The sequence below is a fragment of the Nomascus leucogenys genome, chromosome 2 (assembly GCF_006542625.1).
Source record: "Nomascus leucogenys isolate Asia chromosome 2, Asia_NLE_v1, whole genome shotgun sequence".
NCBI lineage: Eukaryota > Metazoa > Chordata > Mammalia > Primates > Hylobatidae > Nomascus > Nomascus leucogenys.
Window position 1 is genome coordinate 8351155 of NC_044382.1, and position 144179 is coordinate 8495333.

Consider the following 144179-nt stretch of genomic DNA (forward strand, 5'->3'; position numbering starts at 1 on the left):
TATACTTATTTCAATGAACCAAACATTTGAACCAATTGTTCGACCACATTTTTGACCAACTACCCTTCTTCAATGATTTGCCTTTACACATTCGTTAAATATCAATGGACCATATTTATGCGGATCTATTTCTAGACCCTTTACTTTGTTACCCTAATCTATGTGTCTGATTTGTCACCAACATCACATTCTCTTGATTACTATAGCTTTGTAATAAATATTAAAATCAGGCAGTATGATTTTTTTTCAAGTTTATCCTTTGTTTCCCCCAAAATTGTTTTGGCTACTCTAAGTCCTCTGCAAAAGCAAACCTTTAGAATCAGCGTGTCTATACCGTATGTCTCTCAATTTACTTAGGTTTTCTGTGGGATCTTTCATCAGTGTTTTGTAGTTTTCAGCACATAGATCCTACACACGTTTTGTTAGATTTTTCCCTAAGCATTTCATTTCTTGGAAGTTTTTTTAGATGGTATTTTTATTTTTAGTACCAGTTTACAGTTGTTCATGCCTAAGTTGAAACACAATTTATTTTTGTATGTTGACCTTGTATGCATTGATGTTGCTATATTCATTTATTATTTCTAAGACTTTCCAAAAATGAATTCCTTGGGATTCCCTATGTAGACCATTACATTGTCAATGAACAGGAACTCTTTCATTTCTTCCTTTTAAATCTCTTCTTTTTCTTACCTTGTTGTCTCTTCTTTTTCTTACCTTATTGCACTGGCGAGGACTTCCCAGTATGATGCTGAATAGGAATGGTAAAACCAGGCATCTTTCCCTTAGTCCCAATCTCTGGCGGAAAGCATTTACTCTTTCACCATTAAGTGTGAAGGGTCAGCTATGCATTTTTTGTCTGGTTACTCTTAATCAGGGTAAGAGAGTTACCCTGTATTCTTAAGTTGGCTAAGTCTAAGGCAAGGAATTCCCTTTAACCAAGTGACATTGAAACTTCACATCCTGCTCAGATTCCATTGGTGAACACTTGGGCTGACTACTTTCCTTCACTTCACTATGCTTTAAATCCTTGAGGTCAAAAACTGTGTTTTTGGATCCTTGATCCAAAAACTTTGGATCATCATCACAAAGCTCTTCCTACCCTCATATAAGACCGGACATGCCATCACTTGCTGTGTAGTCACATACTCAGGAAGAAGTGGAGGATGAATCAATTTCTATAATTAAAGCGAGTTCCGCTGCTCAGTTTTAGGTATAGTAATGTGCTCCAATCTGTCCCCAGGACACAAATGCACTAGTCATACCCTACTCCTCAACATCTTCTAATCCCACAAAACAGAGTAGAGTTTAAGTCTGTTCTCTGCAACAGTTTTCAGAGTTCCCCTATCCATGATATGCTCAGGGGCCCCCTAAAATTTATAAGTGTCTTGAAGGGAAGACCAGTAGAGTTGGTCTTTTTCCAATAAAGCTAGGGGATGTGAGCAGCTGCATGAAAGCTGTTCTTGGCTAGCTGTGTCCAATAGCCAGAAGTCCCTATAGTGGGTTAAATGGTGTCCTTCAAAAATTCATGCCCCCCCCAGCACCTGTGAATGTATCCTTGTTGGGAAATGGGGTCTTTGTAGATATAATCAAGTTAAGATGAAGTTATATTGGATTAGGCTGGGCTCTTGCTCCAATGGCTGGTGTGCCTATAAGGAGAAGGTGATTTAAAGATACAGAGTCACAGAGACATTTAGGGAAGGAGGTCATTTGAAGACAGAGGAAGAGACTGGAGTCATGCACCTGCCAGCCAAGGAACGCCTGGGATTGAAGGTAATCCCTAGAAGCTAGGAACAGGCAAGGGAGGGTTCCTCCCTAGAGCCTGCAGAGAAAGTGTGATCCGCCATGATCAACACCTTGATTTCAGGCTTCTAGTCTCCAAAAATGTGAGAGTAGAGCAGTTGTTCTAAGCTACAACTTAAATTGGTGACAATTTGTTATGGCAGCTTACAATGTGAATACAATCCCCAACATATGTAACAGTCACAGGTGTCAGGATCTGGAGTTATCTTCAGGAGAAGAGACACCCACTCCCAGTGTTATTCAGGGGGAAATTGTTAACAGATCTACTAACTCAGGCCTTTTCCCAGAAAGCTCTTTCAAAATCTTCTCTCGGTGGAGGAAATTTCCAATCAAAATGGCCACAGACCTTAGGGACAAGGCATTTTCCTGTCCCCTCTTGAGGGTAAGGCTGCAGAGAACTGGAAGTCTAGTGGACCACAGCCACAGGGCCCCAAGCCCCCATTTGAGTTGTGATTGTGGAGCACAGTGGGAGCAGGAAACAGAAGGTTGTGGCAGGACCGCGGAGGAACTCAGAGAAGGGCAGGTTTAAGTGGGTGGAGTGCTGACAGTGCTTCAAAGCTGGCCCTGAGGCTCCAACCTGAGATGCAGTGCTGGGCGCCACCCTCTGCTTCAACTGACAGGATTGTGACCCTTCTCGGTTGTGTTTTGGGAAACTGTTACAGCCCTGAATGACCGTTGTTTGCGTTCTCAGACCCAGCCGCTTCATAGCTGACCCAGAGGCTTTGGGATGGCACTGGTTCTGGAATCTACCACCTCACATGCAGAACCACAGACCTTCTTGCTTCCCCAGTAATCCCTATACAAAGCAAGACAGCTTTTTTCTTCAAGCCTTCAAATTACACACACAAAAATCTTGTTATGTGTCCTCGCTCATTTAATCAAAGCAATTTCTTTCTACTTCCTTATCCAAGGAGGGCCAGTCTTGGCCATTCCTAGGTGATGTGCAGGAAGACAGAGAGAGAGAGGGGGACACAGACTCACTGGCATCTGGCAGAGCCTTTCTTGTAGGGAGCCTCCCAGGTGATAGGGCTGTGTGGACTTGGAGGCACATTTGACTCCCCTGATGGTAGCATGGGCTTTGGAGCTGAGACTTCATTTTATTCCATGCTAGACCAACGGTGTGGGGCTTCAGGCTTAAAGCTGGCCTTAGCAGGGTGTGCCTCAGCTTATGGGAGCTCTTTGTAATCTGGCCCTGGCTTTCTTCCACAACCTCAGTTTGTGATCCCACATACTGCCTCCAGCCTCACGGATGCCTGAGCTTTCCTAGAAGCCTGCACTTTCTCTCTAGCTCTGGGCTTCTGCACAGGCTCTGTGTTTTAGTTTGTATTATTCAGTTACCACATTTTGAACCCTTCTCTATGCCAAGCTGCTTTGCTGAGCACTGTCTTATTCTTGATTGTTATTTTTAAATATTTCCAACATAATAAAAGTGGTAAATCCCAATGTATACCTTATTCTGATTCAACAAAGGCAACATTTTGCCATTTGCTTCAGATCCCTTTTAAGAAATAAAATTTATAGATGCATCAGAGTCTTTCCCTTCCCAATTCCATTACTCTCCTTCCCCTTCTGGAAGAAAAATGCTTGCCAAAAATGGGAAGGCAGCCCTCTTCCTATGTTTTTATACATTTACTACAAGTGTAACTATTCATGTCTGCTCAAGCTCCTTCTCTTCTTTATTGTGAAAAGGTCATAGCATACAATCTACCTCTTAACAAATTTTTGACTGTATGGGACAGTATTGTTGGCTGTAGGTACTTTGCTGTCTAGCAGATATCTGGAACTTTTTCATCTTGTGTAACTGAAACTTTGTACCCATTGAACAGCAACTCCCCTTTCTCCCCCCCTAGCCCCTGGCAACCACTAGTCTGCTTTCTGCTTGTATGAGCTTGACTACTCTAAGTACCTCCTATATATGGAATCATGCAGTATTTGTCCTGTGACTGGCTTATTTCCTTAGCACAATATCCTCAAGACTCATCCATGTTGTCGCCCACGACTGGATTTCTTTCTTTTTTAAGGCTGAATAATCTGCACTCCCGTGTCATTATTCACAATAGCCAAGAGGTGGAAACAACCTAAATGTCCACTGATGGATGAATAAAGAAAGCATGGTATACACATTCAGTGGGATATTATTAAGCCCTTTCCTTTGTAATAGGTTATCTTATTTAATCTATGAAGATCTTATTATTCCCATTTACAGATAAGGAGACAAAAGCATGGTTAAATTACGTGATTTCTCCAAAGAACAAATAGCTAGTAAGTGGGGAACGCTTGCAAATCCCTGCTTGGCTTAAATAAGGCCTCCCTAACCCCCGCACGCCCCACCGTTACTTCTGCAAACCCATTTTCCCTGCGCACACAGTAAGGTCAGGATCATCCCCTGCTTTTTTGGCTCATGTGCTAACCAGTACCATTGCATCCACACCAGTGAACTAAATGGGACAGATGACCCATCTCTCTTGCTTTGGAGGACAGACACTAGGTACTTGTCCACCCTGGAGTGCCAGTTCAGAGTTGTGTCTTGCACCTGGTAGGTGGGCAATAAGGAGTTTTTAATGAACGCTGGAAGCAAACAGTGAACAGACAGACGTTGACTCTGATCTGAACCTCTCCAACTCCTGGAGGGAATGCTTCACCTGGAAACACACTCTTGCCCATGCCTTTGGGTTAACATTTGCCATAACTCTTGATTTTATATTTTATGGGTTTCCCAGGACTTCCCTCTCAATAATCAGAGAAAACTCAGCCTGCCCCCATCACTTGCCCGTTAGACACTGGGCAAAGAGCCTATCTCCCTCGCCCAGGCTTGGTTTCATTCATATTTGCAAATAAAGGATGGACAACCAATAGCAAGTGAAAGCCTAAAGATGAGTCATCTCAACCAAAGAAATGGTACCAAGAAGATGCGTCCTTTGCATTGACACATCTGGAACCATAATCTGCTGAGACTATCCTCAGAGTTCTTCCTACTCTGCGGGGGACTCTCCCATTTCAGACCTCCATTCATCACCATCCTGGTTTTGGCCCAACTAAGATGAGCCACAGTTACTTTTGTTTATTTAGTATACTATTTTAATTCCATTTCTTTTTTCAACTTCAATAAAATCTTTTCCTCTTTCTGAGCAATAAGACACATGAAATCATAAGTTAGATGAGCTTATTGTATTTTTCTAACACATAGCAATGTGTGTGTGTGTTTGTGGGTGTTACGCAAACTTACATTTGTAAAACATCTATATTCATCTGTGTTCTAACTCATATCACTTTGTGTGCCATACCTGGTGGAACTGTACTCAGGAACAAGCTGCCATTATTTGTTGACCTGGATTTGGCCATGTTGAATGCACAAGTCAGGAAATAAACTGGTGTGCAGGCCTCGGTGAGACAACCAAACCAAAGAGGAGAAATCATCCCTTTTCTGGATATCAGGGTTACAGACCTGGTCCAGCCCAGCCTTGACCGAGTATTCCTGGATACTTGAGTTCTCTAGGAGAGGAGTTTTTGCTCAAAAGCTCTAGCCCCAAGCTTAACTTCTTTATCTGCAAACTGGGGTCAATAATTCCTAGAGGTCAGACCAGGTCCTTAGTTACAAACAGCAGAAACGGACTCTCCCCTAAACAACAAATGGGGCCTAGCACAGTGGCTCATGCCTGTAAACCCAGCACTTTGGGAGGCCGAGGCGAGTGAATCACTTGAGACCAGGAGTTCAAGGCCAGCCTGGCCAACATGGTAAAACTGCATCTCTACTAAAAATAAAAAAAAATAATAATAAAAAGCCAGAAGTGGCAGTGTGTGCCTGTAATCCCAGCTACTTGCGAGACAGAGGCAGGAGAATTGCTTGAACCCGGGAGGTGGAGGTTGCAGTGAGCTGAGATGGCACCACTGCACTCCAGGCTGGGTGACAGAGCGAGACTCTGTCTCAAAAAAAAAAAAAAAAAAAAAAAAAGGAATGTACTGAACACCTTTGAAGGCCAGGGCCTCACAGAATTGCTGGGAATGTGAACAGTCTTGGAAAGCAGAAAATGGTCAGCAGCCATGGGATCTCAGAGGGCCAGGCTGCAGAAATCACACCGCAGGTTCTCACTGCAGGAGCCAGGTGATACACAGACAGGTGCTGGCTGCCAATCCCCCAGCAGAGCCCACACCTTCACATGCTCAAGGCTCAGTGTCCTGGGACAAAGTGTCTGACAGACCAGATTAACAGAGGAATGGCTGGCTCTAAGGAAATGAACTCCTTTGGGGTCCACAGGTAATGCTCACTTGCCACTGTCATAACGTACTAAGAGGAAGGAGGGGGTGATGCTTGATCACCAAAAGTAGCAGCTGACCCCTAGACTGGCCTTTCCAAGTTGCCTGAAGAATGAGAAATAATTTATACGAAGCATCTGATAAAGTGCCTTTGTACAATTATTGTACCCAAATAATTAATTTCATGAACTGGGAAGATATACAGAAACCTTGAAGGAGAGGGAAAAATAGGTGCTCTAACTTAAGCATACAATGCAATAGCAGTTATCTTCCTGGGAAGACTCCAAGGAGTCAGCATAGAACTGCATTTTAAAAGCTCCCTCTTCCAGACCAAGCTGCCAGTCATGAACACGTGGCGTCTGCCAACAAAGCCAGCCCTGTGGTCTGCTGTTGGAGCCAGCTCTTTTATTGCCAAAGGACATTTAAATGGAAAACAGCACATCTACCAGAATAAATGTGTCCTCAGGAAAGGAAGTGGAATTCTGGGCCATGCTGCCCCAACAACACCATGAACCAAAAATCTGACTTCATGGCCCCCTTAGGGGCTGGTCTAGGGTGCAAAGAGAAATATAACGTCACAGCAGAAGGTTTGCAACTGAAAGTTCATCTTATTAAAAGACCTAAGACCATGTTCTCTTCTGGATATATAGTAGAAATGATGCTTTGGTTAATATTTTTAATATTAATGGAATGAAATGAAATGGCATGGAATGAAACAAAATGTCATTCTTCTTCCTAGAGATCTTCAAATATCCCATTTATGGTTACCTTCTGGCATGCCCAATACCAGTTTGCAGTTTTAGGCCTAGCCAGCTTAAGAATTACCTGAGGAGTTTGTTAATGGTGCAGACACCTGGGATCCCCAGGGTGGCCTGGAGATCTGGGCCAGGGGGACTCAGTGAAGCCCCAGGATTTGTGTTTTCCCTAAGCTCACCAGCCAGGGAACCTCTGCCCTGGTGACTAAGCCTGGGTTTGCCTTTCCCTTGCCATGGAGAAGGCTTGATAGGACAAGCTCTGTGAAAATAGGCCCTGTTACACCAAATAAAATTTCACAGGGAATGTTAAGAAACACTGAATTATGAAACATAGAATATAGTAAACATTTAAGGAAATTAACTCATGGGAATCTCTTCCCCTGGGCACAATTGTTACACTGGCTAGAAATCATTCTTAGTAGTTTAACAGGTCTCTTAAGGACCCCAACTAAACAAAAGGTTTGTTATATTGGCTCAAATTATTGTGCCTATTTAGTAATAATTCTGGCTAATGTGTTCCGAGGGACCACTGGGTACCTGCTCTATGCTATAAGTTTTTGACACCCGATTCAATTTAAACCTCATCAGGATGGGACAGTAGGATTCCATTTCACAGCTGAGAAAACTGAGGTTCAGCAAGATCTTGCCCAAGTCAAGGTCAGTATTCAAACCAAGGTCTGCGTGATCCCAGAGTCTATTAATCTCTGTGCTGTGTGTAATAGATTTCGTCATTTATTGTTCTGTCCTACTGATATTCACACTGGCCTCCCCTGGTATGAGCCAGATTTATTGAGGTTTCTCTGGGGCTTCTCTCAGGTGGGTAATGGAACCAATCGCACGGCCTGCCATCCATCATTTCATGGAAAACAGGTTAAGAGGACACTAAGGCAGCTGTGACACGAGGAAATGTCACAAAATGACAACACATATCCTCATGGCCAACTGGCAGGAGCCAAAATGAAAACTGTATGGAGAACAGTGGAGTGAGATGTAGCAAAATTATAGAAGTTCATATCCGTGAGCTAGCAAACTGACATCTGGTGATTTATCCTAAAGAAGTAATCATGGCTGTGTGCAGTGGGTCAGCTAAAAGAATGCTCATTTCTGGGTTATAATAATGAAATTTGGAACCAATCTAAACCATAGGGAATTACTGAAATAAATTCTAGTACCTGCATACAATAGAGCACTCTGCAGCCATTTCAAAGCTGCTTTGAGATGACATTCAGCCACATGGAAAGCTGTTCATAATATGTTGCATATACGAAAACGAATTTAAAAAACCACAAAGAGGTATTAAATTTAACAAGCAGGAAGCCTCCGCACTTTGAGTTCCTCCATAACAAACTACACCCTAACTCAGTACATAAACAAACTGAAACTTAGGAGAATACGTTTTGTAACAAATAGCTGGTTTCAGCCAATCACAAACAGCTGAGCTTCAGCCAATTACGGACAACCAATTCATCGCACCAGGCCCAAATAAGGCAGATGTCTAGCTGTAGCCAATCAGGTGATTTATCTGCTTTGTTTCCATGTTCAGCCTATAAAAGCTCAGTGCTCATGCTCCTGGGCTCCCGGAACCTCGTCTGGTTCTGAGTGCTGTGGATTCGTGAATCATTCTTTGCTCAAATAAACTCTGTTAAATTTAATTTGGAAATCTAAAGTTTTCCTCTAACAGAGGTTATAAATAATTATATGAAGATGGTGCACTCATTTTGACAGTGAGAAAGCCTTTTTTACTTGAAGGAAGGAAATACCAACATTTTAAGTGTCTAATTTTCATTATTCTTTTTCTTGCCTGTATTTTATTTATGTTTCCATGACTCTGTTTTACTTTTATAGGTAGAAAAAAATCCATAACTTTGTTCAAAGTAAGAAATGATGGTCACAGACAACTTGAAGGGATTTGGATGGTGCATCTATACGAAACCATCTTCCCCCCACCCACCTCTTCTGGCTGTCTCACAGACCTCAGCCTTTTGCTGCAGTTCAGAGCTCCAGACAGTGCCAGTGATTCACTACATCCTAAACAGGGCTGTCTTAGAGTCTTCCTGGAAATGCAGAAATCCCCAGGCCATGCATGCCCCAAAGCGATGATGTCATAGGGAGTCTGGTTTCCCTGCTTGTCACTGAGCAATCGTAGGGTGCTCTCAACACAGGTGCTTCTGATTCTCCAACCCTTGCTGCACCTACAGATCCCCAAGAGGAAGTTGAAGAGTCACCCAATCTGGAAGGATTCTCACACACTAGAGAGTCAGAAAAGGAAATGAACATGTGTTCTGCTTTCCCAGGGTCCGTGGCAGGAGGGCTGCAGTGGCCTCATTTATTCATTTGTGCCAGGCACCCTGTTAATTATGGAGATACCATGTTGACCTGCCTTCAAGGAGACCATATTCTAGTGGGAGAGCTGAGCAGCGAGATGGCCACGTGTAGATGGTGCTATATGAAAGGTAAGTGCAGCACAACCTGGAAGCACTTAGGAGGGACACTTCACCCATATTTGGAGGTTCTGAGAAGTTTTCCAAAGGACATAATGCTCAGAATTGATAGAAAAGAGAATTAGGGAGGGGTCGTTTGCACAATCTCATAGAAGGAACAGGATAATGCTGGAAGATGCCTTTTCACAATCTACCATTCGTGGCTCACGAATAAGGGTGATTCTGCAGTCACTTACCAGATCAATAGGGTCTGAGCACCCTGAGTCTGATTGCGGGGCCCCAGAATCCTGGTCAGGTGACCAGATAGAATCTGAGAAGAGCCAGGAAGAATCCAGGAGCCCAGGAGAGGGAGGGTAAGCAAACTCAAAGCCAGGCATCAGGTCTGACCAAGCCTCCAATCTGAAGGTGGCTGGGCAGAGAGGGAGAATCTGGGTGTGAGACTGGGGGTAGGGGTGGAGAGGGTGTAGCGGGAGGAAGAACCAGCTGCAGAGGGACAGCGGAAGGCACGACAGAGGTGTGGCTTGGCAAAGTCCCCAGGAGAAGCCAGAGGTAGTTGCTGCTACTGCTGTCTCTCTCTGCTGCAATTGTTCTTTCATCCTCCTCAGTCTTTGGTGTCAGCAGGAGTAAACCACAAGCAGGCATAGAGGGAAAGAAGGGACAAGGATTGAAGAGTGGCTTGACATTAAGCATGAGAGGAGATGGTATACATGACTTAATAAAGGAGGGCTGGAGATGAATGAAGATGCCCCTAAGTGGCATGGGGATTTCTGCATTTCCAGGAAGCCTCTGAGCCACTCAGAGATTCAAGAGATCTGCACCACTCAGGGATTTTCTCCAAGGTCAGCCGCATACCTCCCCACCTCCTGACACTCTGCCTCAATCCAAGGCTCTTTCCTAACCTGGATCCCGCCTCCCTCCCAGGGGAGTGTTTCCTTAGGGCCGTATTTGGCACCCATCGGCATGCAGCAACCGATTGTCACTCAATTCCCAACCAGTCAATGGAGAAGCCCCTACACTGGGCTCACTCTGGGCTTGTTTCAATGGGACCACAGCAGTTGTCCCATCCAACATTACTTGATTTGTGCATTTATTTCCCATTCATTGCTTTTTCTCCCCCTGCTTGAACAGAGTTAGTTATTTGTGGGAAGGACCCTGTCTGCCTCATTCATCACTATAATCCAATGCTTAGAACAGTTGCTGGTACATAGTATGTCTCAATTTAAAAATTACTGAATGAATGAATGAATGATTGTGTATGGGGGGAAAATAAAAGAAGCTTCAGAATCAGATGCAGACAATCCTAGGATTGAGCTCAGCTCCACCCTTGGGGTAACCTGTAAGCCCAGCATCCCGATTTGTTAAATGGAATATGCAGGACTGTGGGTTTGCAAAGTGCCTCATATTGAATAAGTATTCTAAAAGGTAGTTATTTTATTTTATAATGATTATAAAGAATGAGGGGAATTGTGCTGTCATACCAGAGGCAGGATGGAGTGAGAACCCGCCCTGCTGACTGGGCAGCAGGAGGCTGGGGAAGCACACCATCTTTATTGGTCAGGAAGGGGAGGAGAGAAGGAGCAGGATGAAATGGCTGGCTCTAAGGACTGCCAACCCATCACACAGAGGAAAGGGAAGCCTGAGCTCCCAGGTTGCTCTACTCTAGAGGGCAGATTTAGTGAGGTTTCTCACAGCATTCCCTAGGCAAGTACCAGAGCAGACAGCATGTCCCCTATCATTGCTCAGTAGCACCTATGTTTGGTGGGGAGGAGGCTTATCTTGGCTTAGCTCCCTCCGCTCCTACTGCCCTCATTACTCCCAGGCGTATGTCAGTGTCCTTGCATGTTACTATGCAGACCACCCTGATGTAGAAGCCAGGTGGGGCATCTTGGCTTCCTGCTCCTTTTCTTTCATATGACACGGAAAATTCTCCAGATATTGCAGTTGGGCCAGGCCTGCAGAAAAAGAGAACATTCAGTTGAAGAGAAGAACATATTTTGGAGAAAATGGGGAAGAGAGTGAAGACACAGCTGGTTCAAGGGAAAAATGCCAACTGAGCACAGAGAGAAAAATGCTTGTTGAGAGCTCCACAAATAAAGAAAAAACTTACATAAAGTGGTGAGAAGCACAGGAGAGGATGGGGCCGGGTTCCAGGACCGGTTCTGCATTTGCTGCTGTGTGACATTGGGCCAGTGACTTCCCATCTCTGGGCTTCAGTTTTCTCAATTATCATCTGTTCTCCTGCTTTCTCTGTAACATTCATTTATTGATTCCTTGATTCACGAATATTTCTTAAGCACCCAGTTTGTGCCAGGTACAGCTGTCAGTGCTGGTGATTCAGTCATGAACAAAGTGGGCAAAAATCACATCCTTATGTGAGCCCTCATGCGCGCAGCAAACACAATCAGTGAAATATGGTGCAGATTCATTTGCGATAAGGAGAAAACAGAAAGCACAGGAGGGGTCGGGCAGCCTAATCTGAAAGGGTGACCTCTGAGTCAAGACACAAGGAGGTGAGGGAGTGAGCCAGGAGGACATCTAGGCAAAGCCTGCTCCAGGCAGAGGGGACAGCCAGTGTGAGAGCTGCCCTGAATGCAAAGCCTGCCCACTGCCCCTTCTTTTGGTGTCTCCATTGGCCTGCTGGCTGCAGCTGCCTTCTATCAGACCTCCCAGCCTCCATCTCCTCCCCTGGGGTCTTCTAGCCCCACATGGCCAGCCAGGGTGACTCTCAAATATAAGTCAGACCCCATCACGTCCCTGCTTAAAACCCACCAGGTGCTCCCACCACATTCAATGCAGTGCAAGTCCTCACCGTGGTCCTCTAGCATCTCTCCAAGCCCATCTTCCTCCTCTCTCCCTCACTTGCTCCTTTCCAGCTACACTGGCCTCTGCTGTACCTGGGACGTGCCAAGCAAGCCCCAGCCTTGGGGTCTTTGCTCACGGCCTCTGCCTGGGTGTTCTTCCCCCCCACAGGTCTGGCTTCCTGACTTCATTCAGAGGCCACCCTCTCAAGAGGACACCCTTGACTGTCTTGTCTAAGCAAGACCCTGTCACAACCAACCACTCACCTCGCTTTATTTTTCCTTACAGCATTTATCACGACCTCCCATCATTTTATATACTTACAATAGTAGATATAATCAATGGATCAGACGTTTATTATGTGATGGACACTGTTCTAAACATCCTAGAATTAATTCATCTTCTCCCAAACTCCTTGAGAATGGTATTGTTATTGACCATATTTTATAGATCAATAACCCAAGATAGAGAGAGGTTAAGAAATTTGCTCAAGGTCTCCCATCTGGTGAGTGTCAGATCAGGATTCAAACCCTGGAGTTTCCATTATGAGCCACAACACTCTAGACCAGGGCTGCCCCGTAGAACTTTGCAATGATGAAAATGTTCTGTGTCTGCACTGCCCGAAGTGACTGCCACTGGATACATGTAACTGTTGAGCACTTGAAATGTGTGTGACCAAGGAACTGAATTTTGATTTTTTTTTTTTTTTGCATTTCCATGACTTTAGATTTAAATAGCCAGGCTAGTGGCTACCAAATTGTACATAGAGCCCTAGCACCTCTTATTTGCTCCTGTGTTAATTTCTGTCTGCCACGTAAGGATGAAACTGGCCTGTGCATTAGTTTCCTCATTTGACAGTAAGGGAAACACCCCTGGCACAAAGTAAATACTCAATGCTTATTAATCATCATCATCATCACCATTATTACAACATTATCATTATCAGTCTCCATGAGACCGACAGCTTTATGTTTGTTCACTCCTGAATCCCATTACATTCTTTAGCACATAGTAAGTGTTCAATAAATATATTATGAATGAATGAATAAGTGAATTGAGTTAAATACGGCACTTGGATAAGGATAAACTCTCACAAACTCAAACTCTCTCTCAAGGGCTAGGCGGGAACTGTAGCTGAGTGAAGTGGGGTGATACAAGATCATGGGGAGGATTGAGGGTATGGTGAACAGAAGAGAAGACGTCCCAGCTAAATGCTTTCAAAGTGATTTTTGGAGAGTGGGAACAGCAAAGAGCACTGTGGTCCAAACGGAATGCCCCTAGCTAGAAGACACCCAGGGGCTGCCACTTTGGAGCTAAGTCCCTTTAAAGGCCTTTGTCCCTCCACAATGACAAGTACCTGTTTCCATTCCCCAGAGATTCAACTCTAGACATGTCACAGTCTTGATAAGCATCCTGTGTGTGTAAAGCAACCCAGGCGCCAAGGCCCAGAGCACCGTTGACACAGGTAGTGCTCAATGAAGGCATACTTGTTCCTGTCCTCACTCTGTGCAGAGCTTCCTGGGGAAACTGAGCGATGCTTCCGAAATTACACGTGCCAAAAACAAAAAAAATAATAATAAAGAAAAAGGAAGAGAAAAGAAAAAGAAATGCAGCTGGCTTGTGAAACAGGAGCATCCGTCTGAGAAGCAGGCCATGGAGTTGACAGCAATGGCAGGTCAAGGGCCCGGCAGCATGCACGCCCATGTCTGGAAGGGAGTTATGCTTGGACAGGGTTTAGCTTAACAGGCAGCACCTACAGCTGGCCTTCTTGAGCTTACCCTGGGGCATTCCTTTATTTCTTGAATAGAACAGCAGTTAAAACAGCCCACACTACTTAAGCTCCTATTTCGTTCTCCCTCCAGCCACGTGCAGTTGTGTTTATGTTTCACGTGCTTATGACGTGAACTCCGCATTGGCAGGAACTTACCAATATTACTTCACCTCCATTTGCCTTCCCTCGATGGCTGGAGAGCCGTGTGAGTGCTGTTCGAGGACTCAGCCTGTCCAGTATGAGTCACAGCTGTGTGATCTTGGCTCTCCCTGCCACTGACTAGGTCGTAGAGTCTGGGGTGCTGATTTTCAAGTCCTTCCACCTTAAAATTAGTACCTGTCATTCAGCGATTCTCAGTCCCAAGAGGCTCTCAGCGGCTCTACAGCCAACAAATGTGGTTGGTTTGTCCTTTTTTTTTTTTAAGTTAGGTGATGTATTCATTTTCTATTGTTGCTGTAACAAATTACTACACAATTAATGACTTTAAAACAACACTAATTTATTACCTTATAGTTCCAGAGGTCGAAAACCTGCAACAGTTCTCACTGGGCTAAAATCAAAAGCCATGTTGCTTTCTGAAGTTTCCCGGAAAGAATCCCCTTTCCTCGCTTTCCCCGGTTCTAGAGGCCGCTCAGGTACCTTGGCTTGTGGCTCCATGCCTTCACCTTCAACATCAGCAGTGTTGCATCTCTGTGCCTGGCTTCCATAGTCACATCTCCTTCTGATGCTTCCTTCTCCCACCTCCCCTCTTCCACTTTTAAGGGCCCTTGAGATTACACTGCACCCACCCAGATATTCTAGGCTTGTCTCCCTATTTGGAGGCCAGCTGATTAGCAACCTCAAATCCATCCACAACCTTAATTCCCCTTTTCCATGTAACTTAACATATTCAGATTCCAAAATGAAGACGTGGACATCTTTGGGGGATCATTATTCTGCCTACCGCAGTTGCCACATTTTCCTTTTTGATTTTTTTTAAACATAATATCTAGCTTTCTACCTTTTCTTAAACAAAGATCTGGCAACACAGGACCCAAATTCTTGCCTAATGTGCCCCATTACAGTATGGCAGCAATGTGCTTGGATTGAGCTGCTCCCTGTTTGCCCCAGGGAAAAAAAATATCTGCGGTTTGAAGCTTTTGAGGGGTTGGACTTGGGAAGAAAAGCTAGACCAGGGAGGATCATTCTGCCAAATCTCCAGAATGGACTTGAGTCCCTCTGAGAATCCAGGTTCACACAGGAAGCCCCCAGAACAGGAACAAAGGCCCTCCATAAGGGGACACTGAAGTTTTGTGAAATTCTGGCCTTGAGTTGTTTAGGACAGTCTTCCTAAATCACAATCCTGGCCGTCAGGGAGCACAAGACCCTGGTGAGATGGCCTGAAACTCTACAGTAGATAGCAAAGAACAACGGCAGGGCTAAGGGGGATGAAGCAGGGCGAGTCTGTTTGTAAGAATGTGGCACTTCTGTTGGCTAGTCACACATTAAATTTAGAGCTATGAGCCTGTGCCGTCTCCTTGGTTTAAAGAAAAAGTGGACCCTCCAGTTCCAGTAAGGGCAGGATAAGGCAATGCTCTGAAGAGGCCTCATGAAACAGCTGGGAATGAAAAGCCGCTGGGCTCAGGGAACATAAGCTATTGGCGTGTGCTCGAACTATCCCCACCTGAGTTACATTTGGAGTTTCTGCCTGTGGCAAAAAGTATTCCAACTTTTTGCTAAATGCAAATAGAGTCACCATTTGTCACAAGCAAGGAGTAGGAAATTCTGCTTTGGTGGAGCAGATGAAACTCTGCAGGAGGAAAACAGACCAAGGCATCAGTATAACGGGTGAGAACTCTGTGACTAGGGATCCCATATGTTTCCATTGCCAGGGGCAACCCCAAAGTCTGCCGGCCATCCCAACATATCACAAGCAGCATCCCTTCCACTTCCAAAAACATCCTAGTTTGGCAGATCACATGTACCGTCACCCTCTGATGATATTCCATGAAAACTTTTCAGAATAAATTCTTGATATCAGATTATTTTTATTATTTTATTTTATTTTTTTGAGACAGAGTCTTGCTCTGTCGCCCAGTCTGGAGTGCAGTGACGCAATCCCAGCTCACCACAACCTCTGCCTCCCAGGTTCAAGTGATTCTCCTGCCTCAGCCTCCCGAGTAGCTGGGACTATAGGCACATGCCACCACGCCCGGCTAATTTTTGTATGCCCTGTCTCTACTAAAAATACAAAAAAAGATTATTTGTTTCTTTTGCTCGAGTCTTCAAAGAGAGGTGAACTGAAAATTAATCCGCCATTGAGAGGAGCATAGACTAAAAGGAAGCTCTAGAAATTGTCTGGGGGATGGAAATGAACTTGTAGCATCTCCATGTCAGATATGTCAGACACAGGGCAGACGTGTAACACAGGCAACTTTGTGTGTCAGCAAAAGCACATGAAGTGGGATGTTAAGTTTTATCAGTCCCTTTTAAAGATGAGGAAACTTTAAAAGGGGCTCAAGGTCAGACACCCAGCTGATGGCATTGCTTGAGTAGAATCCAAGCCTGGGTCCTCCCCATCTCCCAGTCCATGTCTCTTCCTTACTCCAGCCTACCTCCTTTTCTCCCTTGAGACTGTTTGGACAAATTAAAGGAGAACGGTCTATGTATGTGGAAGAGCTGGGGTTTTGGTTGCAAGCAACAGAATCTAACTCTGTGCAATCTGAGCAACAAAGTTACTTACTGGAAGGATATAGAGGCCTTCGCATACTCAAAAGGACAGTTTTGTTGTTTGTTTGTTTTTTTGAGACGGAGTCTCGCTTTGTCACCCAGGCCTGAGTGCAGTGGCGTGATCTCGCCTCACTGCAAGCTCTGCCTCCCAGGGTCATGCCATTCTCCTGCCTCAGCCTCCCAAAGGACAGTTTTAAGAGCAGGCTTGGAACATGCAGGAGCCAGGCAACTCCAGGGTGTCCATAGCAGGAGCAATTCAGACTTCCTTGAGGCCTCAGGCTGGAATGAATGAAAGCTTGTGGTCATTTTCCTCCCTTATTTTACTCTTTTCCTCCACCACCCCCACCTCCCATCTGCAACTCAGCCTGACCCAGCCAACCTCTGCAGCCCTCAGCAGGTGTCTCTCCACTTGCAGGGTACAATTGAGGGACTCAGTGAGCCTGCAAAACTCATATAGCATTAGATTGCTAGGCTTAATTATTTTTAATTAGAGAAAAATGTATGCAAACCAAGGATCATCATTTTAGAAGAACTCAAAAACAAAATATCCTGTCTTTCCTAATAAATATGGTTGAAAAGACCTGTTCTAGGTGAGTATTGATAATTCATTTCGTAACATTTCTGTTCTTGGAAAGTGCCATCTTTTGGTGGAAAGTCTTAGTGTCAGACAGATCTGGTTTCAAATCCCACATTTTACCTCCGATGAACTGTGAGGCCTTGGAAAAGCATTTGGTCTCCCCAAGCCTTTGTTTTCAATCTATAAAGTGAGTATGTATGACTCTATCCCCCTTTCACAAAGAGCAGTTAAGAGGGCTACGTGATGTCATACACACAGGGACCTAGCCTTTCTTTTCGCCAAGCCCTTGAAGCCTCGTGGAAGGGTGGGTAGACAAATTACATGCAATCAGGATGCGCCCACTTCTCAAACGTACTCCGAAACTCTCATCTATGCTGTTCTCATTAACTGCAAGCCACTTCATCTTAGGGACGTGCTTGCACTTTCTGGGTCCACAGCTCTTCCTTGTGGAGAAGCAGCTGAAGTTGGTCACAGGTGCCTTTGCTGACTGGGGATAAATTTCATTTGCTTTATTTTCTGGCACCCCTTCCCACCCCCCAGAAACCTTGCCTTCTCCAGCTTGCCAAGGAAGAAGACAAGGATTTTTCTATTAAGTTGAGAAGCCTGTTACCCCCTCTCCGGCCCCCAGCCCCCACTCCACCCCCCTTGCTGGCGTTTGGGGAGTTTCCCTTCACAGCAGAGCTATCTGGGTTCAGGCTGCCAAAGTCAAAAATAGGGCAGCCAGGGAGGGGAGGTTTGAGAGGAAGTCCAAATAAGTACTTCCTCCTACCCACCTTTGAACTTCTGAGGCAACTTAGCTAAAACAGCAGAGCCAGGGACACAGAGAAAGGGGATGAAAGAGTTTTTTTAAAAGAATGAAATTGTCAACTGGGAGGAAGTGGAAAATATTGCTTCTCGTTGCCTTGCACAGGCTGGCCGGCTCATGTTTTCCCCATGCCGTCTCCCAGGACGGGGGAGGTCAGAGCTGTGTCCAGGCTTGGGGGCAGGGAGTTCAGTGACTGTTGAGGTAGAGTGGAGTGTGGCCTGCAGGAGAGCTCCTATGGGGTTGCTGCGCGGGCCCCCTCCCCACCGCCTCCCACCCACGGTCTGCAGGAGTGCTGTGAGCACTGGCTCTCTGCATGGAGGATGCGTTGCACAGGAGGCAGGTCTCTCCCTGCCTGCACACTCTTTCTGAGGCCGGCTCGCCGAGTTCTGTGCCTTCTTGTGTGGCTGCTGGAGTGTGTGGGCCCCTCTGTCCAGCAGAGCACTCAGGACCCCTTCCTGGTTCTGCTCGCTCCGCCGGACTCTCCCATGTGGTGGAGCCCTTTGCCATCCACAAGGATCCCAGGCATGGAGGGTGCTCCCACTGCCTGCCTTAAGGATGGAGGGGAAAACTGCTCCCTCTCTCTGCGAGGGTGACAGCTGCAGCCTTTGCTCCCATGCAGGTCCTCTAGAAAGTTCCAACAGCAAGGCACTTCAGCCTCTGGTGATAAATCTGAGACGTTAAAAAGTTGGTGGGAGTGAGGCTGGGTGGACACGGGCAAGGTCATCCTCCGATTGCCTGTGGTGTCTGTCCCACGTCAGCATCCTCTCTGGGCCACGTGCCACCACCTTATTCTCTCTCCCATGGTCAGGACCCTCTGTCCAAGTCAAATTCAAATAAGCACTTCCTCCCACCCACCTTCTAACTTCTTGTGTTCCTCTCCTAAGAAGGTCAACACATTCTTGTCTGTAAAGTCCCTGCTTTCCATTCTCCCCGTCCCTAAGCATCAACTCCCCAGACGCTTTCCCCAACCCCACACACAGAAGTTGCAACTCCCAAGTCTCTTCTAAGGAATTGTGCACTTCTCTCGCCTCTAGAATTAGCTGTGAAGGAAGGCAGTTATCTGCCCACCTGATTCTGCTGTGGGTCAGATGGAAAGGGAGGGAGCTGGAAGTCTGGACGTGATGGGTGGGATGGGGAGGAGATTTGGGCGATGCCCTGGGCTGCAGTTTGCTGCTACCACATCCACTCTCACAATCTGACACAGCCTCTCTGCAGGTACTGCTTTCTTGTCCACAGCCTCCACTGGTTGTGCAGTAAAGGTTCCTATCCCTTGGCCGGACGCGGTGGCTCACAACTGTAATTCTAGCACTTTGGGAGGTCGAGGGGGTGCAGATTGCCTGAGCTCAGGAGTTCGAGACCAGCCTGGGCAACAAGGTGAAACTCCATCTCTACCAAAAATACGAAAAATTAGCTGGGCATGGCAGCATGTGCCTGTAGTCCCGGCTACTCTGGAGGCTGAGGCAGGAGAATTACTTGGACCCAGGAGGGGGAGGTTGCAGTGAGCGAAGAGGGCACCACTGCACTCCAACCTGGGTGACAGAGTGAGACTCCATCTCCAAAAACAAAAACAAAGAAAAATCATTCCTATTCCAGAAGCCCTGTTTCTGTGTAGGAACAGAATGTTGTCTTTTTTTTTTTTTTGAGAGGGAGTCTTGCTGTGTCACCCAGGCTGGAGTGCAGTGGCACCATCTCAGCTCGCTGCAACCTCCACCTCCCGGGTTCAAGCAATTCTGTCTCAGCCTTCTCAGTAGCTGGGACTATAGGCGCTCATGCCACCATGCCTGGCTAATTTTTGTATTTCTAGTAGAGACAGGGTTTCACCATATTGGTCAGGCCAGTCTCGAACTCCTGACCTCAGATTATCCACTCACGTTGGCCTCCCAAAGTGTTGGGATTGACCCACCACATGACTCACAGGCATGACCCACTGTGCCCAGCCCCCAGAATGCTGCTTTTATTCTGCTCAGAGATTGTTTACCTTTTCCCAAATCTTGAGCTATGCATCACAAAGCCTAAGAAGGCCTCTGTAACCTCGTTCCTTCGTAAGTGCCGAGTTCTCCACCTGGTTGGGGGAGGGAGAGAGACATGGGCCAGGGTATCCCCACCACTGCTTCAAATCACTATGCCCTACTGGATCCCCACCCTCTGCTCTGCTTCATGCTTGAAGCCAACAGACAGATGCTGTGCACCCAACTGCTGCCCCTGGCCTCCATGGTCATGGCAGCCCCGCTGTCGGGGGCTGTACCCAGAGGCTGCTGTCATGGCTGCCCCATTTTGGAGGTGAGGAGCCTGTGGCTGAGCCTGCACAGGGTCACACTGGTCCTTCTGGTCTCCTGAGTCTCTCTTGGGGGCTAACTAGCCCAGTCTCCAGAGCTTCAGGAACCCTTCAGCCAGAGACAGGAGATGTGAAACTCGTGAGTGTTGGGAAATCGATGAGGTCTGGGGAAGAGGAAAGGCTCCAGGCCTGAGGCAACACGCTTCCCCTTGCACCAACTGCCCTTTCTGAGGAATGGGCCTGTGGTTCTGCGGGGAGGGGCCACCAAGTGCCCGCCTCGTGCAGAGTGCTGCATCCTTTACTGAGCTTGTTCAGATTGACAACCTCTCTTCCTCCTCACCAGACGCCACAGAGAAGAAACTGCGCAGGCTCTGGAGACAGACTGGGTTTGAGTCCCAAGTCTACCTTAGGCAGTTTCTGTAACATCTGAGAGCCTCGAGGTGGCAAATGGCCAAGGACAGGGGCTCTGGACTCAGATCAACTTTGGAAGAGTCCTGGATGCACTCCCAACTTGCTGGGTTCAGGGGGCAAGTAGTTCACCTCTCGGAGCCTCAATTTTCTCTTCTGTAGAGTAGGAGCAATAATAGTGCCAACAATTAAGACAGTAAGTAAGAAGTTCTCAGCTTGTGCTCTCTGGCGCATAGGAAGAGCTCAAGGCATCGTGTCTCTTATGTTTCTCAAAGTCACCATTATTGTCATCCAGGTTTCTTAGCTGCTTTGTCTTCTAAATGAGCTCCATGGATCCTCCATCTTGGCCACATTAATTGGATAATTCTTTCTAAAGGAGCCTAATATTTAGCGATACCTTCATTACAACTGCTTTTCTGTAGATTTTTCTTATCCTGAGTGAGGTGAACATCATTAAAAAAATTAGGCCAGTCTTGGTGGCTTACACCTGTAATCCCAGCGCTTTGTAATGCCAAAATGGGAGGGTCGCTTGTGACCAAGAGTTCAAGACCAGCCTGGAAAACAAAGCAAGACTCCATCTCCACAAAAGAGTAAACATAAAAAAATTAGCCGAGCATGGTGGTGCATGCCTGTACTCCCAGCTACTTGGGAGGCTGAGGTGAGAGGATCACTTGATCCCAGGAGTCTGAGGCTACAGTAAGCTATAACTGCGCCACTGCATTCCAGGCTGGGCAATAGAGGGAGACCCCATCTCTAAACAAAAAACAAAAGCAAATAAAAAGAAGAAATTAAAATAAAATAAAGTAAAATTGCTTCTACTTTTAAGGATGATCTGGAATGTTCCTTTTCATAGGTGGCATGTGTTTTGAGAGATAGAGAGAGAGACACTGATTGATCCAGGTCAGGAATGCCCTCCCTTTTACTCCATCCTCCGTGGCGCTGCTTAAATCCCAGTTAATTCCATAACATCTTCTGTGCTTACTCTACTTCAAAGTGATTTCTCTCTCTCTTTCTCTTCAAATGGCTTTTTATTGTTCACTGCTATGCTAGTGATTTGAAAGACCAGGTGACCTCTCACCCGTGATGGAGCTTTTGTACAGCAGGGCTGTGCTTTATACAGGATGATCAGCTACCAAGAGCTCTTAGGTGTGGCCCAGGAGCAATGGCTCAGGCCTGTAATCCCAGCACTTTGGAAGGCCGAGGCGGGCGGGTCACCTGAGGTTGGAAGTTCGAGGCCAGCCTGACCAACAAGGATAAACCCCGTCTTTACTAAAAATACAAAATTAGCTGGGCATGGTGGTGCATGCCTGTAATCCCAGCTACTCATGAGGCTGAGGAAAGAGAATTGCTTGAACCTGGGAGGCGGAGGTTGCAGTGAGCTGAGATGGCACCATTGCACTCCAGCCCGGGCAACAAGAGCGAAACTCCATCTCAATTAAAAAAAAAAAAGAAAGAAAGAAAGAAAGAAAGAAAAGAAAGAAAGAGAGAAAAGAAAAGAGTTCTTAGGTGTGAGGCCCTGCAAGGAGCAAATGGCCTGGGCTACCTTCACTGATGCCCTCAGCACCTTCTAAGGTGAGGCTAACACCAGCTCACATTGATGAGCTGGTGCTGGGCCTGGAGCAAAATGTGTATTTCATTTAAGCTGCCTACCAGCTTGTGAGGCAGGTGCCTTACAGTGACAGTGGGGCTCCTCAGAGTGTGTATAAGAAGAAAACTGTGCATGGCCAAATCTATGCTTGAAAATCCTCAGGAAGGCACCACCTCAAGGACCAACATAGCATCACTTAGTAAGGGCAACAGCCTTAGAACAGATGACTCTGTGTGTGTGTGTGTGTGTAGCATTAGATGAAGTAGTAACTTGTGTTTAGAGGTTGCCTTATTGCATAAATATAGTTGCTTTTATACACTGGACTCACCCTCTGCCAATAAGTTGTTCAGTTATGAGAAATGAACAACGTCTGAAACTAAGAAAACAGCAGATTCTCACCTCCTATCTCCAGGGAATGTGCTCTTTGGCTAGACTATATGGCAGAATCAATAGTGAATAAAATATATTGTGGAAACAATAGTGAATGGAATATATGACACTATCAATAGCAATTGTTACGTTTTTTTTCTTTTAAATTTTTCTTTTTAGGTTTGTCTAGTTAAATGCATCTAAGTTTTATGTGTATATGGGAATCCCTGTTTTCCTATTATACAGATTTGGAAACTGAGATTCCCAGCTTTTAAGTCCTTGCCTAAGGTTGCATAGCACAGAAATAGTCACATCAGAAACTGAGCCCTGTCTGCACAAGGTAGCACCTTGTTCGGCCCTGGGTGCCTGACTCACTGACTCCTTGAGGATCCTCTCATGACAACTGTAAATAGGCAGCTGAAAGAATCCCAGTCTTTGATGGTGGGAGGGGAAAGTGGTTGGAAAGCATTAAAAAACCATGCTCCAGCAGTTCACTGATGTGAGAAATTTTCTGCATTTCAGGTCAACCGTCACGATAGATTTTGGTCTGCAAAGCCCCAGCTGAGCAAGAATGCAGTGTAGACATATGAGTGTCCAGAGTTCAAAGGAAAAATACTCGGACTCACATTGGAGTTTAAGACCCCTTCATTGCCTCTCCTGCTGGGTTGGGGTGACTGGAGCTAGTGGGGAATTACCAACCCTGTGGCTCTCTCTGCATCTCAAGCCCCCAGAGCTGGGCTTCCTTGTTTACTTATTTAGAGCCCAACAGAGGAAGTGGTAAAGGAAACTAGCTGAGTCGTTTTCTGAGAAGAGACCATATTTGTTCGCAGAGGAAGCCGTTGCTTTCTGGGATCTGGCTACGGCAGAAAAGACTTCAGCTCCAACAAGGGTGTTCCACAGGGTAGCTGGGAGTTGGAAGAGCCAAGAACGCCTCCGAACTCTGGATTTGAGCTTCTCTGCCCATGGGTGCAGCACCCATGCTCAGCTTGTGAGCTTCTTCCCGGGAGAGCAGCCATGGCACTGAGGAATGTGCCCTTTCGCTCAGAGGTCCTGGGCTGGGACCCCGACAGCCTTGCTGACTATTTCAAGAAGGTGAGCCTTGCTCTTGTGTGAGTGGTCATGATGATAGTGCCCTTGGTGGGCTGAACTGAGGCTTGAAGATGGAATTGCGGCAGAATGTGGGAGGTGTATAAGATAGCAATGGAACCCTATGGCAACTTTACTGGTTGAGTGGGCGCCATATAGACCGCTGAGTTTTCCTGGCAATGAGTTCTGGAGAGAAGGATGGGAGCAGGAGCCCTCAAATGAGTATGTGCCTATTATGTGCTAGGGTTTGAATTCGGTGTTTCACAGGCACTGTCCCATTTAACGCTCCCTACTATGTTGTGAGGTCAGCATTGTTATCCCCTTGACTCAGCTGCCAAATCAGCTCAGGGAAGTGAAATGGTCCAAAGCCCTAGGGACTACATGCGATAGAGGCAAGACTCAAGCCACACCTATCTGGTTTTAAAGTCCATGCTCTGAGATGCAGAGAACTGTTGTAACTGCTAATGAGATCAACGCTACTTACTAGAAAGGGGAGACGTGGTGTCCTGGAGGCAGGAGAAAGCATAGGCAGGGTGGGAGGGCTGGATAGAGGACTATGATGAGCAGTGCCAGACACAGCATTTGGGCTTTCACTGCTCACGACCCTGATGGGGGTCCTCAAGCTCCCCCCTGGGGCGGTCTCCTTGGAGCTTTATGAGAGTCTTGTGAGGCAGGACAGAAAACTGATGTGAGCCCCAATTTATAGCTATGAAAACTGAGGCCTCTAGAGGGGAAGAGTCTTGTGGCAGTGCTGGGACCAGAGTGTTGCTGTCTTATCTTCTGGACTTAGAGGAAAGGTTGAAGGATCCCTGTGCTTGGTCATTGGCAGAAGGGGACAACGCATCTGCTTGGGCAGATCTCAAGCCGTATGACTTAGTTATAGTCCCTCTACCCTGACCATGTGGTAAGATGACTTGTGAGAGACAGTTAAGCTTCTAACACCCTCATCCCTGCGGGCTGGCATCACATTCTGTTGATATTCCAGACTGTCATAAAGATGAGATTGTAAAGCTAAGATGATAGAAGTCATCTAATTCAGCTTCCTGTTTTTCCTGGGGAAATTGAGATTCAAGAGGGTAGACAAGGTTCCCTAGGACGTATAGCCAAACCTGGGGTCTATGCATTTCCAAGGCATTCATAGTCACAACTGTTCTCCCCCAACCTGAAGAAGAAAATGAGAACATGTTGAACTGGGTATGGTATGGTAGGGGTACAGCTCACAGATCCTGTTTTTTGCCATATTTTGTGCTTTCATTTCTGTTATTTTCCTTCTGCAAGGTCATAATAAGCTTAGACTTCAGCAAATATTGTTGCACAACTGGTTTTTTGAAGGATGTTTCTAAATATCTTGCTCAAATATAGACCAAATAAGATAGGGCAACAAGGTAAAATTTGCCAAGAGGAAACAAAGTGGCATGTTACCTGGATAAAGGAAAAAGAAAGGAATTGAGAATTATGAAGAGAGAGACTTGGAATGGGCTGAGAGGCACAGATAGGCCTAACCTTCAGGTGTGACCAGGAGAATTATACAATCCAATTGAGCAACAGAGAATTGATCCCTAAAACTCCCGTCAGTATGGGGAGATGGACCATGGGTCAGGGATGGTACAGGAAGACCTCACTGCCTGAGCTGGGGGAAGGGAGAGTTTTCTTCCTGGAGATCTCAGACTCCAGGACAAATCTACAGCACCCAGGCAGATTCCTTCTTCTGGCATAAATGGACTGAGGGAAGAAACTAGGAGACTGAGGCGAGTCTGTGATCCTGGAAGTTCTAGTCCCTCCACAGACTTGGATAGAAACCCTTCAGATTCTGAGTACCTCAGCCCCCTGAAAGAAACTACGAAATGAACGGACCGCAGAGTCATTTGGGAATGGATCTTAGCTGTCAAACATGACATGTAAAGAATTGATCTGCAGATGCAAACTCTACCCAAGTAGTGGGGTCAGGCCTCCCTTGGAGACACCTCCCGACTCAGCTCTGGAGTCAGACACACCTTGCCCTGGCTCTTCCACCTGCTAGCTTGGTGACTTTCCCATAGTTGCTTTGCCTCTCTGTGCCTTAACTTCCTCATCAGTGAAATAGAGATATGAACAGTAACTAACCCAATGGGTTCATTGTGAGGATTAAAGCAAATGATGTGTGCAAGGCACTCAGCAGACAGATGGGTCGTAATGCATATTCCATCTGCCCTTTTTCCTTCTCTATTAACTGGCTCCTAGCTGGGGACACCCATGCAGACTGGTGGGACTTTGTGTCTCTGACATGTGTACCTCGTCCTGTGTCTGGAATATAAGCTCCTGAGGACTGAGACCATGTTACATATTTGTTCAATCTCTCCAATTCCTTTTGACTTGCAGGAGAACATCCTTGGGTCGTGCAGTGGGGAGGCACTGGCTCAGAGCTGTGTGTCCTAATCCCAGGTGGGGTCCCAGCTGGTAGCCCAGCTCACTGTGTGACCTTAGACCAGCCTCTTTCCCTCTAGAGCCCTCAGTCTTCCTTACTACAGATCCAGGTAACTTTTCTGGACCAGTGCCTACCAAAGCTGGATGCCATAGGAATCATCTAGGGTGCTCCTTAAAAATACAGATTTGAGGTTCACAAGCCCAGATCTTGCTGGAGCAGAATCAAATGCCTGGGTCCCAGTCTGCAGGACTCTCTGCTGATCTAGACATAAAGTTAGCACTCTTCAAAATCGTCTGGTTTATCTCATAATGATAACAGTGAGAATGATGAATTAAAGGCAGTTGACTCTTCCAAGAACCACTTACCCTCCACTGCCTATAGATAAAGGGGATACCAGGGCTCCATAGATGGGGTGTGCTTTCAATATCAACTTCTAAGTCAGCTTTCTGAGTGTGATAATTATCCCGCCCTTCCAAGCTAAGATGTCACAACAATTGTATTTATTCTTTGGATTTGCTAGCTGTAAGATAAAAATATGGTTTAAAATGTGCTCCAAAAGAAGGCTGCCACAAACCATGAGGCCCACCCTTGTGAGGAGAACCTAGGATCCTCAAGGAGAAACATTTAACCTTAAATGCTCCACCCCAAAGCAGCAAGCTGAGAGATACTTCAAATGTGAACATTTATGCTGTTGAGGACAAGTTGAAACCAGCACTTCATATGATTGCTGATTGGTCTAGGAAAATAACCAAGATCTTAAAAATGCTCGTTCCTATGGCTCCTATATAACTTGGTTCTGAGATTCTGACTTAAACAATTTATCTCAAAGAGGGAGAAAAAAGTTTGCAACATAGTGTCCATGATGGTCTGTATTTTGATTGGGATGATGTACTGCAAACAAATGAAGCTGCATTTTCATTTGCTCATTTTACTTACTGTATATAAGTTATACTGTTATTAAAAGGGGAATATTTCTGAAAGAGACATTAAAGCCTGTTCTGAAACCTGTCACCTAAAACCCATGGAACCTCATGCAAGTTACTTGCTGTCTGTGCCTCTCATTCCGCATCTGCAAAATGTGAGGGTTAAATGATTGAAGACTAGTTTAACTACTTGGAACACTGCCTGCCATACAGAAAGCTTTCAATAATTGTTCGCCGTTTTTATTATCATTATTGAAACAGAAACTTGGTAAATAATCTAAATGTTCAGCAATAAGGGAATGATTACATGATGTTGTGGTCATTAAAATAATGTTTAAATTGAGTTTGCATAACACTAGGCAGTGTTTATATTATCCCTTTAGGTAATTTAAGAGAAAAAAGTCAGGATAATGAGACTGAATATAAATCATAACCTCAATTATGTTTAGAAACATGCTAGGAAGAAAGCATTGAAAGAAACACCGAGGTTGTCTCTGGGCATCAAGGCAATGGATGGTATTTCTTTTCTTCTTTTAGCTCCTCCTTCCTGAGGAGCATAGGGCAGAGCTCTGCATGCCTTGGAGGCAGTCTTTCTGTAAGGGTTGGCCCCGAAGCCTTAGAGCAAGGCAATTTCTCCATTTCAGGCAGTCCCAAGGGGGTAGTGAAAGCGAGGCTGAGGTGGGGACTGGGCCCTCTGTTAGCCAAGGGAGGGCAGTGGGGAGCCTGGCTAGCCACAAGTACCGCAAAGTGCTAAGTTTCTGGGGCAGACAAGGGAGAGGAACCAATGGTAAGAGACTGCTCGTCACTGACAACACCTTCCCCTTCTCTTTGCAGCTCAACTATAAGGACTGTGAGAAGGCAGTGAAGAAGTACCACATCGATGGGGCTCGCTTCTTGGTAAGCTCTGGCTAGTCCAACACACTGAAACCAAGACTGTTTGGCATTTTTCCCCATGGCTGCAGGGCCAATGGGCCTACCCTTTCCCCAGGGACACCCGAGGATCCCTTTGCTTTTTCCAGAAATTTGGTAGGGCCCCCTCTCTCACCACCTTTCAGGATCCTACCATCCAGAACCCCTCTCTGATCTTCCACTTACACCTTAAGGAGGAATCCAAGTATGGTAAAAAAAAAAAAACTGGAAAATCTATTTAAATGCCATTCATCCTTTGAGAAGCCCAAGGGGAAGAAGGACCATATGAGTGAACAGAAGCTTCTCACCTCCGATTTCTCACTCTGGAGCACATACTCATGAATGGAATAAAGGATGGCATCACCCTCATTGTTTCAATTACTTCCTTCTTTCTCACTACCAAATTCATAAAGCTGATTTTGTATCAAACACACATGTGATATGGCTGTCTCCACTGTATTATACTTCAAAAAGCTTGAAGTCTAAGACCAAGGTGCAGGTGTGTATTAAAGACTAAGCCATTAAAGGGAAAAAGATGCAGCTCTAATGGTGGAGACAGAGGTGCTAGGTTGTGGTCGGGGAGGTGGTTTGAGCATTTTCCCTGAAATGACACCTTTGCCCATGGGTTAAGAAAGACCCTGACTGCACCAATCCATCCTTTCTGGGAACTTTGCTTTACTCTTTGAAAATAAGACTTCAAGGGTCTCAGAGTGAAGACAGTAAGCTAAGTTGTGTCTCCCTGTAAGACATTGTCAGTAAGGGAACTTGACCTTGAGACTTCAGGCCAGTTGAATGAGACCAGAGAGCTCACAAGCTCCAGCTTGCCCCCAGAGAACACCAATCCATTTCTTATATTACATCTCTGCTACCAACATCTTCTTGAATTCCTTCAGTTATGGTGAGCTCACCACCACCCACAGTCATCTGCCCCTTTCTAGGCAGCTCTCAAATCTTATGCTGAAACTAACCTGTGCTCGTATTGTTCTGAGTTTTGCTTCCAGGTGCCATGTAAGACATGTTTATTCACTGTCCGCCTAAATCATTCATTCATTCACCTATTCGTTCACTTGACAAGCAGTTTCCCGAGCTGCTTTTACATACTGGAGAGCATTACAGGTGGTGGGGATAGAGAAATGGTTAAGATGTGATTTCTGCCTTCTAGAAACTTGTTTTATAGCAGAAAGGTATGTTCATAAAGGCTTCCAACTACCTCATTTGCAGATGAGGAAACACATGCAGAGCTGTGATGTGATTTGTTCTATGTCACATACCTACTAATTGAACTAAGGCATACACTTAATTTAGTCTAATACCATTTGAGTTTTTAACAATATTATTTATTCGTATTGAGATTTGAGTCAGTAGAATTCCTGCAGTTCTAGTGCCATTCTTGCAAATTACTGCTAAACCCAAATATTTCATTCTGGTGCTATTAGCACTGAGAACAGAGACTTATCACAGTTGAATGGAAAGGGAGGAAGACATCTTTGAGGATGGTGCCTGTGAGGCCCTGTTGCCTCGGTCACCCTGAGCAAGCACTTGCCCACTCTGAACCTGCCTTGCTTCCTACCCTGTTGACTGAGCACATTGGACTGGGTCATAGTGGGTGATGGCCCCTCCCGGCTCTGTGATTCCCCACAACAGTCCCGGTGCGAGTGTCAGGCCTGGTAGAACAGGGTTGTTTGAGAGATGGTATCTAGGCAACTGTGTTTCCTCTGCTCCAATCAGTCCTCTATCAGTTCTTCAGACAACGTGGCACATTCTGTTCATTGTATGAAGAGGAGGAAGTGGAAAGTAGGGTGATAGGAACCAGAAGAAAGGAAGCAGAATCCAGTGCCTGTCCCAGCAACTGGGGGATGTAAAGGCAGCTTCTGCTGAAACCCACCCTCCAGCCCCGGTGTACTGGGTACAATTTGGGACGCTTGATCTAAGCTCTAATTACTTATCTATCACCCTTTCCAGCTCTGTAATATCCAGGGCCACTTTGCTATTGAAGGCAAAATGGAAAGGCCCTAGTTATTTTTCCTTCCTTCTTTCCTTCCTTCCTTCCTTCCTTCCTTCCTTCCTTCCTTCCTTCCTTCTTTCCTTCCTTCCCTCTTCCCTTCCCTTGTCCTCCCCCCTCCCCTTCCCTCTTTTCCTTTCCCTTTCCTTCCTTGTCTTCTTTCTTCTCCCTCTGTCTTTCTTTTCTTCCTTCCCTCTCTCCAGCTCTCTCTCTATCTCTTTTTCTTTCTTTCTTTCTTTCTTTCTTTCTTTCTTTCTTTCTTTCTTTCTTTCTTTCTTTCTTTCTTTCTTTCTTCCTTTCTTTCTTCTTTCTCTCTTTCTTTCTTCTTTCTCTCTCTCTCTCTCTTCTGTCTTTCTTTCTTTGCCATTTTTGTTTTCCACTAAAAAGGATAGATCCTTATCTGGTAGAAGCTATCTTTCTATGAAAAGAAGAGAAAAGGAGCTTGAGACTTGTGTCAGTTGGGAAGGCATGTGACCCCATGTTGCAGAAACCTGACCACAGTGGCCTAACCAAACAAGGGTCGGTCTGTTTCAAGTAATAAGAAATGTGTAGGCGGGTGCTTGGGGATGGTGAAGGAAGACATCAAGAACCCAGGCTTCATCTAACCTATGGAAAAAGCCTGTGGCTTCTGTCCTAACGGTTGTGAGTTGGCTACTTCACCTTTAGGCATCATATCTCCATGGCAGGCAGGGAGAAGGGGAGAAAGGCAAAGAGGAGAAGGTGTGTGGTGAATGGTAAATGCATGCTCCCTTTTTTCAAGGAAAGTAGTAACTTTTCCAGAAGCTCCATCCAGCAGACTTTGGTTATATCTTACTGTCCACAGCAGAGTCATGTGACCTCCACCATCTGCAAGGGAGTCTGGGGAGTTAAATATTTTGAACAAGCACAATTACTGCCTTGAATGAAATCCAGGACCCGTCAGTAGGAAAACAAAGGGAGAGTGGGTACTGGGTAGGCAAGCAGCCGTGTCTGCCACATTGCCTCTCCTGCCGGGGCCCAGTTTGTGGCTTTCCTCTTTCTGTACCCCTCTTCTCAACACCCACAGCATACTCCCACATAGCCACAAATCTTAACTCCAAAATCATCATGCAAATAACCCAGAGTTTGCTGGAGGCTTTTGGAAGAGGTGGAGAAGGGGGTTACATCACATAGCAAAACTCTCCAAAAATTCTGTTTCAACATCTCTCATCTTTCCTCACAGTTCTTGTCCCTGTTCTGAATGTCTTCCTCTTTCCTAACACCCTGCTCCTCTGTGCCTCCGGCCAGGCTCATGTCCACCTCCTCCTCCACCATCTTCCTGAAATTCCCTCAGCTTGTGCCCTCCTCTCAGCAAAGCAGAAGCTGGTGGCCAGCTGCTGAGTACTCAGCTGCCGCCCCTCTGGCAGCCCTTAGAAAGGCTTCAACTCCTCACACCACACTCAGAACATAAGTCTTGGTACCTCCCTGAGTGGGGGTAGTTCAGAAGCAGGGAGATGCTACTGCTCAGTGATGAAAAAAAAAAAAGAAAAGAAAAGAAAGAAAGAGAGAAAGACAGACAAGAAAGGAAGAAAGAAAGAAAGGAAGAAAGAAAGGAAGAAAGAAAGAAAGAAAGAAAGAAAGAAAGAAAGAAAGAAAGAAAGAAAGAAAGAAAGAAAGAAAGAAAGAAAGAAAGAAAGAAAGAAAGAAAGAAAGAAAGAAAGAAAAGGAGGAGTTAAGAAGCTTAACCAAAAGCCTGATGCCCTCAGGACTTCTGGCTGACTCCCTTCACCAGCCCCAACCCTGCCTCAGGTGGTCTGATCAGCGTCCAGATCAGAAACCATGCCTATGAGCTGGATAAGATGGATCCAGTGAACACGTTGCTAAGATGCTCTAGCCCCAGCCTCTGTGCCAGCTGATCTCAAAGAAGAGTGCCCAGATCTTTCCGGTGGTCAGAAAACTTGACAGGCAGCTCCCAGGACAGACAAGGAAAAGAAGCAAAAACATTAAACTCTTAAGACTCACCTAGACCCCTGCTGCTTCCCCACCAGGGGTAGTAATTCCTCATCTTACTCGTCCATTTCTCAATCACACACTGTGCCAGGCACTGTGCCAAAACACATTACATACATCATCCTACTCAGTCCTCACAACTCTGATAGGTGGATATCATTATTATTATTATGGTCCCCATTTTACAGATAAGGAAACTGAGGCTCAGAGAGGCAAAGTGCATGCCCTAAATGAGACAGCTGCTAAGTGAATGAGCCAAAATCCAAACCCAGCCCGTCTGATTCCAGAGCTCCCACCCTAACTACCCAGCCCTCTGGCCTTAATTAGAATGGTGGTGGAGCCCTTTGTTGGCTCATCATCGGTTCTGTGGAAAGCATGCCCAGTCTCTTTTCTGTTCCCAATTCTGACATGCTCTCCTATCCTCCTCCCTTCCAGATGCCTCCTTTCACCTTTCCCCTCATAATCCTCTCCAACATAGGCCACAGGGACCCTCAAAAGGATCAGACGTGGTAGGATGGAGGTTTGCAGGAAGAAAATAGACTGTGGATGTCACAGAGTGGAATTCCAACCCCAGCTCATCCCCCACAAGTGGGAATCCCCTTGATATCCCTGAGCCTGGGCTTTCTCACTGGCAAAATGGGAATGGTGATAACTCCTGCATCACAGAGTTGACGTGAGGATTCACTAAGGTGTTAAGAGGTGGAGGCCCAGAGTTAGTTCTTGACAAATATGAGTTTCTTTCTCCCCTCCCTTCTCAGTTCCCTTAGGAAAGCCTTTTCATGGCATCCCCATATCTTGAGAATTCTACCAATAACCCGGTTCTCTGGGCTGTGATGTTGGTAAAAGAGGCACAGACTTCTCCAGGCTGGCTTCTCTGCAGCTGACCTTGTGGAGACTGAGAGGGCCTGAGGTCTGGGGGTATAGGGAAGAGGCCACAACATGGCCAAATGCAGCCCACACAACGAGTCGTTTGGTTTCACAGATTTAGCTCTCACAGCGTTTAAGTCAAAATTATTTGCCAACATTTAGAACTCAGAGCATTTCACATAAAACCTAGACTTAAGGATTCCCTTTGTAAAAGCAGATCCAGCAACACCAGGCCCACAGGCTTTTAGGCAAAACATCTAGAGACTGCCTACTTTGGGAGGGTGGGTGGGCAGGGCGGTTTCTCCTCCGTTTGCCACAGTCCCCACCACTCCCTCTATTGTTTCACATACCACTCTTCCCCTCCTGCTCACAGCCCTTTCTGTGGGTTGTAACCTGCCTGCCATATGTGTCTTCATTTCAGAACCTGACAGAAAATGACATCCAGAAGTTCCCCAAGCTCCGGGTGCCGTAAGTACTCCTCCAACTCTATGGGTGATCTGGGAGCAGAGGTTGGAATGGGGAATAGTGTGAGTGGGGGCTGGGTCAGTTCTATGTCATTGTTGGCTTGAAATAAGAAAGCAAGTAGGAAGGATGAGGGCAAGGGCAGGATGTGGGGAACAGAAGTTACATGAAGAGCTGGAAAACAGAAGTCACAGATCCAGCCCAGCTGGCGACCTGGATGCTCTTGCCAAAAGCAAGCCCAACTCTGGCCCATGTTCTCATTTCCTCTCTTCTTATGGGGTGCTTGGGCCTGTGAAAATAGCATCAGTGTCAAGGTTTCATCATGGCATCACCATTGACTCAGTGATGACTTAAGTTTTCTTGACCTCCATTTCTCACACAGTAAAATGAGAGCTGAATCAGATGACAGCAATGGACATGATTATGTGTCGATACTGAGTGCTTGGAAATGTCTGCCAGGGGTGTTATGTTGAGAAGAATCCCAAGGAAAGGGAGCTGTGATTGATTATTCATGTCTGCCATAGGTGCTGAAATGGGAAGTTGCAGTATGCATGTCATGCCATGTATTTTTCATCCCTCTAGTAAAGGTCTCACACACTCAAATACCTACAGAAGCCAGGCAGGTGCTATAAATGTGTAAAATTGGCCAAGTTGAAAACAAAAAGCCCTGTTGTTTTATTTTGTTTTATCATCATTGGACAAAACAGTGGTAAATATTCTGTATGAAGAACTAGTTCTCCATTATAAGAAAAATAATAGCACGGTTATCATATGATGAAAAAAGTAACCATCGCAAAGCCTCATTGTTGGTGAAACAATAGAGAATGGTGGGGATTATGGCAAATCAGATATCATATGTTCCATTCAAAGAGTGCAGCAGCTCCTCAGTTATAGCCAATGTGGACCCAACAGTGTCCAATCTTCAAATTTATCAAGAATAACTAGAAATATGGGTTTCATGTGATATATCTCCATTTTTAAACATTGGCTCAAATGTTTTAAATATTGTGGATGCCACAGTAAACACGCCTAAGGGCTACATATAGTCTGTGTGTTACCAGTCTGAGTTCTTTTCTCTGGACATTCTATAAGAACCCTTCTCTTACTCTAAGGGTCTGAGAGCTCATCGTAATAGAAGGGAGGCAGGCCAAAGGAGTAGGAGGTGGGGAGAGCTCATGAATAGGTAGGAATCCTGGCAGCTCAATTAAGGAGAATATTTTTAGCATGACTTATAGTCCCACTGTTGGGTCCACATTGGCTGTAACTGAGGAGCTGCTGCACTCTTTGAATGGAACATATGATATCTGATTTGCCATAATCCCCACCATTCTCTATGGTTTCCCTTGTCCGGAAGGGGGAAGGAAAAGAGAGGAATAAGGATTTGCCTTTGGTGCTGTCTATCTCCAGGGACACGTGTTGTTGAAGATGGCTTGATCTTTCTAAGGATATCCTCTAACCACATGTGGCTACTTCAATTTGAATTAAATTTAAACTTGATTCCCCTGAGGCACTAGCCACATTTTAACAGCTACGTATAACTGGTGACTACTATGCTGGAGAGTGCAGATATAGAACATTTCTATGATTGCAGAAATGTGATGTTGTAGAGCTAAACCATAGTTCTTTGCGAAAGAGGGAATTTTACACACAGGTGTCAGAATTGGTGGCTGGTGGGCCAGTCCCAGGCTGCAGGTGTGTTAAGTTTGGTGACCACTGTGCTTTGAAATCAGGAAAACTTTCACAAAATCCAGCCTCTTTAGAAACAAGTGAAAGATGTGGCAATTGAGGGCTTATATTCTACTGTGGCAATAGTCAGCCGGATCTGATGTCTGCTGCCCTGTTTAGCTGGGACTTGTGCTCCCCAGTTCACCAGGGTCACACCATTCCCCGAGGGATCATCCTAAGGTACGTCAACCATTTATATCATATCATGGGAACTTTGGCTTTCGAACAAGATGAAGTAATAGGGATCAGGGATCAGATTTACTTTCCCACCTGAAATAACCAAGTAACCAGGCAAAATATATGAAAGAGCAATTTTCAAGACATTGGGCATCAGACACCGAGGGATGGAAAACAAAGGTGGTGAAGCCTATGGTTGCTTGCTGCTTTGAGAATCTCCAGGCCTAGGCACAGGGAGCAGGGAACACAGTGCTGGGTCTGGTGGACGACTTGAGTTGAGGAGGCAGCGGAGAGTCCAGAAGCCTAGAGTTCCTTCAACAGGTGTCAGAGAGGAGAGAGCTGCATAGAGACAGCATTCTGGAGAGCTTCAGAGGGGCCCCTCTTTAGCAGAGCACAGATCAGTCCATGCATGAAAGGAGAGGTGGCAAAAGAACTACCCAACAGTATTGGAGGAAAGAGTAGCCACTCACAGGGCTGGAAATGGTGCCTGTTTCTACCAGCCTGGCTGGAAAACATAGTCATTGGGTAGAGTGCCTAGAAGGATATTGCCTTAGTGGTGGGGAATAATTAGCCCTAATCTAAAAATTGTTCATGTCCTGGCTAGAAAACCTTAAAAGCAAGACCCAAAAGAAACAAACCGCTTCTAAGTAACTTAACTGCATCTCAGAACAAAACTGAAAACTATTTATAGTAATGCAAGAATATTCACTACCCAACAAAATAAAATTTATGATATTAGGCATCTAATCAGAGACTAACAGGCACGCAAGTGATCAGGAAAATATAACCCACAAGGAGGAGAAAAACTAAAACATCAAAACTGACCCATAACTGACACAGAGATTAGAAATAGCAGACAAGGAGAATGTTGAGTGTATTTCATGTGTTCTAAAAGTTAAATTTGGGCATAGGAAATTCAAAGACCCAAACAGAACTTCTAGAAATGTAAACTATAAAATCTGAGATTATAAATACACTGCTTGGGATTAACAGCAGATTAGATATTGCAAAAGAAAACAGTAGTAAACATGAAGATACAGTAATAGAAATTGTCCAAATTGAAACACACAGAGAAAAAAAACTAAAACAAAACACTGAAAAGAGCATCAAGGGGCCGGGCGCGGTGGCTCACGCCTGTAATCCCAGCACTTTGGGAGGCTGAGGTGGGCAGATCACCTGAGGTCAGGATTTTGAGACCAGCCTGGCCAATAAGGCAAAACCCCATTGCTACTAAAAATACAAAAATTTGCCAGGCTTGGTGGTGGGTGACTGTAGTTCCAGCTACTGAAGAGGCTGAGGCAGGAGAATCACTTGAACCAGGGAGGTGGAGGCTGCAGTGAGCTGAGATGGCATCACTGTACACCAGCCTGGGTGACAGAGCAAGACCCCATCTCAAAACAAAAAAAAAAGCATCCAGGAACTTTGGGACAATTTCAAAGAGCCAAATATATGTCTAAAGTCCCCAAAGGAGAGGAAAGAATGCATATGTGAGCGGGGAAGGAGAGACAGAAATAAAACACTTGAAGACATGATGGCTAAAAATTTTTCAAACTGGATGAAAATTATAAACCCACAGATCCAAGAGTCTCAACAAACCCCAAATCTAAGAAACAGGAAGAAAACTAGCTCTGAGGTATATCATAATCAAATTGCTCAAAACCAATGATAAAAAGAAAATCTTAAGAGCAGTCAGAAAAAAAAAGACATATTACGTACAGAGGAACAAATGCAAGGATCACAGCAGCTTTCTCGAAAGTAAAATAGCAAAAGAAAAATACTGTCAACCTAGAGTTCAATACTAGGCAAAAAATATGTTTCAAAAATGAAGACGAAATAAAGACTTTTTCAGACACACACAATCTGAACTGTACTGCCACAGGTGCTTTTTAAAAGTCCTTCAAGCGGACAGGGATACGTACACAGGGATGAAGAGTGCCAGAAACGGTAACTATGTAGGTCTATGTATGCACGTGGCCCTTGAGGGCATTTGAGTTTGCATCCTGTGGTCCCTATACAAGATTAATAGTTCAATAATACTTTATTCATTTAATGAACTGCTGTTAGATAACTACAATGTGTCAGGCCTTTGTTAAAATTATTCAGGCTACAAAGACATGGGACAGAATCCTCATCCTCAGGACACTCACATTCTAAAGGGAGGTCAGATAGACAAGCAAAGCAATTATACAATTACAACAGTGCAATGGTACATGCATGCACAAGTTCAAGCGCTGGTAGGAAGGCAGGAGTAATTTTCCCCACAGTATTCAGGGCAGACAAGGGAGGAAGGGACCCTAAGTTAAATCTTGAAATAGGAAGGATGGATTGTAGGACATTCTAGAAATGGAAACATATTACAGAGGCACCACCCAGTGTGCCTGGTGGAACAGCCAGTGGGGCAGAGCAGCTGGGGTGTATACCTGGGGGAGTGGAAAGCAAAGGGGCTGAAGTGACTGGTTGGGGGGTGTGTGTCATAATTTATAAAGGTCCCGTGAGCCATTCTCAGGAGCCAGAGAGTGTTAGTGAAGTGAGCATCAAGGTAAATTTGTGTCTTATCTCTGTCCAGGGCATGTAAGTGATGATTTGGAGGACAGCCCAGCTGGGGACGTGGGACCGAGTTAATTGGTGGTGACCAAGATCCTGCCAGTGAGCTAGGAGCCTCCCCTAGGGCTGTAGCTATGAAGATGGGGGGATGGAAGAGATTTAATCAGAACAGTGGAAGGACAGAGATAGAGAAGGCCCTTTCAACTTGGAAGATCCTTTTTCATCTTAAGGCTAAGCTCGACTGATGGCTTCTGGCTTTTTTGAGAGCCTGGAGAAAGTGGTAGGGGTGGGAAATGGTTTCTGGTTAGTGTGAATGGGAGAATTATAAACACATTGTGAATGAGCTGGGGTGGGATCTTTCTTTAGCTCTCTGGAAACTAAAACAAAAACTTGGCCTGTGATGTAATCCCCTCCTCCAATGTGTTTGAATGTGCACCCTAGAAAGACTGTGAAGCCTGCCCATAGAGCATGAAGGGTTAATATGGAGAATGATGGAGAAGATATCAAGGGAAGGTCCAGGCTGCCCTGATGAGGTGACTTAGAGACTCACTGTCCCTCTTGGCAGAAATGTGTAACAAGGACCAATTCCAGCTCTACTTCCAATGAGTTGTGTGACCTGGGACACATCCCTAGACCACCCTCAGCTTCCTAAACTATAAAAGGAAGGAATGGGTTACAGAGACTATACGAGCTCACCAATTTTAAGTGCTATTATTTGGGGTATAAATAGGCAGATAGGAGAGCTTAGTGAGAAAAAGTGCAGGCTTTGAGGTCAGATGCTTGAGACCCATTCACAGGCCTCACAGGCCATGAGACTTGAGGGCAAGCTAGCTCAGCCCTCCGAGCCTCAGCTTCCTTATCTGTATAATGCTAATAATGATAGAACCTAGCTCAGAGGGTTAATGGGAAAATTAGGGGAAATAATGGGAAAATAACAATATGCACTGAATAAGTGTTGGCTATTCTTGCTTTATGTAAAATCCCAATTAGAACAATTTTAGCTTTTTAACTATTCTATCTTTCTGGAGAGGAGGGATTAAGAATAGAGAGGATGTAGGATTTTGGAGTGAGGGAGATCCAGGCTCTAAAGCTGACTTTGCCTCCCACCAGCTGTGGGACCTTGGGGAAGCCATTTAGGTAATCAGAGCCTCAGCTTCCTTGTCTGTAGAAGGGAAAAGAGCTAACTTTTAAGGAGTGGAGAACATTAAAGGAGGCAGCACACATAAATTGCCTGGTGCCGTCCTTGATACTTACAGGTGTTCTATACTTTATTCATTCCATCCCTTGTACATAGGTTTGTCTTGATCATTACCACAGAGGCCTTTGGAAAAGAAATTGTGTTCATGTACAGAAAACCAAAACAATATTACACTCTTCTGAATGTCTCTATTTCCTTCCCTGATGTATACAATATAAGTATTAAATAGATTTTTAAGAAGGTAAGTTGTGGTAAGGAAGGCTCTCTCAGCCTGAAAATACAGTCACTCTCTCAGGACATGGTTGATCCCAAGACACCTGCAACATTGTAAAGGTGGAGGATTTTTAAAGAAAAAAAATGAAGGCTCCCTTTATAGGGCCTAGGTTGGCCCTCATGGTACAGCTGACAACAGTCTGGTTAAGTCGATAGAATACACGAATACACGTTCAAATCTGCTGGTGCCTATTTGGAGTTCATTAACGGATGGGATGTTATAAGTTTTATATTTAAATCCACAGTGTAACTTTATGGAGAAAAGAGTGACGGGGTGGGCGGTGTAGGAAACAGATAGGTATTGGATGATGCTCTTTCTGCTGGTTCTCCCTGTAGCCATTACCAATGATGCAATTAGGCTGGGAAAACCTAAGATTCAAGCTGAGAAGTAATGCAGAAATATTTGTCTGTCTTCCTGTAAGGCTGTGAGTCTAATGGCAGAAATAACCTACTGAGGCATCTCCTTTGTACCTATTTCCTACCTGAGACAGAGAAGACAGGAAAGGTATGGAGGAAGGGACGCAGAGGTGAAATGAACATTCTCATGCCTGTTAAAGAACGTGGCCACTCAAACGCCTGTAATCCCAGCACTTTGGGAGGCCGAGGCGGGTGGATCACGAGGTCAGGAGATCGAGACCATCCTGGCTAACACAGTGAAACCCTGTTTCTACTAAAAATACAAAAAAATTAGCCGAGCGTGGTGGTGGGCGCCTATAGTCCCAGCTACTCGGGAGGCTGAGGCAGGAGAATGGCGTGAACCCAGGAGGCGGAGCTTGCAGTGAGCCGAGATCGCGCCACTGCACTCCAGCCTGACTCCGTCTCAAAAAAAAAAAAAATTATGGCCAGACCTCAACAAAACCAAAACAATGACAGGGCCTCTCTCCAACATGGTCTTCCCCTGTCCCATTCAGTGGCTAATTGCTGTCCAGGGACCCAGCTCTCATCAGTCCTCAAGGGCCCTGCAACAGGAAAGATGCCTCCCTCAGCTGTTGCTTCTTCTCTTCCAGTGCAAGCCCACAGCACTCGACGTGAAGCATCCTCTCCCCATAAATGCTGGTCACATGCCTTTTGACAGATGCCTCCTTCAGAGCCTTGCCTTTTTCTGTTTTCTTTTTTTCTTTTTGAGATGGAGTTTCACTCTTGTTGCCCAGACTGGAGTGTAGTGGTGCAATCTTGGCTCACTGCAACCTCCTCTGCCTCCTGGGTTCAAGTGATTCTCCCGCCTCAGCCTCCCGAGTAGCTGGGATTACAGGCATCACCATGCCCGGCTAATTTTTGTATTGTTAATAGAGGTGGGGTTTTGCCATGTTGGCCAGGCTGGTCTCAAACTCCTGACCTCAAGTGATCCACCCACCTCGGCCTCCCAAAGTGCTGGGATTACAGGCATGAGCCACCGCACCTAGCCAGCCCTGCCTTTTTTATTTGTAAAAATTAGAATAATTATACTTGTCTACCAGGAAAATGATCGTGAGGCACCAGGAAAACACTCCATGTAAAACTGCAGGGGTGGGGGACATGGGTGACAAGTAGGGAGAACACTCTGTGTCCTCAAATTATTATGTCTTACTCTTACACACTTGACAGAGGCCTCAGGTAATGGTGAAAGTCTCCTTCCTGAGTCTTAAAACATCTGGCTGCCCCCGGCTTCTCAGGTGACAAGGACAGAATTTAGAAGGTTTGGCTCTTGGTTCAAGGGGGCTGGTCTTTAAAGACGGAAAGAACACTTTGTTCCTTGGAAGAAGGATTGGAATGCAGAGTGAGAGCAGGGCTGAGAGTGGAAACGTATGCAGGGAGGGGGGAGCGGAGGAGAAGGAGAGTCCCAGGGTCCCATTGTGAGAACAGCGCAGGGGGAGAGGCATCTGCCCTATCCAGGGCCTGGGAGCCTTGTCCTGGGAGGGACGAGCAGGCAGTCTGAAATCTGAGCCCAGGGAACAAGGCTCCCATCGTGGGAGGGCTTTGGTCAGAAGTTGGCCAAAGCTCTTACTATGCGAGCTGTGGCAAGAATGCACTCTACATCATAAGCCAGCACACAGCTACACGTGCCACAGTAGAGGAAACAAAGATGGAATTTTCACAGAACAATGCCTATTCTTACTGCATGCTTTGTGCACTGGTATCTTCTATTCTGTATCCCTTCCCTCCCCTCCCCTCCCCTCCCCTCCCCTCCCCTCCCCTCCCTGCCCTCCCCTCCCTCCCCTCCCCTCCCCTCCCCTCCCTTCCCTTCCCTCCCCTCGCCTCCCCCTCCCCTCCCCTCCCCCTGCCTTTCCTTCCCTTCCCTTCCCTTCTCTTCCCCTCCCTGCCCTGCCCTGCCCTGCCCTGCCCTGCCCTGCCCTTCCCCACTCCCTCTCTCCCTCCTTTTCCGCCTGCCTGCCAGCCTTCTTTTCTTGTATAGTTTCTTTCTTCTTGTGTCACCAGCAAAGTTGATTTCTAGACCCGCTAGTAGGGCTTCCTTCACAGTTGTTCAAGTGCAGGGAGAATTAAAGGGCTACATCAAAGGCCAGCTAAGGCCCCGCATACCCCCACTCTCCTATTTCACTCCCTTCATAATTACAAAGTTCCTTCTCCTGCCTTTCCTTCTCCTCCTCTTTAAAACAAGCAAGCAAACAAACAAACAATTTCATCAGTGTCAAGAATAACAGAATTTATTTCACAAGCTTTTTGGATCATAATAAAAATCACCTGCGGGCCGGTTGATGTCACTGAGCCTCAGGCTTCTCCTCGGAGAGTCTGTTCAGGTAGGTCTAGGCTGGGCCTGGTGATCAGTGATTGTAACAGGTAGAGCTAAGTAATCATGATGATCAGGCCCATCAGGGATTCCCTAATCAGGTTTAACCCCTGTATTGTGCTGATAAGGAATTTGGGGCCAGGTGAGGGCAGCTGCCTTGTCTGAGATCACACAGTGGGCACCACCCTTGAGGCCAGACATTGTAGTTAGACTGTCTGTGCCTGCGGGACCTGTACCTTGTACATTACCAGGAGAGACCTTAGACTGAGAAGATGAAGACTGGCCCCCACCATGCTGTAAGTTAGGGATGCAGCTGTGCTGGAACCCAGGTCATTGTAGAATGCAGCCTTCCTACAATGGGCTGGCTTCCTGGGGGGAGGTTCAGCCCATTTCCAGGGCCAGCTAGTTCCTTAAACAAAGGCAAGCAGAGAGGACTACTGTCTATGGCTGCCCAGCCCCCATCACTTCTTGCCCTGGTCCTGAGCGAGGCCTGGGGTTTATGGGGTGAAGGGAGAATGAGTCACCACCCTCCACTCACTGTCACTTGGTCCTCTGGGGGTAGGGTGTAATTTGAACGTTTGCACCTAGCGATAGCCATAGCAACCACCTCCCTGCTGTGCCCACCATCACTGTTGCCCCGTCCACCAGCCCCTGGCAGTGGTCCCACAGGCTTGGAAGGTGCTTTCTGTAGCCCATTAAAGCAGGAGGACCCTGGGAGCCCACACTTTGCTGCAAGCCAACTGCCAGGACCTATTCTGCCCCCACTGAGCTCTTTGCTGCTCCTCTGCTGAGGCCTGCGGTTTGGCATTTCCTTCCTCACCCAATTCGAGCCCCAGCAGCCTCCAGCCTGGCTGTTAGAGATACTGGTGAGAGGCAACACCGCAGAGAGCAGGAGGTTCTTTCAAGATCCAAAGCAGCCTTGTGAGCTGGTCAGAGCCCTGTCAAGCTCTGTAGGAGGAGGGCGTTGAGGTGAGCCTCAGTGCCACCTCGCTCAAGTCATTACTGAAATGTCACCTCTTCGGTGAGGCCAGATCATTTTAAATGGCAACCACACCCCACCCCTGCACTCCCATCCCCCTGCCCAGCCCCCCACTCTGCATGCGCGTGGTGCATATGCATCACATTTCACCTCCTGAAAGTTTCCTCTCCACTAGCAGGGATCTTTGTCTGTTTTGTTCGTTGATGCACCTTGAGCACTTCTAAGTTCCCAGCACTTATTAGGCCCTCAGTGCACATTGTTGAATAAACAGGTGACAGAATGGGAGTGGCTGATGCAGCCAGCACCACCTGACACAGCCAGGACACAGGACACTAACGGGGCTCCCTTGCCCGTTGTGTAGGAGTCCTTTTATCCCACATGCCCATCGTCTTCTTGAAACAACCACTTAAGGGAACCAAAAAGAACCACGTCACAAGCATTCTGACGGCATGGTCAGGAGGCAACTAGGAAGCCCCCGCTGCTGCCCTTAAAGCCTCTCTGTCTCTCTGCGCAGTCACAAAAGCCTGGAGTTGTCAACCATATTATTACAGAGAGTAAACCTTTCCCTTCCCTTTCTCCTTCTCTTTCCTCTTAAGTACCAGTGTGTTTATCTAAATTTGTTTATCCTATTGCTCTAATGAGGTAGGAAGTTTGGATCCCATTTCTTCTTTTTTTTTTTTTTCGAGGTGAAGTTTTCTCCTGTCCCCAGGCTGGAGTGCAGTGGCGTGATCTCACCTCACTGCAATCTCTGGCTCCCAGGTTCAAGCAGTTCTCCTGCCTCAGCCTCCTGAGTAGCTGGGATTACAGGCATGCAACATGCCTGACTAATTTTTGTATTTTTAGTAGAGGCGGGGTTTCACCATGTTGGCCAGGCTGGTCTCGAACTCCTGACCTCTGATCCACTCACCTCAGCCTCCCAAAGTGCTAGGATTATAGGCGTGAGCCACCGCGCCCAACCTGGAGCCCATATCTTGGGAGAAATGGGGGAGTTGAGGGGCAGGGGAGGTGATGGAGGAATCGAGAAATGGTGGGTGCTAAGGACTTCCTTTGCTAACTTAGCAAGTTTATTTTAGGCTAAACTTGTTGCTTTGAGACGGTCATTAAGCAGAAGAAATACAGATCATGAGCCGTTCTCATAGGCAGGCCAGGGACTCAACAGTGTCTGCCTCCAGAGAGCTTCAGCAGAAAGGGAACTGACAAGGGGTGTATGCGTTGAAAGGGCACTGGCTTGGAAATTGGAACAGCTAGCTTGTGGTGCTGGTGTGAGTTGTGGGAAGAGGGGTGGCCTTTACCACTAACTACTATGTGGCTTCAAGCTACTCCCTTTTTTTTTTTGTAAGATGGAGTCTTGCTCTGTCGCCAGGCTGGAGTGCAGTGATGTGATCTCGGCTCACTGAAACCTCCACCTCCCGGGTTCAAGTGATTCTCCTGCCTCAGTCTCCCAAGTAGCTGGGACCACAGGCAAGCGCCACCATGCCCAGCTTTTTTATGTATTTTTAGTAGAGACGAGGTTTCACCATGTTGGCCAGGATGGTCTCGATCTCTTGACTTCAAGATCCGCTAGTCCCTCTTTGTCTGGGCCTCTGCCATCTCCTCTGTAAAATGAAATTGGACTGATAATCTGAGGTTCCTTCCAGTTGCCCCAAATCTCAAGGAAACACTAAGACTGTTGACTACAAAGGGTCTCGTTGGTCTCATCAGTGGGTACTAAGTGGGGCTGGAGTCTCAAGTTCTGGATGTTGGAGAGACTGGAATGGATGCTTGTTGCTAAGCCATGCTGGAGATACGGTTCTGTCGGCAAAGCCCTCCTGCCCCAGCTCCCCCAGCTCCATCCTGCGATTTGGGGATTTGCTAGTTCTGACGTGAAGGAACCCAGGGACTAAGAGTATCTTTAAGTGTCTTGGTTAAAGCTGGCCTCGAGGGCATGAGTGATTCAGGGAGTCTGTCATTCTGCAACCCCTGCCTTTATAGAGAATACCTCCCCAAACTTTTATAAGAATCCACATCACCGAGTGGGAGTCCGGGAGGGGAAGATGGAAGGAGAAGGCAGGCCACAGAACAGCCTACTAGAGGTTGTGATAAGGAATCTCCAAGGAGCAGCTGATTCCTGTGGGTCTAGATGATGGTCTGAAGATTCTTAGGAACAAGACAGCACTGTCAGGTCATGCAAAAGCCAGGGGACCTCAGCCCCACAAATAGTAAGACAAGAAAATACACAGCTATCGTATCCAGATCCTAAGGCTCCTGATTTTTGGAGAGAAAGCCGGGTGTGAGCTGACAAGTCTTTAAGGGGGAGCTCTGAGCTGGACTTGGAAGGCTCAGCCAGACACAGATCAGCAAGGAGGAGAGAGGGCTTCCTGGGCAGGAGGAAGGTCTGGCCCGGGGAATAAGATGGCAAATTCTGGGAGGAAGTGAAGAGCAGAGGGTCCCTGCAGAGGTGACAAAGAGGAGGCTGGCCAAAGTTGGCCCTGGTGCCCCGAGTTTCTATAGACCAGGGGACATCAAGGGTCGGGGGAAGGTTGAGACTGAGAGATGGTTTTGTCTCTTCATCTGTCTCTTTATCTTGCAGGATTCTCAGTAAGTTAAGTCAAGAAATCAACAAGAACGAAGAGAGGAGGAGCATCTTCACACGCAAGTGAGTGGGGCTGGTGTAAGGACACGCAAGATTTTTCAGTCCCAAGTGGAACCTTAAAAGGGAGGCACAGAACTGTTTTTGCCCTACTTTTTGACCTGCATTGGTCCCCTGAATCCCAGGGGTCTGGAAGATGGTGTCCAAGGAGGGGAAGGGGTTCCCTCCCCTGCCCTGCGTCCTGTCCCTGGGTCTGGGACATCAGGGGAACTTCCTCTACAGCATCAGACAGTCATGAGCTTCCAGTCATGCCACTGTTGTGGCTTGGTGATTTCCAAAATTTTCAGGGTATCCTAGCCCCAGTTGCTGAGCAGCAAGGACACAAACCTCTCTTGAGCAGTGAGACATGCCCTCCACTGGGGGCTCCCTCTCGCTGGACCAGGTTGAGGAAAGACGGAGATCCCCTTAAATCAATAAGACCATTAATGCAGTGCTATTTGCCTTTGCAGACCCCAAGTCCCACGGTTTCCTGAAGAGACAGGTAAAGCTCTCAGGGCTCAGAGGTGATTGCTTTAGGGAGTGATAGGTATTTCAGTTTTCTGGCCTTTCTGGTTCCCAGGGGTCCTTGAGTTCATTCAGGTGACCTTACTGACTTGTCTGTCAGCCAGTTCTTACCCAGAAAAGGGTTTGGGTCTAGACGGAGGGGAGGAGATGTTGCTCTGTAGGCCACCTGGCTTATGGCCCCTGTTCTGCTGGGACCATCTTCAGAGACACACTGAGGAGCTCTGGGAGCTCTGTAGAGGAGAACACAGGGACCCCGCCTCTGAGTGAGCACCTGAGCTCAGCCAGTCCCCCTGCATCTGAGTCTTTAAAGCAGCTTTTCTTTTTTCTTTTTTCTTTTCTTTTTTTTTTTTTTTGAGACAGAGTCTCGCTCTGTCACCCAGGCTGGAATGCAGTGGCACGATCTCGGCTCACTGCAAGCTCTGCCTCCCGGGTTCACGCCATTCTCCTGCCTCAGCCTCCGGAGTAGCTGGGACTATAGGTGCCCGCCACCACGCCCAGCTAATTTTTTTGTATTTTTAGTAGAGCCGGAATTTCACCCTGTTAGCCAGGATGGTCTCGATCTCCTGACCTCGTGATCCGCCTGCCTCGGCCTCCCAAAGTGTTGGGATTACAGTAAAGCAGCTTTTCAACTGTTCAATTGCACATAGTGTTGCAATGCAGATTTCTGGGGCCCGGCCTGTCCTGCTGAGTGAGAAGCTGTAGGCATAGGCCCCCAGGTATCTACAGGTCTTAAAGCACTTCCTAAGTCACTGTTACACACGAGAAAGGTTGAGAACCATCGCCACCCCCTGGTTCTCAGGTAGAATGAGCACCTTGGGCAGGGTCGCTGGAGCTGACAGTAAGTGGCTAAACCCGCAGGAGTGTGGGAGGTAGGTGGAGGCCAGGGAAGGGGCATTGGTGAGGGAAGGCATCAGATGGGGAAGCTGCTTTGACCTTCCTTCAAGTGGTGGCTTTCTTCAGTGCTGATGGTGGTGTCATCTCCTTCCACAGAAAGCCACGAAGAGGACAATGGGGGCTGGTCGTCCTTTGTGAGTATGGTGTGGGCTGTTCTTGCACCTTTACAGCAGTGTCCAGGGCAGCTTTGTGATAAGGAGCCAGGATGGAGCCAAGTGGAGCGGGGCTCTAACATGATGCCAGCACACGCACCCAGGGCCAAGAAAAGATGCTCTGCATAGGGCCAGACAGGAAATAGTTTTGGCTTTGGGGGGTATGCAGTCTCTGTCTCAGCTACTCAACTCTGCTACTGGAGCACAAAAGCAGCCACAGACAATGAGCAAACAAATAGGCTTGGCTTTGCGCCCATAAACCTTCATTTACAAACACAGAGGGTGGGCTGCACGTGGCCCTAGGCTGTACTTTGCTGACTGCACTTCACCCACTGTTACCACTCCCCACCCACCACCCCCATCTCCAAAAATGGACACTCGTAGAAATCTACTCTCAAGTAGCTTTTCTCATGGACTTAAGCCCCCATCGGTGGCACGGAGGAAAAAGAACTTCAGAACTGACTGTTAGCCCTGAAAAAACCTCAAAGACGGTGCGATCCAGTTGATTTTTACATTGAAAGGCCACAGTTCCCCTTCTGAGAATCTGATGGCTTGTACAACCCCTCCGCAGGAACCTGTACACACAGTCACCACCCATGAAGCAGTCTCAGGCTAAGAACTCTATTATGGACGGTAGCCCAATCTGTTCATTTCACAAATGAGGCAACTGAGTCCACAGGAGAGCAGAACGTGACGTGTGTAGGACACAAAGCTAGTTAGAGGCAGACCTAGGACCCAGGTAACCAGACCCTCAGTCACGTGGTCCTTCTGGTAAGAGGCCGCCTCTAGTGCCTTTAGAAGAGGCAGAAACAAAATGTCCCTTGTCCTACTGGGATTCTGGTAAAAGACAGCATTTAATTTGGAAAAAAAAAAAAAAGTTTTAGCTAAGTTTATGCTTTCTACCTGAAAATGAAGGAATTTGACAGATTTCTTTGGTACAAAGGGAAAATAGCCCAGAGTTTCCCTGAAATGTTTCTGTTTGCTCACAGAGGCAGAATCCTTGCCCTGCAAACTCTCTTGTGCTGTGCCTGAGGCTAGTCTCCCACCCTCTCTCTGTAAACTGAGGGCTTCCATTCACTAGTGGCTATAGAGCTAGGCAGCTCCATTATGTGCCCAGCTCTTTGCAAGGGCATACAGGGAAATGAGTGGAGATAAAGGACCCAGTCATGAGCATTTCACAGTATGGATACCCCATTTTTAAAAAGGTAAACTGAGGCACGATGCAATTTTTTTTTTTTTTTTTTTTTTAAGGAGTTTATTTGAGCAGTGATTCATGAATCAGGCAGCACCAAATCAGGAGGAGGCTTTGCTGAAGAAGGATGAGGGATAAGCATTTATAAAGTGAATGTAAATGTAATACAAAGAAAATATTTGAGCTGGGTGCGGTGGCTTACACTTGTAATTCCAACACTTTGGGAGGCCGAGGTGGGCAGATCACAAGGTCAAGAGATCGAGACCATCCTGGCCAACATGGTGAAACCCCGTCTCTACTAAAAAATACAAAAATTAGCTGGGCGTGGTGGTGCATGCTTGTAATCCCAGCTACTTGGGAGGCTGAAGCAGGAGAATCGCTTGAACCCGGGAGGCGGAGGTTGCAGTGAGCCGAGATTGCACCACTGCACTACTCCAGCCTGGCGACAGAGCGAGACTCCATCTCAAAAAAAAAAAAAAAAAAAGAAAAAGAAAAAGAAAATATTTGATGGGTTACAGTTATAACCGATCTCATTTAGTCTATCTTGCTGGAAAGCTCCTAGTTATATAATTATAAGTTTACTGGCTACTTCTGATTGGTTGAGCTTAAGTTCTGTTTTTCTTTAATACAGGCATTTACAAGAAATAGCCCAAGTTAACTTTTGCTTATGCTGCAAATCAAGTAAGGTTTAGGTCACTGATGAGGCCCAACTGGTTTTGTCTGCTCAGGGATTCTGCAGGCCTGGTCTCCATTTTAATTTACTTTAACACACATATGGCAGAATATAATTAGCAACAACACCATGCATACAAATTTAGGAGCCAAATGATTGGGAGAAAATAATTGTTCTAGAAGCAGAGAGGAAAATTCTGTCGTTTGAGAAAGGTTGATGGGGCAAAGAGCTGGTGTAAAGTCAGGAATGACGAGCCTAGGGCAGGCAGGGTGAGGGAGGGGTCAGCAGTGGCTGGAGGGAGACCACGTGCCTGCGGACCTCCATGTTGAGGCTCCTGATCTGAAGCAGCATTCCTCTGGGGTTCTGCCCGCCTGCTCCCAAGTTATAAGAAACTGACAGGGCAGGACGACGTCTTTTCTGGGGTTGGGAAGGCGCCCAGTGCTCACTTTGCCCCTTATTGTTGATGTTTTGAATATTCCTCAAGTCAAAAACAAACACAGGAATCTTTCAACAGAACAACGTGAAGACAGTCTGCCTGAGGCCACCCAAAGCTGTCAGGATTTCTAGGACATTGGAACATTTCTTTCCTCAAAAAGTGGCCACTTGCCATTGCTTTTTCCCACACTGCCCTTGAGTGTTGAGGTCTGGGCTCATCGACTCACCCCTGGACTTTGGCATGACGGTGATGAGTGCTCATCACTGCTGCTGATGGTGCCGCCTTTGCTTGGGAAGTCATTCCGATGCTCGTTCACCTTCATGGACTGCTTCAAAGGCAAGCACCCAGCACCTCAGGCTTACTTTCCCTGAGACCCAGGAAGAAGCAAAAATAAAATACAATAAAAAATCTAAAATTTAGAGATTCTTTCCAGCACAGCAGCTTCAAACTCAGTGTCAGATTTCATGAATAATGGATGTGTTGATACACTCAACTCTCAGCAAAAAGAATAGCACAGGCTCTGACCGTCCCCTCCTAGACACAACCTAATCTGCCTTCCACTTAACAGGCTTTGTTTATCTGTTTTTCCTATTAGCTGGGCCTTCAATGCTGCACTAGGTTATAATGAGAGGACATTTTTTGAGCACAGGCACACTTGAACAGAAATGGCAATTAACTAGTATCATCGCAAATGCTCTGGGCCTTTAGTCTTTCTCTTGGTGATGCCTGGAGCAAAAAATGTGTTTACTCAAGACAGAGCCTATTCCGGTACCCTCTGTTCCAGCATCCTTCCCCTTTCTTCTCTCTGTTGTGCAAAAAGGTGTTGTGTAAAAAGGTGGTCCGAAGACCTTCACCAAGGTCTCAAGTCCATGTTTTGCTGCCCCTGTGATACGGTGCTCCCTGACCTCAGATTCCTCATTGGTAAAATGGGAGTAACCATCTTCAGGCTGCCTGGCCCCGGGTTATACTGTTATGAGGCTTGGCAGGGAGAGAGTAGGCACAGGCACATCGAGGGCCACAGAGCCTCTACAAACTGCACTGTCCCTATCACTGTGTGGGCAGGAAGAAGATGACTATGAAAGTCCCAATGATGACCAGGATGGGGAGGACGATGGAGACTATGAGTCCCCCAATGAGGAGGAAGAGGCACCCGTGGAAGATGACGCGGATTATGAGCCGCCACCCTCCAATGACGAGGAAGCTCTGCAGAACTCCATCCTGCCTGCCAAGCCTTTCCCCAGCTCCAACTCCATGTACATCGGTAAGGGCCCGTTTCCAGATTTTCTGGCCCCAGCAGCCCAAAGCCAAGCTCCCCACTGCTGCATGGAAGGCCAATGTCCCAGCTTGCCCATGTAGCAGAAAGCTCTGGGTCTCGATACCTGCTCGGCTTCTTAACAGCTCTGTGGCTTTGTACAAGTAACTCTACCTCTCTGGGCATCAATTTCCTCATCTATGAAACAGGTTAATAAATGTATGGACCACACAGGTTTGCTGTGAGGACTACTAAGACTGCAACCAATTCTTGCCTATGGTGGCCGATATCAGCATTGAACTACCACCTAAGGCTATTTGGCAGTTTCAACTCACTCTGCAGTTTACTCAGGTACTCCAAGAGTACTTTCCTGTTCCTCCCCATCTTTTGACCAAATTATAGTTACATGGCATTATTATGCTAGAATAAACATGAAGATATTGAGTAGGGTTTGACTATAACTTTAAAAAATATTAGACAGTGTTTACGATTTTTATTGTCTATCTGTCCTTTTAGCCCACTTCTCTCTCCATTCATTCAACAAACATTGTTGATCTGCTGGGAGCCCAGGCCCCATTCTCAGTGCTTAGAAATGATCAGGAAAGAAGACACAGCCCCTGCCTCCTGGGGCTTACATTCTAGTAGTGGTGTTGACAGAAAAAAAACAAATATATTCTTGCATAATATACTTTCAGGGAGAAAGCTGAAAATTGAAGGTCAGTACCACAAAAAACGAATTCCATTTAATCCTTTATGCCGTATAACCCATTTCCATTTTAAAGCCCTTTCACAAAATGTTGTCTCAATGTCTCATGGTGGTTTTTAAACATCTGTGTAATAAGGACAACCATGATCAAGTCTGTTTCATATACAGGGAAGTGGAGGTCTGGGTAAGCAATGGATAAGTCAGTTGTTGAGTGCCTTGCGTGTGCCAGTCATTAAGATACAGAGTGAATAAGAGCCCTCGCCAAGGGACTGACAGTCCAGCACATGACACAACCTCCAACAAATGAGCCATGAGGTTACTTAGTGAAACCGTGATACAGAGGCAGGAAGACAAGCACAGATGAGGCTGGAGCGTTTGCCTGAGGGTGTATCTTTAAGCTGTGATATTAAACCAAGATTAAAGAATAAATACAAGTTGGCCAAGTGGAAATAGATGTGGTAAGGGAAGAACATTTGAAGCAGTAGAAACGGCTGTGCAAAGGCCCTGAGGCTCAAAGGAGCATGGCCTATAAGAGAAGCTGAGGGATGGCCGGTGCGGGTGGAGTAGGGTGGAATTAGATCAAGCTGGGCCTTGCTCCTACCCTCTTCCCTGTGGAAGAGCCGCACCTCCCCAAGGCTGGGACTAGAGTCAGGCAAGAGAGGCACCCAGGGCACAAAGCGTAAGGAGGCCCTACCCACTTACCCCTCTTGCTTGATGGTCTTGTCCTGGCCTTTCCCTGTCAAAGGGGTAGGAAATTGCCAGCCTGTCAACCTGGCCTAGGGACACTTCCCTGGAGATCTGGATAATGTGAGTTTCTGCCCAGATAATGTGAGTTTCTGTTCAAGACAAATCTAGCTTCCACTTAAGAGTCTGTGGTCTGGTAACAGAAGTTGGTGACCAGTTCCTCCCTTTATGGGAAAAGATGAGCAAAAGGAGGAAGTGTCAGGGAGGAGACAGCCCAGGACATTGGAGAGGGGAAGGAAGGGCAGACAGAACAGGATCCCTATGGCAGTGAGAGCTAACTTCACCCTGCACAGCTGGGTGTGCCTGTGAGATTTTTGGCATGTGTGTGTGTCTGTGTGCACTCATGTCTCAGCATATATATGCACGTGTGTGCATGCATGTGTGCACATGTGTATATTTGTGTGTCTGCATACAGAGGTATGCATATATTTACTTCTTACAAAATTGTCTGAAAATCCTCCCTTCCGGTTCTAGCTGAGCTAATTACAAAGAGGCCTTTCTTGATTGGCAAAATCTCTGATAAATACCTATTCCAGTGAAATGCAAAGAAAGCTGAGCCTCTGTATAAGGCGAGTGACACAAACTAGGACAGAAAAAATGGGCAGGGAGGGGTGGGTGAGATCCAGGCTGGGTCTACCTGTGACTGGGGCTCCTGCGGGCACTGGCGTGGGCCTGGGGGTCAAGGATCATGCACTCCCGGGGCCCCGAGCTGCATATCTGGTCCTGGAGACCCCTGAGCTTGGCCGACACTCCGCTTTCACCTTAATAACCTTGTGTTTCCACAGACCGGCCCCCCTCTGGGAAAACCCCCCAGCAGCCTCCTGTGCCCCCCCAGAGACCGATGGCCACCCTCCCGCCCCCGCCAGCTGGCCGGAATCACTCGGTAGGCCTCCTCCCGTTCTTTCACTGTACTTGGTGTCCACTGCAGTGATTTCCTGCGCCAGAGAGAAAAATAAAACTATAAACATCTATCTCATTCTAATTTTGTAAGAAAAGATTATAATCTTTTCCCTCGGCTGGGGAAATGCATACCCAAGCATTCACACGTGTTTCTTTTTTGGGTTAAAATACTGGTGGTTTTTATTTACTTCCCACTATTTGAGAGAAGTGAGAACTTCCAGAGAAAAACCCAAAGAGAACCGAATTAAGTCCGTGGCACCTATTGGTGTTGCCTGGGTACCGAGCCTTCCTCTCTCCTGCAAAAAGACTTGCGCCACCTTCTGGCCAACACCTGAAATTCCAAGGACAGGTGCCTTCAGACCGGAGGAGACAGAGGCAGCAAACCCCGTTTTCTCCTTCTTCAAGCATACAGCCGGGCTCTTGTGAATCTGATAAGTTCCCAGAGTGACCCTGAGAAGCTCATACTAAGGAATTGATAGTTATGAATGTGTTCTCTTCACAAGTTTATCTACAGATGTATATTGCTTTTGAGATTTGAAGACCATCTTTTGAGATGCAGGATTCACTTATTTAATCAGCAAATATTGACTGAGCAGCTACTATGTGCCAAGCAGTGTTCTAGGCGTTGGGGATAAAGTGTGAACAAGATAAATAAGGTCCCTGCTTTCATAAAACTCAACTAGGGCTGGGGGAGACAGGTCATCAGACGGTAGACAGATGTCTGAAAGAGATCATTTGAGTAGTTATGTGTGGTTCGGGGGACAGAAGACCAGGTAAAATGATGGTATGGGGGGGGAAGTGACAAGGACCTGGGACAGAATGAGCCAGTTGTGGGAAGAGCCAGGAGAAGAACGCTCTAGGGAGAGGGAAACAAGTGTAGGGATGCCAAAGAGGGCACGACCTTGAGATTTTCCAAGAACTGCAAGAAGATTCTATGGTGGGGACCCCATGAGTACTGAGAAGGGATCACAGCAAAGAGTTGAGAGGGCAGACATGGGCCAGCTCAGGCAGGGCCTTGCAGGACATTAACAAGTTTTAATTTTGTTTCTAATGTGATAGGAGCCACTGGAAGTCTTAGCAGGAAAGTGACATGCTCACTCTGCTGCCTGCAGAAAAGAGCTTGCGTGGCAGAGTCTAGAACAGGGAGCTCAGATAGGAGGCTACTGCAGTAGTTCAGGGAAGAAATGGACATGGATGTTTGTAGGCAGAACATGAAGATGAGGAAAAGTGAGCAGATCCAGACAGGTTTTGGGAGTGCCGGCTCTTGCTGATGTATTGGATGTGCTTCCTAACGTTTGGATCTTTATGCAGCCACTGCCCCCACCCCAGACCAACCACGAAGAACCCAGCAGAAGCAGAAACCAGAAAACGGCAAAGCGTGAGTACAAGGGATGCTCTCTCTTGCCCTGTTCTCACCAGGCACTCCCCTAGCCCCACCCAACTCCCAGCCGACTACTTTCTTCTTTTAATTGATGTCAGCTTTTTCCCCTTCCAGTCCCTGCTCCTTCAATAGACAGAAGCACGAAACCTCCCCTAGATCGTTCATTAGCTCCGTTTGATAGAGAACCCTTCACACTAGGTGGGTATGATTCACATTTAATGCATAGTAATAATGATAAGCTGTTATAAAGTGCTTCCTGTCTGCGTTTCACATGTACCATCTCATTTAACTATGGCCACAATACTAGGAAGTGGAGACTAGTAGAATCATCCTCATTTTACAGATAAGGAAACTGAGATACAAAGAAGTACCTTCCCAAGATCACACAGCTACCAAGTGATGGGAGTAGAGACCTAAACCCAGATCAGCCTCATTAGAAAGCTCCTGCTTGCAGCTTCTGGGGGCTGTGCTGCTTCTCTATGTGATGTGGATGATCTGTGTACACAAATCCCACTGGCCTTCAGCTAAGAGGCTTTAGGGTACAGAGAGAGGAACTGAACTGAGACAAGAGGGTTGGAGGAGCTGGTGTCTGCTGCCTTGCCTGCTACTTAATAGCTCACGGACCACAGGGATGTTAGTTTTTCAGAGCTCAATCTCCTAATCTGTAAGGTAGATGTTCTGTACATAGAAAATGCTTTATAAATCCCTAAGGTGCTATTCAAATGTCAGGGATGTTTTTGTTTTAGGTATGCAATTGACCAAACATTGGGTACACCACAGTGCTTTTTCTTCACAATTTACACAGAATATTCTTGGATTGCAGTTACCTTCATGTGAAGCTATTTTGAATTCAATTCTTAGCTACCATTTATTGAGCAACTACTATGGGGCAAGTGCTCTACCTACCACAAGTACACCTACAGTATCTCTAATCTTCATACCAACTCAACAAAGGAGGTGTATTTTTGACCTCACTTCTCAGATGATAAAATTAAGGGTCAAAGAAGTTGAATAATTTGCCTAAATTTGAACACTCGCCTTTCTGACTTCTAAGTGGGGGCTGTTTTCCACCATATCATGCTGCAATTGAGGACCCTGGGTTTTAACTTGATGTGAACTACATGAGTCTGAGGAAGGAACTCTGCAACTGAACGGATAAGGAGCCCAGAATCCCAGCTGCCCCCACCCCTTTCTTGGCTATGCTCTGAGCAAGGCATTTAGCTTTCTGTGGCCTCAATCCCTTTTTGTCTGTCAGCAAAATGATTTTCAGTTCTTGGATTTGAGGCTGCTGCTCGCTGTTCTTTCCCCGAACTACATCACAGCTCTGCTGAGTCATGCAAAGCTGTGCTGGCTGTTTTGGCTTGGAATTGCCTGCTGTAGAGAGCTGTATAATTACATGGAAATGACTTCAGATTCCAACCCTGCTCACTACCATGAGCCAAGACATGAGAAAAGTGGAACACTGACATCAAATCCTTCACAATCACCTCCTGACACAAAAGTTATTCTTTTAAAATATTCTTTTTTTCTATATTTAAAAGCATTTTTAAAAGACACACTTTTCTGACAATTTCTGTTTTACCCTTGAATTAGTCCCTTTTCTGTGATGTTTTGGAAGGATTACTGTCTTCTTAAAATGTTTACACTCCATATGAGACTTTTAACATGCTCAGAGAATATGCAAAAATTGGCAAATTTTGCCTGGCGTGGTGGCTCATGCCTGTAATCCCAGCACTTTGGGAGGCTGAGGTGGGCGGATCACAGTGTAGGAGATGGAGACCATCCTGGCTAACACGGTGAAACCCCGTCTCTACTAAAAATACAAAAAATTAACCAGGCGTGGTGGCGGGCATCTGTAGTCCCAGCTACTAGGAAGGCTGAGGCAGGAGAATGGCGTGAACCTGGGAGGCAGAGCTTGCAGTGAGCCGAGATCATGCCACTGCACTCCAGCCTGGGCGACAGAGCGAGACTCCGTCTCAAAAAAAAAAAAAAAAAAAAAAAAAAAATTGGCAAATTTTAAAATACTTATTCAGGTCAAAGAATATAAATCTAAGTTTCCTGGGTGCCCCTCTAAAGTAGAGGATCCACCCCAAACAAAGTTTTATAAACATCTTTTATACCATCAAAACTCTCCCCATTACCAGCAAGCTCCTTTTTTTTAAATTTATTTTTATTTTTATTTTTTGAGTCAGGGTCTCACTCTGTCGCCTAGGCTGGAGTGCAGTGACACTATCATAGCTCATTACAGCCTCAGATTCCTGGGGTCAAGCAATCCTTCTTCTCCAGTCTCCCAAGGGGCTGAAGTTACAGGTGCATGCCCCCATGCCTGGCTAATTTTTAAATATTCTGTAGAGACTGGGGTTTCCCTGTGTTCACCAGGCTGATCTTGAACTCCTGGCCTCAAGTGATTCTCCTGTCTTGGCCTCCCAGCAGGCATGAGCCACCGCACTCAGTTCCAGTAAGCTCTTCACAGGGAGGCAATATTCTTATCATGGGCCTGGCATGTACTTGGTCCTTAAAGAATAAATCATGTTGTGAAAATACAACTCCAGGTAGATAATATCACCATTCGCCATAGGGCGTTAACTGTGCCTGGGTATGGAAGGAAGGGAAAGAAAGGAGAGTTAATTAACAATTGTCAGCCCACGTGGACCATATGAAAGTCAAAATAAAAACGTAGAGGCAAATCTCTAAATTTGTTTTATTTAGGAAGACAGAATTGCAATTTGGGGCAATTGGTCTTCAGGGTCTTCAGTATGTCTGAAGAACAAAAAGAAGATTGGAGGTTTTATAAAAAAGAGAAGTGTTACGTATTGCTCATTGAGAAAGTTCATCGGTTCTGGGGGGCTGGCAAGTTTTGATTGGTAAGCAACGGCAGAGGGCAAAATTAATCTTCGAGTTGCAGCAGATTATTTCAGCAACTACTAGATGAAACTGGTTTCAGGTTACAGCAGGCAGTTTCAGCAGCCAACGTCACATAGAATCACATTTCTGGAGCAATGTTATGTGTCCTGAGTGCTTTTCCCTCTGGCTTCTGGACTCTGTTTTCCTTGGAGGTGATAAAATTCCCAATTTGTATGATCAACTTTCACAATCAAGTGCCTGATCCTGCATACAAATTGTCACCCGATTCTTACGACAAACTTATAGAGTTTTAATCTATAATCTTCATTTTAGAGATGATAACATTGGAACTCAAAAACCTTAAATAACTTGTTCATGATCATACAGGATTTGTGTCTAGACCTGGTTGAATTTTGTTAGTAATACTTTCATCACATTGAAGACAAAGGGCGTATTTATTCTGGGGGACTTTAGATAGAATACAAATTAAATTACTTTGAATAGCTTTGTGATGCACAATTATCAAGTACACCTGGCATTTCTTCAGGGCGCCTGAACATCATCCGTTCTAGAAGAAAAGCAAAACAAACAAACAAATACTAACAAAAAACAAGCAGACAAAAAAGATTTGCAGCATACCGGGAGAATCTCCTGAAATGCTCTCCCCAAGTGAAAGGTTTTTTCAGAAACTAAGTGGAGTGCTTCATTTACTATCAAGTGTTTCACAGAATTGGATAAAAATTACCCTCTCCGTGGCAAGTGAATTTATTTCAGATATAAAAACAAAACTTAGGCTGCAGAAGAAATACTTTGGCCAATTAAAGAGGCATAAAATCCCAAGAAAACATTAATCCTTTTGATCATCAGTTATATAAAAGAAAATGTTGATTTTTTTTAAAAAAAAGCACAGAATCCACAATACTACTTGTATGTACATGAAGCTGTGTGACCTTAAAATTAAATGGTCAAGCCGTTTAGTTTCTCTGATCTTATAAAATTTGGTGGTCTCTAACGGACCCTTCCTAGTCTGAAGTTTCTGATTCTTTAATGCTTAAACCCCATCAACCCCCAAAAGGGTTCAGACTCATAGTTTCGTCAAACTCTGTTTTTAAACCTCATGCTTATGAAGTTCTGAACTCATGGCCCCTCTGCTCTCTGTCATTTACAGGAAAGAAACCACCATTTTCTGACAAGGTAAGCTGCGAACTTGTTTTTTGGTTTTGTTTGTTTGTTTTGCATCTTGTCCTCATTCTTTGAAAAGTGCTTGGACACTCATACATTTTTCCTCCTGTCTTGCAGCCCTCGATTCCAGCGGGAAGGTAAGACTGTTGCATCTACATGAGGGTACATGGGACATTCTGTAGAACTCTGCCTCAGCAAAGTTTGTTTCTCACACATCCTTTTCCTGAACTCCACAGGCCTCTCGGGGAGCATTTACCCAAGATTCAAAAGCCTCCTTTACCACCAACCACGGAAAGACATGAAAGGAGCAGCCCCCTGCCAGGGAAGAAGCCACCTGTGCCAAAGTAACTGTCTGGTGTTGCTTGAGCTTGTCACTCAGAGTGGCCGGCAGACAGGCTGTCCTGTGCTGACTCTGCAGTGGGAACTGAGGCTCCTCGGTGCTCCCGGGCAGGGTGGGCCTGTTTTTTGCTGTGGCTTGAGGGATGTTCAGGCTTCACAGGTTGGCTATGAAGGATCAGGGTCTGTTTGAAAGAAATGGACTCTACTGAGAAATGAGTAGAGCGACATCTAATCAAGGGTATGGGGTGACTGCTGTTTTTAGAGATTCCAGTCAAATATTTCATTGAGTTTTCCAACCTCGTTATAGCAAAGCCTTCACAGTGCACGGGAACTGTACTCACCATTTTATTTTTCAGTACAGTAGCAGAGAGGAAATGGTTGGGGGAGGTTTTCAGGTCACCGCAAGTGTCTTCCTTACTGCTCAACCACATTTGATAATTGCAGAATACTGAGCTCTGCCTTAGTATTTTTAACTCTGCTATGAAGTAGTTTTCAGCCTATTTACCAAATGGCACACATGTACCTGGGGTTAAGGCCAACCTTGCTACTTGCAAAGAATACATCCAAGGCTTCCATCTCATTTGTGAATCAGAGGTCATAACTATCGCCCTTGCTTGGCTGTTGTGAGGATTAAATTAGGACCAGGGCTAAAGTGTGTCAAAAAACCTCCTCAGTAATGGAGTTTGATAACACTTTAGTGTAATATTTTTTAAAAATCGAAATAAATGCAACAAACTCACAAGGAACAAAATTCCAAAATTTTAAATAAACACAGAATGAGATGATGATGTGTGAAGCATCTGACACACAGGAGGTGTTCAACAAATTGTCCTGCTCTTCCCCTTTTCCCCAGAGAGGACATTATACAGCCCAGGCAGTGCAGATGCCTGTTGCAGTCCTAAGGCAGCTGTCCCCAAATCTGTTTGACTAGCTCATTCATCTGGGCAAAGTGTACCAAGCCCCCTTTGGAATAGTCCCAAAGCAGCAACATTTTCTAATTGTCTTTTCTTTACACCAAGGTGGGCCCTGAGAGGGCTGTTTTAAAACGAGAGCAAGGGAGAATATTACCTAAAATGTTTTCATTTCTTGGGAAAAACAACAGCTCAGTAAAATTTAATAGCTACTAAAGAGTTAATCTGCTGACTAAACCATATATATATATATGTGTGTGTGTGTGTGTATATATATATATATAGTGTGTGTGTATATATATATATATAGTGTGTGTATATATAGTGTGTGTATATATATATATATATATACACATAATTATTTGCTGCATTAGTTACGCAGAACAAAGGTTTGCCTAGCTCAGCTTGCATTGATGACAGAACCACCCCCTCTCCCGTGCTCTATGGGGGTCTGTCGCTTCCCATCTTCCCTGGGCTCAATGGGTTCGATTTCTCATTATTCAATGAAGCAAAACTGTATTCTAAGGCTGGCTCTTTGAAACTCTTCATACTCAGTTCTTTTTCTTTGCCCTAATTCATTCCAGGCATGGATGGGGACCAGAGAGAAGAGAGAATGTAAGTACAAAATGTCAGTTTGTAAGTGCTTGATACAGGGAAAAGCAGCGTAGGCTCTGAGGAGGTTGGGACTCCATCCACCTTGGCCTTGGCCCAGCTCCTGGAGCAGGTCCTGCACCCAGGGGTCTCTTGAGGGCTGGTGCCTCTGTCTTTGGGCCTTGGTCATTGTCTGGAGCCCATCATGCTGTGTTGTTCAGCTCGTGTCCCTCTAAGAGCTCCCAGAGTGGCTGGGTTAATTGCAGCCCCATTACCAGGGGCTGGTACTTACAGGGCACAAGGAGAAGAAGAGGATAAAGTAAGGGATGCCCAGAAGTTTGGGCCATGCCTAAATTTCCGAGGCTACTGTTTTCTTTTTCAATACTTCCACAACCTGAAAAAGAAGGGAAATAACATTTCTTGAATGCTTACCATATGCACATTGCCATGCTACTTGAATATGACCAGTTGTCCCTGTTTGCGCGGGATGCTGTCAGTTTTAGCACTGAAAAGTCCCGTGTCCCAAGAACTCTCTCCATCCCAGGAAAACCAGGATAGTTGGATATTACTTGCTTTACATATGAGTATAATGAACCTATAAGGAAACATCTTTTCTCTTTTACGGAGAGGAAAATGAGGCTCAGAAGGAATAAGATACTCTTTGCAAATTGCATGCTTATAAAGAGCCAGGATCTGAACTCAGATCTGCTGAGTTTCTCTATACCATAAGCCTCCTGAAGGCCATCAGACCCCTGCTCTCATTCAAGGGCTCAGCCCAAAAGCGCCTGCTATTTTTGCAGCTCTGTGCTAGATGCTGTTCTTGTTCCAATGAAGTGCTGAGATCTTATGGAGGCAGGCACACTCCCAACCCCACGTGCCAGACAGCATGCGATCATGGGATGCTCTGTGGGGCTGAGGGAAGAAAGTGTGCCATGTGGCTCAAGGAGCCAGCAGTGACTTCCTAGAGGAGGTGAGATTTATGCTGGTCATTGAATGATAGGGAGGACACAGAATACAGTCATTCTTCAAGAAAGCCCATGGGGATTCCCCTCAGGAGTGTCCTGAGCAGGTGGATACCAGTGCCCACGGAGGCTGTAGGGACAGTGAGAACAGTGGCTTGGCTGCAGAGATAGGGATAAGGCAGAGGTAAGGATGGACAGTGAGGATAACATCACATGCCCGGTTCCCAGTCTCCGGAAGGATTGACACTTGTGCTCATGAGAATCTGAGAGTTGTATTTTCTGGAACCAGAGGGAATATGCTTGCAAAAGCATTGAAGAGTGATTTTGTCGTGTGGGGTTTGTGAGCCCATGTGTGTTTATTTATGCAGCACTTTGCTGGGACTCCCAGTTGGCCAGTTGGGATGAATAATTTTGACTGTGGCTTTTTTTGCCTTCTCTCAGTGTGTGGTAGGATTGATGATGGCAAACTTTTATTAAAGAGCACTTAACATAAGCCAGGCACAAGTAGTAGCTAATTTAATCCTTCTAACAACACTTTGAGAAAGATGCTGTTTCATCATTACAGATCTGGCCTAACTAAACAAGTTCAAGCTGGCCCTTTTGGTCTACTAGTTGGTGGCAACATCATTTTTTTCTCTTTGAACCCCGTTTCTTATCTGAGTAGAAGAGAAAATAGCCCCTCCATTGTCTAATTTCCCAAGGTTGCTCTGAAGATAAAAATGCTGAGGGTTGTAGATGAACCCTGTAAGCCACCGTATAAATATGCTCTTATTGCTCTTAAGAAGAGTGGCCATTGCAAAAGAGAGCCAAAAAGAAGACTGAGCTTTGGTCAGACATATTTGGGGTTGAATCCATCTCTGCAACTCCTGGCAAGCTAAGAATTCTTCCTCTGCATCGTGCTTTTGTAAGATGAGGATGTTAAATTTTCGGAGGGTCACTAGGGGAACTGAATGAAATCTTGTGTATGAATCTTTTGGACACATTGTAGTTGCTGTCAATATTATATCTTTGGGCCCTTTTAGGCACCTCAGAATCTATTTCATGCTGAGTATATGAGGAGAGTCTCATACTAGAATGCCCTTAGATGATTGTTTGTATTAAGAAATCGTAAACCACTTAGCAAGTTCTATTATTCTCCACAGTATATTTATTATGAGGATGTATAACTGCCAGAGAAAGAAACAGATACTTATTTGATTTATTTGATTGAGAAATGCAGTTTTTATTTGAAGAATTGTATTTTGATGATAGCTTAATATCTTTTTTTTCTTCCCCTTCCCAGGATGAAGATGATGGTATGTTCGGAAACACGTTCTTACAGCTTATAACTCATTCTTTCATTTTCCTGCTCAGGCATTCAAGTGGAATTGTTTAGTACAGGAACCCCATAGAATCAATTATAAGTCTTAAATTAGTATTAAGTAGACTTATGTCAATTGGCATACCGCATAACTATAGTAAAATGGAATTACTTTGTTGGATTACCAAAGAAGACTAAATTCATGTGTAACAGTGCAGCTTACTTAATTGTATCACAAAACGTAAAATTGCATGCATGGTTTGATGGAAACATTTCTCACATTTATGTCTTCTAACACACGTGGGTAAAGAATCAGTAACTGCCAATGAATAAGATAGCATAAAATTTTGACTTTCATAAAACAAAACTTGTAAATCATTTCTGAAATTTATAAGGTTTCCAGCTGACAATTTTCTGCCAAGTTAACATTTCAAAAATGAAAAACAAAATCAACGTGTATTTTAGAGTATTATCTAGATCTGCGCCCCTTTGTAAATGGATTCTATGGTGGTTAAGTCATCTAGAAACACCTTGAGAACAAGGTTCCATCCTGCTACTTCCTAGTTACATCTGATCTGCTGGATTTTTGTGTCCTCTTTATACTAGCTGTTTCTAACTGGGGGGCGGTTATGGAATGTTTCTTAGTGACAGCTGGGGCCTGCCAATCTCATTCATTGTTTTCTATTTCTGCACAGTGCATCAAAGGCCTTTGCCCCAGCCAGCACTACTTCCTATGAGCTCCAACACTTTCCCTTCGAGATCTACTAAGCCAAGCCCCATGAACGCTCTCCCATCCTCTCACATGCCTGGAGCATTCTCAGAAAGGTTTGTGGCTCTGTCATGAAATTCTAGCTTAATATAATGTTTAGGTCCATCCAGTACTGAAGTAATGCCAGGTGGATTGAGAAAGAAGGAAATGATCAGGTTGATAGTAGGGTCTGAACATTTTGGGTCTTAAGACATAAAACCAAGCTGAGCATTTAGAACGATATGTTAATCCACCAGTGTCCTCTGAGTCTCTGCTTGAGGTGAGAGGGGTGAGGAATTGACTTCCTCCTTGATCCCTCCAGATAGAATGGGCCTTTTGGTAGAAAACAAAGAATATTCTCACTTTATGAGTTCAAACAAACAACAATAATTAAGAAACCCAGTTAGTCTAAGTACTTGAGGTTCATCTGCATCTTGGTTGGGGAGACAGAAAATGCGCCTTGTGCTTGGCTGATGCTAAGAATTCATTGCAGTATCTGTCCCCCTGTTTTCTCAGTAGCAGCTGTGTTTCTCAGGGCTGGTATGAGGCTGCCCAGGGGCAGAGGCATGAGCAGGAGAAAGGCCCAGTCATTATCCCCCAACAAGCCCACAGGCAGCCTGTGGTGTCCCCCAAGTCCTCCAGCCCTGTAGGCTCACCTTCTCCCTTAATATTCAAGGAGAGAAGCCAAGATCCTTCCCTAATATTGTAGAAAACTCAACCACCCACAAGGCTCATCCACCACCGCCAACTCCTAGCAGGATTCTCACAATGTTTCCTCTGCCCTGGGACCCTCTGGCCCTGAGTTTCTGCTGCTCTTCTCCCTCTTCCCGCTGGCGTCTGCTGCCCTGTACGCTGACTCTCTTGCCACTTTCCTCCACACTAGCCCCAACCCCATCCTTCTTTCGCATAAAATCCCACTCGCACAAGGTTGCTGTGCAGAGCAGACTTTCCCCAAAGGTTTGGACTGATGGGTGCAGGAGTTACTGCTCAGTGTGGAGGGAACAGACAGCATTTCAGGGCCCCTGGGCCCGCTTCCCCACCCCAGCCCTGTAAATGCTATCACCCTCTGCTGCAGAGCCCACCTAGCAAGCACTTCCCTTCTCACCTGGCTTACCCTCTCCTTGTAGACCCTAAGCCCTGGGGATTCACTGCTCACCAAAGACAAACCCGTTAATATAATTTCCTAGCAAAAGGGAAGTCCTCTGAGAAGAGGACTTCTGTATTCTCCCAACTCAAAGAGCTCAAGTTGCAGCCAATTTTTAAAGTAACTTTTAAGTGCCCTTTACACAGTTGAATGTTGTTGCTGTTCCGCTTTATAAAGCTTGTTAGACTTTGGCATGGTCCACAGTGGAATGTAGTTCCATTCCCTGTGTTCTGTGTTCTGTCCCTGTGCCCAGTCCCCATGGTTTTGGGGGCAGCAGGGGAAGTGTTACCAAATCAAGAAGCATTTGCAGCCTGGCTTCCCTAACCCAGCTCCCCTGTCTGGCCCCATCACCCCAATCCAAATAAATTTTGTTCTTTTTCTGTCTCCTCAGTAACAGCAGTTTTCCACAGAGTGCCTCCCTGCCACCATACTTCTCTCAAGGTTTGTACTCTGGGCTTTTGTGACGTGCTTCAGCCATCATGCCTTTATGACTGGATCCCTAACCTGTCCCAAAAGCTTTTGACAAGGGTTTTACTGTTTCCCAAAAGCATCTGATTTCCTCATTCAACATTTAATTCAGTGTCTGCGGTGTGCCAAGGGCTGTCAGAATGATAGGCTAGTACCTAAAACACAACACACACACACACATATACATATACGTGCCCATACACGCGTGCACATATACATGCACACACACATGCATACACATGTACACATATATACACGTGCACACAGGTATACACATACACATATACACACGTACACAATACATGCACACACATGCACATGCATGCACACATACACACATGGACACACCTACACACACTTCACCAGGAAGCCAGCCCTCATCCCCAGTCTTCCCGTGCAGAACTATTCCTCCGGCTGCGGTTTCCCTACAGAATCCTCAGAAGCCTGTTTGGCTTTCTCTGCAGTTTTAGATTTCCATGATCAATCTGTCCATGGTTGTGAGTTGGGGAGCACGTTCAAAATACAGACTAAGAGAACTTAACCTCACAGATTCTGATTCAGTAAGTCTGGAGTGAAGTCAGGGACCTGTGTTTTTAATAATACCACCTCTGGATGTCCATGATAAGTATTCGCTTAGAGTGTTCTGCAACTTGAACGTGCATACAGATCACCTGGGAATTGTGTTAACATGCAGATTCTAATTCAGGAGGTCTGGGGTGAGGCCTGAGTTTCTGAATTTCTAACCTATTCCATGCGATGCTGTGACTGCTGGTTCATGAACCACTTTGAAAGGCGCCGGGGCAGGACTAATTTGTGTTTTTTATCCTTAAAGACTTGCAAGTGACAGGTACTTGGTAGGCACTTTAAAAATGCTCGTTGAATGAGCATCACATGACTGGGGAAGTTACCCAACTCTAGTAAGTAGATCTTTTTTTTTTTTTTTGGGTGGGGGGACGGAGTCTCACTCTGTCACCCAGGCTGTAGTGCAGTGGCGCAATCTCGGCTCACTGCAAGCTCCACCTCCCGGGTTCACACCATTCTCCTGCCTCAGTCTCCGAGTAGCTGGGACTACAGGTGCCCGCCACCAGGCCCAGCGAATTTTTTGTATTTTTAGTAGAGACGGGGTTTCACTGTGGTCTCGATCTCCTGACCTCGTGATCTGCCCGCCTCGGCCTCCCAAAGTGCTGGGATTACAAGCGTGAGCCACCGTGCCCAGCCGTAAGTAGATCTTTACCATTCCAGGAAACTGGCTTAGCATTGCCAGATTTTCCAATTTTTTCTCAAGAAAAGTGAAATTATTTAATTTTTAAATGTTGACTTAAATTTTTTAAAAAATGCTGTGAAGAACAACAACAAAAAAGCCATTTTTTTGCACTCATGTTCCACGTGCAGTGTGTGCACGGGCCAGTGTGTGTTCAGTAGAAAACTGTATTAGTAAATTTGAATTGATAGCCTCAGAATAAACATTTTTTCCAAGAGCACATCTAAGGTATTCAGTTGGGTGCATCATTCCATAGAGGGGCGAGATCCCACTGCTGACACCAGTGGCACCCACTGAGTTTTCAACGTTTTCTAAGCATTTGAGGTTATGGTGTCCATGTTCACCACGTGGTTTTCACAGTTTCTCACCCAACCCCGAATTTTCCACAATCCCCAAAACTCACTGTGTTTTGCAAACACACATTTGTGTTACCTCCTTGCCTCTGTAGCCATCTGAGTTCCAGACACATCACAGCATTATTTTCCAAAGCAAGTTCCACAGATCTCCAGTTTTATGAGTCTGTGATGGGGCTTATTAATGCAAATAGTTAATTATTTTTGGAACATTAGCTTCATCCAAGTTGATCTCTTTTTCCCCTAAGACTGCCAGGACACCTGGTCCTCGGTCTTCTCCACCGGTTGCTCCAACATCAGAAGGGTAAAAGTTGTGTTGTGCTTTGTCCAAAAATCTGTCACAACTCCCTTGAGAGTCTAGATATTAAGGGTGGTAGGTGACTGCAATAAAAATGTGTATGTGCTTCTCTGTTGTGACTTAGAACTCTATGATGCTGGCCTGCAGGTGCAGAGGCAGAAAGAGAATCATTTCTTAACTGTAGAATGGCCATGCAATGTTGGCCTTGGTTCTGTTACTCTCCTGTATTGTTAGGTTTCATTCATTCAACAAGCATTATAAAAGTGCCAAGTGTTGAACTGCAAAAAAATGGGGATGGGGAAGGTCTGTCTAGGGACTGAGAACTTGGAGAAGGAAGGCACTGGCAGCTCAGGGCCAGTTTGTTTAGAAACAGGGAAGGAGCATCTTAAACAATCCTGGTGATGTAGCTCAGGAGACTTGTTTAAAAACAGGGAAGGACCATCACAAATAATCTTGATGATGTGGCTCAGGAGGCTTTAGCCCTTCCAGGTGACTCTCCTCTCCTCAGTGGTGTAACAAGGTAGACATAGTGACAATCCGTGGTGTAGAACCACCGGAAGTACTTGCTAACATGCAGATTTCTGAGCCCCAGGTGCTCGCAAGTCGCCCAGCGATTCTGACTCATGTACAGTAGCATTTGGTAACCACAGGTTTAAGTTTTGGCTTTGCCACTGATAGCACGATTTGCTTAGCCTCTGAGCCTGTATTTCCTCATATTCAAAATGAAGACAATACCTACCTTGTAATGTTGCTGTGAGGATTAAAAAAAATGTACACACAATACCTCACTCAAGATCTGGACAGAGTTGTGCTGAATAAATATTTGTTGAAGGTATGAATAAATGATGGATGAATAATTAAGAGAACATTTGACTCACAGAATTTTTCTGTTTTTAACCACAGCCTGGTGCATAGAAAATACCCTGGGCAACTGCAATAAACACAACTAAACCTTTCCTGAGATTAGGAAACATTCTCCTAAAGTTTCAAGGAACTGTAAATGAGAAAAAAGAGTTTTAGAGAAGATGAGGCACAAGCGCTGGGTAATTAATAGGTGCCCAGTAAAAACTTCCTGATCTGTAGTGCCTTCTATGTGAGTTGAACACTCTACCTGTTTAGTTAGAACAGCAGGTAGCAAACTTTGATTCTAAAAGCTAGCAATATTCTCAAGGTAATTTCATCTTCTCTTGGGTCACTTACATTTCTTTTTATGGAAACATTAAGAACATAATTATCTTCATTATTGCATTGTCCCTACATCAGCTGTTGGGAATCCATTCTGCCTATGCTGATATTATAAGAATCTATGAAAAATTTGTCTCTTGAGCATTCATTTTGACGTTCACATTCATTAAAACAATTGCAAATTTTTTAATAAAGGGATCTAGTCACTTTATATTATGTAACATGCACATTTAGAAAAATCACTCAAAGTTGAGGTTCTCTTCTCAAAGTTTTACTGGCATGATTACAGAATAACGCCTGAGCAGCCCGCATGGTTTCAAACAGATGAAAATTTTTTTGAAGCCCTGGTTTCTTAAAATGCTAACTATAGGACAAATCGCAAGGGTATTTTTATTTATTTATTTTTTTGGCAGGAGGGGGGAATGTGTTTTGTGTCTCGGTAGCAGCAAACAATAGCTTACAGTAAATTAACTTTCAGAATTCTATACTTTTGAAGGCCCTAGCAACAGACCACCTATCAGAGCCGAAGGCAGAAACTTCCCCTTGCCACTTCCAAACAAACCTCGGCCCCCATCCCCCGCGGAGGAAGAGGTAAGAGAGCATATGTTTTTACTTTTGTTTGTTTGCCTTTTCCCTGGTAAAAGAATCACCAGAAACTCCCATTGAATGTTCCTCTGTACTTTTATCTTCCATTTGTTTTATTTTATTTATTTGAAAAAAAAGTTAAAGGAGAAGATCCAGATGAACAATATGTTCTTTTTCCTTGGCGTTCTTTCAGACTCTTTCAATGGCAAACAGTGTTTTGTATTAAACACCAAGAAAAATAATCCTGGTTTTTTATGTTTATGACCTTGATTCGTCACTTAACTGCTCGATAACCCATTTTTTTAATCAAGCAGGTCATTATGCTAAACTGAAGAAATTACTGTATCTGTATCTTTCCTGAAGAGGTTCCGTACTGTAAGGAACACTTACTCACAGGCATTTTTGCAACCAGTGTCATGATAAAAAGCAGTTCACACAAAATATCTTCTATTTAGCCCCAGCTAAATGACTCTGAATGCAAATTAAGAAAACAAATGTTTTCAGACCTCCTGGAATTGAGGTGGGGATTTATGGAAATGATTATCCAGAGGCTTTTCTTTTCACTTACATCTGTAACTGTAAAATTTATTCAGTTTCTAAAAATTTACATTTTCAGAATTCATTAAATGAAGAGTGGTACGTTTCTTATATTACCCGACCAGAGGCAGAAGCTGCTCTTAGAAAGATCAACCAGGTATTGTGCTATAGTTTATTTTAACATAGTTATAAATATTAATGGCGGAGAAGGGAACTGACTTGTCCTGAGTACCAATTACAGGCCAGGAATTCTGCTAGGTGCTGTTGCTTACTGTGATACCTAGGAGACCCATTAGTGCCAGCTTCACAACTACCAGCACCCATAGCAGGGATTCCTAGGCTCAGGAATCATTAGGCTGGCAGAAGAATCTCAAGGCAGTCATTTGGTTGGCAGAATCTTAGGAGATTTTATTAATGAAAGAGCCTGTCTTGTCACAGGAATCACATGGTGTCAGAAGGAGAATCTCTTTCCCCCGAAGTTCCAACATCGTACCAGTTCTATTTTCCTCTTAACACAGACGTGCCATTCATGTTGATGCGAAACGACCAATATTAAAGAGACGGCAGCAACTTTTTGCTTTTTGCCCTAGACGTTTCTAGCTAGTCCTTTGATATCATATTTCCCGTATCATAATATATTATCATAAAATATCATAAAACATATTTCCCGTAGCCAGTGCCGAAACTTTACCTTAAATTTATTTATCAGAAATGGGAAAGCAAAAATCTTTCATCTTTCACATTTAAACTCCACACCAGTAGTTCTCAGTAGTAGTTGCACATTTAAATCACCTGGAGAACTTTTGAAAAATCCTGATTCCTGGGTCTCACCTTGAGATTCTAATTATTCTGGGGTGCTGTGTCAGCTCTGGGAGTCTTCAAAACTTCCCAGGTAATTCTAATTTGAAGCCAAGACTGTGAATCACTGGTCCAGAAGTATGTTTGTTTAGCAGAGATGTTCTGACAGGCTCAATTAACTTGCTGTAAAAGGAACAAAGGAAAGTCATTATTGCCAACTCATGGCTATTTAAAGCTATCCTGATTTGGTATGAGGAGAAGGGAGTAGTTTAAAGGAGTCCTTACCAATTAATTCTATTTTAATATTTGATCTTTACAGTATTAATATTATGTAGCAATAATTTATTGAATGGAAATTTAAAGTACAGGACAATCAAAACGGTAGTTTAACAAATATCAGAAAAAAAGAAAAGAAAAGAGAACATCTGCATTCCATTTTGTTCAAGTGTCTGATGAAGGAAAGACTATCTAGAGATCACAAGGTTTTAAGAAAGGGGAATTTCATGGCCTTTGGATGTTTTCTGACTTTGAATGTGGAAAAGAAAGGTTAAGGAATTAACTCACAGGAATACTAGGAAGATATATCTTGAGTTAACCAATAAAGTTTTTTATTTCTCCTGGCCTTTTATCCACTCAACCACCAATTATTTATTACTGAACAAAAGATTCCGTTTTTATCAAGAGACTTTAACGAGATTGACTTGGAAATTTCTTTGATACAGTCTCTGTTGCCTTTCTTAATAACAAAATAACTCATGACACATGGGATCTGTAGCTGTTTGGAGAGCTGAATGTTCATTGAATGACAGGTTTTGCACTCAAGAAGCTGCAAAGTGCAACTGACATGTTTGTCAGATCCCTAGAGGTTTGTCTACTACTCTTACAAGCAACAAAAATACTGACTTTTACTGCTCCCATAGTAACAGGAATTTGTCTTTTTAGGATGGCACATTTCTGGTTAGAGACAGCTCTAAAAAAACAACAACCAATCCATATGTCCTCATGGTGTTGTACAAAAATAAAGTTTACAACATCCAGATCCGTTATCAGAAGGAAAGTCAAGTTTACTTGTTGGGAACTGGACTCCGAGGGAAAGAGGTAAGGATTTCAAATTTCGACATTTTCCCGAAGTCTTTATTTGTGCCACTCTGCATGCCTTCATGGAGCGATCTTTGGGAGTCCATGCTGCATGGCAAATTCAGGATTAAATCACATTAGTGAAGCTCTTCATTTACCGGAAGAGAAATAAAGCAAAACCTTTACAATGGTTACTTCTGTCATAGGATTCTTTCTTGTATATCTTTTATTCCAAATAATCACATGTATAATATTTAAAATCAAGAAAAATTATGTTAACTTAAATCTATTTAGATGTTGTCAAAGGCAAGTTCCCGCTATTATTCACCTCTGTGGCATAATTTTAACGTAGGCTGCATTTTAAGTTGACACCACCTGGAAAAGGGGAAATTTGCTGGGGTGATTATTCAAATACTTGGCTCATTTCTTAACAAAATGGAGGTTTGGCCCTGTGAAGATGGCCAGATCACCAAAGAAATTCTCTGTTAGGCCAAGGTTTAGATTCTCATGCCAGTCACTTTTTGAGTGATAATCAGAACTGATAGAAAGAAACCCTCAGGGCTAATTTTTTGCAAAGGAAACTAACAATTGAAGGTAATGCCCCAAACATACTCTAAGTTCAAAGTTCCAAGAGGAGGACCAGCTGAATCGAACATGTCCAGAATGAGAAACAGCCTTCCCGTAACTTCCGCTTCACATACTTCTGTTATGATAATGTTAATGAATAGAAAAAAAATGCATGCTTGTGGTCAAATGTTTGAATCGCTGGTTGGCAGTGGATAGAGCTGCACAGACCCTATAGAAGCAGAGATATTTGCCCTTCAAGATTTATCTTGGTCCAGGGTGGAAACACACAAGTGCAGACCAACCACTCATTGCAGCTCCCATGGAGGGAGGCACCTAGCAGATTAGTCTTAAAGGAAGTGCATTATCCTGTTAGAGTTCCTAGGTGAGTTGTGACCCATGTCTAAAAAAATGAATTAGGCCTTTCCCTCTTTAGCAAGCAATCAAGGCTGGGGCAATCCAGGCTATGGCTGCAAAGACTTGGCTACTGAGCCCTATGAGTGTGAAGGTGGCAGTGAGGACACAGCAGGGAGATCATGAAGGAACTCCTGTGCCGTGCTGCAGATCCCACCTCTAGACACCATGGACTGTGTCTGACCTCCTGAGTCCTTATGCTTCCTAACACTATTAATGACTGGGGGTGAAATAGAGATACAGAAACCAAAACCAAAACCAAAAACAGAGCAACCCGAGGCAAGAATATTGTAATTGTGACTATTTACATGACCCCTTCATATGAAGTTAAAAATATATGCATTTCAAATTACATACACACACACACACACACACACACACGCATATATTTTATCTTTTTTTTTTTTTGAGATGGAGTTTCCTTCTTGTCACCCAGGCTGGAGTGCGGCAATGGCGCAATCTCGGCTCACCGCAACCTCCGCCTCCCGGGTTCAAGCAATTCTCCTGCTTCAGCCTCCCAAGCAGCTGGGATTACAGGCGCACAGCAGCACGCCCAGCTAATATTTTTGTATTTTCTAGTAGAGACAGGGTTTCAGCATGTTGGTCAGGCTGGTCTCAAACTCCTGACCTCAGGTGATCCACCAGCCTTGGCCTCCCAAAGTGCTGGGATTACAGGCGTGAATCACCGCACCCCGCCCATATTTTATCTTTTATCTATGGTTTGTTGGATGTTTATGAGGAATTTTTTTCAAAGTTCTATAGCAGAAATCATTAAACTAATTGCCACATTTACATTTTTCCCCACAATCCTCATCACTTGAAGAGGCAGGATATATTATGCAGATAAAAAAACTGAAGGTGAAGTTCCTGCTTTTCATTCCAACGTTGACTCATCTCCCTATCTTGACTCTTTCAGGACTTTCTGTCTGTGTCAGATATTATTGACTACTTCAGGAAAATGCCACTTCTGCTCATTGATGGGAAAAACCGAGGTTCCAGATACCAGTGCACATTAACGCATGCTGCAGGGTACCCGTAGCAAGTTATAGTCGAGCAAATGAACCGTCCCCCTGCCTCTGTTGCCAACACGAGATCAATCGGCCTTGGTCAACGGACAAACACTTATGACTGAACTGAACCCCTCCCCATGAACACAAGGATTTTATCCTTTCCTTTACAAACAGTGTTTGAAATGAAGACTGTCAAATATCCCATAATTTATTTATTCTTCTTCAATGTTTGTAAAGTGCATGAGTCATGTTCACACTTGAAGTGTAGTAGTGCACTGTAATAATTCATTTTTTAAAAGTCTTTTTTTAATGCCCATTTCAAAATACAGTAGTTTACACAGCTACAGAAACAATTTGGGGCAAGTTTTAAAACACTGAAACAGTAATAGTTATTGGTCTCACATAAAACTGATTTGCTTATTACAGCCAAACCTCTGTCAGTCAGAGGCATTCATTAGTTTTATACATGTAATTTGAAAATCACTAAACCTCATTTTCTCAGCAGCAATAATTTAAGAGGCTTCAAAAATATAATTTCACTCTTACTTATTTGGTATTTTTTCCTGGGGGGATTTTTATGTAATTTTTTATGAAAAGATAAATGCATGTTGAGATAACTTCTGGGATTAAAATAGTCTTTTGCTTTACTTTTTTGGTTTCCTAAAACAACTTTATTGACTTTTAGTCCATACTGTTATATTTTTGTCTTAAAGAAAATTTAAACTACAAATACCAAAAGAAAACATTTTAAATTTAGGGATGAGACTTCGGTTTATCGTGGGTCTAGGTTTAATGAACACATCTGGGGTTAAGTTGGCATTTCTTCACATCTCCACACCCACACCAACCATCACACCCCCTCACCAACCTTCTCCCAACCCCAAAAGCATTGTCCAGGGATATAGATTTTACCAAAGGCTTCCTGGGAAGACGAGGGAGCAATACTTTAGATTAAATGTGATCAGACTTTCCTATTAGTTATGGCTCTTCTATCTCTTGTTATCCCCCTGACAGCTCTGCCATAAAGTCCCTTCTCCTCATCCTTCCCAAACAGGCTGTATAAGTGCTTTGAGGTAATTAAACTCTTTCCTCCAGTTTACAAATCTCGCTTAACAAAAAATATAGGCATTCAGCCAGATATAAAAACTGGTATTCAGCCAAATAGTGACAGTCAGTTGTTCTTCAAGTTTTTTCCCTTTGGGACCTTGGTTATTGCACAACTTTTATTAGCAACAATTTTTGGCGTCTCTGCTTAATCTACAAGTTTTCAAAATGGAAAAGAGTATCTTGCATCTTCATTTTCATGAGCTAGTAAAAGGGGTATTGGAAGGAATCTAAGAAGTTACCATTTTAAAACTGATGAGATATTAAAATAAGGAGTATGCGGAATATAGAGACTTTTAACTGATGATAAAAATGGTGTTTCACAAAATTTCATCCTTAACAACCAGAAGTTTTCAGTTTAGGGTCCAAAACTTGGGAGTTTAAGGCTGAAAACCCTGCATTCATTTACATGTCTACACAATGGGCTATTCAGCAAGTATGTACTTAGTCGCTCTTCTGTGTTAAACAAGTGAGCTAGGTGCAAGGTAGTAAGGACAGCATACACCATAGGTTCTAGTATCGAGTAAGCTCCACTTGTCTTGCTTCGCCGTATTCTATCCTTACGATTCAAAAATATCTAAAATGAAGGATCTGATAGATTTCAAAGCAGCTATTTGGTAGCGAATCATGTTTATAAAACAAACCAAAGCTCATTTTAAGTCTCTTAGTGGAAAGGGCCATTAGGATTAAGATGTTCTATTCCACAGCTATGACTGAAATCAATGTTGGGAAGTTAATATTTTCATGACTAGCATTCTCTCTCTGTTCAAGCACCAGCAACTCCTTTTGGCTGGGCCTTGCCTCTTTTGGCCACAGACCTTCTATATGACCCCAGTCATATATCACAGTTGCTCAGAACCCTGCTCAGTGATAAATATCTTACTAAAGCTGGGTCAGTTAGGGTCACTCTCTGGAATGTTAAACATGAAGCCTGAGACAAGATCTCTCTTTTATCTGGGGTCCCCAAAGGCAATGCTGTACACTTGGAGCTGCCTGCTGCCCTGCAACTACTCCCATTTACCAATTATCTGGAAGAACCAGTCTACAATAGAAGAGAATGAGGCCGACACACAAAAACACAGTAAAAGGATAGACAAATTGGTGGGATCCCTGAAATCTTTTCCAACTATGGGCTTCCAAGTCACATGACTCAATAAATGCTTCAGCTGGTTGAGTTGTGCTTGGCGTTCACTACCAGGAGAGTTCTGATTAATATAAACTCATACCATCAATTAATAATTTAGTAGCTCTCTTTCAACCTGAGCCAAATTCAAGCATAAGCTAAAGGATAAGCAGTGACCCATGGCCAGTTTCCTATGTCATACGATTGCCATTAGTGAAGAAAGTTAAGCCATTCTTCAAAACATTAAACAGCCTTCAAGAACATGAACTGCTTGTTTACATTATTTTTATTTTGTTTTAAATTATATATATACAAATTAGTAAACTCAACTCTCCCAAATATTTGTTAGTTCAACAATAAAAACAGAAACTCATAACAAATAAGAAATCAGATAGAAAAACTGTTAGAAACAAGGGATACATCTGATATTTTAGACTCTTCAAAGAAAGGGTTGTTTCTTTCTGCTTCTGTTAAGTTCTCAGTCTTGACGGGATGATTAAAATGTAGGATAAGGTCACAAAGCAATAACTGGGAGAGCTCTGTGTAAAACAAAACAGGAGATATTATATTGTAGCACATATGTCATAAAAAACTATTATTGCTTTAAGTAGCTATTTCTTCCTAATTCCTAATTTAGTTTTTTTCCAAGTGATTAGTGATCAAACCACAACTTAAGTGTGTCCCATTCTGACTTAAAATAAGATTTACGTATTACAAAATAAGCATGACATAAAAACTTACTAAAAGGGTGCTCTTTAGCCCAACTTCTCAGCTATATCACTAAACTGCAACTTGTGATTTATACAAATTTGATTTATATGGTTTTAACTTTTATTATCTATGTTATACATGCATATAATACCAAGAATCAGAGAAGTCTAAGGCATGTTACAAAAAATTGCAGTTCCCATCTCCCAGAGGCAACCACTTTAAACTTTTTTTTTTTTTTTAATAGTTCACTTTGTTTTTGTTGCTTTGGTCGTTTCAGTGTGTCTGTTTTGAGTATTTTTATTGCGGGGAGGGGTGCGGTGGTGTTTACCTCTGGAACTTTAAATTTTTTTAGATTTGATTTTTTTTTTTCAATTTTCAGTGTTACCTGCCTCTGACACAGAAGATTATGATACAGCTCTTTCACACACCCTCTTCTCTCCCAATATACTTCAGGAAAAATTTTTGCTTAGCTCAATTATCTAATGTTTAAATGTTAATTATACAAATATTCTTCACAGCTGAGTCTTGTCATTTGACATTTTCCTTCCTGCACGCAACCCAGCAGAGTTAATAATTGGGTTTTTTCATTGCTGCATTATCAGAAATATATCCTAAATGTCCCCCAATTGAGTCAATTTGCTCTCGGGTTATTCAACACCTTAGCTATTCTATTGTTAAACGTCTCTCCTCTCCTGGAGCCTTCTGATTTGCTCCAATCTGAACTGATTGCTTATTAGCACTGCTGTACAGCTGGTATCTTGGGAACTCGCTTCACTAATATCCTAGAGACTCCTTTTATCCCTCCATTCTGTGGAGTGCCCTTTTCCCCAAATTCCTGTGTCTTTCTCTTTTTGATCTGTTTCCTTGTTTGGTGACATATAGGCTCAGTAACTTCCAGAGGGAATAAAATTATATGTCTGAAAATTTCTCTACACTAATCCTTAATTAGGTTGACTAGCTATAGAAATCTAGGTTGGAAATCATATTTTTTCAGATTTCCAAAGTCACTGCTGCATTGTCTTCTAGGTTCCAGTGAAGCTGGAGTCATATGAGAACTTTCGTATGACTGTTTTGTTTTCAGAAGCTTTACAGATCTTTTTGTTCTCTCAGTGGACTGAAATTTCACAACATTCTGCCTTGGTATGAGCCTATTTTCATCCACTGTGGTGGACTCTTTCATTGTAGAAACTCATGCCCTTCAGCTCTAGAAAATTTTCTCTATTTCTTTAATGAATTGCCCTTCGTTCATTGTGTATGTTCTCTCTAACACTCTTATTTGTTGGATGTTGGACTTCCTTCACTTATCTAATCCTTCTCCTCCCCATCACCAACAATTTCCATCTCTGTTGTTTTGTTTACACTCTACAGGAATTTCTTCATTTTACCTTTCTACCTTTCTACTGAGTTTTTCATTTCTATTGTCACACTTTTAATTTCCAAGAGCTCCTTCTTGTTCTCTGAATATTTTTTATAGTATCTAGTTCCTTTTTCATGGATACAGTATCTTCTCTTCTCTCTGAATATTAATAATTTCTTGAAGTTTTCATCTCTCCTCATTATTTCTGTTTCTTCCTCATTGAATCTGTTGATTTTTTCTCTGCGTTTTAATATTAGATGTGTTCCTCAAATATCTGTTGTGCCTCAGTTGCCCATATTTAAGACCGTGACACTAAAAAGACAATTAGAAGTTCTGCACCTGCGGTACTCAATAATGTGGGGTGTTCTGGCTGGGTTATTTTGTTGGGAAGAACCTCTGCTATTAGTATCTTTAGATCTTTTATCTTAGGCTGGTCAGATTCCTGAGAGAAAAATCTACTTGGAGGGTATAAATCTGGCTGCCAGTATTTTGGTAGCCCAGTGAAGAAAAAAAAACTGGAGGTCTTGTAATTTGGTATGTAAACTTTGTTTCAATATCCTTCTTTATAGTATACTACTTTCCCTCAACTTATGACTAGTGGCTCCAGGGCAGATATCCTTGTTTTAACTTCAAGTCTTTTGTCACAGTGAAGGGATAGCTGCCCAGCTATGCAGAGGACAGAAGAGACCTCAGGGATCTACAATTCTTATATATTTAACTAGTCCTCCTATTATCCAAATTTCACCCCTACTTCCAGAAGATCCTGGTGCCACCATGAATTGAGTCATAGGGGCTATTTTTGGCTTTACCCAGCCAGCTTAGGGTTCAGATTTTTGGGCTTTGGGGTTCAGACTTGTCTATTTGCTTCTCCATTTTCCTTTTGTTATCTCGGAATCTCTTTACTTGTGGATTTTTATCTCTTTAAAAATCACTTAAATTTAAATCTCAGGTGTACCACTGACTAGTTGCTTGACCTTGAAAAAGTTAAATCTCTCTATTTACACATCTGTAAATGCCAATGGCAATAGTTCCTAACTCATAGGATTATTATGAAGAGAGTTCATTTATGCAGAGCTCTTAGAAGAGTCCTGGATTATGGTAAATGCTGTAAGGGTTGGCTGCTGACATTATTATTTAGGGAAGGAAGTAAGGGTGCACAGAGTGTTCATTTAATCCTCTACATTTACCAGAAGTCTACCTTCCTAGTGTAGCTCTGCAGGTCCCTCAGAGTCTAACTGCCTGACTTACCCATACAATGTCTCAAGAAAACATCTATCATAGTTATTACATTTTATTTTAGGAAAGAATATTCTCCAAACTAGAACAATTAGATAATCAAGTTTGGGGGAAATCTAAAGCTTCTTAACTGTTTTAAATGAGTTCAAACATCCAGAGCCATTTATTCATTTAATAAACATTTTTTAAGAATCTAATCAATCCAGGCACGGTGTTAAGTACTAGAAATACCCATAAGGAGCTTACAGTTGAGCAGGGATAAGAAAAGTAAGGAAATATGCAATTATAAAATAGTATAACAGGTGATAGCAAAGGGCAGAAAGGATAACATGTTGGCTCAAAAAAAGTTTTCCAATGTAAGAGACCTTGACTACTAGCAGTTAACCTGGTATATTGGAGGTAGGGTATAGCAATGGGATTTCAGACGGACAAGTATGTGTTGAAACAGATACAGAAAAGCACTTCTGGATACGCAAATAGTTTAGTACGGCTAGAGCAGAGAACATGCAGGAAGAACAGAGTAAGAGACTAGAGACGAAAGGAGGGCACTGATCTGAGCAGGTCATATAGTCCATTCTAAGATGTTTAGACTTTATTCTGAGGACAATGGTGAGCCAATGAGGGTTTTCTGCAGATTCGCATTTTAGAAGGAGAATCTTCACTGTGGTGTTGAAGCTGGTTTTGAGAAATGATGAATTAAAGGTAGTCAGATTTCTTAATATGTACTGTAAATTTGTGAAATACGTAGCATAAAGCACTTCCCAAACTTATTTGGCCATAAGAACATGGACTCTGTTCTACTGTACACCATCTATTAACATCGCTTGAAACAGCAGGGTTCACAGATCAAAGTCCAGGAAATGCTGTCCTAGGGAGAACACATGGAAAAAGCATTTAGGCACTCACTATTTGGTGCCTAACTAACGGCCACGCCCTCTTCTTCTTGGTGTCACAGCTTGATTTTGTTTGAGGTGTTCCTTTCCCCAGCTCCTGTAGTCAGTTCTGACTGGTCCAAACTGTTCTTGGCAGTCCCAGTCCCCTTAGCCGTGGCTGCTGTAAGCATCAGCATGTGATGCAAATCTGGCCAATTAAAGGGAAATGTGCTGGAGGGATCTGGGAAAAGACTTATAAAAAGAGACTGTCTATATACAACCACCTCTGAAGGTAATGCCCATGAGGAGTAATAAAGAGAGTGAACATGACAGAGCAGAAAGATGGAAAGAGCCTGGTCCCTGAAAAAATCTTTAAACCTCTGAATTAACTTTAGGGCTGTGCTACCTTGGATCTTCTTGTTTTTCCTTATTGTATAAGTTAAGTTGGGTTTTTTTGTTACTTATAGATGTAGGCCTCATAACTGACACAGGTTATCTTTAAATACCCAAGAGTTGTTTTAAAAAGAATAACTACATATTCAGTGTAGTTTTCATGGTTAGAAATAGGACTCTTAGGTGAAAGCAATAGGGGAACAGATTTCAGCTAGCCGGTGAGAAGGAATTGTTTAAAACAGAATGGATTGACTAGTGAGACAGGAAGTTCCCCAGCATAAGAAATGTTTGGTCAGGGATAGATTATCCCTAGAAATATTCAATCACAGCAATTTTCTTGGGATAAAATAACTGAATATGTCTGTGAGGTGAGCGACTAAATATCATGACCTATAAGGTCTAATCCTACTATATGAATCTGTTTAAAATGAAGAAGCTTTGTCACAGAATCTAATTTATACTTCTTAATTTGGAATGAACCTTAGGGGCTTAGTAAGAATTTATAAAGACAATGAATTTTGCTGAATATGACATAGTCTTGTAATGGTGTGCTGAAGGGAAGTAAAATTTACAGAGGTTAGACAACCTGATAAGCTTGTTAGTGTCAGGGATGGGAATTCAGGTCTGCTAACTCCAAAGTCGAACATAATTCATCTTTAGAGATCTAGTTCACTTACACTGAAAACATTTGTTAAGAAATAGAGAAATGCTAATTAGTGGGCAAAATTTACTTATACCCCAGCAGAAAGACAAATTGGTTCTACCACTTATTTTATAACAATGACATGCAAACATTTTAGTGATTCAATACTTACCTTTTATCTTCTTCAACTCCGAAGAAATTGCATTAATATTTTTAATTACTTTGTCCACATTTAGCTTATGATCAGTAACACTCTTCTTACCCATCTGATTTTAAAAGAAAAACAGAAACAATGTATAAATCAGTATTTATGTGTACTTTTAAAATACTTACATTTTCAGTATTTCTATAAATCTGTTATTTCAGAAATAATTATGAAACAAATCTTTATAAATGGTTAGGATTCTAACATCAAAAGGCATCAATGTGTTATGTAATATTTTTCCAACTGAAAACCCCAACTGGAATTTGTAGGATGAGGTTCCTTCCTCAATCAAACCATATCCACAAGATACGGCTTACAGTGGAAATGAAGACGCCCCCTTTTCAGAAAGTTTCAGCCCTTATAAACTACCTTACAATTTAGCATTTGTGTTAAGGTCTTCTCTAATTTTATTTATGTAAGTCCATGTCTTTTTCTAACTTATTCTTGAATAACAGGGCCCACATATGATTTAAGTACACAGTGAAACTCAAAAAAGAATTTGATTCTAATTCATTAAGAGGATAATTCAATTATAATCCACTAAGAGCATGGCAAATGGCTAGTTTGGTTTTGGGAGTTAGAGGAACAGACATTTTAATTTTGGTTAACTGAAATGTATAAATCAAAGCATTCCTATGTTATACAGTACCTGTATTTAACCAATTGTGTCAGATACAAATATACAGAGAGGTGATTCACTAGAAACTAGTCTTAAGCTCTTCAATCTCTCAAAATGACTTGAAAAACTCAACCTCAATTAGCATACACAATTCCAGCAGTGTGAAAGGTGGGCAGTTATGGGTCAAGCTGCTTGTCCAAAATAATGAAAACAAACTAACCTTTAAGTCAATCCTTGCCTCTACCTTTTCCTGAGCAGGGAAAATTTCTCCAGTTTCGCTCATTTCAGAGCCACTGTAAAAGAACTAATTTTGTTTCCCAGACATTAATAAAATGCGCTTTGCATCTACCTCCAAGCCCCTATTCTCCGGGATGTCAGCTATCTTCCTTGGGCATGCCAAACCAAGAGTCAAGTTGGAGGGAAAAAGAAAGATGATATTTTAACAAGGGGTGGAGTGGTGGAATCAAAGAACTTCAAAAATGAGGAAAAAGTTTTTTAAAAATAGTAAAGTAGAGCCGGGCGCGGTGGCTCACGCCTGTAATCCCAGCACTTTGGGAGGCCGAGGCGGGCGGATCACGAGGTCAGGAGATCGAGACCATCCTGGCTAACACAGTGAAACCCCGTCTCTACTAAAAATACAAAAAAATTAGCCGGGCAAGTGGCGGGCGCCTGTAGTCCCAGCTACGCGGGAGGCTGAGGCAGGAGAAAGGCATCAACCCCGGGGGGCGGAGCTTGCAGTGAGCCGAGATTGCGCCACTGCACTCCAGCCTGGGCGACAGAGCGAGACTCCGTCTCAAAAAAAATAGTAAAGTAGAAACTAAATTGTTTTAGAGCCCAAGACAGTGGCCTCTCTCCGCTCTGGGGTCTGGTTCTCCTGGGCCCTCGAGTGCCCAGCGGGTGGGTGGGGTGAGGGCACAGCGGCATGTGGCTGGGACTGGACTGGAGGCAGGACAGGTCTGGGTCAAGCCCTCCCCAGGGAGCTCGGCCAGGCCACTACCCAGAAAGGAGAGGCCGCTCCAACAGCAATTCACCGGGAGTGGGGAAGCGGAGACCAGGCAGTAGGGGCCATAGGAATGGGCGGTCAGAAGCCTGATACCACTAAAGCGCCATCTGCGGGCCACAGGACGCCGCCCAGGCCCTCAGCCCGCAGCCCTGCGGAGCCATCGTTAGCACCGCAGGTTCTACTCTGAAAGCCCAGCCTCCTCCTTGGCCCAACCGACACCTGGGAGGAGCCCCAGATCTTTGGGGCCTTCAGCGACCCAACCGCCCATGAAGATCCCCCAGATCTTTGGGGCCTTCAGCGACCCAACCGCCCATGAAGACCCCCCAGATCTTTGGGGCCATGAGCGGCCCAACCGCCCGCTCAACGGCTAAAGATGGAGCCTGAGGCACCTGGAAGTTTCCACAGTCCTCGCCCTCCCAGACAGGATTTGGAATGAACCTTAGGGGCTTACGAAGTTTCTTGCCGAGTGGACAAGATTAGGGCAATGTAAAATGCCCTCAGAGTGACCCCGGCCTACGGATAGCCACCAGCCGCCCAGCCCACCCAGCCACCCGTCCCCTTCTCGGCCCAACCGACACCCGGGGAGAGGCTCCGAGGCCAGTCAGGCCCACTGCCCACCCGTTGGGTGGTGGAAGATGGAGCCTCGGGCAGCCTGGACATTTCAGCGGTCTTCACCCTCCCAAACCAGATTAGGATCCTTCAAGACCGAGCAGCCGTCACTACCCACCGGGCCAACCGTCACCGAGGTTCTGACAGGAGCAGTGAGCCGACATTGAAGGCGAAGCCGCGCCCCCTGATTGGCCAGCTTCTCTGCCTGCGGCATCCTGGGAGTTGTAGTCCCAGGTAAGGCCCCTACCGAGAAGGTTCTGGATGCCGGGTTACAACTGACTCGCGCGGCCACGTGGGCGGAAAAAGCACTGACATTCCCTGCCCCCAGTGTGCCAGGCTTTTGCAACCCTTATCTGCATTTAAGTTGCGCGGGATAGCGGTAGCGTTAAGTGCAGACTCTGGAATGAAGCCGCTTGGGTTTGAATCCTATTCTATTACCTGCTTAGTTGTATAGATGCAGATAAACGATTAACCATTCAGAGTGCAGATGTCCTCACCTATCGTATGGAACGATAATAACTGCCTTCCAGTGTTAGTTTGAGGGTTAAGTGAGATAATTCCTCGGAGGTGCTTGGCAGATACCAAGTGCCCCATAACTGTTAGCTATTATTTTTCCTATAGCATTTTATAGGAATGATAATAGTAAAGAGTAGCATGAATAAATAGATGAGTTGAGACATGGAAGGTGTTTTTTTGCCAAGCTGAGAAGCTGGGATTCAAGCCATCTTTTGCTTGACTCCAGAGGAATCTCTGCCACTGCAACCTTTGAGGCAAGCCCAAAGATTTTTCTTGGTGCCCTGGGAAATTGAGGAGTTTAGGCCTTCAGCAGAAGGTGCTATACAACGAGTCTTTGCTGTGTCCATGCCTCCCCTATAGTACACACCAGCCTCTTGAACCATCACCTTCCCGAAAGCCCACATCACAATTGTTGGGTATTTTATATCCAATTTCCTTCACTTTAACACTGCAGAATTTGTTGTTGAATGCAATTACCTAGATGAAGAGGGACAGAGGAGAACAGAGCTTAATGATAACCAGCTGTATGATCTTAGAAAAGAATATCTTCCTTATTCTGAGTTTCTGTTTCCTCATCTGTTTTCTTATGAGAGGGATGGGCTAAACCAGTAGTTCCTAAATTGTACTCATTGCTGGGCCACTGTTAATATGCTTATGTGCTTATGTGCTTATGGCTCTCATATTATTATTACCTTCTCCTAAACACCTTATTGTCTCCTGTGGTTATCTACAGGGAGTTTCTAAAGGTGAAGAAGTTTTTAATGATAACCAGCTTTGTAAAATACGAAGCTATATTATTGCCTTCATATTTTACATCTACTTATTTTTAAAATTTAAGTCTACTTAAAAATCTTTATATCACCAGTGTTAAATAGAATAAAATATAAAGTCAGGCCAGGCACGGTGGCTCACACCTGTAATCCCAGCACTTTGGGAGGCTGAGGTGGGTGAATCACGAGGTCAGGAGTTCGAGACCAGCCTGGCCAACATGGTGAAACCTCGTCTCTACTAAAAATACAAAAAATTAGCTGGGCGTAGTGGCAGCCGCCTGTAACCTCAGCTACTCAGGAGGCTGAGGCAGGAGAATCGCTTGAACCCGGGAGGCGGAGGTTGCAGTGAGCCGAGATCACACCACTGCACTCTAGTCCAGGTAACAGAGTGAGACTCCGTCTCAAAACAAACAAACAAAACTCATAAAGTCATTGGAAAAATAAAGACAGTGAAAATAAGGCATATTTTTAATCATGTATATATGCTCGCAGCCAGTTGCAGTGTTTTCTGCAGCCTGATCTTTTTTGTTAAAATGGGTTCTTATTAAGTGTTAGAGAAGTGTTAAAGACAGTCTAGCACAAACCAAGACTTTCTTCTTGATATAATTAGAATGACTGAAAGAGTTAAAAGAGGAATACAAATAAGGGGAGACCAACATAGGATAAGCAACATTTATTTCCTAAATTAGGACATTAATATATAACACCAAGCAAAAAGAACTGGCCTCATTGTATGATAAAAGCAAGGATAATTTAATATCAAAACAGAAGGAAGAAAATAAAAGGAGGAAGGTCTTAACTTCAGAATAAGACTATCTTGACAGAAAGCTGACAAGATGTATGCTTTCTCCCCCTCACTTATTTTGATGATGATGAAGAAGTAAAAACTTCTTCACTTTTAGAAACTCCCTGTGGATAACTGCAGGAGAAAATAAGGTATTTAGGAGAAGTAGGTGGGTGGAGATAGCATTAAGACTGAGAATCCTGAAAATCAAGTGATGATGGGCACTGGGGTTGGTAGGATGGAGTGTCCTATTGTCCCAAGCACACTGAACTCATTTTTGGGTTCATCAAGTGTTTGCAGGGGCTATCATGGCTCTACTATCTGTGAATTGGAATCCACAGGATTTTTGGCAGAATCTAAAGGCCTTGGATCCATCCAAAATACGGACTGCTTCTTATGAATATATCCAAACTACTGCTATTTGGAATAGATCATCATTAAGCCATTAGTTATTCACAAAGAAAAGTCAACTTTGTGTTCCTTTTAAATAAGTGCTCTAAGAGGGAAAAAAAGAGATTAAAAACTCAGAAAAAGATAGATTTAATAATGTATTTCTCTCTATAAAACTGTCTTGGAGCAGTGATGACTACTTATTGCAGTGTTTTCTCTACTTAAATAACTATAGATTTTGTCTCTTTGTGTTTTTTTCCCTAATAAAATGAAAGTTTAAAAGCATGGTTTGCTACTCAGGGTTGGAGACTGTTACAGCTAAGGCCCTAAAAAAAATATATCTTCCTTAATAAGTTTGCAAATACAACACTTTACTGGAACCCAACACAGGTTGCAGTTGTTGATTCTAATGTTAATCAAACAAAAGAGATTTAAAAACTGGTAAATGCTCCCATAAAGAGAAAAAGGTGCTGCAGACCAGCAAGGTGATCAAGCATTTTATGGAGTTTAGTGTGTGCACCTCGGCTAATTTTATTACAGATTCTTGACATAAAGTCTTCATTTCCAGGAAAACAAATTGAGTAAATTATCTCACTTCTTCCACTAGATCTTCAGGGTTCCCATTTTCTTCCTGTCTGTTCATTATCAATTAAGAGGGCTGGCCTCTGTGTCTAGGGACCAGCTCCCTGCTGGAGCATCAACTCCCCTCTGAACCTGACTTTGTACAACCCCTGTGTGCACTAATTTGGGAGGCAGCAACATAAGCACGTGTTGGATCATTACCTGGGGAGCATGACCAGCATTTGAAAGATTAAGCAGATTCCTGTGTATCCGAACAACTATTGCGTTCCCCAAAGCCAATCACTTAAAGGAAGCAAGAAGCAAGCTGACTTCTGCTACCCTGGTGTGAACTAAAAGCTGGAGTCCCTGCCCACTGTCTTCTTCGAGTAGCTGATGTTACATTATCCAGAGTCATTTTCTTTTTCTTTAGGAGAAACACTCCTGAAATATAGAAGGATGTTATTAATGAACATCCACATTGCTTCTAGGTTAACTGAAGCGTTTTCACTTCTAATTAAGAAATTACAGTTCTGTATCAATATTTCCCTCTGAACAGGGTCATGAGATGTAATATAGGACACCCAGTTAAATTTGAGTTCCAGAGAAACAACAGATTTTTTTTAGTATAAGTATGTCCTGAATGTTATATGGCCCCCACTTATACTCAAAATGTATTCGTTGTTGATCTGAGATTCAAATTTAATGGGAAATCCTGTATTTTCATTTGATAATCTGGCAACTCTCTACCCCAAACACTTCAACCCTGAAGAAAGAAAAGCAAACAGTGTGAAACCTCGTAGATTCAGTAGATACGAAAGCCAAGAAAATGTTGAAGTTTTCCACTGTGATGTCCAAAATAATAAAACAGATAAACTTACTGTGCCGGAATCTGGCTCTCCTCCGTCAGCATCCCTGGAATGCAAGAGAGAAGCTAGGTTTTTGAGACAGCAGATGGAAGGAAGCTGACAATATTCAACATGGCACTGTGTTTTGACAGTTGCTTGCTATGCCTTTTTGTCTGAAAACTCTTTGTGCTTGGCTTTTTAGAAGATGCCTTCATCCGGCAAGGCATATTCATGACACAATTTGTGTTAATTTCCAGAGATCCACCAATCAGAGAATACCTGTCTGTTCCAAAGTAAAATATGTTTCTAATTTTCTCATGTCAGGCATCCATTCCCCCACAATACCTCCTCTGATTATTAAAGACATAGATCCTGGTGGATGTCACTTCCCTCTGGGCATTGCCCCACACCCCCACACTGTGCCCTCATCAGCATCCAGGCAATGAAGAATGAGCGTCTTTATCAAAAGACGTATTGTGTTCATGAAGTCAATTCCTATAGAATATAAGGGTGTACTCACGTTTTGTTATGAAAAAAAAGAATGCATATGTGCATAAGAGCAAATTTGGAAGTGTATCTATGAAAATGTTTACAATGATTATTAACATTAATGATAATGAGATTTGAGGGTGACTTTATTTCTTTGTGATTATTTATTTCGCCTAGTCATAATTTTAACCCCTCTCAGGTCATTTCTCAGCATGATACATCAATCACTTTAAAGCAGAGTGTCTCAGACTCTGCAGTGCACAACTTAGGGAGCTTGTGAAAATGCAGATTCTGGGGCCCACCTCAAAGACTCAGCTTTAGTGAATCTAAGATGAGGCTCCCTGAATCTGCATTTTTAATCCCCTGCCCTCCCGACTCCTTCTATTTTAACCTAGGAAGTCTTTGGATCATGTTTGAGAAACACTGGCTGGCGGCTTACGAGAATACGAAGACTCAACGTCTGCATTCTCTAAAGTGAGAAGAAGGAGATGGGCATCCCAGCTTCCAGTTCTTTCTAATTTAGGTCTTTGTTTCTTCTATTTCCTAGTAATTTATTTTATTTTTATATTTATTTATTTATTTGAGACAGAGTCTCGCTCTGTTGCCCAGGCTGGCGCGTAGTGGTGCAATCTCGGCTCACTACAACCTCAGCCTCCTGTGTTCAAGCAATTCTCCTGCCTCAGCCTCCTGAGTAGCTGGCATTACGGCATGCTCCACCACGCCCGCCTAAGTTTTGTATTTTTAGTAGAGACGGGGTTTCACCATATTGGCCAGGCTGGTCTCAAACTCCTGATCTCAGGTGATTTTCCTGCCTCGGCCTCCCAAAGTGCTAGGATTACAGGCGTGAGCCACCAGTCCTGGCCGTATTTTATTTTTTGATCTCTAGTTTCACTTGCCATCATAATGGAAAGTCTAATGCTAAGATCTGAGATGTTAGATGATTTGTAAAATATGTATGTTTTTGTATGTAAATTTCCATACTCAAAAACCCTCTCTACTCCTGCTTCTACTCCCACTGCCCTGGTCCTGCCCTGTGTTACAATAACATCCTTCCTGTCTGCTCCCACCACCTACCACCCTTGTCCCTGAGGGCCACATTACATGCTCCAGCCTCTAGTGGGATGAGCTTTTTAAAATGTAAATGGAATTGTGTCTTTCCCCTGCTTTAAAGCCTCCCAGGGGTTTCCGTAATAGAATAAACACCACACTCCTGACCCTGGTCCATAAGGCCCCACAGTTCCAGACTCCCTTCCCCTCACTCTCCTCTCAGGCCTGGCACAGGCCGGCAGTTGTTTGGCACCTGTTTCCTTCTGAGCCTGCCATGTTGGCTCCTTGTTTTGCTTTAGGGTTCAGAGAGGCCTTACTCTGATATCGCCCCATCCTCTCTCCCAGCCCCTTCTGTGTTTCCATGCAGTACTTGATATAATTTGTTATGCTTTATTTATGTTTCTGTTTACTTTTTGGTTTTGGTTTTGACCTGTCTCTTTCACTATAATATAGTTCCTGTCAAGGGCAGGAACCAAGGGTCTAGTTCACTGTTATCAACCCTGTGCCTAACGTAATTCCTGACACGTGGTAAGTGCTCCATACATCCTTGTTCAGTAGCTGAATGAATGCAGTGGGCCCTGCTATAGTGGTATCCTGGACAGTTGGAGACACCCAGATGCAAATTATCCCCAGATGCCCTGATGACTCAACAAAGGTCTGAGGGCAGAAGTCACACCTGCATGCCTTCTAGGTCCTCTGAGAGAAGGACAGACAGCCCCCATGGTGGCCAGGGAGAATGTGGGGGAGTGACAGCAGTCTAAACTAAAGGCATTCTCCTTTCATCCCATCTGCTTTCTGATTCTGTGGCACAGACCAGAGATCCAACAGAGCAGTGGCAAGCCGACTCAGTACTGTTCCAGAAGGCCATTGCAGGCCTGGAAGCTTCCACACAGCCTCATGTGGGAGGGATTACCCAACCCCGGTTTCTGATAAAAGAACTATGTTGGCTGTGGATCATCATTTGAATAAAAATCAAATGACTTAGGATCTGTCCAAAATGAAGGATGTTTTAATACTTTGTGTGTAAAAACACTGATATTTTGCTTCTTTTATATTAAACAGATTTTATTATTTTTCAGAATCTTGTCAGCATAATCATTTTATGGGTGGATGAAATATTCAGCCCTGCTGCTGCAGGAGTTCTTTCACAGCAATTACCTTGTGGCACTTTTGCTGTAATTAGGTTTTCGCCTAGGATTTTTCCCTGGGTCTGGGTAATAAATGAAATATGACCAGAATTTAAATTTGTCAATTACAAGCAAGCGTAGTGCGTAAACACACAACAGAGCCATGAATTCCAAACCACAGGCTGTTGCTGGGGGGCAGATGCTCTGAAAATTAAAATGGAAATAAAACTACTGACTGGAAAACGAAAAGTGGCCCCCAAAGAAAGCAAATCTCCCCTAACACTCATGCATGATTCTACCCAACTGTGTGAGCTCTTGACTACAAATTCTTAAGCATGAAACTGACAACTCAAGAAGCAAGCAGGGATTTGCATTAAAACTGTCTACACAGGGCTCTGATCTCCTGCCTTATCAACTCCTGTTTCTTGAGGCCAGATCAAACAGTTTTTGGACATAGTAGGCCAGGGTTCCATGGTGGTGATGTTCTCTCCAAGCTGCTCAAGGACTGCCAGAGATTTGGGCGCAGGATCGGCTATCTTTCAGCAGCTGCTGTTTCCTCTGACCTGACTTCAATAATTGCTCCTATGGGGCCCTCTGCTGACCATCTTTTGCAGAAAGGGAAATCTTAGGGATCTGCACTGTTGGAGACTTTGACAAATAATCTGTTTCATTTAAACAACCACCAAACAAAAACACACTTTTTTTTTAGCTTTCATATATAAGAAGCCCTAGACAAGGGAAAACGAAGTCACAATTTTATAAACTTCCCAAGTGCCATGCATTTAATATTCATACAACAAACCTTTCTTGAGCATCTCTTGTGTATCAGACACCATGCTAAGTTTGAGGCATGTAGTGGTGAGCCATGGAGCTCATGGTCTGGTGAAGGAGACAGACTGAAATCCACACATCACACAAATGCATATGAAGTGACGATTCAATTAGACGCTATCAAGGAAGGAAGGATGTCCCAGTGGCGACGGTGACCCGGCTGGGGCAGCTTTCAGGGTGGGCTTCCCTGGAAAGGGAACATTTGGGCTGAGATGAGAAGGAAAGACAAGCATGATAGGCAGAGGGAACAGCATGTTTCAGGCCCTCGTGTCAGGAGGCATCCTAGCAGATGGGAGAGCTTGGAAGAATGTCAGCAAGGCGGGGATGCAGGGAGTGAGGGGGAGCCCAGGGCAAGATGAGGCTGGAGAGGGAGCAGGGGCCAACCGTGCTGTGTAGAGGGTTATGTTCTCTATCCTGATACCTGTAGGAAGCCACTGAAGGGTGTTAAGCAGGTGACGAATGGGAATGGTAGTGGGTGATATGCTCATAATTGGGGTTTAAAAAGGTGATCCTGGCTTCACAATGGAGAACAGATTGGACGGGAGGAAAGAATAGATATGAGAAGTCCAGTTGGGAGTGTACTGCAGTCGTCCTTGGGAAGACGATGGGGCCTTGTTTAACATGTTGGCAGAAGAGATAGAAATGACGTTAGAGAAATGTTTAGAAGTAGAATCAGCATGGACTCCGTGATGGGTGACACCTGGTGATGGAAGAATGGGATGCTAAGCATGGCCTATATGATCTCATTTAATTGTGAGGGCCTTGGAAACAATTTGTATTCCCATTGTATGCCTGAGGAAATTGAGACTCAGAAAGGCTCAGGGTTGGACTCCAGATTACTCAGCTGGGAAATGGCTGGGCCTTATGCCTTATAAACCAAAAAGTATCTGAGACAGATCTCAATCAGTTCAGAGGTTTATTTTGCCAAGGTTGAGGACACAATGGGGAAAAAGAGACACAAGCCAGAGTCGGATCTGTGGCCCTACTTCTTCCAAAGAGAATTTTGAGGGCTTTGATATTTAAAAGGGAAAGTGGGTAGGACAAGAAAGGGGAAAGAAAAAATAAATTTTGTTTTTTGTTTTTGCTTTTGTTTTTTGTTTTTGTTTTTGTTTTGTTCGTGACTCAGATTCTAGGATGAGCCCTTTCCCTTTGGCACAGTGAATTTAGGGTCCCAAGATCTTATTTTCCTTTCACAGCCTTCTACTCCTCCATATTGTTTCTAGGGTTGCATAGGACATTTGCTCAGAAACTCTTCTCCCTACATCTTTTCATCTATCCACTCCATTCTTGAGACTACCCCGAATGGTTTGCCGTGTTTGTTTTCCAATCTGTCTCTCCCACTAGACTGAGCTTGTTGAGGCCTGCAGTTGGGTCTAGTTTGCCTCTGTTCTGCAAGTGCTTAGTTCCATGCCTGGCTCACAATGAGATTATTTGCTGAGTGATTGAGAAACTTTCACCAGTCTCCTAAAGAAGACAGACATTTAAAGGGCAGAATGTGTTTAAATTTTTCTCACTGGCCTAATTCTCTCTTGTACCCAGACCACAGTTTTGGGATTTTGGCTGGAATGCCCAAAAAGGACTTTTAAGAAGGAACTGGAAGTTTCTAGAAGCCTAGTGTGGCAAAAACAACAACAACAACAAAAAGAAACAGGCTTTAGAATCATGAGGCTCTGGATCTAAATCCTAGCTCCTCAATTAATGAGCTGTGCATCCTAGAGTTACTTATCCTCTGTAACTCTTCAGTGTCCTCATGCATAAAATGAGGATAATTTGAGTAGCTGTATTTAGTTAATAGTGCTGTTGGGAGGATTGCATTTGATCTGTGCAAAGGGCTTGGCACATTAATATATAAATTCCCTGTTTCTGTAGAAAAGAAGGATAAGAATGTTTATGGCTAGCCAAGAAAGTGGATGGGGCTGGGAATTTGTCTCCACTTGACCTTAAAGTTTCCTTCACTTACTGGGTCCTCTTCTTGTGGTTTATTCTGGAATGAGGAAGGAGGAAGTTGGCTCTCTGGGAGTCCTCAACAAGCTGACAGATGTCCCCTAAGGCAGCTTTCAACAGCAAGCTCTTTATTATTATTATTATTATTCTTTGTGATTTACAGTGTGTGTCTACGAGCCCCTGGGCACAATCATGGAGCAGGAATGGAACTAATAAATTGGATCTGTTTCCAGCTTAATTCATGGCTCTGACAAAATTAGAAATGGAGACAGGTGGGAGAGCCTAAACACACAAAGTGTCCCTAAGCCTAGATTCTCAGGTGCACGAGGCTGCAGGCAGAACACTCCCCGGCCAGAACTGCAAGACAGATCACATAGATGGAGCAGATGAGACCGTAGACACCCCAGAAAGCCACAAATCTTTCCATTCCGAAACTGTCTGACTTAAGGATCCAGGCCTCTGGGATAATATATGCATGGGTTCAAATCCCAGCTGCACTGCCTATTTCTATAAGCTTGAGCAAGTGGCTGAAGATCACACAGCTGGCTATTGCAGTACTGGATTGAGATGCAAGTCTGATCCCAAGCCTGTGGTTTTTAACCATTATATGTATTATATTGCTTATGAACATAGTTTGTCATATTATGATTGCATGACTGTGAGTTAATTCCTTCAAAAGAATGCATTGTATTCGGGAGGAACTCAAGAAATATATGCTGAAAGTTTTGCTTAGATTATTTTCCCCCTGAAATTCCCTTGTTCCCTCAATTCCCAACCACAAAACAATTATAATGATCACTGGAAAAAGCATTTTAGAGAAATGCATCTTAAGGTCTTCATGAATTACCAAATTCACAATGTAAAGATAGATATCCTGGCTGTCTCTCAACTCTTATTTTCTTCCAAAGCCATGAGCTCCGTGGACAAACCCTCACATCTTGCATTAACTGCTGCCTGTTCTTTTCCATTATCCTAGGCCAATTGTCACAAACCAACAGGATGTTGATTTCCCTAATGGCTCCATAGGTGCTGCAGGGTCAAGTGATGGTGAAATGGGAGAGTGGGCAGTGGTGGGACTCCCTCCCTTCCTCCATCCCAAGGGCAGCAGGATTCAAATTCTTGCATCAGCCAGGTGCCAACTGGCTAGGCCAGTCATTAACCTTTGGGGTGCTTTCCCATGGTCAAAGCTGGCACAAAGCCAGCAAATGCCAGGAGCCCGCCACAGTGTTGCAAATCCCCCATGGGCCAGTCCTCCACCAAGGCCAGGCCGCATCCTTGGGTCACAAGCACCCTCTTCACATTTCCAGGCTTATATTTTATCATAGTCAATTTATCATTATTATTATTATTATATATTTTTGTGATGGGGTCTCACTCTGTCACCCAGGCTGGATTGCAGTGGTGTCATCACGGCCCACTGAAGTCTCAACCTCCTGGATTCAGGTGATCCTCCCATCTCAGCCTCCTGAGTAACTGGGACCACAGGTGCGCACCACCATGCCCAACTAATTTTTTTAGTTTTAAAATTTTTATAGAGACGAGGTCTTCCCATGTTGCCCAGGCTCGTCAATTTGTTTCTTTTAATGGAAATTTCTCCTAGTTATAAAACCAAAACCATCACAGAAGACTCAGCAAAGCACTCAAAAAGAAAAACAAAAACATTACCGGTAATCTCTCCACTCAAGGAATGTAATTGCAAACATTTTAGTTCAAAACCTTCAGTCATTTTTCCCCTTTTGTTGTACAGCTTTTGAAAAAGGATTTTTCCTCCATATGTTCTTAGGTTTAAGAAAAGGGGAGAAAAAAGTACTTATGTTATCCTTCCCAGAAAGAACTCGAGTAATCCCTATTATGTAAACTCTTTCAAAGAAACAGTCTGTTCAATACAGTTGCTAAGTCATTTGTTGCTATGGCAATGCTTGGCCCCAGAGCGCCATAAACAACCATCCTGACTCTAGCCTTCAAATACAAGGCCCCATTATCTCCCTCAGAGCTCTTCGGGGGAGTTCATTTTGCCAAAACTATTCATTTAAATTAACAACTCCCTTCTTAATCACTTGAATTGCTTGTGCTTCACACCAAGTCACACTAGGGGGCTAAAAAAGCAGTTAGGGCAATATATTGGGATGTGGAGAGTTGGGGTCAGTACGCCTTTGACTGAACAGATCTTTCCTTCTGGTGCTGTTCCTCAGCCGCACTCACAGTCTGCCATCTTGGATGCTGGCCACCCAGGGCAAAACAAGGTTAGGCTAAGGGCTTCTGGGTGCAATGCCATTATAGTGAAAATTCTGACAACTCCATATTTAACCAATCCCAGGTAACTTTGTTGCATTAAAAGAACTAAAAAAATCAGAGAACATTCTGGAAAGCCTTTGTAATGTTATATTACAGCTGCAGAATATTGTAACTGAAGGAAGATGTTCTAAGTGCTCAATATGTATTATTTAATTTGATTCTGGCAACAACCTTTTGAGTTCAGGTAGCGTTTTCCCTTGGTTTTATAGATAAAGCAGTGGGGGCTTAGAGGTATTAAGTGACTTGCCCAAGGTCCCTGACTAGAAAGTGGTAGAGGCAGTTGGTTTCAAGCCCATGCCATGTACTTCACTCAGAGCCTGTTCTCTTGACCTTTATGTTACATTGCCTTGCAGCAAATGGATAGACAAGTGTGGAACTCTGACTCTTTGCACAAAATACAAGGGATTTAACATGCATTGTCTAAATGCTGTGATTGGTCTGGATAGACATTATTACTTACATTGGTAGGTAGGGGAGCTAAGACCCAGAGATGTGGTGCTCCCAGGGTTGGCCAGCCAGCTGAGGTATAGAGGATTTGAACTCACCTCCCCCTGCTTCAAAGTGCTTCTTCCTCTACACAGCATAATTTGGTACCTAGAAATCACTAAGCCTAATGCTCTCTTTTTACAAATGAGGAAACTGAGGCCTGAAAATATTAAATGGCTTGCCCAACGTCATTTCTCAAGGTCTAGAGCATACTTCCCTGCAGCCTGACAAGGAAGATGGAAGAGAATTCATTTGTGCTAAGCTGTTCTGGTATGCAAATGGCCCCTTTTCATTCAGCCGAGTCCCAGGGGTGTCTGCAAAAGCAACTGCACTTGAAGAGTGCCTGTTTAATGGGAGATGACAGTGGAATCTTCAACCACTTCTACTGTGAACTGGGCCATCTCATCTCCCTAACCTGGCTTTGTCAAGCTGTGTATGCAGAGAAACCCACGCTGGAAGTGCAGCATCTGTTGGGTAGCCCGGGGGAAGAATGACATCTCTAATGTATGGTCCCATTTGTTACTCTTACTCCATCCCTGCTGATGGCTGTAGCTCCTGTCGAACAGCCCTCCAATGTCCTCTTGTTACATCTTCTGGGAACTGCTTTCAGGCCTAGAGACAGCAATGGTGCCTTACTGTTTTTAGCCTTGGGGTGAGGGGAGGGGCTTCCTCATAACTTTCTTCCTTTATCCAGTCTTGCCCACACCATGGTAAATTGTCTCTTTAACAAATTACCCAATTTGAGCGTGCCCTCTCTTTTCTGCTGGGACCCTGACTGAGTCACTCCTCCAGTATTCCCTGATTCATCACCCCATTTATTTTCTTCCTGATACTTACCACAATCAGGAAGTGTTTCATTTATTATATACTTGCTTTTTATTGCCTTTCTGTCCTCCAGAATGTGAGCTTCAAGAGGATCTAGAAGCTCACTGGTTGATTATCTGTGAATGCGGATGGCCACATTCACAGCCCAGCTGTGACAATTTACTGCAAAGCCTGTAAAATGACTCATTGCAACTGAGTTGGTGGCTCAGTTGGTGGCTGCCTCAACTGAACAGTCCCTTCCAAAGCTCTTTTCAGGGTGAGAGTAAAGGTTATATTTCAACTCTACATCCTTAGGCCCTGGATGCTATTTCTTTTTCTGGATTTTTCCTGGATAATTTCCACTGCAACAATGATGATGGTCAGGACCACAGTGATCATCTTGCTGAGCTCACATTCATTTCAGCCAAGAATTTGCATCCACCTACTGTGGGGCTGGATGGTGCTGTGGCTTCCAGGAAGGGGAACCCATCGCAGATGGATGCTGTCTATCTGCCTGGGCACTTTTTGAGGAACTGAGTGAAACTTCCATTTGCCTGATAAAAAGAAACAAAAACCCACCCATGGGTTCATCCAAATAACGTGTCAAAGGCTATTCAGGAGGAGCTCTGGGCTCCGTTTATTTGGTGTGCCCTCCCCTCCCATCTCCTCCCACTTTCTTCTCTTCCCTTCCTTTCTCTCTCTTTTTTCTTTTTTGGAATAGGTGTGCTGAGGTTGGCAATCAGATGGGCAAAACAGAGCAGTTTTTGCAGGTAGAACAGCCCCTGGCTGCTTTCATAACACTCACAAGAGAGCAATGATCCTGGCAGGTGCTTTTGACATTTAGGGCCTGCTTGGTACAGTTCTTACTGCTCAGCTCTTCATCATAGCTGAAAAAGCTATGAAAAAGACACAGCCTGCTTGCCAGCCTCTCTCTCGCACCTCTCCAGCCTACCCAGCCAGCCATCTGCCAGTCCCCAAACACACCAGCATGCTTCATGTGGCTCTGCTTTTGCCTTCAATGCCCTCCTTGCCTGCTCTTTTCCCCTTGTCTCCTGGCTGAATGCCACTTATTCTTCCAGACACAGATACAGTCAGTGTCTCACTGAGGTTCTCAAATACTTGCCCCTCAAAGTGTGGTCCTTGGCAGGTGCCAGTTTGCAAACCCTCTCCACAATGAAAGAAGTACAGTAATAGCAATTTGACAAAGTGATTTTATGACTGTGGAATCTAGTAATCATAAATTTGTGCTATTGTTTCATGTTCTGTTTATTTTTATACGAATTCACATTTTATTTATTTTACAAAACTGTTGGTATGTGTGGGGACAGAGAAACAAAATAAAAATTTTGTATATTATTGTTATACAAAAATCAGTATATCAAAGGGATACTGCACCCCCCTGTTTATTGCAATACTTATTCACAGTAGCAAAGACATGAAATCAACATAAGTGTCCATCAACAGACGATTGGATACAGAAAATGTAGTCTATTTTTCCAATGGAATACTATTTTGCCATAAAAAAGAATGAAATCGCCGGGCGCGATGGCTCACGCTTGTAATCCCAGCACTTTGGGAGGCCGAGGCGGGTGGATCACGAGGTCAGGAGATCGAGACCACAGTGAAACCCCGTCTCTACTAAAAATACACACAAAAAATTAGCCGGGCGTGGTGGCGGGCGCCTGTAGTCCCAGCTACTCGGGAGGCTGAGGCAGGAGAATGGCGTGAACCCAGGAGGCGGAGCTTGCAGTGAGCTGAGATTGCACCACTGCACTCCAGCCTGGGCGACAGAGCGAGACTCTGTCTCAAAAAAAAAAAAAAAAAAATTGCAGCAACATGGATGGAACTGGAGGTTATTATGTTAAGTGAAATAAGCCAGGCACAAAAAGACAGATATTGCATGTTCTCACTCGTATGTAAGAGCTTAAAAAGTTGATCTCAGGGAGGTACAGAATAGAAAAACGGTTATTAGAGAACTATCCTGGGAAGGATTTGGGTGTAAGCCGGGGGTTGGTTACTGGGTAGAAACATACAGTTAGATAGAAGGAATAAGTTATAACGTTTGACAGTAGAGTAAGGTGACTATAGTTAACAGCAATGTATTGCACGCTTGAAAGTAGCTGGAAGAGGGAACCTGGATTGTTCCCAACACATAGAAATGATAAATGCTTGTGGTGACAGATATCCTAAACACTCTGGTTTGATCATTGCACGTTCTATGCATGTAACAAAATATCACATGTCCCATGTCAATATGTACAAATATTATGCATCCATTTTTGAAAAGCAGAGTTTGTGCTCCCCACAGGTAGTTTATGAAATGCTGCTCCAAGGCTAAAGTTCCATATTCTTAGCTTTGCTTGATTGCCCCCAACCACCGCCCGGCTTCACTTTCCTCCCCATGTCTCCTTTGCACAATGTCCCTGCTCCCGACGGCTCCCTGACTTGAACATCCATGCCTGCTACCTCTTCTACTGGGCAGCTCTTCCATCCTTTCTCTGTTTAGAGAGAAAGTGCTCCTTGGTGCTCCCCAGCCTTCTAGGGCAGCTCAAATGCAACTTGCTTGGCCAGGTCCTCCAAACACACCCCCATCTGACTTAAGGCACTGCTTGCACTCCTGTAGCACCCTGCTATACCTTTCTTCTCAGCACTTGGGCCCAATCTGAGAGGTTGCTGGGAGTTCCACTGTTGAATGCTGGACCCCCTTAGCCTCCTGATTATAGGCTTCATGAAGACAGGTGTCATTATACTAGCTTGGTCATTACCATCTCCCTGGTTTCCATATCTAACTCATAGTAGGTGCTCAACAAACATGTTTTAGGCTCCTTTGACGACTGAGGAAATGAGTAAATAACAAAACTCAAAAATCAGCAACTGTTTTAGTGAATTACCTGACTGCCTCTATATCAAGGTGCTTATTTCATCTTCTTGACCCCCTCTGGGGCCTCAATAAACCTTTTTTTTTTTTTTTTTAAATAATTTCTTCCAATATATCCTCTCAAAAAGTGTGGCTTTGCTATCAAGGAGAGCTGAGTTTAAATTCCAATTGCTCTACCAACCAGCTGTGTCACCTTAGGCAAGTCATTTGAACCCTCTGAGCCTTAGTTTTTTTCACCTGTAAAATAGATATATGAAAACGTACCTCCCAGGATTGTTGGAGAATGAGATGAAATTGCCCAATTATAAACACCAGGCTTAGTGCCACAGACTAGATGTCTAATCAACATTAGTTTTTTTCTCCTCTTGTTCTCCCTCCTTTCTCTGCTACGACTTTACAAAGACAAAGGCGATGCCTCATTCATCCTTGTGCGTCTAGAGCCTGATATGCAGCAGGTGCTCAATACAAATGTGTTGTGTGAGTAAATATTACATTATTCAATAAAAGCAATTGTGCCAAGGGATCAATGTTTCCAGTTTCTTAATCCATAAAATGGATATGATAATTTTTATTGTTGAGAGATTTGAATAAAACAATGCATATAAGTGCTTGGCACAATACCTGGTTTGCTAATTGCTAATTGTTGTTATCAGTAATAATATTAATAATGTATCAGATGGTATCCCCAAATTCTCAACACCAATTTCATTTCAAATAAATTGAACAAACAAAAGCAATGAACAGTAGCCCGGGTGGACTTCTTTCCAGAGGTATAGTGAAGGGGTGTCAATACAATCTTGACACAGCTCAGATAATATATAAAGCAAATCTGTATGTAGTCAGGAGTGACAGCAGGGGATGCTGTTTCCTTAATAAAGAGGCAGCCAACTTGCAGCAGCTCCCAGCAGCTCTGATGCAGCATTTGAGAGCTCAGTTCACTTGGAAGCTTGAAGGGCAGTAAGTTTCTTGTGGCAGGAACTGTGTAAGTACTGAACAGAAATCTATTGACTGACACTCCAAAGTTTGGAAACCTAAATATTCTTTTTGTCTTTGGCTGGCTTTTGGACTGTGGCCTAGTCACTTGCCATCTCTTGCATTACCAGCATAAAGGGAAGTCATCCATATTTATGGATGAAAGGAGAGAAGCAAAGAAACAAAACCCTAATACCTCAAGGAACCCTTCGACCGCATTTGAATTCTGCTTCTCTCACCAGGCTATACTGAGGGCGAGGGAGGAAGGAGAGAAGCATGAGTGCTGAGGCTGCTTTGGGCTGCCTTTTTCTAATTCCTCTGCCCACAGGTGCATTGAAAAAAATGCATAAAGACCCCCTATAAGCTAGTAGCAGCTTTCTAGAACACATCTGCTCTTCATCAGGGTGACTTTCTTTCTCAGGTGGGAATGTTTTCCTGGTTGCTACAAGGCTTAGCCTTGGCCTTGTCCCTATGATTATTAGTAACTTAGAAACAGACATGGAAGCTCATTTATTATTTATCAGGTCTAATGATGCACAATATCTGGTCATCCCTCTCTGATCTCAATATCCTTGATACCTCCTCCAGAAGCCTTCCCTGGTCCTCTGGTCTGGTTTAGGTGCCCCTCTATGCCTTCAGTTCTGACATTTTTCTCTACACTCAGTCCCTTGTGCAATTGTCAACTGTTTACCAGCCTGTCTCTTACACTGGACCATGCCACAGATCCTCAAGGACAGAGACCAAGTCATTCATTTCTGTACACTAAGCCTCAGAACAGGTGCTCAGGGAATGGGCATTGATGAATGAATAAATGAATGAAAACGAGGATTGGGAAAATAACTACTATGCTGAATAATCAATGAGGACCTTAAAAAAGATGATACTCGATTTCAGTCATTGTTGAAAGAAACAAGAGAAAGATTAAATATGAAGTCCTGCTCCCAGTCTCAAGAAATCAGCTTGACAGACAGGCCTAAGGTGGAGAGGGGAGCTGCTAGTAAGCTAGAAGTGAAACCCTAGGCAGAATTAACAGGAGTATAGTGTTCAGTGCATGGATGATGGCAGCCCTTCCCATAGTCCACTCTGGTTTGATCACATCTGGAGTACGAGTACAGGAAGATGAAAAAGAGAGATGCCTTACCGGGCAGGGATTAGGGTAAAGCAAGAGAGGTACCCAGGGTGCAAAATATAAGGAGGACCTCACTCTTGGGCTCCTGCAAGTGCAGGTTGGGCACCTAAGACCTATTATCCGTTTCACATGCTGCAACCTGGATGTCTCTCTTGCTTTCCCCTAGTTCTAGCCCTGGGTGCCTTGGAGTTAGCTCTGAGAAGTGAGGTATGTTAAATGTTCAAGAGCTGTTTATCCTGAAGAATGAAAACTCTAAGGGGATCAGATAACAACACCTAGTCAATTAATTGATTAAATGTGTATCTATTGGATACCTACGATGTACAAGGCACTATGCTAGATACTGGGGGGGAGTCTTCAATATAAAAAGGAGTAACACAATGCCACTGCCTTCAATGGGTGGAATGCCTTTTACCTCCTATTCATGAACAAACCTTGTAGGATTATCAGTCATACCTTTCTTGTCATTGTTTGGCATGGTGGCCTGGAGCTCTGGAGTCTGACTGCCTTGAATCATAGCCTCCTGGCTGGGAGTATAATAACAATATGACCTTGGGCCAGTTCCCTTCTTTGTAAAATGGGGATAGAGTGTCTTCATAAGTAGGTAATGATGCAATACCTGAAAAGCAGTAGAAGAGCATTTTATGCATGCAGGTGCTCAGTAGGTACTAGTTAGTTTGGTGTTATTATTATTATTGCTGTTTTTGTTGTCACCTTGGCATCTTAAGTTGTATTTGTCCCATACTGCTACACTCTGTATATTAAACAGATGAAAATAGAGCTGTCTTTACTGCCACAGAGGAATGTGCTCTCTCAAATATTTTATTGAGACACTCAGACTTCTGTGTCTACATTTCATTTTCTCCCTGTTGATAGAGTTGCAGGTAAACATTCCTTTACAATGACAAAAAACCCTCCAGCTAAACAATGGTGATTAATAGCTCCATTACTGCGCCTGCTGTGGGGCATGGGATAGAGGCTGGGAGAGCTGGATGAACTAAAGGAGACCCAGCCCATTTAAAGATGGACACCATCTTTCAGCTTGGGTCAATTGTTGCATGGGAGATGCAGGCTCTATGTTGCTGTATTTTCTCATTTTTCAAGAAATTTAGACATTCAGATTTCAAAGTAAAGTCTCCTGCATTTTTTTTTGCTTTTAGTGTTAGGTCAATTAAAACACACACACTAACAGGCCAAAGACTACATCAGCCTATGGACCATCAATTTTCTTGTAATTCTGGCTTACTTGAAAATCCATCCTTAGCATGAGAATCAAAGACTGCCTCTAATTTTCATTGCCTAATTGCCTGGACTCCTCTTACAGTCAGCTTCTCATTCCTCTCAAATATTGTAACCTTTTCACCTCTCCACAACCTGTAAGTAGACTACCCTTCCTCTCCTATCTTGACAAAAATGTATGCTCATCCTTCAAGGCCCATTCAAATGTTGCCTGCTTTCCTCTTCCAGAAGAATTCCTCAAACATGCTCACCTACCATATTCCTTTTATTCAGTGGTGATGTTGGTTGGCTTTTGAGAATAATAAACATCAGCTGCCAATACTGTTCTGTAGCTTGTCTCCTCTTGCTTTCATTTGGAAAGATTCTCATTCTTACCAAATAAAATCTTAGCAGTTAATTATGTATTACATTTAAAAAGCTTTATTATTAAAAACTTTCAAATATACTCAAAATTAGAAAGATCAGTATGATGAACCTACATATACCATCATATAGCTTCAATAACTATCAACTCATTACCAATCTTCTTTCATTTATACCTTCCCCAATTCCCTCAACAAAATTATTTTGAAATAAATTTCAGACATCATATATTTTATCTGTAAATATTTCAATTAATCTCTCTAAAATATAAAGCTCTTATTTATAAAGCTCTTATTATTATCATTAATAGGAAAATTAAAAAATATATAGAGAACTATACAGACTACTGAAATGATCCTCCATCTACTCATTATCTGACTTCAACAATGATCACTTTATGGGCAATTCTATTTTATCTATATTCAATTCTTCTCTTTCATAGATTATTTTGAAACAAATTCTAGACATTTAAGTTTGTAAATATCCCTACATCTCCTTAGAATATAAAGACTCTGAAAATTAAATAATTCACTTGCAAAATAATAAAATTGGACCTCAAACTCACACCATATGCAAAAAAATTAACTCAAAATGGATTAATGACACAAAAATAAGAGCTAATACTATTAAATGGAAGAAAACATATGGGCAAATCTCCATGACCTTGGCTTTGGCAATGACTTATAGATATGACATCAAAAGTATGAGCAAAAAAGAAAATAAATAAATTGAGAAATTAAAAATGTTTGTGCATCAAATATCTTCAAGAAAGTGAAAAGACAACTCACAGAATGGAAGATAATATTTGCAAATCCTATATCTAATGAGTCTTGCATGTAGAATATGTAAAGAACTCTTGCAATTCAATAATAAAAAGACAGACAATCTAATTTTAAGAATGTGCAAAGGACTTGAATAAACATTTATCCAAAGAAGATACAAAAGTGGCCAACAAATACATGAAAAGATGCTCAACATCATTAGTCATTAGGGAAATGCAAATCAAAACCACACCCACCTCACACACACGAGGATGGTTACAATAAGAAAAATGAAAATCTTTGTACACTGCTGATGGGAATGGAAAATGGAACAGCTGCGGAAGAAAGCAGTTTGGTGGTTTCTTAGAAAGTTAAATGTAGAATTACTGAGCAATTCTATGTCCAGGTATATATCCAAAACGATGGAAAACAGGTACTCAAGTACACACAACTACACACATATTCATATTCATAACAGCATTATTCACAATAGCTAAAAGATTGGAGCAAGCCATATGTCCATCAACAAATGAATGGATAAACTAATTATGACACACGCATAAAATGGAATGTTCAGTCATGAAGAAAAGTGAAGTACTGATACATGCTACAACATGGATAAATCTCATAAACATGCTAAGTGAAAGAAGTCAGGCACAAAGGTCGTATGTTGTATGATCCACACAGATGAAATATTCAAAATAGGTAAATCCATAGAGACGGAATGCAGATTGGCACTTGCCAGGGGAAGTAGGGAGGGGAATAGGGATCAACTGCTTAAAGGGTGTGGGGTTTTCTTTTTTAAAAAAATTCAATAGCTTTTGGGGTACAAGCATTTTCTTTGTGACGTGGATTAATTATATAGTGGTAAATTCTGAGCTTTTAATGCACCTGTTGCCCAAGTAGTGTACATTGCACTTTAAGGTTTTCTTTTAAGGTGGTGAAAATGTTTTAAAACTAGATAGAGGTGGTGGTTGCATGTCATTTTGAATGTACTAAATGCCACAGGACTGTTTATTTTTAAATGGTTAATTTTATGTTTTGTGAATTTCACTTGAATTAAAATTTTAAAAACCAATACCATTTTCACTCTAAAAAAATTAAGAGTAATTTCCTTAGTATTAAATATCCAGTCAGTATTCAAATTTCCCTGTCTTTTTTCTTAAAAAAAACAAAAACCAGATTGTTTCAACTGGTATCCAAATAAGGTACATATATTCTGAATGTTTGATATATTTTTATCTCTCTTAATCTATAAATTTCTTCCTTTGTTTTTCTCTCCCAATTTTTTTTAATTGAAGAAACTGAGTCAAATGTCTTGTACTAGACAAATGTCTTGTAGATTCTTTATTTTTTGTCTTTTTGAGACAGGGTCTCACTCTGCTGCCCAAGCTGGAGTGCAGTGGCTCAACCGCGGTTCATTGCAGAATTCCTGGGCTCAAGCAACCCTCCCACCTCAGCCTCCTGAGTAACTGGGGCTACAGGTGTGTGTACCGTGCCTGGCCACAGATTCTTAATTTTTCTCCCTGTATCTGTGTGGTGGTGTTTGACATAATTGTTTGTTTCTTGCATTTTCTGTAATTTGACAATTAGATCTAGAAGCTTGACAAGAGTCTGTCTTTTGTTCTTTTGAAGAGGAAGGCTACTTCATAGGCACCAACTATCTCTCCATGGTGACATGAACAGACATAGATGATCATTGACTAGATCCATTAATTCATTAGCTGTGTACAAAATGGTGATATTCTACTATTCCCTCTGCATTTATTAGCTGGAATCCTCGCATACAAAGCAACATCTCCTATTTAACTGTTTGATTATGCAGAGGAGCAGTTTATATGGAAAGAGCAGAATAAATGCTTGATTTTCCCCTTTATTTTAGTATCATTTATACTCACGGATTTCAGCATAGTTGTTATTTTTCAATTCTTTACAATTATTATCTTTATTAAGGCTCACATTGTCCTGTTTTTGGTCAATAGGAGTCTCTCCAGGCTGTCTTCTGAGTCCTTTTTGTCACAGCCCTGGTGGCCTTGATGGTTCCTTTGCTGTCTGGTGTGACAAGATGGCACATTTCCTGCTCTAGGCCTGGAATTTGCCATTTTTCCCAGGCAGCCTTGGTTCATTTTAGTGGTTAATGGCATTTAGAGGCTGCAATCTGAAAGGGCCTGTTTTAAAAAGAGAACCTTATTATCATTATCATATGTAAAAATTGAACAATCGTTCCTTAACATGTGAATCCCATTTAAAATAAATTCCTTCAATGTGATATTTTCAAAGCACTTTCATATAACTTAGTTTTCACACTCTAGTCTCATAACCTAATCTTTAGAATCTATCATGTGAGGCAATAATACTAAAAATATGTGCCACTTGCCATGTGAGGGGCTTTACATAGTTAGCTCACTGAATACTTATAATACACCAGAATGGAGGGGAATACTACCCGTACCTTGTCTGTTCTATAGACAGGGAAACTGAGGCCCGGAAACATGAATTCATTTGCTTATGAATAGAAGCTTGTGCAGAATGATGTAAGCTACCTAATTCTAGGCCACTTGCTTTTTATTCTGCAATACAAGAGGGATGGCACATATGTGGGAGGCAACTAAGATATACACATAAGTTTTGAAATCTTTAAAGCACCATGTAAATGCATGGTACTTGTTGCTGTTGATTTTGAGTGCTGCTACCATATTCTGCATTTGAACAACTTCTCATAAAATCAAGTAACTTTGGTGGAAATGTAACCAGTCTACCTTTGTAAAAAGTATCATTGTTGCTGGAAATAATACAATTTCACCTTCTACCTTAGAGAAAAGCCTGGGTTTATTTTTGTCTTTTTTTATAGAGGACTTGAAAGTCAAGGAATCTTAGTGGAATCAATTTTTGAGATTTGTCAGAGAGGGTTGCAAACTGTTTATCAAATTCTCATTGATTTCTTCCCCACAGGAATTGCCGATGACACAGGCAGAATGAAAAGGATTTTCTTTCTGCCTCCTTCTTGCCCTTCTGAACAGATACTTTTGAAACAAAAATACAGAGATAAATACACACATCGATGATCCCCAAGGCTCTGAAGTGACAATCTCTAATTTTCCTCTCTTGTTTGAATTGGCCTCACAGTTCCATTATTTACTTTATTTCACAAACACTTCACGTAGTTTCCTCTTCTACTCATTTTGCAAACACTAACTCCCTTAATTCTCTTATAAAACCTTGAGGTAGATACTGTCATTAGTCCCATTTTACAGGTGATGAAACTGAGGCAAATAGAGGTAAAGTAATTTGCCAATGTGGTACGACTAGTCAGTTGTGGCTCTGGGGTCTGAAATCTGTGTCCCTGACCACTACGCCACATTACCTCTGCATCCCTGGGCCTCTGCCACTGTGACATGGATGCCTACAGTACCAAATGTAACTGGGACGTGCAAAAAGTTAATTTCAAGACCCAAGAATTACCTTGCCTCACTCAATGTTTCCCACCAGATTTAGCAAAACACACCTGTCATATTCTGAATGCTAGGGAACCAGGAATTTGAAATGATATGCTTTATTTTTTTTCCCTTATCAGGTTTGATCTTGACAAAGGAAACAAAAATCTTATTTGTAGAGGTAGATTCTGTTTGAGGACCCCCAGATGCTGTGGTACATGCAACATCGGCTGAAGAGCCAATTACACTTTGTGTGTTTAGCCAGGTTTCTATGGCAGCAGCCCTCTGAACATCTACGCTTGATTCTTTTGCTTTTTAAAATATGGCTTTAATAATTACAACAGCATAACAAATCCTAATCATTGTGGTAAACATTTATCCAGTGTTTACCAGGGCCAGTGACAGTGCTAAGAGTTCCATGTGTCTAATGTTGTTTGATCCTCAAAATAACACTATGAAACAGCTTAGGAAACAAATAAAGCTTATCTGTATTTTACAGACGTGGAAACTGAAGCATAGAGAGGCTAGGTCACTTGCTTAAAGTCACAGAGAATTGCAGTTCTTGGATTTGAAACTAGGTCTGTTTGACCGGGATCTGAATTAGTTTTCTAAACTGCCTCTCACATTACAGACTCATGAGCTCAGCTCAGAACTCTCATTCGTTGCGCTTTCACGGGGAAATTCAGTTTAATTTCAGTATATGTGTTGCAGAAGCCAGCACAGAAATTCAGCTTAAGATTATTCCTTGGTGCTCTTTCCTTTATTCACTCATGAAAAAAGTGGGGAAATAAGATATCATTCCTGCTTTGTGGACTACAAAGAGCTTATAAGGGAGAGCGATGTGCCATTATAAGGAAATTAAGAAAAACTCAGACAAAGCTAACACCTCGGTGACTGGAAAGGCCATTGGCTTTTTAACTTAGCTTAGGATTCAATGAAGGCTTCCTGGAGGAAGTGGCTTAAAATTCAGCGAAGGCATCCTGGAGGAAGTGGCATGTAGGTTGGGACAAAAAGAGACACACCAGAGTTTAGCAGGAAAAACTGGAGTTAGAACAAGGGGCATTCTGGGAATAGGGAAAATTACTTACCCCAAAAGTGAGATAATATGAGACACTTTCAGAGAAAGAGAAGAAATGTAGTCCACTCTGAATTGGGGATGGGGTGGCAGCAGCCAGAGCTGAAGCTAGAGAGTTAAAGACTAGATTATTCTGGAGCCTTATATACTGTGGGAGAGTTTATACAACACTGGATTTCTGGTGGGGTGAAGGAAGCCTTCCAAAGATCATTCTATGATTTTTGGAATTATCAGGAGCTGTCAGCCACAGAAGTCAGCCTTCTGGAACCCACTTAGGAGGCACTGTGGTCTGACGGTGGGACAGGCCATTTGTTAAGGAGGTCACCCTGAGAAAGAATGCTTGATGATGGTAGTGACAGCACTTGCTCTGTTGAAAATGACTTCTAAATTTCCTGTGGTTGCTCAAAAGCCAGCTGATGTCCCAAGGCAGAAAACCATCAACGATGCCTTTCTAAAGATGCTTCACCAGAAAATAAGGTTACTGCCCTCGCACATAAGAACAGTGCGTGGGACATTGAGTAAAGATTAGGAAATTGGGTGGCATCTTGGGAAAAATGCAAACTGCAATAGCCATTTCTATCTGGTTTATTTTTCTGCTGTGAAGACAAACTGTTTACTTGTTTGAAATATTGTACTTTTATAGAATTGAAGATTTTGGGCTTTGGACTCAAACAAGTCCCAGTTCCAACCTGGGCTTAGTTATCTATTTGCTGAGGAACTTGGGGCCAATGACAACCTCTCTGTGTCCAGGGTTCAGAGGGTCTAAAATGGTGACATACCTACTCCTTAGGATGTTCGGGCCCATTAGCTGAGACAGTGTGCATAAAGTACTTACCACGGTGCCTGGCACTTGACTCAGCCAATGATGGTGAGCCTGAGAACTTTTCTCACTCTTCAGGCAGTCACTATACCTGACATTCATATTGTGAAAAGAGCAAGTCAGGAAACCTGAATTTCCATTTCCTGCTATTGTTGTCAGCATATCACAAATACCATTTTGTGTTAAGACTTTTTATTTTCCACTTAACATTTAAGCATAAGAGCATTCTATTAGTCTGCTTGGGCTGCTGTAACAATGTATCACAGGCTGGGTGGCTTAAACAACAGAAATGTGTTTTCTCACAGTTCTGGAGTCTGGGAAGACCAAAATCAATTCAATTTCTTGTGAGGCAGGACATGCGAAAGCTCTTCCCGGCTTTCAGATGGCCGCCTGCCTGCTGCGTCCTCACGTGGCGGAGAGAGAAAGAGAGAATACAAGCTGTCCGGTGTCTCTTCTTACAAGGTCACGGATCTTATGGAATCAGGGCTACACTCCATAGACTCATATAAGCTTAATTACTTCCTTACTCCAGATACAGTCACAATGAGGATCAGGACTTCCATATATGACTTTTGAGGGGGACATAACTCAGTCCATAACAAGCATATTCACTGTAGTTATTATTTTAATACCTCATCAACTCTCTATGCCATAATTTACTTTTGTCCTATTTTTGGACATTTAGGCTATTTTCCAGATTTTTAAAGAACGTAAAGAATACTAGCATGCACATTTTTGTGTATTTAACTGTTTGCTTTTTTTCGGATGAATTACTTAGGCTAATTCTAGGAAATATTACCAGCATGCTGAATACTGTGAACATTTTTACGGTTCCGAAGACATATCACCAGTCGCCATCCCAGAAGCTCTTATTTATTCACTTGCCATGAGCACTGAAAGAATGCACCTCCACAATGCTATGGGTTATCATTACCTTTACTTTTTGTTATTTCATCTACACAAAATTATTACTTACTTACTTTATTTATTTATTTATTTATTTGTTGAGACGGAGTCGCTTTCTGTCACCCAGGCTGGAGTGTGGTGGCACGCAACCTCCACCTCCCAGGTTTAAGTGATTCTCCTGCCTCAGACTTCCGAGTAGCTGGGATTACAGGTGCCTGCCATCACGCCTGGCTAATTTTTGTATTTTTAGTAGAGATGGAGTTTCACCATGTTGGCCAGGCTGGTCTCGAACTCCTGACCTCAGGTGATCTGCCTGCCTCAGTCTCCCAAAGTGCTGAAATTACAGGCATGAGCCACCACACCCAGCCATTACTCATTTTATTCCATTTCCTCCATAATGAGTACAATAGAAAATTTTCAGTCAGATTCTTAACATAAAATCATCTTTATCAATATTAGATATTATCCTTATTTATAATTTTTGCTACTATGGAGGTATACGTTTATTTCTCATTTATGCTTATTTCTTTTTCTATAAATGCCAAGATTAACCCAAAAGACAAATACAGGGTGACAATGGGTTTAGTAACCATTGGAGCAACATTTGCTCTTCATTTGTTATTCATTTTTAAGGCTGTATGTTCATATTTCAGAGACATGATACCTTGTCAGAGGAGACCAAAAAAAAAAAAAAAAAGATAAAAAAGACGTGAATGCTGCCCATTACAGAGATGTTTGGACCAGCCCTTTGTGACTTGACAGGTGAAGGTTGTTCATAATAGTCTGCCATCTCATTTTTTCTGTTTCCCCTTCCTCCTCTCCGTAGCTCTATTATCGACACATTTTAGTAGTGGCTTTCCATGTTGTGCCACGGCCACTGAGCAACTTTCTTAGGGATACCTTGCACTTGGCATCACTTCATACAACAAATACTCTTCTCTCTTCATTAAGCAGATTTGCTCAGCAGTAGGGTCTCAGTTAGCAATTAATAAAAACACTTCAAGCTCTGTCTCCTTAACATCTGCATGACAAATAACTCTAATGGCATATGCATTTAAAAACTGGACAGATGGCCGGGTACTGTGGCTCATGCCTGTAATCCCAGCACTTTGGGAGGCCGAGGCAGGCGGATCACGAGGTCAGGTGATCAAGACCATGCTGGCTAACACGGTGAAACCCCGTCTCTACTAAAAATACAAAAAAATTAGCCGGGTGTGGTGGCATGTGTCTGTAATCCCAGCTACTCAGGAGGCTGAGGCAGGAGAATCACTTGAACCTGGGAGGTGGAGGTTGCAGTGAGCCAAGATCGCGCCACTGCACTCCAGCCTGGGTGACAGAGTGAGACTCCGTCTCAAAACAAACAAACAAACAAACAAACAAACAAAAACTGGACAGGTAAATGTGAAAGATTGAATGAGTGATGGTGAAATTTCAGACAGAGGGGAAGAATTAGGGCACAGAGTTGAATTAACCTTGAAGTAGGACTCAGGAAATATCCACAAGCTCATTATACAACAGCTGGCAATTCTCTCTCTCTCTTTCTCCTTCTCTTTTAAACAATTTTATTTGCAAATAATTTCAAACTTACGGAAAAGTAAGCATACCCATTAGGTTAATCTATTGTTAACGTTAACATTTTACCCCATCTGCTCTTTCTCTCTTGGCACACACACATACACACAATTTCTTTTTCTGAGACACACGAAGAAGTTGCATACATCATAGTCTTTCATCCCTGAATACTATGAGCTTCCTAGACAGAAAGATATTCTCTCACATAATCACAGTAGGGTTATCAACAGCCTAAATTCAAAACTGATACAACTCCTTTTGTCTGATCTACGATTTACATCCCAATTTTGTCAGTTGACTGCAAAATATCCTTTATAGAATTTTCCCCTTTAGTCCAGTTTCCAGTCTATGATCAGGTTTGCATTTGGTAGTCATGTCTCGTTAAATCTCCTTTAATATGGAAAATTTCCATCATTCCCTCCCTTGACATCAGCCTCTCTGAAAAAAGAGGGCATCAGACACGTGTGGGTTTCAATCCTGACTTTATCACCTCGGAGCTGAACAACCACAGGCAAGCTACTTCACCTCCCTGAACCTCAGTCTTCCCATCTGCTAGATGGGAACAGTAATATAATGAAATGCAGTGAGAAGTCAGTGAAATCATGCATGATCCGAAGGCAACAAGCAAGGTGCCTGGAACCTAGTAAGTAATCACGAAATTTGATTCATGTGATAACATAATATAATTAGTTCTGGTTCTGTCACTTATGTGCTGTATAACCTTGTGAAAGTTGCCTTGCCTCCCAGAGACCTAATGTCCTAGGTTGTAAAAGTGGTGCTTTAAATACCTTCTTCCTGGGATTGAAGGAGATAAACCAGGTAAGGCATCCAGCTCAACGCTGGTGCATGGAAGTGTGCAGTCAATGCTAGTTCCCCTTCCTCTTGCAAATGCTGACTAGCTTCTTAGCAATAAGGCCTCCATTTCCCTTATCAGTGTCCCTTTCATACAGAATTCTCAAGAGGGAAATACGTACTTTCTGAACATTAACTACAGGGGCAAAACCCTTACAGGAGGTGCTATCCTGTGAGAAGCTCTGAACATCCAAAGATGATAGCTCTTTAAAGGGGAAACCAGAAACTTCACCCTCCCCATGGATGTTTTTACCAAGTGTATTTTGGAATAATCTTTTCTCTGTTGGTCAAACAAACTGCCCTTGTAGGTGTGGTGGGTGTGGTGGAGGTTTGAGAGTGAGGTGCTGGTGCTCCCAGAGTGGCCATGATTCATTGTTGATTGAAATTAGACTCTGGGCATCCATGTGACCTTTGTGTCATCATGGAAACTCTGATGAGAGTGACTGCCCAAAACAGAGCTCTCCAGGGCTCAGCACCCTCCCTCCTAGAATGTGTCCCAAGGTCTTTCCAGGGCAAGTCAGGCCTCAGTTCAGTGTCACCTCTCCAAGGAAGCCTTCCCTGGGCTCTGCATTTAATGTTGACTTCCTTGTTTTAATTTCTGCTTAGCACTCTCTGGTCTGGCCTTTTTATCTGATTCTTTTCTGTTTCCTCCATTATCTGTAAGCCCCAGATGTCAGGGAAGATGCCTGTGTTACTCTCCACTGAATGCCCAGCCTAGGTCATGGTGGTCATCAATTTCATTGGTCACCAATATCTGTTGCTTCAATAAATGAGTCTCTCCACCCTGTTTGCTCTGTGATAATGAAACCCAGTGAAGGCCTTGAGCCTCACCATGACTTGAGGGGTGGATTGTGAGAGCTCAAGAGTATGTCTGTGGAGGACGCATTAGGACTGAATTAGGGGGGTCATGACATTTGATTTCTGAAAGCAAGAAAACAGCTTCCACTCTAGGATATGGTTTCCTCTTTTCCTTCTTTGATTGCAACTGGTTGGCATGATCCCTCCAGTGCATCTTGGGTGCAGAAACCCTGGGGATTGCCAAAGGCTCCTTTCTGAACCATCTTTTCAAACATATGGGCCATTCCCTGTCCAAGTGAGCTGCCAAGGACAAAATAGAAATTTGTGGATGCAAAATGAGATTACTGATGTGGTTGCTGAAACTTATAAAACTCACTCAGTGACAGGGGGTGTGGTGGCCTGTAAAGGGGATAATCATGACACCTTCAAGCTCTCTTTTTATACCCCCACAGCAGGTGGAGTCAGGACTTAGGTTTGAATCCAGTCAAGCTATATACATCTGTGTGACTTGGGCAGACTCTTTTCCTCTTTTAAGTATCAGTTTCTTCATCTGTAAAGCAGGAGTGATGAAACCTACCAAACCTGTGAGACGTCCCCATGGCAGAGCACCCAGCACGGGCCACATAAGGGCTTCCCTGATGTAAGCTTAAGCAGGACAGGCTTGGGCTCAGGACCAAGGCCTCTGGAGCCACCGTCCTACAGGCTGGGTGACCATGGATAAGTGCTTCACCTCTCTGAAGCCTCGGTTTTCTCACCTGTAAATTGGCCATAATAATACCTAGGGTATATTTCCCAGGGTTATTGGGAGAACCAGTTAGAATATATTTTTCACATAAAATGTCATTTAGGTAATTATGGCTGTTTAAAGCCTTATAAACTTAGATCTTGCCCTCATAGACAGAAATGAAACAATTGCTGTGACTGGGTCTGATATCATAGCCAACCCCCTACACAAAACAACAGACTTATCATTCAAACAAATCAGTGAAAATAATTGGTCTTGTAAGTTGTCAGTACCCTGTGCAACAAAAGCATTGGTGGAATGACCATGAGCATTTAGTGGGAGTTGTAGGGATACCTCCTAGAGAAAAGATGGAGTTGTCGCCTCCCATGTGCTCTACTAAATCTTCTCTTTAAGTTTTCTCTTTGCCCAAAGCAACATGGACCATCTGTTTAATCAACCTCCACCACAACTCCGTTTAGTTCCTCAGGAAGCCAAGTCAGCAACTGCTCAAACGCCTCATTCTAAGATGTGCTGATGGAGTATGGCCTGCCTCAGAGGGCCTCTCCCTTCAAATAAGTCTATATTGTCTGATTTGTTTGTGAACAGAGCTAGGTAGGTGCTGTGTGGCTCAGAGAGGTGGCTGGAAGTGACCTTCCATGACTCAATTCCACAGGTTTGTTTGCAAGAACACAGACACACGAGTGGCCACTGACAATATGTGTTCCAACATTATATACGGGGTATATTTTGCTCAGAAACATGCCCTGTTAGTTGTTGAAACCTTTTCTGCATTCCCTGAAACAAACGACACTATGGTGTATTTTCTTTTGGGGGGCAGTAAATAAGTCTTTTATGTTGACAATGATAATATCATATTCTACAATCTATTTGCATTTCTCTATCCTGTGGATTTTATTGCTTAGTATAAATCCCCAGGCTGAGGTGCATTAAGCTTCACTCAGAGAGAAACAATGCATTTCATCATAGGGCCGGACAGCTACATACACAAGATGCTACCCGCAGAGATTGGGTTTTGCCCAGATGTGCAGGAGAGATGCATAGAGAGGAAGAAATGCATACATATGTGCAGGTTTTGGCATGTGTACAAGAAGCCTGGAAGGATTTTCTTTGGATCTACATTCAAAATGGATTTCCAAGAGGAAGCTGTCTGAACACACACTTCTTCCCTGTGCTACATATGGTCCCATCTCTGCCAGCCAGGTTTTCAGGAAAGTGATCAGCACTGGCTTCAGCTCTGGCTAGAGCTCTTTTGGCCAATGTGATGGGCAGAAAACTGGAATGCGGACAGAAAAGCACCTCAGAGGTTTGAAGAGTCGAGTCTCTCACCACCTTGCTGTAGGTTTTCTGAATACTTCTGAGTGTAGGAGCATTTTTTCTCAACAGGCAAGTCAGGAGCTGCTAAGATAAACCACGGCAGTAAGCTTGAGCCAGGGTTAATATTTACCATTGATCGGCCACCAAGTGCTTGCTCTGTGCCATGCACTGTGCTAAGCACTGTCTCATTTAATATTTACAGCAATCTTATGAGGTAGATGCTACTGTTATCTCCATTTTACAGATGGGGAAACTGAGGCACAAAGTTCCACAGCTGGTAACTTGCGGAACAGGAATTCAACCACTGGAGAGTCTGGCTGGAATTTTTTTGTGGCAGGAGAAAATACGCTGTCTAAATTTGCCTTGGGAAACCATCATGGTGGTCACAAAACCACTTCTATGGCTTGCCTTGACCTAGCAGGAATGAAGATATAAAGAAAGAATAAGCGCGTCGTGGTTATGACGAGATGATGATATCTGTTGTGTTGTTTGGTGTCGGTTTCTGTAACACCCTTCTATTTCAATCAAGGCTATTATCTTTTCCTCTCTTTTAGTGAAGTTTCCTAGAAGTAGAAAATGGGAGTGTATTGGGCATCTCAGAGTTTTCAGCTGAACTGAAGGGTCTGATGGTAACTTTACCTCCAAATCCCTGAGAGAAAAGTAGGGAGTCCCTGCTTCAGCTCTGCTCAAAAGAGCCCCCCGCACATGGTGGTTTCTGTGTCACTAGACTGGTTAGGTTAACCAAATGGGTCTTCTAAATACCCAACTTTTAATAGAAAACTTCTGTGGCTTGGATTATTAAAGTCATACAATGCTTATTTAATGTGTTTCAAGTCCATCTATCTTTTTTGAATCTAAGGAAGACTTACTCGGTCAGAAGGAGTAGACGGAAGAGGATTAGTACATGATTTTCTTTTTCCCCTTTTTCTTTTAACTTAGCCTGAGACTTATTTGAATGCCTGTTTCATAAGGAGCTTTTAAGTATAACAGTTGTGAGTGAAATTGCCCCTTTTATTTTCAAGGTAATTGAATTCCATTTTTCACTTTCCATTTCCCTCTAGAAAAATCAAAACGTTTTCAGAGCTTGGCTTCTTAGTGGGTGATTTTCTAAGATGGAAACTTTAGAACCGTAAAACATTCTAGTGTGGCAAAGGCATTCAGGAACTGGATGGCCAGGCCCCTTCTCCACAGATGAACAGCCTCCACCAAGCCGTTCTTGGAGAACATATTTATTTCACTGTGTTTTTATTTGAAACACCAAAGGAATGCCCATATCTTGTCCTTGGGCCAGGGCTGGGGGTTAGGGGAGCTGGATTTCTGTCCAGAATCTTGTCATCTGTAGGGCAGCTGAGGGGCATTATTACTCGGAGGTCCCTGGAAACCTGTGCTAAATTGGTTTGGATCAGTGTCCATGAAAGTGTTGGACAAAGGAGAGTCGATTTTAGCTGGCACCCGGATACGACTTTAAATAACACTGTATCACAGAGTGACACAATGATTGTCCTCCCAACTCTTTTTCGGTCTTTCCGATTATGTTAGGGACAAAGTCTCAGTTTGGTGCTGTTGTGTCGAACTATCTTCTCATCTCTGTTTTTTAAAGACAGCAGATCAAGCCTTACTCCTATGGCTTTAGAAGGTAATAGTTTCTGATTTGGATTTAATCACATTGTTTTATTTCCTTTTTAGCATTCTTATGACAACTTTCGCTTTATAGCAGTTTTAAAGGTAGGATAAAATTTTCATTTGAAAACAAGTTGGTTTGAGATGTTTTTCACTCTTACATAAAAGACCCATCTTCACAGCATATGAGCTTCTAAAGTTGGGGAAGCAGTGGCTTAGGTGGGCAGGCAGGAAATTCAAGGAGGTTGGTTTCTGCCAAAGTCAGAGATGATTGCCTCTTACTGGAAGGCTGTGCTGGAACAGAGTGGGCACAGGCATTGGGAGCAGAGCTGATTTCCAATCTTCCCGCTGCCCTCACTGCCTGTGTGTGCCTTGAACTTCTTGAGCTTTGGTTTTCTCACCTGTGCAACAGGTTTCATGAGCGGTTGGAAGAAAGCAAATGAGCTTCATTTTCTACAACAGGGTGGGGGGTGTGGTTGATATTCATCCCAAAGGTGCAGGCTCCCCACTTCTGTTTATTGCCAGCACTCCGAGTTTGCTTCTGGATGGAAGGGGAAGATGGACTAGAGCTGATACCCCCTGCGCCCTGGTGAAGAAATGCACCCTGAGGCCAGAAAATAGTACAAACCCATCTGGCTGCAACAGCCCAGCAGCACGAAGATCAAAGTCACGTGTGAGTTTTGTGCACGGGCAGCCTTTCCTCTTCTCAGGCTGCAAATCTTTGGCAATTGGAGGCAGGCTCTGAATTAAGCTTAATTAAAATTCACTCTTAATTAGGGCCATTACTTAAAAATCAATTCTACATAATAAAGCTGTGTAATCATAATTAAGCCCCAGAAATGGGATTAGGGAAGCACAGAATGCAAAAGCCAAACATGGGTGAGCCTGGTGCTGGCAGGGGCAGTGGCAGAGACTTCTCGAATTAACAGAATTTTTAAATAGCCAAGGCCCCGTGAGTGCTCTAATGAGAACCTCGATGGCAGGCAGCACAGTGAGCTAATCAGAAAAAGGATTTGAGATGAATGGGACCCGAGAGGCAAAGCTCCATGGTGTGGTGTTACTGGCAAGAGGAAGGAGCGACATAAAACAGAGGGGACCAGATGAGTCTCCTCTCCAGGCCCTGTTTCCCCAGCTGTGAAGTCAGGGTGGAGGGCAGCTGTTTCCCAAACAAGGATGTCTCTAATGACTGTCTGCAAACTCAGGACCCCTGATGTGGGGCTCTCTTGAGGGGATTTCATGGCAGCAAAGTCAGGATCGATGCCATCTGCTTGTAGCATGACAGGGGTCCTGTGGAGTTGAGTTTTGTAGTTGTTGGCATCATTGAGGTGGTGGTTGCCTATTTTTTAACTAATGAAGGGGGGGTGTGAAGTAATATTTGACAATCTCTTACTTCCACACTGATGAGCGCATAACAATTAGGAGCTTGGTTTTGGAATGAGCCAATCAATTTTGAATTTTGGATGTGCCAATTATTGGCCAAGTGGTCTAGGGCAATATTTACTTCACTTTTCAGTTTATTCAACTGTTGTATGAGATTATAATAATAGTAGATACCTTGAAGGTTGTTCTGAGAATCATGCACATGTGTATAGCACAGTGCCTGGCAAATAACAACTAATTTTATATTGTTTCAATGTATTTATAGTGTTAATTATATTTACATTTTGAATTTGCTGTGCATCAAGCACTGTTCTGTTTTATATGTATGAGCTAATTTTATTTTCACAATCGCTCTGAATAAGCATTATTATTTTCTCTGATTTCTAGATAAGGAATCTGAGGCTCAGAGAGGTTAAGTACCTTGCTTAAGGGCAAAAAGAAAGTAACTAGCAAATAATAAGAGCCATATAAATAATAGTTATTATTATAAAGATACTATCTATCTGTATGTGCTCAGAAGCTACAGTGAAATCCCCGGGGAAGTCACTTACCTGTACTCATCCCCCAGAACCCAAGCCTGTGCTTCTAACACTGCCAGAATAAGGCCAGGCATTTGAGTTCAGAGCGAAAGGGCCTGCCAGGTGCGGATTCTGGAGCTGTGGAATTGGATCCGGGAGGGAAAGCCAGAGAGAGCTCCTCCCCATATCTGTTTTACTTTAATTATTTTATTATTTTATATTTTATTTTATTTTATTTTATTTTATTTTAATTTTGAGATGAAGTCTCTCTATGTTGCCCAGGCTGAACTCAAGCTTCTGGGCTCAAAGGATCCTCCTGCTACTCCGTTTCCTCAGTAGCTGGGATTGCAGGCGCACACCACCATGCCCAGCTCCATATCTGTTTTTTGATTTAGTGTTTTAGTTCAGAGGGTGCCTCACACCTCTCACGCCACATACGTGAGTGCTAACTGTGTGTCTGATGCTGAGTTGGCCTGGACATACACTATCCTATTTAGTTTTTACCACAGCCCCGCAAGTCAGGAAGTATCACTCCCATTTTGCAGATGAGGAAACTGAGGCTCAGAACAGCAAAGCTCATTGACAAAAGTGAAATATATCATTTGACCCCAAATTGGCACGGAGCTGGAAATTGGGTTTTCAATCCATTTCATCAAACACTACGCAGTTCCAGAAAAGTTGCTCAGGCTGGGGTGCCTCCCAGACTCTGCCTCTGCTCACAGCCAAGTCAGCAGCTCAGCAGGAAGGATCTTTTTTTTTCTTTTTTTGAGATGGAGTCTTGCTCTTATTATCCAGGCTGGAGTGCAGTGGCGCAATCTCAGCTCACTGCAACCACCTCCCCCAGGGTTCGAGCAATTTTCCTGCCTCAGCCTCCTGAGTAGCTGAGATTACAGGTGCACACCACCACGCCCAGCTACTTTTCTGTATTTTTAGTAGAGACAGGGTTCCACCATGTTGGCCAGGCTGGTCTTGAACTCCTGACCTCAGGTGATCCACCCATCTCCGCCTCCCAAAGTGCTGGGATTACAGGCATGACCCGTCGTGCCCAGCCAGGACCTCTCTACAACTAGATTTAGAACCAAATATGCCTTGGTACTGGAGATGTCTTGCAGTTCACATTTCCCAGACAGCCTCAGGCCTATGCAGTGATTCCCTCAGTGGTATCCATTCTGCTTACATGCCTCCAGTGAGGAGGACATCACCACTTACTAAGCTAAATTCTCACTTTCTTTGAGTAGAGCCAGAGAGAAATTTGTCCTGGGCCTAATATTCATGAAGGCTTTCCAATTCAGACTCGATATTATTGCCAAGTCCGTGTGTTTGGGTGAGTATATGTTGAAAGCATTAAATTGTTAAATGCCAAAGTTTCCATCGTATCACAATTTTTGCAAATCTGTATTAGAATTTCCTCATTTGTTAATATGTCAGGAACATTAATTGAAAAAGAAAATAGGATGGGGTCTGGTCCATTGTCCATGCCTGGGGGCCCTGAGAGTTAGCAAAGACATTCCTCGTTGAGCTCAGATTTGTACGTTTGTGACATTTCTGCTCCCTGGCAAGGGTCCAGAGAGGACTGGCTCAGGGAAGGCATCTTGTGCCGCTGCCACCTTTGACTCGGCTGTGTGGGAATGAAGGGAAGTCTTGCTCGGATAAGGAAGAGTACGCCATTACTGCCCAGTGCCAACCTGCTGCAGCCAAGGGCCCTCCTGTGGTGGGGAGGAGGGTAAATGGTGGACAGTAGGGGACCTGGTGGCTAATTCGGGTTTCCTAGGATCCCACAGAGTCTGCTCTGTAAGCAAATGGTGACCACTTCCTTGTGCCTGCACCAGGCACCCCGCTACACAACTCCAGGGGGCACCATTCCCATGATATTTTATGTCAATGCCTCTCTGTGGGGTTGTGCTACACGGAGCCCCTGAGGCAAACCTCAGCTCCAGAGAGCTGAACCCCACATGGAAATGCTGGGGTCCCGGTGCCCACAGACCTTGACTGCTGACAAGAGGAGGCTGCCGGCCCTCTCCCTGCACAACCTCTTTGTCCTTCAGCAAAAGAGCATTTGCCTCTATTTACACTAAATAGAGCCAGCTCCACTTGCTGGTTCCTGTATTTTGGGCAAGCCAAGCTGGAGGCCCCTGAAGCCGGTCCGAGCAGGCAGCCGCGTGTCCTGGTGGTGGTCATGCGGATGGCTGTCCAGGTCAGGTCCTCCTCCAACAACGTTTACTAAACACCTTATCTCCTTGAAAACACATGAGGTAATGTTTATGAAACATCACCCTGTCCCTTCCACCAGGCGGTGGGGGAACCGGGGGGCACTCCCTTACCTTCCTTGCTTCCCTCTGCCCTCTTCTGCTCCCCTCATTTGGGTGAAAAAGCACACTGGGCCTTCCCTCACTGCAGGCCTTAGGGGAGAGCAGCATCCTCCACGGGCCTTTCCAGGCCTTTCCATCCGCTCCGTGTCTCCACTTTCCAGGGCACATTCACCGCCCCCTGGGAGTGTTGTGGCCTCATTTTATACTGGAGGAAACAGGCTGAGAGCAGCAGAGCCTCTTGGCCAAAGTTATAAAGTGGATTGGTGGTGAGCTGGGGACCCAGGCTTCTACCTCCTAAAGCCTCCTCTGAACTGCTGTATTTGTGATAACTACTCATTTAAACATTCCTGATTTTTCTACAGATGGATGACTGGGTGGATCAACAGCTAGTTATATACATACACAGAGAAAAGATAGCTGAACACATGAATAGGTGGATAGATATGGTTGTGTGAGTGGATAGATAGAGAGGTGACTGCAGACAATTCTGGAAGAAAACAGGAGAAACTGTGGGCAACAGCTGCCTGTAGAAGGGAATGAGGCATCTGAGGAAGAGAGAGAGAGAAAGAGAGATGACTTCTCTCTTTTTAGCTCTCTCTAAACTGTTGGGATGTTTTTTATGTGCATAAATTAGTTTTTAAAAATCTCTTTTTCTATTTTTTGCCCTCTATTCCTGTGTGTCTACCTACAGGAGAAATCAGAAGCCAACACACTAGAAAAGTTGCAGGAGATTCCTAGGGGAACCCACAAAGTCAGTTCCTTGCCAGAAAGCTACTCCTCCAGATGAATCCAGTGCATCGGATGGGCTCAGATGCACAGGTGGCACAGGCAGACCTCTACTGAGAAGAACAACAGTGGAAGGCAGGTGAAACTCACATTTTGGAGTCTGAGAGCCATGTGGGCCCACCCCAGTTACGTCTACCCCTGGTCGGTGACCAGAGAGTCCTTTAGCAGCAACAGCAGGGATGTTTATTTCACTGGTATGTATAAAGCGACTGATTGAAGACAAGCTGTATGCCCAACAACTTGGAACCGGTTAAGTGATTTTTGGTTCAGCCACACAGTGGAATATCATGCAGCCATTAAGAATAAATCAAAAATCCTATAACTTCCATATTCAACTTAAGACTGCAAACAACTGAACAAACACCTTCATAATTAGGCTTCCTCAGATGAGAACGTGAAGTCGAGTCAACATGTGTCAGAAAGTTAACAACAGCTAACTCTTGGTTGTGGTATTCTGAGTAACTTGTATTATTTTTCAGTTTTTTTTCCCATTCCTAATGTGCAAATATACTATTTTTATTGTAAAAAAAATACACATTTGTAAAGAGCAATAACATAAATCTCTGCATAGGCAAATTGGAAGGAAATCAGACAAAATGATACCTTTTGGTAGTGGAATGATAAATCATTTTTTTCTTCATTAGAGTTTCTGAATTTTCTGCATTTGATATGTTTACCTTTATAAAGCGTCAATCATATTTAAAATGATTTTTTTAAAGACAAGTAGACAGGGAAAGAGAGGTCTGCTGTTGCAAAACCAAAGCTGGAGGCTCTCCAAAGCCCACTTATGTTAGTCAATTGATATTTCATGAACCTCTAGAATGTGCAAATCACTTTCCACTGGGATTGGGAGGGTGAGAAATACAGAGATGAAGGAGATACAAACACTTTAATCAAAGAAATCAGTCCAGTCGGGAAGAGAAGGTTCTGCATTATATTAAGTTGCAAGGTCTTATCCAAGAGGTTAGTCTGTCAAGAGTAATAGCAATAATTACACAACAATATGTCAGAGTGGCTGGGAGCTCCAGCTTCAAAGCCACCTAGCCTGGGGAGAAACTCATTTCCATTTCTTAACCATATTGGGCCTGAGCCTCAGTTACCTACCTCTTCTGTAAATGTAAACTACCTCTTGGGGTCATTGTAAGGATTAAATGAAACTTGAGCCGAAAGGGGCTGAGCTAGGTGCTTTGCAAATAGTCCAACCTCAGCATGAGGCACGTTATCATCATTATGGCTGTGGTGTTTGTGGTCAACTATCTGCAAGTCACGCTTTCATAGATATGGCTGAGCTGGGATTTGAACCCATTTGATCTAATTCCAAAGCCAATGATTCTACCCCAATCAGACAGTGCATTTACTCTCTATACCTAACTGAAATTTGTTCTAAACCTCACCCTAAGGTCTTGCCAGAAAGAAAAGCTAAATTTTCATTAAAAGATGAAAGGAGAAATGAATCTGTTTTAAAGGACATGAGAGGAAGAAGGAAATATCCCTTCATGCAGGATTTTGCAACTTTGTCCATGCTTCTGCAGGGTGTAAAAGTAAAAATCCTACTTTCATGCACGTCCGTGTGAAGAGACCACCAAACAGGCTTTGTGTGAGCAGCATGGCTGTTTATTTCACCTGGGTGCAGGCGGGCTGGGTCCGAAAAGAGAGTCAGCGAAGGGAGATAGGGGTGGGGCCGTTTTATAGGATTTGGGTAGGTAAAGGAAAATTACAGTCAAAGGGGGGTTGTTCTCTGGCGGGCAGGGTGGGGGGGTCACAAGGTGCTCAGTAGGGGAGCTTTTGAGCAAGGATGAGCCAGGAGAAGGAATTTCACAAGACAATGTCATCAGTTAAGGCAGGAACAGGCCATTTTCACTTCTTTTGTGGTGGAATGTCATCAGTGAAGGCAGGAACTGGCCATCTGGATGTGTATGTGCAGGCCACAGGGGATATGATGGCTTAGCTTGGGCTCAGAGGCCTGACATTCCTGTCTTCTTATATTAATAAGAAAAATAAAACGAAATAGTGGTAAAGTGTTGGGACGGCGAAAATTTTGGGGTCTGGTAGGGAGAGAGAATGGGCGATGTTTCTCAGGGCTGCTTCGAGGGGGATTAGGGGCGGCCTGGGAACCTAGAGTGGGAGAGATTAAGCTGAAGGAAGATTTTATGGTAAGGGGTGATATTGTGGGACTGTTAGAAGAAACATTTGTCATTTAGAATTATTGCTGATGGCCTGGATACGGTTTTGTATGAATTGAAAAACTAAACAGAATAAAAGAAGGAGAAAAACAAGTATTAAAGGTCTAAGAATTGGGAGGACCCAGGGTATCTGATTAGAGAGTGCCTAAGGAAATTCAGCATAGTCCTGTCAGCAAAGATTATTTATTTACTTCAAGAGTTTAGAGTGGCAGTTTGGGGATAGCACCAGGAGATATCAGCTATGATGGCTTGGAGAAACAGTGTAAGCTGGCAGTGTAAACAAGAGCAGGGCATGTATGAGTAGTTGAGAATGGTGAATAGGAGTATGACTAGACAGAAGATAGTAGGGATGACAAGTTTTTTGGGGGCACAGTCTAAGTTAGTCTGGTGTCTGGAATGAGACTGGGGCCTAATAAAAAGGAGCATCTATACAGGAGCTTAAATGGGCTGTACCCTGTAACATTCTGAGGACAGGTCTGACTTCTGAGAAGGGAAAGTGGTCAAAGTATTGGCCAGTCCTTTTTAAGTTGGTGGCTGAGCTTGGTGAGGTGTGTTTTTAAAAGACCTTTAGTCTGTCACTGAATACTAAGAGCCTGAAAAAATGCTTGGCTGATTTGACTAATAAAGGCTGGTCTGTTATCAGACTGTATAGAGGTAGGAAGGCTAAACTGAGGAACTGCGTCTGACAGAAGGGAAGAAATGACTGCGGTGGCCTTCTCAGACCCTGTAGGAAAGGCCTCTACCTATCCAGTGAAAGTGTCTACCTAGACTGAGAGGTATTTTAGTTATCTGACTCGGGGCATGTTGAGTAAAGCTAATTTGCCAGTCCTGGGTGGGGGGCAAATCCTTGAGCTTGATGTGTAGGGAAGGGAGGGGGCCTGAATAATCCATGAGGAGTAGTAGAATAGCAGATGGAACACTGAGAAGTTATTTCTTTAAGGATAGATGTCCACGATGGAAAGGAAATGAGAGGTTCTAAGAGGAGGGCTAGTGGCTTGTACCATAGCATAGCCTGCCTTTGCTGGTGTGTGGCAATTAGGCCTGGTGGAACTGCCATCAATAAACTAAGTGTGATCAGGGTGAGAAACAGGGAAGAAGGAAATGTGGGGAAATGGGGTGAATGTCAGGTGGATCAGAGAGATGCAGTTATGAGGGTCAGGTGTGGTATCTGGAATAATGTGGGAGGCCGGATTGAAGTCCGGGCCAGGAACAATGGTAATTGTGGGACTTAACAAAGAGTGAGTACAGCTGAAGGAGCCGGGGAGCAGAAAGTATATGCATCAGGTGTGAGTAAGAAAATAGATTTTGGAAATTATGAGAGCTGTAGAGAGTGAGTTGAGCATAGTTTGTGATTTTTAGGGCCTCTGAAAGTATTACAGCTGTGGCAGCCACTGCATGCAGACATGAGGGCTAGGCTAAAACAGTAAGGTCAAGTTGTTTGGACAGAAAGGCTACAGGGTGCAGTCCTGGCTCTTGTGTAAGAATTCTGACCGCACTAACCATGCCTAGGAAGGAAAGGAGTTGTTGTTTTGTAAGGGATTGAGGCTTGGGAGATTAATTGGACATGATCAGCAGGGAGAGCACGTGTGTTTTTATGAGAATTATGCTGAGATAGGTAACAGATGAGGATGAAATTTGGTCTTGACTGAAGAAATGGGAGCTGTCTGTGAAGCCTTGCAGCAGTACAGCCCAGGTAATTTGCTGAGCCTAATGAGTGTCAGGGTTGGTCTAAGTGAAAGCAAAGAGAGGCTGGGACGAGGGGTGCAGGGGAATAGTGAAAAAAGCATCTTTAAGATCGAGAACGGAATAGTGAGTTGTGGAGGAAGGTATTGAGGACAAAAGAGTATATGGGTTTGGCACCACAGGGTGGATAGGCAAAACAATTTGGTTGATAAGGCGCAGATCCTGAACTAATCTGTAAGACTTGTCCAGTTTTTGGACAGGTAAAATGGGGGAATTGTAAGGGGATTTTATAGGTTTTAGAAGCCCGTGCTGTAGCAGGCGAGTGATAACAGGCTTTAATCCTTTTAAAGCGTGCTGTGGGATGGGATATTGGCGTTGAGCGGAGTAAGGGTGATTAGGTTTTAATGGGATGGTAACGGGCATGTGATCGGTTGCCAGGGAAGGAGTAAAGATGTCCTATACTTGTGGGTTAAGTTGAGGGGATACAAGAGGAAGACGCGAAGGAGGCTTTGGGTTGGGGAGAAGGACAGCAATGAGATGCGGCTGTAGTCCAGGAATAGTCAGGGAAGCAGATAATTTGGTTAAAATATCTCGGCCTAATAAGGGAACTGGGCAGGTGGGGATAACTAAAAAAGGTGCATAAAAGAGTGTTGTCCAAGTTGGCACCAGAGTGGGGGAGTTTTCAGGGGTTTAGAAGCCTGGCTGTCAATACCCACAACAGTTAGGGAGGCAAGGGAAACAGGCCCTTGAAAAGAAGGTAATGTGGAGTGGGTAGCCTCCGTATTGCCTAAGGGGATGGACTTATCTTCCACTGTGAGAGTTACCCGAAGCTCGGCGTCCGTGATGGTCTACGGGGCTTCCGAGGCAATCGGGCAGCGTCAGTCTTCAGCCGCTAAGCCGAGAAGGAGTCAGTCAGAGAGCCTTGGGCCAGAGTTCCAGGGGCTCTGGGAGTGGCTGCCAGGTGAGTGAACAGTCCGATTTCCAGTGGGGTCCTGCACAGATGGGACATGGCTTAGGAGGAATCCTGGGTTGCAGGCATTCCTTGGCCTGGTGGTCAGATTTCTGGCACTTGTAGCAAGCTCCTGGGGGAGGAGGTTCTGGAGGAATGCCTGGCCGCTGCGGTTCAGGCGTTTGGAAGTTCTTGTGTGCTGGAGATGTGGCTGGGGTTTGTCTCACAGTGGAGGCAAGGAATTGCAACTTTTTTCTATTATTGTACACCTTGAAGGTGAGGTTAATTAAATCCTGTTGTGGGGTTTGAGGGCCGGAATTTAATTTTTGGAGTTTTAATGTCGGGAGCAGATTGGGTAATAAAATGTACTTTGAGAACAAGACGACCTTTTGACCTTTTAGGGTCTAGGGCTGTAGTGTCTCAGGGTTGCTGCCAAACGAGTCATGAACTGGGCTGGATTTTTATATTTGATGAAAAAGAGCCTAAACGCTATCTGATTTGGGATAAAGAAAAAGGAGCATTAACCTTGACTATGCCTTTAGCTCCAGCCACCTTTTTAAGAGTAAATTGCTGGGCAGGTGGGGGAGGGCTAGTCACAGAATGAAACTGTAAGCCGGACCAGGTGTGAGGAGGGGAGGTGATAAAAGGATTATAGGGTGGAGGAGCGGAGGCTGAGGAAGAATTGGGACCTAGCTCGGCCTGGCGAAGAGCAGCCTGGGGAGGAGGGGAGAGGTCAGATGGGTCTGTAGAAAAGGAAGATTAGAAAGACTCAGTGACGCTTGGGATTGGGACTGAGGGGACAGGTGGGAGGGAAAGAAGGAGGATTTGGGACGAGTTGCACGGGGCGCAGAGACTAGGAAGGGACCAATGTGTAAAAGAATGCCTGGACGTCAGGCACCTCAGACCATTTGCCCATTTTACGACAAGAATTAGATCTTGCAGGATGGAAAAATTGAAAGTGCCATTTTCTGTCTATTTGGAACTACTGTCGAGTTTGTATTGGGGTCAAGCAGCATTGCAGAAGAAAATAAGGCATTTAGGTTTTAAGTCAGATGTGAGTTGAAGAGGTTTTAAGTTTTTGAGAACACAGGCCAAGGGAGAAGAAGGAGGAATGGAGGGTAGAAGGTTGCCCATAGTGAAGGAAGCAAGCCTAGAGAAAAGAGACAGGGAAGGAAGGAGTTCAGGGGTTCTTACCTTCCAGAAAAGCAGGAAAGGGGTTGGGGCACAGATATAAGGGGTTGGGGCACAGAGATAAGAGGTCGGGGCACAGAAATAAGGGATTGGGGTGCAGAGATAAGAGGTTGGGGTGCAGAAATAAGGGATTGGGGTACAGAGATATAAGAGGTTGGGGCACAGAAATAAGGGATTGGGGTGCAGAGATATGAGGTTGGGGTACTTGTCCCTCCTCTAGAAAAGCAGGACTTGCCACTCAGGGTGAAGGAGAAGGGGTTGGGGGTTTCTTGCCCCCCAGAAAGCAAGAGAAGGGGTAGAGACACAGAGAGAAGGGGTTGGGGTACTTCCCCCTTCCCCAGAAAAGCAGGATTTGCCACTAAGGGTGAAGGACCAAGGCAGGTGTCCCTGCGTGGTCTGACACCTCTGAAACCTGGGTGAATAATCAGAGAGGCGTCCCTGCAATGATTAAACACCAAGGGAAGGCTGCCTTCCCTAGTCCGTGACTGGCGCCGGAGTTTTGGGTCCACGGATAAAACGTGTCTCGTTTGTCTCTACCAGAAAATGAAAGGAACTGAAATTAAAAGAAGGGAGAGATTGAAGTGTGGCACCAAGATTGAAAGGAGAAAGAGGTTGAGGGATAGTGAGGGAGGTTGGAGAAGAGAGTAAAAAGGGGCCACTTACTGGATTTGAAATTGGTGAGATGTTTCTTGGGCTGGTTGGTCTGAGGACCTGAGGTCGTAGGTGGATCTTTCTCATGGAGCAAAGAGCAGGAGGACAGGGGATTGATCTCCCAAGGGAGGTCCCCCTGACCTGAGTCACGGCACCAAATTTCATGCGCGTCCATGTGAAGAGACCACCAGACAGGCTTTGTGTGAGCAACATGGCTGTTTATTTCACCTGGGTGCAGGCGGGCTGAGTCCGAAGAGAGTCAGCAAAGGGAGATAGGGATGGGGCCGTTTTATAGGATTTGGGTAGATAAAGGAAAATTACAGTCAAAGGGGGGTTCTCTGGCAGGCAGAGTGGGGGTCACAACGTGCTCAGTAAGGGAGCTTTTGAGCCAGGATGAGCCAGGAGAAGGAATTTCACAAGATGATGTCATCAGTTAAGGCAGGAACAGGCCATTTTCACTTCTTTTGTGGTGGGATGTCATCAGTTAAGGCAGGAACAGGCCATTTTCACTTCTTTTGTGGTGGAATGTCATCAGTGAAGGCAAGAACTGGCCATCTGGATGTGTATGTGCAGGCCACAGGGGATATGATGACTTAGCTTGGGCTCAGAGGCCTGACACCTACACTTTCCATATTCCACATTAGATTTAAAACAACTGAATAAGCACTTTCACAATTAGGCTTCCTCAGATTGGAATGCGAAGTCAAGCCAACGTGTACCTCTTACTGCAGAAGATTTCTGCACTGTGAATGTGATAGGATTTGCCTCCTTAACCAGAGGGTGCTGGTTTTTCCTGGCTGGAGGGTAGAAAGTCATGAACTGAGGACAAAGCACAGGGAAGGGGCAGCACGTGGGGAAGAACCCCAAGGATCTCAGTATGAAAATAAAGAGGTGTGAGCCAACTGCCCATAGTTTTGGGCTATGAGTCTGGGGAAACTGGTTCAAAATCAATGGAGGCCCAAAGGCAGAGGGAAAATTCTGTTTATGGACTTCCATATCATTCAGAAATGTTAACTCCTTGAAAAGAGTTAATGTATTTTTTCTTTTTTAAAAATTTCAATAGGTTTTTGGGAGACAGGTGGTGTTTGGTTCCGTGAATAAGTTCATTAGTGGTGATTCCTGAGACTTTGGTGCACCCATCAGCTGAGCAGTGTACACTCTACCCAATGTGTAGTCTTTTATCTTTCACTCCCCTCCCACTTCGAATAATGGTCTCCCAATTCCATCCAGGTTGCTGCGAAGGCCATTATTTCATTCTTTTTTATGGCTGAGTTGTATTCCATGGGGGGTATATATATATATATATATATATATATATATCCCACAATTTCTTTATCCACTCATTGATTGATGGGTTTGCGGGCTGGTTCCATACTTTTCCAATTGCAAATTTTGCTGCTATAAACATCCATGTGCAAGTATCTTTCTCATATAATGATACATTTTCCTCTGAGTGGATACCCAGTAGTGGGATTGCTGGATCAAATGGTAGTTCTGCTTTTAGCTCTTTAAGGAATCTCCACAGTTATCCATAGTGGTTGTACTAGTTTACATTTCCACCGGTAATGTAAAAGTGTTTCTTCCTGTCTCTCTGGTCATCTGTCTTTTTAAGGGATCTACCTAAACTCAACCATAACCCATCCCATCCACCTCATCTTGCCTCAAACTAGGAAATAGGAGTGCAGAGAAGAAAACGGTACAGATAAGAGTGCTGGAAGGTTGTATGTTTGAATAAGAAGGAACACAGGTAAATGGATCAGGTTGCAAGTGCAGTACCTGAGGCAGGTATGAGGTAGTAGCTAATGGAGTGAGGTAGGCAGAAAAGGCTTCCAAAGAAGCAGGTGCTTGAGTTGGGTCTTCAAGGCCATAGTGAGTGGTTTTCTGGTGGATCTGAGAAAGGAAGGTGAGTTTAGGGAGAGGGAAGAGCCTGCAGTAAGGCATGAGAATGTACACTGTGCCTTCAGCGAGCTTGGTGGGTGGCAACGTCTGGATCCCAAGCGTGTGTAGAGGAGACTTGGCACAATAAGGCCACGAGGCAGGTAGCATGGCCTCCAGAGGGTCTTGGCTGACAAGCTGAGGGACATGCTGTAAGGGTAAGGGCCAGGGGAAGAGATGGACTCTGACTGGCTCCCTGGTGGTGGGTCCCCTGTATGCTCAGCGGCTCATGGATCACAGAGGATAACAGGCCCGTACCTCCCTGTTGCCCAACGTGTTATTGTGTTATCACATCTTCAGTCTGGAGAGAAGAATTAAATTCATCTAAGTTTATCATTTACCAGATGACTTTGGATAAGCACATATTTGGAACCTCGGATAATTCATCCATTCATTTGCGCATTCGAACAGTTCTTGTGCATCACTTTATATTCAGTGCTGCTGAGGTTTCTTTGGGGGCTACACAGGTTAGTAAGGCTTGGTTTTCATCTCAGGAACCTTATAGCCAGAACGAGGGAGAGGTGAGTACTAACTCCACGGTGTTATCCCAACAACTTTGCTATTCATTTCCCTTACCACCACCCCTTCAAACACTTCAGTGGGCATTCAGCTCTCAAGAAAAATGCAAACTTTTATCTGGGCCTAAGAATCTCTATATGCATTACCCCTGCTCACCTCCAGAGAGGCATGCCCTTCCACCCCCTCCCCTCCTTCTGCTCTATCCTCATCACCCCTTTTTTCAATGGTCCTGACAGGATCCCCTTCAGCCACAGGCCCTTAGCAAATGCTGGTGTCGCAGCCCAAGTCATCTTCCCTGGTTCATGCCTACTTCTGATTAAAGTTACCCCTCCGGGGAGTGTTTCTGATCAATCTGAATTGACCAAGTCCTTATTACACACTCTCAAACTCCACAAGATGTCCTTCATAGCTCCCATCCCAGTTATAATTAGTTTGCATTTATTTGGACAATGGCTGTACTAATGTCTGTATTCTCCACAAGAATGAGAGCTTCATGAGAGCCAGGACTGTGTGTTTTCTCAAAATCAGCTTTATTGTGGTCTAATTTGTGTATAATAAACACACCCATGTTAGGTGTACCTATCAATGAATTTGTAGAAATTTATTAAAAATGTCTATATTTGTGTAACCACCAGCACCGCAATCAAATACCGAACGTTTCCATCACCTGAAGAGGCTCCGCGGTGCCTCTTCTCAGTCTGTCCCCACCCTCAGACAACCACGGATCTGCTTTCTGTCCCTATAGACTAGGTTTGTCTTTTCTGCAGCGTTGTGTGAATGGAATCATATGCTAGGCATTCTTTTGTGCCTGGCTTCCACCACTCGACATAGGGTTTTGAGCGTCATCCGTGCAGTGTGTATCAGTAGTCGTCTCCTATTTATTGCTGAATGATACTATTTTCTGAGTGGCTCATGGGGGTTACCTCTGTCTCTTCAGGCAAGCCATCAGCTTCCAGAGGCTACATGTCCTGATACTCTGACACTTGTTATGAGTCTGACACATAAATGACCTTTGAGGGTGGCATAGTCCATCTTCTCTGACCCAGGGTGTGGGAGTGACTCTGTCCCCACACTCGACAGTCACCATGACACACACAGCAGCCCTTCCCTCTTCCCTCCAAACCTCACAAGTTAAACCTCTGGGCCCAGCAAGCCCAAGCACATCTGCCTCCCTCCAGAGTCATACTGATGCTTCCAATAGCCACAGGGAGAAGTTCCGGATCAGCCATGGTGATGAGGGGGCAAGGCCAGGTGATCACGGAGGAGTCCCTCCAGCACTGTGAACTTTGATTTCCTTCTTTGTCAAGTGGAGACACCAATATCCACCTCACAGGATCACTAAGGTGCTGTGCAGAGTAGGAAATACAATGTGGTACATTGATGGTCAATTTGATCACTTAATTTCACCCCGTCCTGAGTTAACTGCCTGTGTTACCCTTTCTCTCCTGGACCTTCAGTTTCTGTTCCTGTCAGGTGAGGGGTTGAACTAGAGTTCTCTAAGCTGCCTTCCATCTTGGACCCTCCTGGATTCTAAGCTGTGGAGCAAGAGAGAAGGGACCTGTCTGGTTTTCCAGCATTGGAAAAATTGGGGTGATTTTTTCGAGAACAACTGACTGCTTTGAAAATTCTCTTCATGGGTAAAGGAAGTCAGCCCCTAGTTTCCAGATCAAGCCAGTGTTTTGCATCCATAGGCTTAAATCTGTAGCTATTTCCAAGACCATTAGGGATAATAATAGAGCTCCTTATTTCTGGGTGTGCTGGCTGGTGCGACAAAGCATGTCCTTTGCTGGGAACTGGAGCGTTAATGGGGATAAATGTGTCCCAAGTCACTGGCAGAACAGGAACAGTATTAAATTTTGGAAGCCAGTAGTCAAGTTAAAACCACCTCTATGTGGGCCTATTCAACAGAATATCCCAGGGTACCTACTGTGTGTTAGATGCCTTACATATATTGTCATTCTCAAAAGCTCTATGATAAGGACATTGGGCCACATTTCAAGATGGAGAAATGGGCTCAGCAGGGCATGACTTTGCATATTCCCTCAGTCAGTAAATGGCCAAGTTGGGGCCAGAATACCAGGTCCTTTCCACTGTAATAGGCCCTGGACTAGACACAGAGGCTGTAAAAATATTTCAGAGACCCTTGAGTTCTTTGTGGCCAGAAAGAAAAGGCAATAGTTTAATATTTACTAAAGAGAAATCCAAGAATGTCAGGACACCCATAACTTAACCATCTAATTTAACTTCCTCATTTTACTGAAGAGCAGATGGAGGTCTAGAGAGGTGATCTGACCTGCCCAGGTGACAGGTGGCTGGCCGCAAAGCCAGAGCTGTTACCCAGGGCTCCTGACTCCCAGGTTAGAGCTTTTCACTGCTGCAGTGCCTAACTCCAGGGACAAACTGGAGGACTGTTGCCAGAACAAGGAAATGGAGAAGTAGGAACAAGACTAATTCCAAGTCATCTGCCTCCATATTCAGAGTTCAGAGTAAAGAAAAACACAGTTCCAGGAACCCGTCAGTGGAGACCATTTCATAACCACACTTTAAAAATAACAAAATGCCATGTTCTTTTCCTGTGACCTCCTGCAGACCCAAGGACAAATTTCAGAACAGCCATTTGTGAGATTCTGGTTCCTTACTCCAGACCCTTGAACACCCTTACTTATTAAGACCCTAAGAGATCCTCATTCACGAAGACCCAAGTACTTCTGAGCAGAAATTCCCATTTTGGAATTTTCTCATTTTTATTCCCAGTGGTACCAAGGACTTCATTTAATATGTTTGCCCTAAACCCCCTTTGTTTTGAAAGTGTAATCATTAAGTTGTCTTTATTCATCAATCACAAATTGTTTTTCCTCATTTTATCTTGAAGACAAATAGAAACTTTGGATGAGTGTGAGATGGTCAGGGAATTGATGGTTCTAATGATAGCTGCCCTTGACCGAGCCCCAACCACCTGTCAGGTGTTCTGCTGAGAAAGCACGTGACTGGGCTTAGCTCATTTGACCTTCCCAACAACCCTTGGAGGTCAGTACCATTATCCTCATTCCACAAATGTAGGGACCAATGTTGAAAGAAGGCCATCTCAATAGGAAGCTGCAGGGCTGGGGCATCTGAGCCACTGAGCTATACTATACAATTTTCTTAGTCTCTGCAACTTGAGGCCAAAAGAGCACTTGCAGACACATTGGGAACCTAGGGCCCTTGACTGCCTCTGAGCATCCTGAAAGAGTGGGCCTCCTCCGAGAAGCTGAGGGGGCTGAGGAGCTGTACAGGGTGAAGGTAAGATTCAGGTGGATCTCAGCCATCCTGGGAGCACTTGGCCAGGGCCCACTGGGCCCGTTAACATTGTGCACAGTGACTGCTCACTAAACCAGGACCTAAGCATCCCACAAGTGGGAAGGGTGGGTTGCACGACACATGAGGCAAGATAGATGGGTTTGCATGCCAGGCAGACCCCCATCTGGTCTGAACCCCAGATTCTTTTACTGAAGAGCTATGCGATTTTGGGCAAGGGTTTTCATCTCTTCAAGCCTTGGCTTTCTCACCTGTCCAATGGGGCCAGTACAACCTACCTCAGTGTTACTTCAGAGGATTCAATGAGAGCTGACATTGTCCAATGCTTGGAAGACAGTAGGTGCATAATAATTGAGAGCTGCCATCCTTGCTACTTTCCAGGTGGTGCTCCAAGAGCCCCCTTGACTCCACACCTGAAATATTCTATGTCTGCCTCACCCAGAGTCTGTACCGCACTGAGACTAAGCTGTGACTTTAGACATCTCTTGCACCAGCGTCCAGGACCAGAGCGGCCCTCTGGGCATCACTGTTCCCCACTTCACAATCTAGGTAGTAGCTTGCCTCCTCATGCAAAGACTTGGGGCTCTGCTGTCCAGGACAGTGGTGCTGGACAGTGACCTAGAGACGCTGACAAGCAAATCAGTTGAAGGCAACAGAGAATGGAGGAAACATGGGAGAGAGATAGGAGAGAGATGTGGGGAGTAATCTGAACTCCGGGAGGTAGGACGCTGTGGTCAGTGAAGGACGGGGGTGTGGTGTCCCACAGACCTGGGTTGAAAGCCTGGCTGTCCTCTGCATTAGTGTGTCACTCCGGACAAGTCACCAGCTCTCTCTGAGTTTCAGTGTTCTCATGTGTAAATGAGGATACTAATAGTTCCTCCTTCAGAAGTTTGTTTTTCGGGAGGATTTAATGAGATAATGTATGCAAAGCACAGTGCCTGGCTCATAGGAAGTGTTCAATATGACAGCCATGATCATCACAATGATGATTCTCTCCTCTAGTCAAGTGATCAGTTTTCTCAAAGGCTGTGTGTGGGCGGTATCATCTTGCTTCCCATTTTACAGATAGGGAGGTCAAGGGGAGGGGCAGAGCCACTGGAATAGGTAGATCCTTTTGCTTGCACGTGCTGCCACCCAGGTGGGCTCTAGCTGGGCTCTGGGTGCTTGTTGGCCAGAGATGCCATGTGCAGGAGCAGAGCCATTCCCAGCCTTTTGACCCCCTTCCCTCTGGAACTGTCCCATACTGAGAAGAAAAACTGCAGGAGCTGACCTCAAGGGGGCAGCATGAGCTCTGGAAACCCCAGGCTGGCTGCAGGGACTGGGCTGAGCCGGCTGCAGGTGGGGAAGCGGGTGCATCCAAAAGGTGATCCAGGGAGCATGGGGAGGGGCTGGCCGGCTGGGTCCCAGGCTGCCTGTGCTGGGAGCTGAGGCCAGGGCTGGGCTTTGGAAGAGAAGGAACCAGAGGGGCACTGAATTAGGATGCTTTGCCCCCTCCCTTGCAACCCTCTCTCCTCACTATTTCCGTTCGGCAAATAGAGGTTGAACGTGGCCAGGCGACATGGGGGATTGAGTGGGATGCATTCCCAGACCTTCAGGGAGTGGGGGAGCCTGGTGTAGCCTGGGAAGTGGCAGGGTGGGGTGTCATGCTAGATGGAATCTGGCTGAAAGAGTATTTCCCAAGCCACTAAGGGCCACGCAGAGCCCAGGACATGTCTTAGGCCTGCACTTGGACCCCTCTGGCCTCTGCTCACCTTGGGACCCACTGAGTGCCCTGTTTCTAGGCCCTCCCCAAGTCCCTGAGTCAGAATTTCTGTCTTTTTGGCCAGCAGTCCAGAAGATTTCTGTACAGGTTCCTATCTAATAACTGCTGATGACAAAAAAAAAAAACCTGATAGAAGGGCCAGGAGGGAATATTGGGACTATGTATTGATCACTCCTTGCTGGGCCCTGAGCTAAGTGCTCCACAGATATTGCTGTCTGCATTTTCCCATTCACAACAGTCCTTCACCCGCTCTTTATGATGATGGAATGCACTGGCTCAGAGAGGTGAAGTAACACGTACAAGGGCACACAGCTGCCAGACCTGAGGCAGATCAGAACCCAGGGCTGTCTGGTTGTAAAGCTTGGGAGCTTTCACTCCCAAGTAACTGGGTATGGAGCTGCAGAGGGCAGCAAGGCTGGCACCAGGCCCACGGCCTAGAAAAGAAGCTAGGATGCCCCTGGCCTTCAAGAGTGGGGCCCGTCACGGAACCTGCACCTTGCATCCTGGCATTTGTTGAACACTGAAACACTTAAAACTTAATAAAAACAAAAATAAAACAAAACAACCCCCAAAAACAACAACAAAAAAACTGGTAAGACAGAAGAGCTAAGCCTTCTGTGTTCTCCTCCACCCTGGCCTCTTCCACAGATGGCTCAGTTCCCCTGGTCAGACCAGAGTCCACATGGCTCTTGTACCTTGAACATTTTGGCAGGAAAGGGGCTGGGAGTGGGAGGAGAAGGGCTGGGTTTGAGGATCCCTGGTAATTCTGTCTTCAGACTCCTTCAGCCTGTCAGATGCTGGGCCCTCCAGTTCTGCTTCCCTTTGCCCTTGCATTTTCAGCTGTAGTTTCCTTATTTGTAAAATGGGTCTCCTGCTTCTGGCTGCAAGGGCAATTTGCAAGGACTCTGTGAAATAATGTGGGAGAAAGGAGGTCCGGGAACCCGAATGCGCGGTATGAACATCAGTAATCACTCGGGACAACTGCTGAGTGCTTCTGGCTTTCAGAAATTGTGATCAGTTCAGGGCGATTCTCTGCACAGTATCTGGATCCTACTAGTCAAATTAGGCTCAATTAGTCTATTTGAATGATCCCTGTGGGTGCGCTCTCTCTCTCTCCCCCGCCAACCCACCCCATTGTGTCTCCCCATCCCATTCCATCTCTAATCTGTCTCACTTCTTCACTATTCAAATTAGTGATTTGAAGGACTAGAAGCCAGCAGTTTCTTCCCAGGCCCCACGGACCGGAACTTGTTGAATTTTCAATCAATAGAGGCCCCTCCTTCAGGCCTCTATTGATTGAGAAAAGCCAAAGTTCTCATCGCCCTCTGTCCAGTGCTTTCACCACCTGAGATTTCAGCGGGTTCATGCAGCTTCTCTACAAGGCATCAGTGTGCTCCCCAGCTTTCAGAGAGAGGAGAGAAGGAAAGAAGCCTTATTAGCATCCCTCAGAGTTGCAGACAAGCAAATTGCTTCTTTTGGTTAAAGGTACCATTTAGCCAGGATGTTGATGGATTAGTAACAGGGAGAAAAAAAGACAGCACCATTAATAACACTGACCATCCCTGAGGAGGGGTGGCCCTCCAATGCTATCTACTTGCCCTGACACCAGACACCTCTCATTTTTAAAACTCCTCTGGTCTTCCCACACAAGATATCATCAGCATATGGCTCAACCCACAGCAGCAGCTGTGAGATGGCGATGGCTTTTCAGTTCCATGGAGTCAGGCCGAGCTCTCAGAATCCCCCAATCTGGGCAAGCACTTTCCTCTCTCTGAGCCTATATTTTCACTATATCTGTATAATGGGCACTTCTCATCCCTGTTCTCTAAATTTCAGGGTTAATGGAGGATTTGGTGAGATAATCCTTAGAGGCAGGGTGCTTGGCCCTCAGTAGATGTGTGGTCCTCCATCCTCCCGACAAACCTCCATGCTCCCTAGAATGTTGTTGCATTGTAGGCAACGAGTCTCTGTCTCCTCAAATAAGGGTACAAGTGGTACTGACATTTTCACTTGAAATGGCACTTCTGGGACTCTAACCAGAAAAAAAATGAAAGCTTGTAAGAATGCATGTACGTCTATGATAACTGCTGCATTGATTGAATTTGTCAAGAGGGAACTGGAAAATCTCCCCAAAACTAATGTGCCTCGATAAGGGAGAGGCTGAATAAGCTGAATACTCTGTGGCACTCTACTGTATTGGACTAAGCAGTTATGAAAAATAATGAGGTTTTTAAAATTGATCTGGAGAGATGGGCATGATGCATTCAGTGAAAAAGTATACAAATAAATATATATTTAGTGTGATTTTCTTTTTAGAAAAAGCAAACCACCTTTTGTCCCCTCCTCTCCTATGTGTGGACATACATGTTTCCATGACCCTAAAGAGAAGTACGGAGTGATTCACACCAAGTGTCAACCTTGCTTATCTCTGAGTGGGCACAAAAGGAAGAGACGAATGGGAGAAAGGAGGTTTAAGAGTCTATTGAGACCAGGCGCGGTGGCTTACACCTGTAATCCCAGCACTTTGGGAGGCCGAGGCGGGCAGATCACGAGGTCAGGTGATCAAGACCATCCTGGCTAACACAGTGAAACCCCCTATCTACTAAAAACACAAAAAATTAGCCGGGCGTGGTGGCAGGCACCTGTAGTCCCAGCTACTTGGGAGGCTGAAGCAGGAGAATGGCATGAACCTGGGAGGCGGAGCTTGCAGTGAGCCAAGATCGTGCCACTGCACTCCAGGCTGGGTGACAGAGTGAGACTCTATCTCAAAAAGAAAAAAAAAAAGAGTCCATTGAATGTATTTTTTGTCTTTTGAATTGTTCACTTTTTTCTAAACACATACATCATTTTTTTTTGTAATGAAATAAAGTTAGAAGGCCACTGCACAAACAAGTCCTCAGTGAATGAAATGAGTAAATGAATGAAATCTGATAATCCTACCATTTGCAATTCACTCTTTTGAGACAGGAGGTGTTTTCCTGTTCCAGATTCTCTACCAATATGCAAATACCCCTGAGTGGAGCTGATAAAGCCGAAATTGTCACTGATCACTAATCTGGGGCTTGTCAGCCTCAGGCCAAGATCAAAATAAGCGTGTGTGTGTGTGTGTGTGTGTGTGTGTGTTTGTGGGGAGGAGGAGAGAAAAGTACCAAGGCAGACGTCTCTGTGTGCCTGGCAACATGCTGAGTGTCTTCATACACACCTGTGCACTGAATACAAAAAAAGTCCTGCAGGGATTCGATTCACTTCTTTTTATGAACAAGGGCACTAGAGCTTAAAGAGCATCTTGCCTAAAGTTCCATAGCCAAAAGCTTATGAGCATCTTGCCTAAGGTTCCATAGCCAAAAGCTGAGCTGGATGCGAATGCAGGACACGAACATCAAGATAGAGTAGAAAGGTTCCAAAGTCCCTTGATATGAGCAGACTTCTGTTTAGTAAAACACTCATGATCATCGTAAACGGAGTGATGACAGCTCATATCCATTGAGTCTTAGCTTTGTTCCTTGCTGACCCTCCGCTGAGTACTTCAAATGATTTATTTCAATTAATCCTCACAAGGACCCAAGGATGGGAACCATTATTATTCCCATTTTATAAATGAGGAAATTGAGGCACAAGAGGATAAGTAATTTGAGGAAAGAAACAAACTCAGCAAGTGAACAGAAGGATTTTGAACCCACACGGTCTTAACTGTACCTCCTGCCCTTTCAACCCCCAGGACGACAGAGCTGTTCATTACAACAGCCCTGACCCTGGAACTGAGGCCTTGGAACACTGGTCCAGGGCTCTTTGCACTACACCAGACTGATGTCAGTCCCTAGGCCTTGCTCAGAAACAACAGAGCCATGAAGAGGGAGGCCGAGAGACTCACTCTGTGTTCTCGAGTTTGCCCTGACCGACTTTATGGAGCTTCCAGGACTGACTCTGGTGTTGTCTGGGTCGTCACAGGGCATTTTGGTTTCACATTCTCCTGGGCTTGCTGCTGCTCACTCCTCATAAGTCCAGCCACTGTGCAGCTCAGGCCTGATGCCACATGCCTCCAGGGTGGCTGGACAGCCTCTTTCAGGGCTTTGTTAAGAAGGCCGTCCTCAATACAAAAAATTAGCCAGGCATGGTGGCGGGCGCCTGTGGTCCCAGCTACTCGGGAGGCTGAGGCAGAAGAATGGCGTGAACCCGGGAGGCGGAGCTTGCAGTGAGCCGAGATCACGCCACTGCACTCCAGCCTGGGTGACAGAGCAAGACTCCGTCTCAGAAAAAAAGAAAAGCCATCCTCATCTATCTAAGACAGCGTGTGCCAGAATCCAGCCATCTCCTTCCCAACAGAATGATTGCTGTCATTTCTATCAATCGCATGAAACATTATTTATTTACTATTTTAATTTAAACTGAAAAAACCCTTAAACTTTATTTCTAAGAGGAAATCTCTATCACCGGTTATAAATGGACAACCAGCATGCCCATAAATAGAAGGCTACTGCAAAATGAAGATGATAAAAACAGAACAAAACCACTCAATTATAGCTAGGCATTGCGGCTTGCAGAAGTGCTAAAACTTAGCAGGCCTGCCCTCTGCTTGTTAAAATGAGAGAGCAAGTGTTGCAGAGGCATTGAGACATCCTGGCAGCTCTCAAGACTTTTCAGCTTGATACTATCTGAAGGCCTGAGAAAGAACGAGAGACACCTGCCTCTGCCTGGGGCTGGTGGTTCTGACCTAGCCACAATGGGAAGCACCGCCTTGGACATCCTCCTCCTCCCTGATGCTCAGGTGTTATCTACGCAGCTCTTGTAACCTCGTGAAGGCTTTCTATGGTCATTGGCCTCTTGGGAAATGCTCTTGGCCAGAGGGCTTGTCTTGCCCAGTGATGGCCAGCTCAGCCGCCCTGTGTCTCAGACCAGCCCAGCCCCTCAGCCAGCTCCTGGGGCAACTTTGAGAGCTTTCCAAAGAAAGGGTCTATAAGGGCCACGGTGGCTCATGCCTGTAATCCCAGCACTTTATGGGGCTGAGGTGGGCAGATCGCCTGAGGCCAGGAGTTTGAGACCAGCCTGGCCAACATGGTGAAACCCCGTCTCTACTAAAAATATAAAAAATAAAAAAGTAAAAAAATTAGCCAGGTGTGGTGGTGGGTGCCCTCTGTAATCCCAGCTACTTGGGAGGCTGAGGCAGGAGAATCGCTTGAACCTGGGAGGTGGAGGCTACAGTGAGCCAAGATTGTGCCATTGCAGTCCAGCCTTGGCAACAAGAGCAAAACTCCAAAAAAAAAATAAAAGTTGGGGGGTCTATAAGGAGGTGGCATTACCACTAATAATAGTATTGTACCTAAGAAGGGAGTGGAATTAGAGACAAACTCTGTCTTTTCTGTCACTTGATTTTTTTATAATGACAAAATATATATTGCTTAATAATAAAGACTTTTCTGAGAAAGACAGCCCGACATTCTTTCTTGTCCTGCGAGAGTTATGGTGTCCTCTTTGGGCATTTGGGAGACAGTTTAGGTGAGCAGGCAGGAGCAGTGGCTCCTCTCCATGGTGTGGCAGAGTGGGTCTCGTGACAGCAGTGCCATCCTCACGAGGCAGGAAATAGGTGTGGGTTCCAGTTTTTTCAGTGCTAGGGAGACAGTGTGACTTATCCTGGAATTTGAATCCAGGCTGGGAACTTGCCAGTGGGTGACCTTTGGCAAATCGCTCGACCCCTCTGAGTTTTCATGGGGATTATACAACCTACCTTGAGGAGTTGCTGTGTACATACATGATGCCCGAACCCACAATGCGTGTTTTGGTGTCTTGGCAGTCAGTACTGTGCCAGGTTGGGCAAATCACTTTTCCTTCCTGGTCCTGAGTCTTCTTATTAATGAGCTGAGGATGTGATTAGATCTGTGGTCCACATCTAGGGCCACTGGTCAAACCCAATTGCCAGACTTGTTTTTTATAGGCCACAGGGTGTTTTCTGGTTAGCTGCCAACATTTACAAATCAGGAGATTGTACACAGGAATCGAGGTTTTGTGTGTCTCCTGAGAAATCTGCAAATCTGGCAGTGTTAGGCCCACATTATGACATTCACTGGGAACTGGCTAGGGGCTGCCCCCAATACAAGACTCACCTACTTGAGCTGTTTAGCTATTTAAGTTATTGGGTGTTCAATATTCACAGCGGCTGCAATTAGGAATGAGGTTAGATAGCTGGCCCCAGGTCATACAAATGTGAACAGGGGAGCCGGGACTTGAACCCACGCATTTTGGCTTTGTGTGTATTTATCTCCCCATGCTGCCTTCTGGTCAGGAAGCCAAGAACTGTACCAGGCACTGTAGAGACAGAGGTGGAGGCAGCCTGAGGCTCTCGGGGCTTTCTGCAGTCCTTTCTGTGCTGGGGAGGCGAGGGTTAACCTTACCTTGCTATCCCACTCAGGCCAGAGGCTGCCAGGATGAACTGTGCAAGAACTCGCTGGAGGTGGATGAAGCAAAGCCTCCCTTTCTAGTGACAACTGGTGTTCACCCTGATAGCAACCGCTGGCCCTCAGCGGCCCCCCAGGGTGTGCAGGAACCCTGGACTGGCTCTGTTTTGCTTTGGCAGCGGAGCACACCCGCCTCCCATTGCTCCAGCCCTCCTGTTTACCCTGCAAACAGCCAAGTGCTCCACACCATCATTTAGAGGCCAGGGGGCGGCTGCCATGGGGCACCAGGCAGTCCAGGCCTGTTTGAGCTGTCCTGGGACCTGAGGGCTGCACGCGCCCAGAGCCCATTTGCCTAGGATTTAATGGGCCCCCACACCCCTGCTAGCTGCCGGCAGGAGGGAGGTAAAAGGGGAGGGTGCTGCTGGGCTCTGGGTGACTTGGCTCCTACTGAGCCCCATGACCTTGAGCCTCTGGGTCTCAATGCCTCAGTTTCCCCAATATAATCTGCCCTTCCAGGGCTATAGAGAGCAGCAAGCTCCTGGACTCAGAAGATTCTGGTGCAGCATCTCTTGAGAGCATGGCCGTAGGACCCTGACAATTGATAGCATTCATTGTTGTTAGCAGAGCTCAACGAGGCACTGGACTAAGACTTTCAAAACTTGTCACTGAAGTATAACATACTTTCAGAAAAGTGCGCATATCGTAAATGTGCAGCTCAATGAATGTTCACACCCCAAGCATGCCTGTGTAATTAGCACCCAGATCAAAAAGCAGAATACCCCCAGCACTCCAGAAAAAGCCCTCATACTCACCCTCCAGCCACAGCCACTATTTGACTGGCATCATCTCTTTAGTGCTCACCACAATTCCATGAGGTTGATACCAAATCATTCCCATTTTATAAGTGAAGGAACAAGGCCGCAGAGTGGTCGACCACACCTGCTAGTGATTGGGCCAAGATTTGAACCCAGGCCCTTTATCTCCAGAGTCCACACCTGAACCACTGTGCTGGGAAAAGGGGCAGGCCTGGGTTAAGGTACAGATAGGCTCTTGTCACACACCCACCTTTGCCTTCTAAGAACTTCCAGGTTCAGGGAACTGAGGTAGACAGTCTTAACCACCCCTCACGTGTGTCAATGTTGTGTTATTTCTCACCTGTCTGCCCAAATTAATAGGACAGGGACCACGTCTTGTTTGTTTGCCACTCAAAGCCCCGCCAGATGCCTGGAACACAGCAGGTGCTCACTAAATATTTATCACACAAGTGAATGAATGAATGAATGAATGAGGGAATGAATGAGAAAGGAAGGAATGATGGTAGAAGGGAGAGAGGAAGTGGAGGAGGAAGACTGAGGGCAAGCTCTTTCTCCAAATTTTAAGCTCTGCCTCTCTCACCTGCCCCATGCTGGTTACACCTGAACCTTTGTTATAGGCTTCCGTTTCTAAAATGTCTTCTCAGCTCAGCCCTACGCCCCCTAAGGCCCCAGTGGCTATTATGTTTTCTCCACCTACCTGATGGTGGGCATGGGTCAGAGAGGGTAACGGAATCAAGGTCACCTCCAAGGGCCCCCTGAGCACAGTCTCCCCATTGCTGCCCCCACACTTAGGCCTCCCTCTTCCCTAGCTGTACCCCAGGCTTCGCATCCCTCACCTTTGCTCCTGCTCTCCTTCTGCCTGGGGAGAACTTCCCTCTGGTCCTTCTACTTGGCAGGAAGGGCCACACTTCTTTTTTGTTTTTCTTTTCTTCCTTTTTTTTTTTTTTTTTGAGACGGAGTCTTGCTCTGTCCCCCAGGCTGGAGTGCAGTGGCACGATCTCAGCTCAATGCAACCTCTGCCTCCCAGGTTCAAGCAATTCTCCTGCCTCAGCCTCCCGAATAGCTGGGATTACAGGCATGTGCCACCACGCCCAGCTAATATTTGTATTTTTAGTAGAGATGGGGTTTCACCATGTTGGGCAGGCTGGTCTTGAACTCCTGACCTCAGGTGATCCACCCGCCTCGGCTTCCCAAAGTGGGGCCACACTTCTGATCATTTGAGATTCCACTTGTGTCATTTCCTATCTCTTTTAAAAATATATATATATTTTTTTAATTTTGTAGATTTAAGGGATAGAAGTGCAGTTTTATCACACGGATATTTTGCATAGTGGTAAAATCTGGGCCTTTCGTGTAACCATCACCCAATCAGCATACATTATACCCATTAGGTAATTTCTCATCCCTCACCCCCCTCCTCAGGACCATCCCACATTTCCTCTCTCCTCGATTCCCTTCTTCTATGATCTCACCTCCCCAGAGGCAGAATGCCTCACTCCTGCACCACCTTCCTCTGGTGCTGTAAACACACCTCCATAATCATTCACATCTAGTGAGCTCTAGTGATGGATTCCTGAGTCTCTCTCCCTCATTAGATTCTGTGCTATGAGGGCAGGATGCAGGATCAGATTAATTGTCTTTACCCTCTGTGTTTGTCATAGTGCTGGGCATAGAGCAGATCCCAATAGGCGTTGACTCCACCAAGTAATTAAAGAGTAGCTATCCGACTCAGATCCTTGATGC

The 144179-nt window shown here is 44.4% G+C and overlaps 2 protein-coding genes across 4 annotated transcripts; one reads left to right on the forward strand and one right to left on the reverse strand.

The window, feature by feature from the left end:
- Positions 1 to 23334: 23334 nt before the first annotated feature.
- LCP2 (lymphocyte cytosolic protein 2) lies at positions 23335 to 73474 on the forward strand. Its single transcript, XM_003268647.4, has 21 exons — positions 23335 to 23643; positions 27799 to 27861; positions 33132 to 33178; positions 45363 to 45428; positions 45872 to 45903; positions 46917 to 46954; positions 50336 to 50534; positions 52761 to 52858; positions 54187 to 54253; positions 54371 to 54454; positions 58269 to 58294; positions 58400 to 58419; positions 58519 to 58626; positions 60117 to 60147; positions 62368 to 62380; positions 63081 to 63210; positions 64669 to 64718; positions 68339 to 68433; positions 69044 to 69121; positions 70705 to 70860; positions 72734 to 73474. The coding sequence occupies exons 1-21, from the start codon at positions 23566 to 23568 to the stop codon at positions 72854 to 72856; spliced, it is 1602 nt and encodes a 533-aa protein (XP_003268695.2). The 5' UTR covers positions 23335 to 23565; the 3' UTR covers positions 72857 to 73474.
- Positions 73475 to 75322: 1848 nt separating this feature from the next.
- On the reverse strand, positions 75323 to 82837 carry C2H5orf58 (chromosome 2 C5orf58 homolog). Of its 3 annotated transcripts, none has more exons than XM_003268646.3 (4): positions 82821 to 82837; positions 81311 to 81394; positions 80439 to 80532; positions 75323 to 75593 (listed from the first exon to the last, which is right to left on the reverse strand). In XM_003268646.3, the coding sequence occupies exons 2-4, from the start codon at positions 81371 to 81373 to the stop codon at positions 75442 to 75444; spliced, it is 309 nt and encodes a 102-aa protein (XP_003268694.1). In that variant the 5' UTR covers positions 81374 to 81394; positions 82821 to 82837; the 3' UTR covers positions 75323 to 75441. The 3 variants fall into 3 exon arrangements, with proteins under 3 accessions (XP_003268694.1, XP_012360128.1, XP_012360126.1); XM_012504674.1 differs by having other exon boundaries at positions 81311 to 81383; positions 82712 to 82821; XM_012504672.1 differs by having other exon boundaries at positions 82712 to 82821.
- Between the last annotated feature and the right edge of the window lie 61342 nt (positions 82838 to 144179).

What these genes read in the sequence shown, in the direction of transcription:
- LCP2 (XM_003268647.4), top strand. Translation starts at nt 23,566, where the DNA reads ATGGCACTGAGGAATGTGCCCTTTCGCTCAGAGGTCCTGGGCTGGGAC. An exon ending in ATGGGGGCTGGTCGTCCTTT is followed by an intron (nt 46,955 to 50,335) that starts GTGAGTATGGTG and finishes CTGTGTGGGCAG; the next exon opens with GAAGAAGATGACTATGAAAG. An exon ending in CATCCCCCGCGGAGGAAGAG is followed by an intron (nt 68,434 to 69,043) that starts GTAAGAGAGCAT and finishes TTACATTTTCAG; the next exon opens with AATTCATTAAATGAAGAGTG.
- C2H5orf58 (XM_012504672.1), bottom strand. Translation starts at nt 82,753, where the DNA reads ATGTCCAGGCTGCCCGAGGCTCCATCTTCCACCACCCAACGG. An exon ending in CATCTTCCACCACCCAACGG is followed by an intron (nt 81,395 to 82,711) that starts GTGGGCAGTGGG and finishes AAACAAAATTAG; the next exon opens with TTCTTTTACAGTGGCTCTGA. An exon ending in AGGCAAGGATTGACTTAAAG is followed by an intron (nt 80,533 to 81,310) that starts GTTAGTTTGTTT and finishes TTTTAAAATCAG; the next exon opens with ATGGGTAAGAAGAGTGTTAC.